At 43.6% G+C, this 133,185-nt stretch overlaps 1 protein-coding gene across 2 annotated transcripts; it reads left to right on the top strand.

The window, feature by feature from the left end:
* The first annotated feature begins 33,577 nt into the window (after positions 1 to 33,577).
* GPR45 (G protein-coupled receptor 45) lies at positions 33,578 to 122,558 on the top strand. Of its 2 annotated transcripts, none has more exons than XM_033124234.1 (2): positions 33,578 to 33,702; positions 118,998 to 122,558. In XM_033124234.1, exon 2 carries the CDS (start codon positions 119,247 to 119,249, stop codon positions 120,366 to 120,368), a length of 1,122 nt encoding a protein of 373 aa, XP_032980125.1. In that variant the 5' UTR covers positions 33,578 to 33,702; positions 118,998 to 119,246; the 3' UTR covers positions 120,369 to 122,558. The 2 variants fall into 2 exon arrangements, with proteins under 2 accessions (XP_032980125.1, XP_032980124.1); XM_033124233.1 differs by lacking the exon at positions 33,578 to 33,702 and adding an exon at positions 34,050 to 34,141.
* The last annotated feature ends 10,627 nt before the right edge of the window (positions 122,559 to 133,185 follow it).

Raw genomic sequence — 133,185 nt, 5'->3', positions numbered from 1 at the left:
ATCTAGATTCTTCTGTATCATATCTGAAGGAAACTTTTGGCTTTTTCTCTTTTTCCTGTGAAACTCAATCACACATCATTCTGTGCTTTTTCTTTCCTCCCTCTCTCCTTTTCTTCCTCCCTCTCTCCCTTCGTCTCTTCCTTCCTTCCTCCCTCTCTTCTTTCCTCCATGCCAGGCAGTGTTCTTGGTGCTGAGACTATGTCAATAAACCAGGCAAGGTCTCCCTCTCCCATGGAACTTATATTTTGGTAATAAAGATAAATAATTAACACTTACTAAAAGAGCTCATAAAGAAATATGGCAATTGCATATAATAATAAGTACTGTGATTAGTAGCTTTTCAGAAGATTTAGTGTATTCTGGAGTGTTGTCTAACACCATCAAGCAATTCTCCCGTTCTCAGTGGACAGAGTGGGTGTCCCACAAATTTCACTCAATTTGGACACTGTCTACTTGGAGATAGCATCAGATCCAGATCCAGAAGTAAAGGACTCAGTCCCACAGACTGCTCCACTCAGACACCAGTCACAATCCCAGGTTGTACTTCCAAATGACTGGTTAAAATAAAAGTTTCCACAAACCCTCTCCTCAGGTTTGATAATTTGCGAGGATGGCTCACAAAGGTTAGGAAAACATTTACTTACATTTACCAGTTTATCATAAGAGACTCCGATGAACAGCTAGATGAAGGGGTACCTAGGGTGAAGTCTGGAAGGGTACCGACCACAGGAGCTTCTGTCTCCATGCAGTTGGGGTGCAGCACCCTCCAGGCATGTGGACGCATTTACCAACCCAGAGGCTCACCAAATCTCACTATTCAAGAGTTTTTCATAAAGTTTAATCTGCAGCCTCTCCAACTCCTGCCCCTTCCCAGAGGTTGGACCGGGGGGCTGGAATTTCCAATCCTCAAATCACTCGGTCCTTCTGGTGACCAGCCCCAACTTAAGTCACCTCATTAGCATAACTCAGGTGTGCTCAAAAGGGGACTCTTTATGAATAACCAACGATACCTTGATGGCTCTCATCACTTAGAAAATCCCAAGGTTTGAGGACCTCTGTGACAGAAACAGGGACGAAAACCAAATGGCATAGACTAGAGTAGCAACCATGGAAAGAAGTGGATGGACTAGAGAGATGATTTAGAAGGTAGACTCCTCTGATGATGGCAATTTGATTGGACATTGGAGTGGGAGAGAGAGAGGAGAGGAGTCAAAGAGGAGCCAGTGTTTCTGTGGAGGCCACTCACTGAGCCATCCACATGAAGGTATCTCACAGGTAGAGAGGGGAAGGGTCTGGGGCTCAGGAGAAAAGTTAGAGCTGGATACATGGATTTGAAGGCATACAGGTGATATTTGAAGCCATGAGAGTGAATGATATCTAGTAGGAGAGGAGGGTATGTTGAGTGAAAAAATAAAGGTGTGGAACAGAACTGTAAGGTCCACTAACATTTGAAGGGCAAGAAGAGAGAGAGAGACAAGAGAGGAGAGAGAAAGAGAGAGAGAGAAGGATTGTCTTTATACAAGGATCCATATGTAGGAGGTAAACACATAAAGAAAAGCAACTGTGGGGGAAGAAGAAACTTTTCCTCTACCTTTTCAAAGTTTTGTCAGCTGGTCAAAGAATGAAATCTATATGAGAGATTAACAAGAGAAAATAACCCCATTTAATTACATACATATGTATGGGAACCTCACGTACAAGAGTAGTTCAGAAACAGAAAGGGAAAACGAGGTATATATGGCTTCCTGAGCTAAGGGGCATCAGAGGGGAGGAAGGTCACTACAGGAAGATAAGAAGAGCAGACTTTCAGTGTGGGGACAGAGCCGGGAGTGCAGCCGGGAGTGCTCTCAGCCTCACATGGAAAGGTGCTGGCTCGGGTAGTAAATGGCCATCAACTGTGATCGGATGGCCATCAGCTGTGGCTAGTTGGCTGTCAGCTGTAACCAGTGAGCCATTGGCCACTAATATAACTGCTGTGGCTACGCTAGCAGAAAATGGGAGCTAGCAAGAGATGGTGGCTGAGTCTGCAAGCGGCACAGTGAGGGTTGAGAATTGTGTTGCTCCTGGTTCCTGTGTCTCCAACCCAGCCGCCAGTGAGAATATAGTGGTGTGACTCCCCTACCTATAATATAGTGGTATGGCTCCGTGGGTGTTCCTTTTGGCCTCACCATGTCCTGCGTTTTTGTGTGGGGAGCGGGACCAGAGACCCTGCCTAACGCCCTGCATGACACTTGGCGTAGTCCGCAGGATCCCCCGCAGACCCCGCAGGCCTCCCTGCACGATACATGGAGCAGCGAGCAGGGTATGGCATCAGCCAAAGCTCTCCGAAGGGCGGTGGAGCAGTTTGTGCGTATGAACACTCAGTTGCAGGAAGACCAGGAGGAGCAGCTGCCTGAGAGCTGGACCCCGTGGAGGGGTGGGAAGATGTGGACGGTTCCCCAACCAGCAGAGGCCGGAGAAAACGAAGGTCCTTGCAGCACGGTGGGCTGGGAAGTGTTTGCTGAGGCAGCCCGGATGCGGGACTTATAGTCCCAGGAGGAATGGTTTGCTGAGTCCTCTGTGGGAGCTGAGGGTGAGGTCAAGGTCATCCCTCACCCTCAGGACAGCCCTGGCAAATGACTATGGACTATGGGGAATTGCCTTCCATCCCTAATTTAATGGACAGCTTGACTATTTGTTTGGGAACATACCACCATGTAGTGGAACTGGCAGATGTTTGCTATTGTGTCTTGACTGACCGCCATCGAGAATATGTAAGCACCTTGACTGTGAGCCGCTGTTGTTCCAGCACGGTACCCTGAGAGGCCCAGAGAGAGTGGCAGTGCCCTGAGAGCCCTGGCTAAGTCCAGGAAGTCTGGCTGAGCCCAGAGAGAGTGGCAGTGCCCTGAGAAGCCCTGGCTGAGTCCAGGAGGTCTGGCTGTGCCCAGAGAGAGTGGCAGTGCCCTGAGAAGCCCTGGCTGTGTCCAGGAAGTCTGGCTGTGTCCAGAGAGAGTGGCAGTGCCCTGAGAGGCTCTCGTGTGCCCGGGGAGACTAGTGGTACCCTAAGAAGTCCAGGAAGTCTGGCTGTGCCCAGAAGTACTGGTGGTGCCCTGAGAAACCCTGGCTGTGACCAGAGAGCTTGGCTGTGTCCAGAAAATAGCATTCACCTCCAGGCTCCTCGCACAGGGCCCCTCGCGGAAGACGCTTGTCGTGTAGATTGTGAGGCGAGACCCTGTAGGGGTGGAGTGTGGGGACAGAGCCCCAAAAAGCAGTTTCCAGGCTCTCAGCCTCACATAGAAAGGTGCTGGCTCAGGTAGTAAATGGCCATCAACTGTGATCAAATGGCCATCAGCTGTGGCTAGTTGGCCGTCAGCTGTAACCAGTGAGCCACTGGCCACTAATATAACTGCCGTGGCTAGGCTATCAGAAAATGGGGGCTAGCAAGAGGATGGTGGCTGAGCCTGCAAGCGGCACAGGGAGGGTTGAGAATTGTGTTGCTCCTGGTCCCTGTGTCTCCAACCCAGCCGCCAGCGAGACTAGTGATATGACTCCCCTATCTATGGCTCCGTGGATGTTCCTTTTTGGCCTCACCATGTCCTGTGTTTTTATGTGGGGAGCGGGACCGGAGACCCCTCATGAGTCCCTGCATGACATTCAGTAATTACACTGTTTGCCCTACCCTGTAGATAGGTCATAAAAAGCTATTTCTGGTGATAACTCATTGTGGACAAGGCCCCTCCTTTAAATTCTTTAAGGGAGAGGGAAGAGTTTCTCTTGAGTCTGTGGGTCTCAATTGCCTTCAGCTGAAAATAATCCACATGCAACAGTGGGACATGTGGAGAGGCCTGTTCTGAACCCCTGTACAAAGAAATGACTGTTGGTGAGGTCAGGTGTTATGGTGAGGGAACCAGCCCAGAGTGAGCTTTAGAGGGGCTGATAATATTCTGTTTCTTGATCCAGGCAGTGATTATATCTACTGTTCACTTTCAAATTATCTGTTAAACAGCACATGTCTGTTATATATTTCCCAATAAAAGGTATACTTCTGTGTTCAGAGAAGCAGCAAAAATCCAAGTAGCCTATTTAAAAATACTATTTCAGCCCATGAATTCCATTTCTCTAATTAAAGAATCTATTAAATTCGACAAGAAGAGACATATATGTAAATAAAAATAGAATTCTTACATAAATGTTATCCAGCAAACCATTTTTTCAAATACAGATAGGGTTTCTTAGATAATCCAGGATGAGAAATACCAAGTTGTCAGAAGAGAAATTGCTCTATAACAATTTCTCGCTCCTCATTTTACAAGGCATCACAGATTCTTCAAGCTATAAAATGTCTACCCTTTTCTGAAAACAGACAGAGGGAACGGAATGAAGAATCTCCTTCATTTGAATTAACATCCAGCTAACTTAGGGTCTTAAGTGGGCTGCTTTCCCAAGCTCTCTCTGAAAATATTAATCAAGTTATCAAAAGCAATTTGATTTTCATTTAATAAGGAATTTGATTAGGACCTTGAGGAGAACTGATTAGTGTCTAACGTGCTCCAAGGTTCATGCCGGGACCCCAGCAGTGCCTGGTTGCAGCTAAGTGATGACCGCCATTGTTCACTTTTGCTTTCTTTATTTTTTTCCCCTCTGTCATGTTCTATATTCCTCCATCATTACCTTGATAACAAAAGGCCGGATGATAAAAATTGAAAATAACAGGCAGATTTCATTTCTCCAGAACAGTCTTGGGTGAAAACCTTTTCATCTTCAGAGGATTTTTTTCCCCTTCATTTTAACACTTATTCCGCTTTGCCCAGAAAATTATTTTGGTTTCAGACAACTCTTATTTATTCTTTCTGGTGGATGAAAGCAGAGAAGCCTGGATAATGCAAAATGATACAAATCCAGAAACCTTTTAATTTGACTTTCAAATGTGGGCTTTTGGTTATACTTATGTTTAATAGTTTGGGGATTCAATTCAGACAAAACAAATGAATGCAGGGTAAGAATCTAACTGGAAAATGTGTGAGCTACTCCCGTGGGTCCGAGCCCCCTTCGTCAGCCAACATCTAGCCCCAGGGGACAGGTAGTATGACTCCTGACAGAAGACAGACAAAGACTCCCTCTAACCCACCAACTTCTCACCCTCTTCCCTAACTCAAGGGCCACCCATGCTCCTCGGGGCATCCTGGGTCCTCTGTACATCCCAAATACTGCTCATCGTCTTAGAGCAAGTATAATGTGTGCTGCTAATATCTGGGAAGGGAGCTTCACCACCGAGAAGATTGCTTTCACTCCAAAGAATTCATTGCTTTTGTTGTCTTTCCTTCCTGGCCAACCCTGAGTTTCAGTTGTTGGCACAGGTCCCACTCACACCGACGGGGAGCAGATGATACACCAAGAGGCCGGGATCACCGGGGAGCACCCTAGAGTCTGTCCACCACAATTATCTTATTTATAACCAATCTGTGCCCATAATGGGCAAATTGGGTAAAATAAACAGGAGGAAGCAGCCAAACTCTTTGAAGTAGTCTGTTCTGAGTCTGCATCTCTGGGTCTTTCTTCCTGGAGTCTAATCACGTTATGCCACTCGTCCTTTTTGGTCAACCAGTATCTCTGTGTGGTTGCCAGCTTCCTTCTCCCCTGCGTGCCTCCTGTTCTAGAAACTGCAAGGCCAGTACTCACTTTCCTGGATTTCTTTGTAGCAAAGATATGTGCTGGGAATTTATAGGAAAAGGACACGATAGACATATATCAGTGAGGGGTCAAATTTTACACACAGAAATTAGAGTTTGAGGGGGCAAAGGAAAGAAAGGAAGGAAAAGGAAGGAGGAGAGAGAGGAAGGGAGGGAGAGAGGGAGAAGGGACAGAGGAGGGAAGGCGGGAGGAGGGGCCTTTTCTGTAACTGACCTCTTATGGTCTTCTTACTTCCCACGTTTGGACTGACTGTGGGGCAGGGGAGGAGGTAGGAAACACTTGCCCATGTTGAAAGTACCCTTCCAGCAGCTTCTCTCCTCTTAGGGCATTTCCCTTACGCTTCTCCCCAAGATTTGGTCTGGGTGCAGGGAGAAGCTCAACTCCCCCACCCTCTTCACGTACTTCCCTCTGAGTCTTGCCAGTCTGTCACCCTCCTGGTCCTTGGGTGACTCACGCTGTTGGTCACTGAGACAGGCCTTTCAGGTCTACATTCTGGATATCAGGCTGGCAGCAGTCACCCAAGTTCACAGCCTGACTCAGCCTCGTCCGTGAGGTCCTCACATTTGAGACCTTCTCACCTTGACCCTGGGCTTTTCCTCGGTTCTCTCAGCCCTCTTCTTCCCCTCCCCTGCCATGAATGGGAACTTGGAGCCAGCCTTTTCCAGGAAGAGTTCTGCTGTTAAAACTGTCCAAAGGATGGAGAAGAAACCCTTCTCTCCTGTGGTTTTCCCCAAAAGCTGTCTAGATGTTTCCGTTGGGGGTGGGGATGGGTGGGACTAACTCCAGACTTAACTAGAATCTCCACATCTGAGCTCCTGCTCTGCGCTCTCTTCTGCAGTTCCCTCTCCCAACTCCACAAGGGCTCCCCTTGGTCCCCCAATCTGGAAATCTCCTATGTGAGCACCTGCATGGCTGCCGCTCTGTGTTCTCAGCAAACTGTGCTTAGGACTCTCAGTTTGGCTCTTGATGTGCAATGGAATAATTTTAAAACATAGACAGAAATAAAAAACAAATAATGCTTTTCTTTCGCACTCCAGTTGTGTTTATAAGAATACATTCACGCCATGGATTTACGTATCTCATTTATCATGCAGCCCTAAGTAGCTATTTTCTAGGTATTTTTTAGCCTCCCCCTCAAGCTCTGATTGCCACAGAGTCAGTGGAAGGAAAAACACATTTGTTTAATATCACATAAATATCCCTGCAGAGTTTTTCAGAAAGATCCCTCAGGCTGCAGTGTGCGAAATGAATTAAACACAGACAAGACAGGAGATAGTGAAGCCGTTTAGGATGCTGTTGCAAAATACCAGGTAAAAGATGATAGTGGATTTAACTAAGGCAGTGGTGGTGCAGAGGAAAAGAGATAAATTAAAGTATTAAGGTATTATCATTAAGATCGAGATAGTAAGGCTTCACCCATGGTTGTTTGCTCCAGGAGGAGGTAGCTTTTGCACTGAAAGAGTGAAGAGGCAGGGGCAGGAGCACGGCTGGATGCAGTAGGCTAACAGGAAAGAAATATAAGACTCCATCAGGCTAAGCCTATTAACATTTGGTATCAGGGCTTAATGTGTTGTCTCAATGTACCAGACTGGCTTTTCCAGAAGCAGATGGTGAGATAGAACTTGCAGTGCACGATGCTCATTAGACATTTTTATGGCCTAAATTGTGTCCACCCCCCACCCCCCACCCCAAATTCCTATGTTGAAGTCCTAATCCTTAGTACCTTGGAAGGTGACTGCATTTTGTAGATAAGGGCTTTAAAGAGGTGGTTACATTAAAATGAGGTCATTAGGGTGGGCCTGAATCCAATATGACTGGTGTCCTCATAAGAAAAGGAGATTAGGGCCAGCCTGGTGGCTCAGGCGGTTGGAGCTCCGCGCTCCTAACTCCGAAGGCTGCCGGTTCGATTCCCACATGGGCCAGTGGGCTCTCAACCAGAAGACTGCCTGTTCAACTCCTCAAGTCCTGCAAGGGATGGTGGGCAGCGCCCCCTGCAACCAAGATAGAACACGGCACCTGGAGCTGAGCTGCCTCCCAGATGGCTCAGTTGGTTGGAGCACAGGCTCTCAACCACAAGTCTGCTGGTTCAACTCCTCAACTCCCGCAAGGGATGGGGGGCTCTGCCCCCTGCAACTATGGTAACTGGACCTGGAGCTGAGCTGCGCCCGCCACAACTAAGACTGAAAGGACAACAACTTGAAGCTGAACGGCACCCTCCACAACTAAGATTGAAAGGACAACAACTTGACTTGGAAAAAAAAAAGTCCTGGAAGTACACACTGTTCCCCAATAAAGTCCTGTTCCCCTTCCCCAATAAAATCTTTAAAAAAAAAAAGAAAGAAAGAAAAGGAGATTAGGACACAGACACCCAGAGGGAAGACGATATGAAGGCACAGGAAGAAGATGGCCAGCTTTAAACCAAGAAGAGAGGCCTCAGAAAAAACTAACCCTGCCAACACCTTGATCTTGGATTTCCATCCTCTAAGAAGGTGAAGAATACATTTTGGTTGTTTAAGCTCCCCAGTGTGTGATATGTTGTTATGGCAGCCCAAGCTGACTAATACTGAGATTAACACCTATGAAGAAGAGGAGAAAGGATTGGGCAGAGAAAGAAGTTGAACTGCAATGTAAGCCCCACAAAGCCTTAGCTAACCTGGCTGGGAACTCTGGAGCAAGAACAATTCACTTCATACTCTACCTTACTCAGTCACCACATGAGGGCTGCCCTCGTTAAGGGTGTGTCCTCAGGCAGGGTGGCTCTCTGCAGCTGCGGTGGACCCTAAAGGAGTGCTGATTGGAGGTGGTTTGCTTGCCATGTTCCCCACCAGGGCACGGGTGCTGCCATGAAGCGAGTGGTACATCTCCACATCTATCAGGTGCATACTTTCCATGGATGTTGAGGGATCAGGAATTCCAAGATTCCAGTGGACCCCTGTCCCTAAGAGGAAGCTTAGAAGAGAGAAGTTAGTGAGAAAAACTACACTGCTGCATTTGGTCTCAGGGCCACAACTAATACTTGTCATCATCAACTCCCTTCTCCATTATTTACCTCAGTGTCCTGGTTAGCTCAGGCTGCTGTAACAAAAAATACCATAGACTGTGTGACTTGAACAACAATATTTATTTCTCATGGTTCTGAAGGCTAAGAAGTCCAAGATCAAGGCACTGGCAGATCTAGTGTGTGATGAGTGCCGACTTCCTGGTTTGTAGACAGCTGCCTTCTCCGTTTATTCTCACATGGCAGAGAGAGGAAGACAGGGACAGGGGCCTGAGAGAGAAAGCCAGCTCTCTCATGTCTGTTCACATCAGGGCACTAATCCCACGATGACGGCTTGACCCTCATGACCTAATCACCTCCCAAAGGGCCCACCTCCAAATACGATCAGAGGTGCGATTAGGGTTTCAACATACGAATTTGAAGGACACAAACATTCAGCACTTAGGTTTCTCTCACCCTCAGTTGCCACTTCTTCTGGCCTCAGTGGCCCCTGGCTGCCATGCTTTCCTCAGGCCAGGCTGGCTGTACTCTGGCAGGGAACTCTGGAGCAAGAACAATTCACTAGAATCACACAAAACAACAATAGTAACAACAACAACCTCCATTTGCAGTCACAGTTGGACAAAGGAGTACCAAGAGGAACACAGGTGATCCACCTGGATTCCTCGCACGTTCTTCCTTGTCTGCATTGTGTTAAGAGCCACTCTAGAGTCTCCTAATGATCAGGATTAATTGTTCTTGCCAAGATGGTAACTTTTCTTGTGGTCCCTAGAAACAAGAAACCCTTGGAATGTGACTGTAACTCAATGGGATCCTTGCTGTGCCCCCCTGAGTTCCCCACTTAGGGAGCAGGACCTGTAACCCCACTAAGCCCAGAGTTGTAAGGACAGGAAGCATAAAGTCCTTCAGTAAGTTATTGGAAGGATTGCCACTGGGACCACCTCTACTTCTCCCCCTTGGTCCTTCCTCTTGTGTTCTTCCCACTGAGACGCAGCACCGTATAAGATCTTCAGCGCATATACTGCCTGCTGGAGGATGGCACTTCACCCTCACAGGATATTGTCTTTGACCTGGTGCTTCGACTATTTCTTCACCAGGCTGGCAGCCTCTGGGTGGTGTGATTTGTGATGCAGCTGGCAGAGTTCATGGTCACGGACTCAGTCCACACCTCCTTTGCTGTAAAGTAGGTCCCCTGCTCATGTGGGATCTGGTTAAAACGTAGACCTTATTATTATACAGGTATGGTGAGACCAGTTCCCAAGAAGAGGGGGCACCACACCAGGTGGGGCCACATGCAGAGGCACCGGCGCTGGTCAGGAGGCAGAGGGGAAGGAAGGAGGCTTGAGGAGATGTGGGGAAGGGCCTCTAGTGTGGTTTCTGTGAAAAGCAATGGGTGAGGCAGGGTCAGCAGGCGCAAGGTTGGCTAATTTGAGTAATTTCAGAGGGTTCTGTGGTGTAAGACTTGTCCTGAGTTGTTCAGTACCTGTCCCTAGGGTGATTAGGGCAGGGGAATAGCAGCTTAGTGTTGGAGGAGGCTCTGGATTGGTTGGCTTACATATGAAAGGCACACTGACAGACAAGTCCTTTACTACCTCTAGGAATTAGCTAGCCCTGGGAGATGCAGTCTTCCCACAGTCAACAAGGCTGCAGATGTCAAAACATCAGAATACAAAACCACACTTAATACAGGATCACACACCAGTGAATCAAACACTGTGTAAGCCCCTGGGTGGCAGTGCTACGGCTGCATGAGCGGAAAAGGCAAACCCACATCCCGAATGTTTCTTGCCCGTGTAAATGAACTATTGGCCTTTCCAGAAAGAGGTCTAATGTGATCATCTTACCACCGGGAGAACAGCTGGGCTCTTTGCAGAATGGTGCCACATTGGAGGCTTAGCATTGGTTTCTGTTGCTGGTAGATCAGATATTTGGCAGGGACAGTAACGAGATCAACCTTGGCAAGTGGGAGTCCATGCTGTTGTGCTGTTGTGACCACGTGTAGCATCCATCTCTGCTATCATGGTGCTCCCTAGGCCAGCCTCTGCTGGTCGGTGATAGTGACTGATGACAAGGCTGGGAGATGTTGATGTCACCCGTTATAATGGCAGGAGCAGTATGGAATATGCTGTGAAATATGCTATCTCCAAAAACTGAAGCGGTCTGCTGTGCACTGTGCTTCCTTCTTCATTGTGCGAGGTGCAAGACGGTGTCAACGAAAAAACATGCAGCCTAAGAGAAAGCTTTTAAGAGTTTATTGGAGCCAAACTAACGACAATTGCCGACAAGCAAAATCTCAACGGATTGAGAAAATGCTCCGGAAAATGGCCGTTTTGCAACTTATTTTATACGTTAGAATCAAAGGAGGAGACTTAAGGAAGGTTACATGAAATCCATTGGTTGTAGGTTAAAAGGGTGGGAGAAAGCAAAGCGGGGAAATCTCTGGCATTGGATAAAGAGTAAAATGGAGAGACACAAATGTCTTTTACATTGGTGGGTACAGGATAGTTAATAGCATTTATAGCACCTAGAGATAATATTTGGGGAACAAGATAACAATGAGGATTTTGTAGTTTCCTGCTCTAGTGAGGTGGGTTGTGCCCCCTGGGCGCTCTGGAACAGGGATTACTCTGACATTCCAAGAAAATGTTATCTTAGATGCAAAAAGAAAACAGACAGGCTCACATGAGGTAAAGATTGACCTTTGTCAAGGAAGCTACTTCCCTTTGTCAAGGATGTGACTTCCCACTATGGCCCACCTTAATTAGGAATTTTTATGCTCACGCCATCCTATGTGGTTATTTTCAGTCTCCAGCGCTCGTCAGGTTTAACATGTGGCCCCTTTTCCATCCACAATGGAATAATTTGTCTTTCATTTTGAAAGTGATGTCCCACTATGACCCTCTTCACCGAACCCCTAAAAATGTTCCTGATGAGGCCAGCCCTTAGAACTTTGTAGGGCTTTTTTTCTCCCCGCTTCTGGAGCACATGTGGGGAGGCCTCCAGCGTGCTAGCCACACCTTGTTTATCTAGCCCAATCAGCAAAAGGTCATCTATGTAACAGATCGATTTGGAACGTATAGAGAGTCCATATAGCTTCAAATAATATTATGACAGAGGGTAAGTGAGTTACCATAATCCTTGGCAAAACCATATATGCATACTGTTATCCATTCCATGTGAAGAAAAAATATTTCTGATACCCTCTAATTATGATAGAAAAGAATGAGTTCATCAGATCAATGGTTGCCTCGCCCGGGCCTCAGGCGGTATGACTCCACATGAGCAGAGCCAACACATCTGACCTAGTAACTGCAACTATGGCAACTGCTTGATTGATCCTGTGTTAGTCTATAGTCTTCCTCCAGAATCTACCCAGTTTAACTGGTGGTTGAAAGCAGATATGATAAGAGATTACCATTTCTGTATCCTTCATGTGTCACGAATCTCAGCCACCCCAGGCAATATTATTTTTGATCGACTATTTTGACTGAGGGACGGGTGAGTAACTTCAGAGGTTTCCACTTGGCCATCCACACTATGGTATCTCCTGCAACACAGGCCAAGGACCCAATGTGAAGGTGGCATCAACTGCCAAATATGTAGATCCAATTACACATTTGGGGAATGTGGAGAGGACTGCTGGGTCTGTGGACCCAGTGGATCCACTGATAGATGAACATTGTCCAGGATTTTGTTTACATCTGGCCTCCAGATGACTCCATCCCAAAACGGGGCCATGATAATGCTTCAGGCTTCCAATTATCTGTATTAATTCAGAACCTGTTTCCAACAGTCCTCAAAATGTCTGAGTATTCCATTTTTCTAAGTGTACAGTTACCTGAGTAAATAATTGTAGGTCCCTTTGGAGAGGGACATTACTGTGTTGTTATAGCATTTCTATTAGGAACCTGGCTGTCTTTTCAGTCAGTGAGGTCTAGGTCTGAAAACTGGCTCAGCACAGACTGGGATAAAATGTTGGATAAAGGACTGTTATCCAAAATATACAAAGAACACTTAAAACTCAACAAGAAGAAAACAAACAACCTTAATTTAAAGTAGGTCAAAGACTTTAGCAGACAGACACCACACCAAAGCAAATACACAGATGAAAAGATGCTCCACATTATACGTCATCAGGGAAATGCAAATTAAAGCAACAATGGGATACTACTACACACCTATTAGGATGGCCAAAATCCAGAACGCGGACAACACCAAATCTGGAGAGCATCAGGAACTCTCATTCATTCCTGGTGGGAATAAAAATTGGTACAGCCACTTTGGAAGAGACATGAAAGGTTTCTTACAAAATTAAACATGCTCTTACCATACGATCCAGCAGATGCATTCCTTGGAATTTACCCAGAGGAGTTGAAAACTTTTGTCCACACAAAAACCTGCACATAGATGTTTATACCAGTTTCGTTCATAATTGCCCAAACTTGGAAGCAACCCAGATATCCTTCAATAGGTAAATGAATCAAGTGTGGTCCATCCAGACAATACAATAATATTCAGCACTAAAAAGAAATGAGCTATCAAGCCATGAAAAGACATGGAGGAATTTTAAATGCCATATTACTAGGTGAAAAAAAAACAACAATCTGAAAAGGCTACATCCTGCAGATTCCAATTATATGACATTTTGGAAAAGCAAAACTGTGGAGACACTAAGAGATCAGGGGCCACCATGGGTTGGGGCGGTGGAGTGGGCTGGGGTGGGGTGGGGGTTTGAATAGGCAGAGCACAGAGGATTTTTAAGGCAGTGAAACTACTCTGTATGAAACTATAATGATGGATACATGTCATCATACCTTTGTCCAAACCCATAGGATGTACCACACCAAGAGTGAACCTTAATGTAACCTATGTATTTTGGGTGATGATGTGTCAAAGTAGGTTCACCCATCGTAACAAATGTCTCCCCCTGGTGGAGATGTTGATAATGGGGGAGGTTGTGCATGTGTGGAAGCAGGAGATTTATGAGAAATCTCTGTACATCCTTCTTAATTTGGCTGCAAGCCAAAACTGTTCTAAAAAACAAAATCTTCAAATAAAAAGAAATTAAAAACTGGCTCAGGTCAAGAAACTAGGTAAGGCATGTGACATTTTATTGGGACTACTGCCCTCTACTTCCTTCTCATGCATCCTTGAGTTCTTCTGCTGATACCATCTGAATGTTTGTTGGTGATCCATCTATTTTGCTTTGAAGGACGCCAAATTCTGTTAATCATCTCTGTAATGCTGGGTGAGTCAGGCCCCCTTGGCTGCCATTTCAGCCTTGCCAATCATTTGATAATCAATACCCTGTGGCTTCTGGATGTGAAGCACCACCACCTGGCCTCTATTGTCTTGGGGTTATCAAGGAGCCAAGTGCTGTTGCAGCCTCTCCTACTATCAGCCCTCACCTACAGAGGAGAATCACTGCAGTGCAATTCTGACACTAACTACCCAGAGTTAGATGAAATTTCGTATGATAAAGGCACAGTCGCACACAAGATTGCCCTCACTTCAGACACCAGCTGCAAGTTCAGGGGTTCGTAGGCCACTTACACTTTTAAAAAACTGACTGCAAATTTGGGGTTCCCATAACCCCCTCATGCTCAATAATTTGCTGGAACAACTCAGAACTCAAGAAAGCGCTATACTTACAATTAAAGTTTTGTTGTAGCAAAAGGATACAAATCCAAACTAGAAAAAGGGAAACACAGAGGGTGAAATCTGGGAAGGTTCCAAACGTGAAGTTTCCATGTCCTTAGGACATATCACTGTTCCAGCATATTGATGTGTGATTACCAACCAGGAGGCTCACCTGTGCCTCAGTGTCCAGAGTTTTCATTACATAGGTATGACTGATTGAATCATCAGCCATGTGAAGGAACTCAGTCTTCAGCCCTTCCTTCCTTCTCAGAAGTTGGGCTGATATCACTTGGCACAAAGCCCCAACTCTCTAATCACGTGGTTAGTCCTTCTGGAATGACCATCCCCATCCTATCATCTCAGTAGCATAAACTCATGGTGGTCCAGTGGTCCCACCATGACAAACAAGGACACTTTTATCACTCAGTAAATTCTGAGTTTGGAGGTTGCCGCCTAAGAACCAGGGACAAAGACCAGACAAATTCTTTGTTATGCAACAGCCAGAAGTCAACTTTTTAGTGAGGCTGCTGTCCCTCAGACCAAGTATTCTTTATGGTCTTGGTCAGTGAGGTATTCTCCAGGATTTCCTGAGGAACACAATCATCTCCTGGGTCTTCTGGCCGTATAATAGCCACACAGTATGCCTATATCCTTCACATTTTAATTCCTTTCCCCACTATTTGACAGAGCAAAATTTTGCCATTTCGAGTTCACTCAGTGCGAGCCACTGATTTTTGCATACTTTTAAAAGCCATTCAAGTAGCGAGTTCACACTGTCTTTTGGGGTTCTTGCCAGGGCGTTAATATCCGTATTTTAGGAGAGCTTTTTCAAGTCAATTAACGCTTTCCCATCTAATTTTATTTTCTGGCCCTTGAATACTAAGAATACAGACTCCCATATTCTCTTCCAGTTCCTACCAGTATATGTTGGCCGGGTCTTGAAGCACCTTTGGAAATACATGTTACTGGTACCACCCTTCATCAGGCCTGGCACATTCTGGGCCGTTACTCTATGACAGTCCTAATTATAGTCATTGGGGCCAAGAGGAAATGGGGTGGGTTCTAAGGGACTCATATGTTATTTTGTTGGAGAAAGTCCTCTTCATTTCTTTCCATCTCATGGTTAGGAGAAAGTGCTAGTTCTTAAAATGGAGAATTTGGGCCATGTCTGCAGGCTCAGAAAATTCAAATGTGTCTTGTCAGTCATCTGTAAGCATCTATTTCAATGTCCCTATCCAATGTCTCAGGGCCCTAACTAGGGCTTTGACCTTGACGTAACAGATCTGCCTTGGTTGGACATTGAACTACATTTGAAGCTCATCCTGTCTGACTATTACATCCTGGTCTTTGTTCCTGAGCTTTCTTGGCCTTCCCTCTGCTACATATGACAGCTCCCTATGAAACAAAAGGAGGGAACAGGAGTTACATCAGCAAAATTGAAGAGTAAGCAGCTTCATGCTCTCATTCTTCCACTGAAGTTATTACAAAACAAGTAGAAATTGTCAGAACCAATGTTGTCAAAACTGTGGAAAATGGTTGAGGGTTTGCAGTATCCAAATGAATATTGAATCAAGACAGGTCAAATTTAAAGCAGTAGGAGAATTTTGTGGTATTTTTACTTGCTTTTGCCCTAGCCCTTCCCTGGTCAGGTGGCAGCCTTGAGGAGGAAAGACCATGTTGCCAGTATGGGATTCTGGACCCTGGTACCAGAGGGAGCAGACCAAACCTCAGCTGCAAGCTATTAAATATGTCTGTTCTAACCCATCTGGGGAATGCCTAAATGACTGATGCAGGGTGCTGGCCTCTGTTTCACCTTACTCAGACCTTGGACCAGAAAGTTGGCATTTTTCAGAGCACTGCAAGCCAAATAAATAATTTACAGAAGGCTGAGGCAAAGGATTATGGTCAAAACATACAATAGATGGTTTAAGGTCAGGAAGCAAAAGCTGGAAAGTTTCTCTGGGAAACTAGGGCATTTAAAAACATCATGTATGTGGAGGAATTTAGGAAGCCACACACACCCCCAGAGCAAGATCAATGCTCAGAAAAGACCTGAGAAGACCCTCAGCTTTTACCTTTGGCTGATCCCTAGTCTCGATGCAAATCTAGTTAAGGGAAGGTGTGCCTCAGCACACAACTAATCTACAAAGACTGGGAGAGGTGATGGGGTTTTGTTTTGGTTTCTTATTTCTGGCATTCAAACAAATTCCTGTCAAAATATGAGCTGAACATAAGCTAAGGTACAGACACTTCAGTGACCACATACAACAAGAAATAAATAACTCCTTTAAAAACTAGTTGAGGAAAGTCACAAAACAAATAGGCTACTACTCAATTAAAAACAAAACAAAACAAAACAAAAAACAAGAAAAAAAAACCTCTGAGGAATGGGAAGAATCTGGTTTGCAGAGTTACCACATTATAAAATTTAAATCTCTAATTTTCAAATGAAAATTCACAAGACATACAAGGAAACAGGAAAATATTGTCCACTCAGAGAAACAAGATAAATTGATTTTCTGGTTAAGATGTCAGAGTAGGTAAATGCTGTGCTTGCCTCCTCTCATGATCACATTAAAATGACAACTAAACTATAGAACAACCATCGCAAAAGTCTCCTGAAGTCTAACTAAACTAAAGTCCTCCAACTTAGGACAAACAGAAGAAGCCAACTTGAGACTGGTAGGAGTGCAGAGATGTGGAATAGGCTGGTCCCACACCCACAGATGACTGTTAAAAATCAGGAGGAATATCTCAGCTGCAGAGATCCCCCCTGGAGGAGTGGGGGGTCCAAGCCCCACAGCAGATTCCCCAGCCCAGGGTTCCAGTGCCAGGGAGAGAAATCCCCATAACATCTGCTGTAAAAAACAGTGGATATTGTGGCTGAGTGAGACACAGGCAGCTGGAATCCCAGGTGCTCCTCTTAAAGAGCATTCTCATGGACTTGCTTGCTGACTGACTCACTCACTCTGAGTTCCAGTGCTGAAGCAGCACCTTGAAAGGTGCAAGTGACATGAGAAGAGGAACTGAGTTATTTGACTTTGGGGAAGGGCTGGAGGGGCAGGTTTCTCCCAGACAGAAGTGCTGGCAGAATCCATTGTTTCTGTGTTGAGCGCTCCCTGCTACAGGTGTACAGACACAGGCAGGAACCACATCTGAGTCTCCATCAACCTGGCTAACACCATTCACCCTGCCCTGGAGATTCCTGAAACCATGCCCCACCCAACTTGAGGGCCCAATCAAGTCATTTCCAGTGGCTTTTCCATATAAACAGACTGTCTTGGTTCATGCTATGGACTTTCCTAAAGTCTCTCAAAGGTTCACAAAATCCAAATAAGCAGCTTCTAGCTTCTTATAGCATGTCCTGTACCTCTTGCTGAGCAGCCCCAAGCCTGGCACTATCGAGAGCTGGCCTCAGTTCGCGGCTTGGCCTCTCAAGGCACCTCCAAGCCCAGCACAGGTGGTGGCCATCTGTGGATGTTTTGTGGTTCATGCTAAGTGGACCCCATCAGGGCATAGGCTCCAGCTGAACTTGACCTGAAGTGGGGCCTCTCTCAAGATGTCCCAACCCAGAAAACCCTGTGGCCAGCTTCAGACTAAGCCAGAGCATCACTTGGGCACCTCCAAGGATGACACAGCTTAAGGGCCGACTGGGTAGACACCAGAGCCCCGCTAAAGTGAATCTTGCTCCGTAGGGTCAGCCCCTGCACAACAGTTCCTCCACTGTAGTCACAACCAATCCTCCTAACCAACCTGATGGGCAATCCCTCCTATTGATGTGTAAACAACAACTAGGGCTCAACTATAAACATGAGAGCACACACAACCCACACAAGGGACACACCTGCAGCACCAGGTTCAGGTGACTAGAGAGACTGTGCCACTGAGCACTACAGCACACCTATTACATAAGGCCATTCTACTAAGACCATGAGACATAGCAGCCCTACCTGATATATTGAAACAAATACATGGAGACAACCAAAAATTTGAGACAAAACATGTCCCAAATAAAAGAACAGAACAAAGCTCCAGAAAAAGAACTAAACAAAATGGAGACAAGCAATCTACCAGTCTCAGAGTTCAAAACATTGATTATAAGGATGCTCAGTGATCTCAGTGAAAACTTCAACAAAGAGACAGGAAACATAAAAATGGAGATAGAAAACATAAAAAGAACCAATCAGAAATAAAGAGTACTATAACTGAAATGAAGAATCCATTAGAGGGAATCAACAGTAGATTAGATAAAGCAGAGAATCAAATCAGTGATTTGGAAAATAAGGTAGCAGAAAACACCCAACCAGAACAGCAAAAACAAAAAGAATCCAGAAAAATGAGGATAGTTTAAGGGGTCATCGCATGTACCAATATTTGCAGCATAGGGGTATGTCGTGCGGGGCGGCCTGTGGGGTCTCTGGTCCCGCTCCCCACATAAGAACGCAGGACGTGGTGAGGCCAAAAAGGAACACCCACGGAGCCGTAGGTAGGGGAGTCACACCACTATACTCTTACTGGCAGCTGGGTTGGAGACACAGGAACTAGGAGCCACACTGTTCGTAACCCTCACTGCGCCGCTTGCAGACTCAGCCACCATCTTCTTGCTAGCCCCCATTTTCTGCTAGCCTAGCCACGGCAGTTATATTCGTGGCCAATGGCTCACTGGTTACAGCTGACGGCCAACTAGCCACAGCTGATGGCCATTTGATCACAGTCGATGGCCATTTACTACCTGAGCCAGCACCTTTCTATGTGAGGCCGAGAGCCTGGAAACTGCTTTTTGGGGCTCTGTCCCCACAGGGTATCTGAAGGAGAAGAGAGAGAGCAAGAAATTGAAAACCCACTTGAAGAAATAATAATGGAAAACTTCCCTAACCTGGTGAAGGAAATAGATATACAAGCCCAAGAAGTGCACAAAGTCCCAAACAAGATGAACCCAAAGAGGCCCACACCAAGACACAGCATATTTAAAATGCCAAAAGTTAAAGACAAAGAGAAAATCTTAAAAGCAGCAAGAGAAAAGCAATAATAAAGTGGCAATAACTACATATCTATCAACAATTACTTTATAGGTAAACAGATTAATTGCTCTAATCAAAAGACATAGGGTGGCTGAATTGATAAGAAAACAAGACCCTCACATATGTTGTCTACAAAAGACCCACTTCAGATCAAAAGATACACACAGACTAAAAGTAAAGGGATGGAAAAAGATATTTCATGAAATTGGTAGTTACAAAATAGTCATGGGGATGTGAAGTAAAGCATAGGGAATATAGTGAATAATATGGTAATAACTATGTATAGTGCCAGGTGGGTACTGGAGTAGTCAGGGGATCACTTCTTAAATTATACAAAGGTCTAACTGCTATGCTGTATATCAAAAATTAATAGGAAAGAAAAGAGAAAGTGAGTAGAAAGAATATTTGACGTAATCATGCCTGAAAACTTCCAAAATTTGATGAAACACATGAGTCTACAAATCCAAGAATCTTAACAAATTCCAAGTAAGAAAAATTTAAAAACACACACCAACACATATCAAACTGTCAAAAGCCACAGACAGAAACAGAATCTTTAAAACAGAAAGATAGATGCTAATCATCACACACAGATAAAACAATTTTAGCTAATTTATCACCAGAAGATTAATAGCTAATTTCTCATCAGAAACCAGGAAAGCCAGAAATTAGTGAATGACATAATTAAAATGCTAAAAGGAAAAAAAAAGAAACGGTTAACAGAAAGTTCTATGTCCATTAAAAACTGTCCTCCAAAAATGAGAGAAAAATTAAGATATTTTATGATAAACAAAAGCTGAGAGAGTTTGTTACCACTAGACGTGCCCTATAAGAAATGTTAAAGGAAGTCATTCAGATTGAGGTAAAAGGATAGTAGAGAGTATCTCAAAGTCATATGAAGAAATAGAAATCTCTAGTGAAGGTACACATGGGCAAATATAAAAGTTAGTGTTGTTGCATTTTTGTTATAACTCTATTTATTATTCCAATAGGATTTGAAAGACAAGTGAATAAAAATATTTATGTCTCCATTACTGGGCACACACTGTATAAAATGTAATGTGTGACAAAAATATAAAAGGGAGGAAAACAAAGCAATGTAGGAGCTGAGCTTTCTTATGCTATTGAAGTTAAATTGGAATTAAGTCAAACTTTATTATAAATTTAGGATTTTAAATGTAATCCTCATGGTAACCAGAAAGAAAATATCTTTAAAAATATACACGAAGGAAATGAGAAGGGAATAAAATTATTTACTACGAAAAAAAGTCAACTAAACATAAAAAGAAGACTGTAATAGAGGTGAAGTAGAAAAAGGAATATGACACACTGAAAACAAATAGTAAAGGGGCAGAAGAAAGTTCATTATCAATAATTACTTTAAATGTAAATGGATTAAATTCTACAATCAAAAGGCAGGGATTGGGAATGGATAGAAGCATAATCCAACTACATGGTATCTGTAAGAGACTCACTTTAGATTCAAAATCACAAATAGATTAAAAGTAAAAAAGAAAGGGAAAAGATAGTCCATGCAAATAGTAGCAAAAAGGGAACTGGACAGTCAAGTGTCTATACTAATGTCAGACAAAGTAGACTCTAAGTCAAAAACTTATAAGAGACAAAGAAGAATGTTATATATATTGATAAAAGTGTCAACATATCAAGAAGATATGAGTTATAAACATATATGCTCCAAAACAGAGCCCCACACTATATAAAGCAAACATTGATATAATTAAAGGGAAAAGTAGTTTTACAACAATAGGAGGAGACTTCAGTACCCCATTTTTAATAATAGGATAGAACAACCAGACAGAAGATCAATAAGAAAATAAAAGGTGTTGAAAACAATATAAATCAATTGTGTCTAACAGACGTGTACAGAACATTCCACCCAACAATAGCATAATGAACAATTGTCTCAAGTGCACAAGCAATGTTCTTCAGGGTAGACCATATATTAGGCCACAAGGTAAGTCAATAAGAAATTTTAACGTTTCAATCATACAAAGTATCTTTTCTGGTCATCACAATGGAATGAAACTAAGAATCAATAGCCAAAGGAAAACTGGAAAATTCACAAATATGTGGAAATTAAACAACACACATACTTTTTCCTCAGTTGGACCACCTGTGTATGTAATTGGTAATCCAATACAAAAAGGGCCATTTTTGTTTTAATTGTGCTGCAGTTCTCAACTGTTATAAAGATACACTTGCAATTTTGGAATATCCAGGCACTTGTGAAAACTGCATTTGCCTCACCAAAGACTACGGGAAATCACTGGAAGCTGTTGGCCCTCTCTCCCCTGGGACCTTCACCCTACACAGCTCAGCATGTAGCCATTCCCAGGGTCCAGGGCTCTCAGTTAGTCCACTACCCTATCTCAGGTTTCTCTCTTGTGGCCCGAGGACATACCTTACACCTGGCCCACTGGCTGGCTCTGAGGGATTTTCTTTTGAGCAAAGGGAAGGAATCCCATTCAAGCTCAGAGGATTTGGGTAGAAATGGCCCTCACTGGAAATGTGGAGTCAGCCACTTGTCTCTTTCTCACCAGTCTCCATGTGAGGAGGATAAAAAAAAAAATGGCAAGGAAACGTGAAAGGCATGGCCCCTGGTTTAGACTCCAGCCCTACAGGCTCTCCCAGATATACCTGATGTAGTCTCCAGGGCACAGTAACTAGCTCAGCAGGGAAATGTCAGGCACCACAAGGGTCACCAAAGGCTGAGCTTTACTCTGACACCTGTGGAATGGGGAGACAAGTGCAGTTTTAGAGACTCATAGTCTTAGAAAGTTTTTCCCCTTAAGTTGCTTCATGAGGAAGATCAGAATGTATAAATTGCCAAGATGACTTTGTTATATTGCATTATATCCTTTTATTAAGAAAAAGAAAGAAGGAAATGAAACAACACACTTTAAACAACCTATGAGTGAAAGAAGTAATCACAATGAAATTAGAAAATATCTTGATACAATATAGTGGGGAGCTCTGGAGCTCAGAACTCCCTATCAGAGTGGTGCCATGGCAGCCCAGGATGACAAGGCCTTTATATCATCATCTAGCTTAATCACAAGACGGGGGTTGCCTGGAATGCTTGTGGTCTAAAAGAGACAGCTCTTGACATCTGTAGGCTGTCTGCTGACTGCATTTCCCAGAGCTGGACGCAAGTTCTTCCCTGAAGCGGGAACTAGGAAACTCATTTTTGTATCTACCATACACTTAAACACCTATGAAGAATATATGCTAATAGTATGCTAGTTAGTTACTTGAGGTCTGGACTCAGCAATAACCAACAGTTAATGAGGTCGAAATCTCAGAATGCTCCAGGTATTCTATAGAGGAAAAAGTTCATAGACTTAAGAAAATGAGTGTTAGAATGGATTAATTACGTGCAACCTGCACATCCGCCTTTTCAGCACACCCCCTGGGAGGGTCTAAAGGACCTCACCAAGGCATTAAGAAATGGACATCAGCAACACCGAAGAACTCTGTGACGGTGCCCTCTGTAGGCTAAAGGTAAGTGTGGGAAATACTGCAAGAGAATCGGTTCCCTGATCTCGACTAGAATAACTGGGATCTGCTAGAAGTAGATGACACTGCAGTCATACTCAGGGGTAGTCCTGTAAGTCATTGGTGAAGGGCTTTCTTCTTAGTGGACAAAACTTCAGATGGTACCTCAGTTTGTCCACTTGTGTGGAAGAGGAGATCTGAGCCTACGCTGATTCATGAGCAGTTACTCACAGAATGAACTGCTGGTGAGGGATTTGAAAAGAGCAAAATTGGAGAACTGGTGGCAAAGAACTGTTAGGGAGAGGAATGTGGTTAACCTCTTGGAATGGTCACAGAATGTGAAGTAATTCATATTCCATGTAAATCCTCACAAGAGATATCCAACAAAAGCACGGATGCTCAATGATCAAGTGTACAAGATGACATGTCCCGTAGCTGTCAGCCAGCCCTTCCCCCACCACCCTATACAACTACCAAGTGGCCCTCATGGCAAGAATGGGAGTTATGCAGCAGAAATCTGTCTTCAAAATGATAAACTCATAAACTGGGTACTGGTTTGCCTTCCCTGTCCTCAGTGCTCTGCCAGACCCACAAACTGTGAGCTTAAAGAATTCCTTATTTGTTGCCATAATATCCCTTACAACATAGATTGCAAATAGAAGAAACATTGTATGATGATGGGAGTTCATCAAATGTGCTAGTTTACCTCATGTCCACCCCACCACCCAGAAGCAGCCTTAATGGGATGGTAGAATAGCCTGTTGAAGGCTCAGTTATGGTAGCAGATGGGAGGCAACACCCTGAAACTTGTTGTAAGCTGTCCTACAGGATTCAGCATATGCCTCCAACCAATTGTCAATATTTGGTGCCTTCTCCCAGTAGCCAGATCCGTGGGTCTAGAAATCAATGGGTAGAGGTGGCAGTGTCCCTGAGTCTACTACACCCAACAACCCATTGGAGGACGTTTTGCTTCTCATTCTGTGATCTTGGAATCAGTGAATTTGGAAGTCCTAGAGCCCAAGAGAGGATCATGTCACCAGGGAACATAGCCATAACACTGTTAAATTAGAAGCTGAGACTGGCCCCCAGCCCTTTGTGGCTCCTTGTGCTGCTGAACCAAAATGCCTAGAAAAGGTCACTGGGCTGAGCAGGGTGATTGATCTTAGTTACCAGGGGGAAACTGGACTATTGCTACATAGTGGGGATAAGAGAGGATTATGTGGGTCTCCCAAGGCATTCCTAGGGGCTATAGTCTCTTAGTACTTCCTTTCCAACAGTTCCTATCCATAGAAAACTGCAGTAAAGTCAAGGCCACCAAGGACTCCAGTTCTTTAGGAATGAAATTTGGGTCATTGCCATACAATAAAGTAATGGTCACTGCCATACAACTTCCTCATCCAGCTGACACACTGAAAGAGAGGAAAAGAGATGCAATATGGGAGGCGGGAGAGGTCAGCTTGATAATGCCAATTAGGCGTCATCACCAGCTACAGAGGACAGTGAGTAGCAGATATGTTTACGCAGATTGTTTTCTTTCCCCATCTTTCCCATAATTTCCCATCTTCCCCTACATTCCACTATATGAAGAGCACTTTTAGGGCTAAAATGTTAGGTTTCATGTGGGTATGTGCAGAGCTGACATCGCCTATGATGGTATCTGGCGAGATTTTGCATGTCCCCTTTGTGGAGACTATGAATTTTTTTGCCTGAATGAAAGAGAGAGGGGCTAGTCTTGTACAGACACTTTCATTTGGCTCTCCACACCCGCTCTCCAACCTTCCCTCCCCCACTCTATGGCTGAGACACACAAACCAGGTCCCTTGTGCTCTGGTTTCTGGATGAGATCAGCCAGCGAGTGGCACCAGCAGGACATTAGAGGTCAGGCTGTGTGTTCCCCTACCTCCCCTACTGCTGGTTCCTCCACTGGCAGCGCCTGTCTGGCAATGCTCTCCACAGATCTACTTCTCTGGGGTCTGGTGACCACTTTCTCCCTTTGCTTTTCTATCCCTGACCGTGGTAATACGTCCCTCTCCTGTTAGTCTCGGGCATTGTACCACCCTCTGTTTCTTTCTCTAGCCTTGTCCACACTTCTGTAAATATCTGTTCCTTTAAACTCTCTTCAATTACCCAGTTTGAGGGTCTCCTCGATTTCCTGTTATGTGCCAGATTTCTCCACATAAAATCATTGGATCTATTTTTTTAAATTGTGAAATATAACTTCCATGAAGAAAAGAGCACACAAGATGCATCTCACTTTGAACATGTAGTTGTGAATTGAACACCGTTATCACCATCCCCAAAACCAAGAGCCCGAGCACGACCAGCATTCCAGAAGCCCACCTGACCTTACCTATTTGCGTACTCATGACCGTCCCCTTCCTCCATTTAGCAGTTAGTTCTGTATTCCTCCTGTAACTAATTACCACAAACCTAGTGGATTGAAACAAGACAAATTTATTAGCGTACGGTTCTGGAGATTGAAAGTCTAAAAATGGGTTTCACAGGTTAAAGTCAAGGTGTTGTCAGGGCCACATTCCCTCTGGGGAAAATCACGTCCCTGCCTTTTCACCTTCTAGAGGCCGCCTGCATTCCTTGGTTCATGGCCCCACATCACTGCCACCTTTGTTTCTGCCCTCACATCCCCTTCTTTGATGCTGACCGTCTTTCCTCCCCCTGGTGATTACATGCGGCCTACCCGGCTACTCCAGTATGATCTTCCCATCTCAAGATTCTTATTTTAATTATAGCTGTAAAGCCCCTTTATTTAGCCAATGTAGCATAACGTATTCACAAACGCCAAGGATTAGGACATGGACATCTTTGGTTGCCATTATTCTGTCTGCCACACTCACTAGCTGGATGGACTTTTTTGGTGATTACTTTTTTGAATAGGCTATTTTAAAAAATTGTTTGATTGTGCCCATTCATCACTCTCTAATGGTTTTCCAGTTAAGCCATGGCACGATCACTGCCAGCCTGTAGTGAGTTGCTTTTGGCTTGGCCATCAGTTCTTGGCCTCTTCAAGAACAATTTGGGTCAGGAAGCCAGAATGTCATGGCACAAGATGTGCATCACTCACATGAGCAAGGACTGGCCTCTGACTTGCATGAACTTTTCTCTAGTACCATGACCTTGAGAGATATATTATTATCCCCATTTTACAGATGAAAGAATTGAGGCTCACAGAGCCAAAGCAACTGGCTTCTAGTTGCTCAGCTAATGAATGGCAGAGCTACGATTCAACACCTTAGTTTGTGTGACACCTTCCTACTCCATCATACAGCTCGTCCTGAAGAAAATGTAATTCTCTTGATCTGTAGATAAAATAAAATTAAGGTGGGACACTCCTGCGCAGATACAATTTCATGTTGCTGATAGAGCAGCTCAAGAGTGGACAAAAATATTTTGTACTATAAGCCAAATGTATATGGCCCTAAATTATCAGTAGCTCTAATTTACATTTCCCTGAAATTTCCATCCGCTCATCTATCATGTGGTAGGTTCTACAAAATAAAATTAAAAGAAATTTAAAAAGAGGGGAGAAAAAAACAGAAAAAAATAACTACTCACGGAGTCACCTTAGCAGATGCATGGCTTGTTTCATGTGAGTGGACAGTGTGTTAGGTAATGGCTTTAGTAACAAAATGCATGCTAAGCTCATTATTTATAACAGGTGGTGAAAAAAAAACAGTTGTGAAGCTGGCATGAAGCAACAGGCAGTGTAAAACTTTAGTTGTGAGGCACTTTCTGGAGTCTGATTTTAAATGTCCCATGTTTATGGTGAAAACAGCTTTCAAGAAAGATAGGCATTATGCCCGGGGTGAGGATGTGGAACTGTGTGCATGTTTCCTTAGGACACCCAAAAAAGGGATGCTAGCCAAATCTTCTCTCCCTGACACGAATATGGCATCATCGTGAATAACAACATCAAATTATAAATCATCTGAGAAATGACTAAGGGTTTATCACACCTAAAACATGAGCAGAAAAATAGAGTTAGTATCCTGTTCTCAGATCAGTTCAAAAATCTTTGTCTGACACCTGCTTTGTGCCGGCAGAGTGCTAGGAAGGTGGGGGCAGCAGGCCTGTGCTGAAAAAGCAGCCAGCAACACACACTGCATGAGGTCCAGCGTCATTGTGCCGGACAGACCTGAGGCTCCACCAGAACTCAGAATTGCCCATCAGGATGGGAGGCAGTAGACCAGGCCTCCGCGAAGGGTATGACTTCCAGAAAGTGGAGAGTGAGTTAGATGAACAAAGGAAAAAGCAGCAAAACGTTTAGGACAAGGAAACCATATGAAAACTATTAGTTAAGGCATTACTTTTCAAATTGTAGATTTGGACCCATCTAGCAGGGTATGAAATCAATTTAGTGGATTTTGTAAAACTAAATAGAACAGAATAGAAAATATCAGAGTGCATTGTGCGTAGTACGGGCAAATACTGTTTCATGAAATTTTTGATGTGGGTTTTGTAGAGGCAGATGCTGTGGTTTTGATAAGAGATAGCTGCTGTGTGGACTAGGCCACAAGAGGAAATATATTTCTTACTGTGGGTCACAGTCCAAAAAATATTGTAAAACTTGGACTGAAGGGAAGCTGCTGTGAACTCATTATAAAACCGTAGAGCTTATTAATCAGTTCCATTACATGCATCTCCTTTCCTTGACATACAGGTTCAGGAGCCCTTTGTCCTGTCTCTACATTTATTCACTCTTCACAGCCCCCTGGGAAGCAGACACTGCTATTATTCCTATTTTATAGATGAGGACACCGGGCACAGAGACGACGGCTCTCCCAGGGCCATGCAGCTAGGAAAGGCAGAGTACAGCCTGGAATTCAGCGTGCCCCAGCCTCCTTGTTCAGTGTACATCCCAAGGATCCCTGCAAACTATAAGCTTTTTGAAGGCAAGTTCTGTCTCATTGTATCTGGCCTATTTTTGTTTACTGTTTGATATTCCTGTTCTTGCTACACAACAATGACTCTCTTGCGACACAACAATGACTCAAACTTAGTGGCACTAAGCACCCATTTTATTTTGCTCAATGATATTGGGGGTCAGGAATTTGGACAGGGCACCAAGGGGATGACTGGAGTTTCTTCTCTACGAAATTTGACGTCTCAGCTGGAAAGACTCAAAGAGCGGGAGGTGACTCGAAGCCTGGATGCTGGAACCATCTGGAGGTCTTCATTCACACACTTGGGGCGTGGGCTGAGGAGCTTCAAAGGCTGCGACTGTTGACCTGTGCACATCTCCATGTGGCCTCTCCCTGCTGGATGCCTGGGTTCTCAGTGGGCGTATCCCACGAGGGCGCCCCCTGGAGGGCAAGCATTCCAAACAAGCCCGATGGGAGCTGCATACCTTTTATGATCTGCCCCAGAAGATCCCCTATGACCCTCCTGCCATTCTCTAGTGGCTGAAGCAGTCCCAAGACCATCTAGATTCAAGAGGAGGGATAATGACTTTAAAACATCAAGAGGACACCCATCTCTTGATGTTTTAAAGCTACCTTATATGATGTTGTCAATTTTCTTGGTTTCCAACTGGTGTGTGAAAGCTTCCTTGGTGGGACGACTGGATTTCCTGTGATGTGGACAAGTGGCCTGAGTTCTGTGTGATGCATAGGGTGCTTTGTGGTTAATGATCTTCTGTTCAGTATAATGATGTGTAGTCTCTATAATAGTCAGCGGGCTGGAACCACAGATACATTTACTGCCTTAATCTAGTTGCTAGCATTAGGCTTATCTTAAAGTATTTTCTCTCCATTTGGGCTGAATGTCTTTTTATCTCAGCTTATCTTCAAAGTCAATAAGTTTAGCATCCTTCAATAGCTGGAAGCCCAGATATCATACATTTCCCCTTCTATTAATCTTCTGTAAGTTGATCTTTATAGCCAGTTGAGTCCATTCGTCACCACAAGCCGTCCTTTCACATTTATATGGTCTTCCATTTAGCTAAAGTCTATTTCTTTATCATGACTAAAGTTCTTTGTCATGTTAATAGTTTATAGAGTTCTTTCTTAGAGTTGGCACAGAGTGTCAGATTGGCCACAAAGAACAAATGGATGCTAACAACGTTCTTTGTTTTGTTTTGTCTTAAACCTACGGCTCTTTGGTAAATTTATTCCCAAGAAGACCCATAAGGTCAGAGTATCCCTAGAATAGTCTATGTTCTGTAAGAAGACCTACAGTTTGGCACTTTTCCACATAGTAAAACTGGGCACTATATTTCATCCGTTCATCAAATTGTACAAAAGTTTCAGTCTTGATTTTATTTACCTACATCATCCCTAATTGATACAGGCAGAGTACATCATGTGGTTTTAAAAAAATCAATAAAATCCATATTGTGAGATAGGAAAGGAAAAGAGAGAGTTGTAAGTGAGGGAAGCGGGAGAGAGGTGGGAAAGGTTGGTTCTCTTCAGGAAAAAGTCACTGAAATCCAGAGCCAGACCAGAGGAACTATGCTTTCCCGTTTCAAGGATGAAAACATGGAGCAACCAGCTGGTGAAGATTCGGAATCAGAACATCATAAACAGTGTGACTGGGATGCCCCAGCCCAGGAGCATGTCCTTTCCTCCTCAGGTCCTGCCCTGCCCCAAGGAAGGACTGGCAGGTGTGCAGGTTTGAGTCACCTGTGCTACTTGCAGGGTTGGCTGCAAGACATGGAAATCCTGGCCTGGGCCGAACTCCCTTGGGAGGACGGTCTATGATCTGTGTGGAGATGATAGGAAGTACTCTTTGCACCAGTGCTGGCTCGGGCAATGCATAGGATGTTATGGGGATGTAGTGGGAATGCTGACATGCTGGTTAGGTGTGGGGAGCCATGATTTCTTGTTATTCTAAACAAGCCTTGCAGACTGGCTCAGTTTATGATTAACTTGTTTCGGCTTCTAAGGCATTATCTCTGCCTGCGCCTGGAGGGTGCTTGCGAGCGTGCTGTAAAGCTGGTCAGGGTGACCGGTTCTCGGACACTGAGGACTGAAGACTAGCAGGATAATTGGTGGGCTTTGTCATGAGATAATGACTTTGGGAAAGTTTCAAGGATTTTGTATCTTGTATGTAAAAGTTATGAATTTACTGTTAATGAGATAATAGCATTGAGGCTTGTTTAGTAGTTTCTGCTTTTCTGTGTTTTAGGTAAAAGATAACTTTCTGTGATGTAATGCATTCCTTTATCTGCTGACTGTTAAAACTGCACGTATTCTTAGGGTATATAAACGGTGGTAGAAAATAAAGCCAGTGCTTCAGCATCACTGGAGACCGAATTCGCATCATCGTCATTTGTGAGTGTCTTTGTTCATTCCCACTCCCCCTTTCAGGTTCCTCGTTGACTCGTGGCTGCTGGTCGGCCACAGTTAGGATCCCAGCTCTCAGTACGCTTACAGTCTAGCTGGACCGCTACAACATGCACAGCAACCCACAGCTCTAATCACCAATATAGGGCAGGGCCAAGAGCTCGGACTGTGTCTTTCCTCTGCCAGAAACCTTCAGGGGCGACTTCAAAGATGCTGGGAGGCTTGGCGAGGCAGGAGAGGGGCCATCATGTTCCGTTAATTCAGACCAGTCTGGCTGGGGTGAATGGACAGAGAATGAACACTTACCTTCGACATCTCAAAGGTCATTTCCCGGAGCCATGTTAGTAAGGAAACCCACGGGATTTGGGAACTTCACTGTGGCCTCCAGGAAGCACCTGCACCCCTGTCCCGGCCTTCTGTCAAGAAGAGAAGGGCCACTTTGTCGTGTGTACTTTCTGTTCCTACTGCACCAGAAAGCGGCCTGTGTCCTTTCTGTCTGCTTCAAGCAAGCTATGAATCCTCTGAAGCAGCGGTCCTTCTGGGTGTAAATCACTGTGCTCCTCCCACTTACAGAGTACAAGCAGCGTGACTGCTCTGAGGACCTTCCCAACCTTTCTGTGCCAGGCACTGGACGTGTAAAAATGCTTCCTGGCTGCCTGAGTAGACAGGTTTGAATGACAACCCCATTTTGGTCTCATTGAGGAAACAGGCACAGAGATGTCAAATTCACAAGGCTAACAAGAGGCGTAGCATTCAAGGCCAGGCAGTCTGAGTCCAGAGCTTGCATCGTGACTGCTCTGCGGTGCTACCTCCTAATGGTGCTCCCAAAGCCACATACCAATGGGCACATCTCAGCGCTGCCACTAGAGAGATTAGGTAAGCTGAGTGTCCAGATACCCTGGGCACAGTGGTTCATTCTGGAAATATGCTCTTCTAAGGTACAGCTGAAAGTCCATTGCCAGCCCATGCTTGCACGGGTCTTAAACACAGACCTTCTTCCCGGGAAAAGAAGGCCCACTGTCTACCTTGGCTCTCCTGCTACGCTCAGGTCCCAGAATGTCTGGCAAACCAGAGGTAAAGCCAGCTCACATGACGGGGGCTGTACCAGCAGAATCCTGAGGATCCCACCCAAGGGGCTACAAGGGACACCTCAGTCGAGCCCTGTAGTTCGTAACCTGCACTTGGGTTCAGACGACGGCTTGTCACGCAGGGTGGCGTGCGGGGTCTCTAGTCCCACTCCCCACATAAGAACGCAGGATATGGTGAGGCCGAAAAGGAACACCCATGGAAGCCATAGATAGGGGAGTCACACCACTATAGTCTCGCTGGCGGCTGGGTTGGAGACACAGGAAGCAGGAGCCACATGATCCGCAACCTGCCGTGCACTTGTCTCTGCCAACCAACCTCACTTGCTAGCTGCAATCCGCCCCTCTGCAATCCGTAATCCACACTCCACCATGCCACGCCACTACACCACCCTTTGCTATCTTAGCCACGGCAGTTAAATTAGTGGCCAATGGCTCACTGGTTACAGCTGACGGCCAACTAGCCACAGTTGATGGCCATTTACTACCTGAGCCAGCACCTTTCCACGTGAGGCCTAGAGCCTGGAAACTGCACTCCTGGCTCTGCCCCCACACGGCCTGTGAAAATTGGATTGAAACCCCTGGAATGTAAATCAAAATTATATGCAAGCATTTGTCTGGAAGGATAGGCTTCAGTCATATTCTTTAGGAGGTCTGGGACACAGTAAGGAGTGTCTGGCCCTTGGTGGCTCAGTGTAATCTAATGTTCCTCAGGTTCTAATGACCTCAGCTACTACAGGTCAGCAGTGATTTGTCACAACTCTTGTCTACCACTAGCTTTGGCAGAAGTAGGGCCCTCACCAAAGCTCAGCGACATAGGTAAAGCACTAAACATAGACCTGGCAAATTATAACTGCTCAAGGAATAACCGTCTGCTGTTCATAAATCATAGTCAGCTGACATTAAGGAATTGTCTTGATTTTGTAAGTTGGGGTAATGATATTGTGATCACGTTTTTTTAAAAGTCCTTAGTTAGCCTCTGTGATAGGGAGAAAGGGGAAGCAGAAGAATGGAGTGCAGCCACTATGGAAAATAGTACGGAGCTTCCTTTAAAAATCAAGAATATAACTAAGCTCTTCTGGGTATTTACCCAAAAAACATGAAAATACTTATTTGTAAAGATGTATGTATCCCTGTGCTCACTGTTAATATTATTTACAATAGCCAAGACATGAAAACAACCGAAGTGTCCATTGACAGATAAATGGATAAAGAAGATGTGATATATATATATATATATAAAAAACACAGCTATTAAAAAAAAAGATGAAATAGTGCCATTTGTAGCAACATGGATGGATCTTGAGGGTATTAGCCTAAGTAAAATAAGTCAGATGGAAACAGACAAAGAACATTATTTCACCCTGTGGGGACAGAGCCCCAGAGAGCAGTTTCCAGGCTCTCGGCCTCACATGGAAAGGTGCTGGCTCAGGTAGTAGATGGCTGTCAGCTGTGGCTAGTTGGCCATCAGCTGTGGCCCTTGAGCCATTGGCCACTAATATAACTGCCGCGGCTGCGTTGGGGAGTCGAGGAGAGAGTCGGTTGGTTGGCAGAAAAGCGGACAGCAGGTCGCACATCGTGTGAATCTAGCCAACAGCGAGAATATAGTGGTGTGACTCCCCTACCTATGGCTCCGTGGGTGTTCCTTTTTGGCCTCACCATGTCCTGCGTTCTTATGTGGGGAGCGGGACCAGAGGCCCCGCAGGCCACCCCGCACGACACACTCATATGGAGAATATAAAACAAAAATGTAATAAATGAACTAACAAAACAAACAAACAGAAACTCATAAACACAGACAACAGAATGTGGTTACCAGAGAGGAAGGGGGTGGGGAGAGGGCAAAGTGGATAAAGGGAGTGAGGTCAAATATGTGGTGATGGAAGGAAACTAGACTTTGCATGGTGAGCACGCAGTAGGATACACAGACATCAAATTATGATGTACCCCTGCAATTTATGTAATGTTTTTAACCAATATTATCTCAATACCTTTAATAAACAAATTAAGAAGTGATGACAACCTTTGAAGCTGGAGCTGAGCACTTGTGGGTTCATTATACCATTTATTCTCTCTACTTTTTAAAAAATTCCATAATAAAAAAGTTTTAAAAATAAAAATAAATCAAAGTGACTATAACAAGATGCAAAGGACTGAGACAAGCAGAAGTGTTACTTCCCTCACAAAGGAAAGCCTACCCGGACTCCCCGCGGGAAGTGGGGGGTGGCACAGGCTCGTCCCCACCCTCCAGCCAGGACCCATCCCGATAGGAAGGAAACAAGCAAGCTGTGGGCGTCCCTCTTCCAGGACTCCGGATCCCGGCATTCTCCTCCTCGCTTGCCTCGCACTAGCTCAGAGTCTGGTCACTTTACCTCCCCGGGGGCAGTTCTACTCTTCCTAAAACGGCTGCACGGCCAGGAGAGGTGTGAGAGCATGGAAAGGGGGAAGGTGGGCGTGCGTCCAGAGTTGTACAGGTGAGGCAGAGTCTGGCATTTTCCTAAGATTGCTCGAGGGACACGGGGGTGGATGAGCGGATCGTGATGAGGAGGAAGCAATGAACACACACGCGTCTCCCTTCCTCCTTCCCTTCCTCTTCCTCTCACCCCGCCCCCCTAGGGGCGGTACCCTGGTCCCTTGGGGAAGGTTTTCGGGCTGAGGACCCGGAGGACAGCGCCCTGCAGTGTGGCGGGCCGGGGGAGGTGGCTGGGGTCTGGGCCGCGGCAGCCGGGTGGCCTGCGCCGCGGCAGCCCTTCCCCCGCTCCCCTCCCCCTCCTCTCCCTCCTCCTCGTCTCCCCATCCCCGCCCCCCTCCCCCTCCCGGTCCCCGGCAGTCGCGGCTCAAGGAGCAGCCAGCGGCGCAGCGGCCGCGTAGCTTTTGTCTTCGGGCCGCGGGGCGGCGGGGCCCAGCACAGGCGTAAGTGACTGGCGGCCGGGCCGCGGGGGGCTCGGCGGGCAGCCGCCCGAAGATCGGGGCGCACCCTGCGGGGGATGCTGGGCTCCAAGTCGTCCCGTGGCGCACGGCCCAGGATGGGGATTCGGCGGGCGAGGAGGGGCAGGGCTGGGGGACGAGGCGGTGCAGGCTCGTGGGGCGCAGGGAGCGCGGAGGGGCCACCGCCGAGAGGGGCCACTGCCGAATGGGCGCAAGCGGCGGAGGGGCGCTGGGAGCGCGGAGCTGCGGGGCTCGGGCAGGGGTGCAGGCTCACCGGGCGCTGCAGCCTTGTGCCCGCGGACGTGCGGCTTGGGTGCAAATCCTGTCGGCTCTGTTTCTCCGGGCAGAGGCCACGCGGGGACGGAGGAGGCAGAGAGGACAGGCAGTGATGGAGAAACGGGAGAGGAGCTGGCCGGCGTCACCATCATCACCACCGTCACCACCATCACCATCACTGACCGTCGGCCATCCCGGCTTCCCTGACCTCCCCTCCTCTCTCATTTCCCAGTGCCACGCCAACTTTATCAGATTATTTCCTTTTCACTGGTTACACTTTGAAAAAGCGACAGTCCCTCACATTAAGAATAAGTATATCTGCTGTGGGACATTCTGTCATGTTTGGGTTGCCGGTTACCTCAGTTTTCACATCAGAAAAAGGGGCACAGTGATTCTTCATTACTCATAGGCAGACTGAGATGGCTGGGATGCTTTCAGTTTGGCTAATCCTGGTACTGAAAGGGTTTTATATATTTTTAAATTTACTTTCTCTCAGTTGGTGATGATGATGATGATGACGACGATGATGATACAGTAATGTCTTCATTAAGTTAGCTAATCAGGAGTTTTACAATTTTCTCTCCTTTGATTTTAGAGTGTCAAAATACTAGTAGCAAATAGACACATTAGGAACATGAAACTTTGACTAAAATACTGCTTTTCTTGAGAAATAAAAGCAGCAAAATATGTACTTTTGTAGAAAAATCACCTGAGGACTGGAAGTGATGACTGTCCTCTGAAATGTAGTAAGTGCCCTGTTAGTGGTTAGTGGCTCTAGAGGTCATTATTTTGGGTGCATATAGTGTCCCCAGGGTGTTTGTCACCTGACCTGAAGATTGGTTTAATTGCTGTGTTTCAAAAGTGGCATTTACCTTGTCCCAGGGACTAGTCAGAACATAGTTCAACAGAGCCGGACGGACTAATTGGAAGCCAAGCGTGAGAGAGAACAGGGACCTTCTCCTTATGAAAAGTTAACGTACAGAAAACAAGCTCCCAAACCCTCTGCCCCTGAGCCTACTGGTTAAAAAAGGAAACTTGAACTTCTGTGTTGCGTGTTTTAATCTAAGAAATACAACTAGACAATCCTACATTTCTTGACATGCTTGGAAAAATTTCTTCCTCCAAAAGGATTGCAGGACTCCTTTTTAATAGTGAAGGAGTCCCCCATATGGTATGGGTCATCCATTGTCCAATTCCTACAATTCAAGAAGGAGAAAAATAATTTTAACTGTAATGTGGACCTAGCTGTACAGCAGTTGTCATCAGTTTAAGATATCTCAAACATTGAAATATAACTATGCGTCATGAGCTCAAACCTCTCTATGTTGTGAAATGGGAGTTTTAAATACGCCTAGTACATGTATAGAGAATGACTTGGAAATAATTTATTTCCCTCAAGATATTTCAGGGCCTCAAATTTAACTAAAGCAGAGTCAATCTAAAACAGTCTCATTTTCAGAACAAAGACTTAAAGAATTATTCACCATGTTTGTAATTCTGGATCTTTGAGAAATATCTAGCATCTTAAAGAACTTTGACGCCTTTGGTTGTTATCGAATTCTATTGTTATATCCCCCATGAATTGTTTTAGCCCATATGAATATTTATATCCCCATACGAATTGTACTGTAATTTAAAAATAATGCATTTCTTTTTATTGAGGAATGATTACATACAAAAAATTCACAGCTCTTCAGTGTAGAGCTTGGTGAATTTGTACCTATGTATACCCCTACCTAACATCCTCTAATATTGTATAACATGACATACAATATTTCCATCGTCCCCGAGTGTCCCCTCAGGCCCCTTTCTCGACATAACCACCACTCTGAGTGCTGTCAACCAGAAAAATAATTTCTTCTAAAATATTGAAAACATAATTTCTTTTGGATTTCCCCCCCACTAAATGTGGTTGGCCTGTTTCTTTAGCACATAAAACTAAGTCCAGGCACTGGGCCCAGCACTGTGTAGCCATGAGCCTTCCCCTGGAGAGGCAAATTAGGCAGATAATTAAACAAAATGGGTAATACCATATGTGCAGATGCAGAGGGTTTGGGGAATTCAAGGCAGGCTCTATCCCAAATTTAGGGGGTGTTTTGTTTTTATTTGAGGGGATAAGAGAAGGCTTCTTGAAGGATGTGAATTTTTAAGTTGGGAACTAAAAAATGAGTAGAAGGTATTTAGCTAAAACATGTAGTGAGAAGAAGAAAAGTATTGCAGGTGGAAGCAGCATCGTGAGTCATGGCTCAGAAATTAGAGCATGACGGTTCGAGGAATAACTGGGTAATTGGAGTAGAGGGCTGTGGAGAAGAGTGAAATACAGCTGGAGAGATAGTAGGGACACAAACAGAAAGGCTAAGGCCCTGGGCTTTGCTCTAAGGTCAAGGAGAACCTGTGGACAGCCTTCCATGGTGGGTGTGGCAGGATGAGATCTGATTTCTCAGCTGACTACTGTGTGGTGGGGAGACTGGCTGGGAGGCTGCCCTGCATCCAGCTGAGAGACTGGGGTGGCAATGGGGGAAATGGATGGACTTGAGAAAGATTTAGAAGGTAAAATCAACACAACTTGGTGTTTGACAGGCGAGGATTCAGGATTCAGGGATGACTCTTAGGTTTCTTAGATTTTACAAAATGGGTGGATGACAGGTACCATTGGAAATATGGGGGAAGAATTTAGTTTATATAATATCCTTCTTTGATATATTCCTTTCCAAATACACTTAATTTCAGTGCCAGTTAGGCTGTAACATTTAGGTAGAAATATCTACTAGGAATTTGCAACAAATATTTATCGAGCACATTCTACCGTGTTTCCCCGAAAATAAGACCTAGCCGGACAATCAGCTTTCATGCGTCTTTTGGAGCAAAAATTAATATAAGACTCGATCTTATTTTACTATAAGACCAGGTTCTATGTAATATAACATAGTATAAGATTAGGTCTTCTATTAATTTTTGCTCCAAAAGATGCATGAGAGCTGATCGTCCGGCTAGGTCATATTTTCGGGGAAACACGGTATATGCCAGGAATGCTCTGACCCCTTGGGGTGCAACTGTGAACAAGACAATGAACAGTGCCCTTGTGAAGTTCACATTTTATCAGGCTGGCGCTGCTGCCTGGGAGCTACCAGGTAGAAGTGTTGACAAAAGGCTTCAGAGTGAATGAGGTTGCTCAGTAAGATATCAGGGAAAGAGCAGAAGACTAAGCTCAAACCCCGAGGAATATTAGGATATTAAAATGAAGAAAAGGAGAGATGGCTGGGGAAAGTAAGAGAAATGTGGTATTCAAAAGTCAAGGGAGTGGTTCCCAGTGTCACGTGCAGCTGAGAAGTTATGTAAGATGAGTACAAGAGATGGTCTATGATTGGTGCTTCTCACAGTGGGGTCCCCAGACCACCATCAGCAGCAGGATCCCCAGGAATTGAGAAATGCAAATTCTTGGGTTCCACCCCAGACCTACCGAATCTGCATCTGAAACAGTGGGACCAGCAGTCTTTTAAGCAGCCTTCCAGGTGATTCTGATGCAAACTAAAGTTGGAGAGGCCCTGCTGTATTGTATGAATTGATACGGAAGTCATTGGTGCCTGGAAAACTTGGTGAAAGTAATTTCACTGGGGTTACATCCTGTTTGGGCAAATTTTTAAAAATTTTAATAGGAAGTTACAGTTCAGTTTCATTTTTTATTTAGGAGTTTCAAATGTTTTATTTCTGCATGTTTGAGGTTTTTTTCTTTTATATACTGGTTGATGATTCGTATTTTGTTTCATATTGTTCTGTATGATTTTTGAAGTTTTGTTTTTCTCTACTTTGAAACACATTCCTTTTTGGGGTCTCAATATGTTAGGCCACCTGCATCATTGATAATTGGTTCATTGCCCTCAACCCTGAAATTGAGGAATTAAAATACCCAAACAGAGTGCAATCATGATGACAAGTGGATCTCAACTCTGAATGGCAGCCTTAGAAAACACCTAGATGCTTAAATTAGCTCTTCCAGAAAGTCCCAAGACACTATCAGGGATATAATTCTAACTATTTGAACTTATTACTCATGTGAAGTAATTGTAAGCGTACCCTTTTCATCTAAAGTAATCCAACAACATAACCATAATTATTGTACTTCTAATGTACTTGTGAAGCAGAGGACTCTTATTAACCAGGTCTTTTCCTGATGCTTTTGTTGTCAGGCTCCCAAGTATTTTATTTCATTTGACAGGAGGAATGAGAGCATATTACTATGTTTTACTATCATCCGGGAAAAGCTATGGTAGATTTTCAGATGAGAAGAAACTGATGCAGATATTACTCTTACTGCCATCTCTGTTAAAAATGAGTATTTTTCTTTTTATAAGAATAAAAATTGGTAGGTAGTTCCAGTGACAAGCACAAAGAAAGTTGTCAAATGTTGAGTGGATGGGTGGATGGATGGGTGGATGGATGGATGGATGGATAAATGAATGGGTAGGTAGAAGAGTGATAGATAAAAAGGTAGCCTGAGAGAGTTGTTCTACCTAAAAAGGCAAAAGCATTCATTTTAAAAATAGTGTTCCCCCTGAGGAGGTACAGTGAAGTGAGCTGGAGACTGAGAGGTTTTAGTGATGCTGCCCCTTATTTCTAATGTGACCATGTACAAATCCTCTAACATCTCTGAGCCCCTTGTGTGAAAGGATGGTATCAGTCACCTGCTGCCAGGTTTGTGGTCAGGACCAGAGAGTATAATGACCATGAATGTATTGTTAAAATTGTAAAGTGCTATAGGAATGTGAATAATTCCTACTATATGTGGTTAGACAATGGGTTGTAGTTTGATGTTGCTTTTAAATATGTTAAGACTGCACTTTTGTTCAGCAGCTTTCGTGACATCCAAGTCATTCCTTGTGCCAGCCCACACCCGTTTTGCCAGGCTCCTTTACTCCTATCTGAATAAGGTGATGCAGTGATCTTTGATTTAATACAATGTTTTCCCACATGTGGGATGCATCATAGAAGCACATGTTGCCAGCGTGTCAAACCTGTGATTTATCGATTAAAATAAGAAAAAAACGCACAGAAATAAAGTTAACTTAAATTTGATGTAAGGGGAAATATTGGATAAATTATGTCATTGAAAAAACATCCAGCCTAAAAGAAAGCCTATTAGAGTTTATGTGAGCCAAACTGATGACAGTTACTGGGACGCAAAATCTCAACGGATTGAGAAAAGGCTTCGCAAAATGGCAGTTTGCAGCATATTTTATACATAAAATCAAAGGAGGAGAGTTATATGAAATTCACTGGTGGTAGATTAAGGGGATGGGAGAGAGCAAAGCGGGAAAATCTCTGTGATTGGACAAAAGTAAATTGGAGAGACAGGTACTTCTTTTATATAGGTGGGTACAGGATAGTTAACACTTCACTTTTTACAGCACACAGAGATAGTAATCGGGGGACAATAATAATAGTGATGGATTCTGTGGTTTCCTTCTCTAGTCCAGAAACAGTGATTACTGGCATTCCACGGATGTCATTTTAGGTGCAAATAGACAAAAGACAGGCTCACTTAAGGTGAAGATTGACTCTATGAAGGAAGCTTTATGCTAAAGATGTGACTTCCTGCTATGGCTCACCTGAGTTATGAATTTTTTTTTTTATGTTCACGCCATCTTATGTGGTTATTTTCAGTTTCCTGAGTGTCAGGTTTAACCTGTGGCCCCTTTTCCATCCTCAGTTACAACACAGGTGATATTTAGCTGTCTATGGCAAAAATTGCGAAGGCAGCTGGCACACGAATGACTAACTTTAGGGCAACTCTAGCTTAATCTATGTGAGAGTGAGATGCATAAAGTAATCTGAAGTTCCTGACTACTGAGACTATGTCGTGAGCTATTCTTCTTTCCTAGCCAAGGCAATCCAGTGGCACACAGTGAACCATTTCTCCAGCCCCTCTGTTAGTGGTAACAAGCCTTTGAGATAGGCCAACTTTTCTCTGTTGTTTGCAAAGTGCTTTCACAAACATTCCTCTGCACAGGGATTCTGCTTGATAATAAGTGTTGCATTGCCGCTTTTGCAGATAAGGAAGGAGGAAAAGCGTTCCTCGCAGAGGCCAGGAATGCTCTGACAGATGGCCAATGCTCCGACTCAGGTGTTCTGAGGAGTCCATTTCTCTTTCCACCTGAGAATTTCTCAGTAATGGCGCTCCCAGCAAAGTGTGTGTCAGATCTCAGAGGTGTCAGCCTGTGAATCTTGTTTGCATGTTGATTCTTTTGAAGAATCATCAAGTGGAATCAGAACAGGGCCAGTATGGCACATCATGAGCACAACTCCCAAAAGAAAGGGTGCTCCCTGCCTGTGCTATGGATCCTGGCATAAGTGTGGGAGCCTTCTATTCAAGTTCAAGTTGAATACTTACAGACCTGGTGTGAGCTCTGGCTGTTCTAGCACACCCCATGAGTCTCTGGCCACATTTCTGGGCAGGGGCAGGCATCCAAAATGTAAAGACAGTGGGCTTTGTAGCAAAGCATTACTGGACACTTGCGATCTGTTGGGGATATAGTTTTTAGTCAGTCCTTGTAAAACTGGTTCTTTGAGCCAGTGCACAAGAAGAAAATTGATGCCTTTATTCATAATTAATTTATTCATATATTTTACAAACATTTATGGAATACCTACTACATGCAAGAAGGCATAGAAATAACGTGGTTTTTTTTTTCAATTATCTTTTTCTGTATCCACTTAACCTTTTACAAAAAAAGAACCAAGATGGAACTTGTCAACAGTCAGGATTTTTGAAATTGTAGTAATACCGATGAGAACATCCATTTGACTTTCATGTTAATTATTGGCCTCAGACGCTCCACTCGTCTCTGGGGACTCTGCTGAGAGCTTCATTCTTGATGTCATCAAAATCTTTGTGAAACATGGCATTTAGATGATGACAAATTTGTTGTGTATTTTCTGAGACAGACGGCTTTGTGTTTACTAGTCAAAGTAGGTCACGACACTTCTGTAGAAGACTCCAAATCAGGGTGAGTGGGTCCAGGGAAGTCGCAGAACTTAGAAACAGGCAACCTGAGTTTGGGAATAAAAATGTTCTTGAAGGAAAAGGGTACACGTTCTAGAGTAACTCAGGTCTGTGTCTGAGCCCTGACGAGGCCAGTGAGCATGCGGGTTGATTGAGTGTGTCATTTTCCTTTCTGTGCCTCAGTCTCCTTATTTGTAAGGTGGAAGTTATAATAGACCTCTGTAAGGATACTGTAGGGATCAGCTAACATTTAAACTAAAGACTTCCCGGCAACAGGCCCCATGCTAAATATTTCTCCTATGTTATTTCACTTAATCCTGGCACCATTTTATAGACAAGGAAACTAAGTAAGTAAGTTAGTCAAGTGTCAGGAACAGAGCAGGCCTGAAGTACGTGTAGCTCACGTTATTAGTCTAGTCTTCTCTGCTTTGCCAGCTTCGCTGGGCTTCAGTTTCGTCCAGAGTCAATGCACACAATGGTACCTGCCCCACCACTGAGCGGTCGACTTGTGGGGATGTTCAAATAAAACTTTGACTGAGAAAGCTCGTTGTGATGGGAAAGTGCTCTAGAGACGCATATAGCCATGGTGTGTCATGATGGGGCCACTGGTGGCGCCCACCTCCCTCACTGGGCTGCGTGCCAGTGAGCTGGTCCTTTGGTGCTCCTAACCAGAAGGCAGAGGTGGGTCTACCCATGTTTATGTCCCTGCCATCTCAACATCCTCCTAATTCCATCTTGAAATCTGACGTTGAGTGATTCTGTTAAGCAAGACATTTGAGACCCAGCTGCATTTAAAAGCTGAAGAGTTGGTATCAGAGCGAGAAAGAACATAAAAAACATTATCTTTGATGAGAAATTTGCTTCCTAGTGGTGTCTGTATCTCTCTGTGGATGTAATGGCATGGACCTTACTTCTTAGGGGATGTTTCCAATTGCATTGCTGCTTCCTGCCAAGTGACAACCTGTGACCACCAGTGACGGGCATTGCTCTTTCCAGAATGGTGCATGGTCCCATCATAGGCCCAGTAGGGTTGTCCACGTCCACCTCATTCAGGTTAGGCTTAGCAGCTAACAGTGGCAAGGGTGCAGGTTTCGTTGGGTGGTTGCTGGACACAATAGGAAGGAGAAAGACCCCGGGCCCCAGCCCCTAGGTGTGGCTTTTCTGGGAGTGAGGAGCAGATGACAGAGTCATTGTGGATTAGTGGAAGAGATGAGCCCGTCTTCTTGCCTCCAGTCGCATCTGGCCTCTCCCTTTTGTACAGGAAGGAGAACGTAGAGGGAGGGCATGTGAATGACTGGCTGTGATTGTGTTTATGTTCAACACATTGAGGGCGAGGGGAATGGTGCACATTTGTGTCAACCTGAATGTGGTTACATGTCTGCAGGCTGGAGTCTGTTTCCTGGTTGGAATAATAAGCTGGACTCAGCTTATTTCTTTTGGAGATCCCTGCGCCTTTATTACAAAAAGCATCGACTCTGCCTGAGTTTCTTACATGTAGTGCAGGACTAAGAAATATAAACATTCTTATGAGAATGTTCATTTGCCTGACGCTCTCAGTGTAACAACAGAAATAAAATCTAACTGAAAATAAACAATTAACCTTATCCATGGTAAGTGAAACAAAATCTTAATTTATGCACTTGCTAAATTTTCCTCTCTGTTACATCAAGGAACAAAATGGATGAAATAAAAAAAATATTTCAAATATTTATTGCTGATTGCCGTTGACATTCAATGGCCATGACTTTTGGAGTTCACAGGCAATGAAAGGACAGGTAATAGTATAATTCACAAACACATTGTTGTCTACCTCTGCAGGTTTTGTTAACAGAATCTACTTGCCATGTGGAAAGCTTTCTAGAATATTCTGTTTCCCAGAGACAACACGCGAGTAGTGAAGAGTATTAGGAGAAAAGAATTGTCGTGCAGGGCGGCCTGCGGGGTCTCTGGTCTCGCTCCCCACATAAGAACATAGGATGTGGTGAGGCCAAAAAGGAACACCCACGGAGCCATAGGTAGGGGAGTCATACCACTATGGTCTCACTGGAGGCTGGATTCACATGACGTGCGACCTGCTGTCCGCTTTTCTGCCAACCAACCGACAACTCTCCTCGACTCCCCTTGCTAGCTGCAATCCGCCGTGCTAACTGCAATCCGCTCTTGCTAGCTCAGCCACCATCTTCTTGCTAGCCCCCATTTTTCTGCTAGCATAGCCACAGCAGTTATATTAGTGGCCAGTGGCTCACTGGTTACAGCTGACGGCCAACTAGCCACAGCTGATGGCCATCCAATCACAGTTTATGGCCATTTACTACCTGAGCCAGCACCTTTCTATGTGAGGGCGAGAGCCTGGAAACTGCACTCCTGACTCTGTCCCCACAAGAACCTAGGTCTTAGTTCTGACTCCACCTTTGTTTAAGCATCTAACACTTGCTGGTCATTGAAGCCCTCTGAGTTTCAGTTTCCTCTTTTGTAGATGAGGGTGTAAGGGACACAATTGCCAGGATTCCTCCCAACTCTGCAGTTAAGATTCCATGGTTTGGGATTAAGAAGTGCCAATTGGCAGTTACAAAATAGTCACGAGGATGTAAAGTACAGAATAGGGAATATAGTCAATAAAATATTATAATAACCATGTATGATGCCCCGTGGGCACTAGACTTATGGAGGGGGCATGACTTTGTAAGTTATATAAATGTTTAACCATTGTGCTGTACACCTGAAAATAATATAAAATAATATTGAATATCAATTATAATTGAAAAACAATAGATTCTATGGTTCTATTCCTACATGTGCCTTTTCCCATCTCTTTCTCTTACATCCTGGACTCAGCATCCATTAACTATATGCTGTTACCATAATTACCCAGTCATTGAACACCATATGATGGAGGATAAAGTCACTACTATTTATGTTAAACTTTCATTATTTTAGAGGGAGGGCGGGAGAAACCTCTATGTAGAAAGCTCTAATTACAGTAATGTAGTACATTAGATTATAGCTCTCTTTTGCTCTATTTTATCAATGATCATAGCCCAGTAAATCCAAGCCAAGATTTTTATTTCCATGCTCATATTGCCCAAATCCCACACATCCAACTCTCCCGATTGAGAACTAGTGGCCGGGGTTGTGACTCTCAGCTTAGGGAGGGTTAGTGAGTGGGATGGTGGGGGCTGCCTCACGCCACCCAGCACTCATCAGTGAGAAACACTCTCTAGACCTCTGAGTCCTCAGCTCAGGGCCTGCTGACACTGCTCCTCAAACAGTAGGAGTGTTTCACCAGGAGGTGCCGCCCTGTGCCGAGGGTGCAACACGGAAGGGAGCACCTTTCTAGAGTACACATTTTGCTTAAATGTTTTTCAGAAGAAATATTAGCCAGATATGAAAACAAATTCAACTGTATCATGGAACAGAAGGCAAAACTTGCATAAATATTTGATATGAAATAGATCCGTAAAGGAAATTTCAAGCAAATAGAGGCTAATTGGGGGTATTTTCCACAGGCCTCACAAATGTTCTTTTACTATTCAGGGCACTTTGGTGGAAATCATTGAAAATTATAATTGTTAACATTCATTGAGTGCCATGAACTGTTCCAAGTATCTTTTAAAATACCACGTAACACCTAATTGTCACCAAATATTCTAGTTACTGCTCAAATGTCCCCAATTGCCTCATCAATATCTTTTTAATTTGATTTCTTTGAGTCAAGATACAAAGAAGACTCACACATTACATTTGTTTTTTTCATATATGTATATGTATATATGTGTGTGTATATAATGTATATAGAAGTTTAGTCATATAACCCAGCCTTGCCTTCTTTTATCACTTTTTAAATTTTTATTCCTATCACCTCATACCCCTCCCCTTTGGCAGCCATCATCTTCTCTATGTCTGTGGGTCTGTTTCTGTTTTTTTCTGTTTGTTTGTTTAATCATTTGTTTTGGCTTATTTTAGATTCCACGTATACATGAGATCATATTGTATTTATCTTTGTCTGTCTGACTTACTTCATTTAGCATAAGACCCCCTAGGTCCATCTGTGTTGTTGCCAATGGCAAGATTTCATTCTTTTTTTATTGCTGAATTTAATACACACACGCACACACATACATACTGGGGGTGCCAAAAAATGTATACGCATTTTAAGAGACGTTATCTATGCTTAAGCAACAGTTCCCCGTAATCAGAAGTGTCTGGACGCTGATGGTAACCACTCTGAGCACCTCTTGTAATTGCAGAAGTCAAAAGTGACTTGAATTCATCTTTTGTTACGGATATATATTGAGCATTACAATTAATAGTTTTTTCGTTTCTTAAAATGTGGATAGGTGTGTGTACATTTCTCTCTCTCTCTCTTAGATAGATATATGTATAGAGAGAGATATAGACATGACATCTTCTTTAGCCATTCATCTATTAAATTTTTTTTTTTTTATTGGGGAACAGTGTGTTTTTCTAGGGCCCATCAGCTCCAATTTGTTGTCCTTCAATCTAGTTGTAGACGGCATAGCTCAGCTCCAAGTCCAGTTGCCATTTTCAATCTTTAGTTGCAGGGGGCGCAGCCCATCATCCCATGCAGGAATTGAACTGGCAACCTTGTTGTTGAGAGCTCTCACTCTAACCAACTGAGCCATCCGGCTGCCCTGGCAGCTCAGCGGCAGCTCATTGTCTTTAATTTAGTTGTGGAGGGCGCAGCTCACTGGTCCAGGTGAGAATTGAACCGGTAACTCTGTTCTTAAGAGCTCGCACTCTAACCAACTGAGCCATCCAGCAACCCTAGCCATTCATTTATTGACGGACACCTAGGTTGCTTCCATATCGTGGCTATTGTAAATAATGCTTCAGTGAACATAAGGGTTCATATATCTTTTCAAATTAGCATTTTTATTTTCTTCACATAAATACCCAGAAGTAGAATTGCAAGATCTTATGGCCGCTCTATTTTTAATTTTTTGAGGAACCTCCATATTGTTTTCCATAGTGGCTGCACCAGTTTACAATCCCACCAACAGTGCATGAGGATTCTCTTTTCTTCACATCCCCTCCAGCACTTGCTATTTGATGATTTATTGAAGATAGCCATTCTGACTGGTGTGAGGTGACATCTCCAGGTGGTTTTAAAATGCCTTTCCCTCATGACTAGTGATGTTGAAGGTGATGTCCATTGGCCATCTGTGTGTCCTCTGTGGGAAAATGTCTATTCAGTTCCTCTGCCAATTTTTTAATTGGATTCTTTGTTTTTCTGGTGTTAAGTTGTATGAGTTCCTTATGTATTTTGGATATTAACCCCTTATCAGATTTATCATTTGCGAATACCTTCTCCCATTCAGTGGGTGGTCTTTTCATTTAGTTGATGATTTCTTTCACTGTGCAAAAAGTTTTAAATTGTGTTGTAGTCCCATTTGTTTATTTTTTCCTTTGTTTCCCTTCCCTGAGGAGACATCAAAAAAGGTACCGCTAAGAATGATGTCAAAGAGTTTACTGCCTATGTTTTCTTCTGAGTTTTATGATTTCAGATCTTACATTTAAGTCTTTAATCCATTGTGAGTTTATTGTTGTATATGGTGTAGGAAAGTGGTCCGATTTCATTTTTTTGCATGTCTACGTCCAGTTTTCCCAATACCACTTATTAAAGAGACTATCTTTAGCCCATTGTATATCCTTGCCTCCTTTTTCATAGATTAATTGACCATATAAGCGATGAATTATTTCTGGGCTCTCTATTCTATTCCATTTATTTATATTAGGTTGGTGCAAAATAAATTTTGGTTTAAAAGGTTAAAAATAATTGCAAAAACCGCAATTACTTTTGCACCAACCTAATATATCTGTTTCTAATCTATATATCTGTTTTTATGTCAGTATCATACTGTTTTGATTAATGTAGCTTTATAGTATAGTATAGTTTGGTATCAAGAAGTGTGATAGCTCCCACTATCTTCTTTCTCAAGTTTCTTTGGCTATTTGGGGTCTTTAGTGATTTCCTATAAATTTTAGGATTAGTTGCTATAATTATGAGAAGAATGCCATTGGTGTTTTGCTAGGGATTGCATTGAATCTGTAAATTGCTTTAGGTAATAAGGATATTTTAACAATATTAATCCTTCTAATGAATGGGCAAGGTATATCCTTACATTTATTTGAAGCTTCTTCAATTTCTTTCTTCAATGTCATTCATAGTTTCAGAGTACATGTCTTTAACCTTTTTGGTGAAAATTATTCCTAAGTATTTTATGCTTTTTGATGCAATTGTAAGTGGGATTGTTTTCTTAATATCTCCTTCTGATCATTTGTTATTGGTGTACAGAAATGCACATATTTCTTTATATTGATTCTGTTCCCTGAAGCTTTGCTGAATTCATTTATTAGCTCTAATGATTTTGTGTGTGTGTGTGTGTGTAATCTTTAGGATTTTCTATATAGTATCATGTCATCTGCAAATAATGAGAATTTTACTTTTTTCTTTCCAATTTGGATGTCTTTTATTTCTATTTCTTGTCTGATTGCTGTGGCTAAGACTTTCAATACTGTGTTGAATAGAAATAGTGATAGTGGGCATCCATGTGTGTTCCTAATCTTAGAGGAAAAGTTTTCAGCTTTTCATTAGTTAACTGTGTGTTTGTTACATATAGCCTTTATTCTGTTGAGATATGTTCCTTCTATACCCACTTAGTTGAGTGATTTTATTATAAAAGGATATTGAATTTTGTTAAATGCTTTTTCTTGATCTATTGAGATGATCATATGGTTTCTGTCTTTTATTTTGTTATGTGATGTTATGTTGATTGATTTATGAATGTTGAACCATCCTTGCATCCCGGGGTTAATCCTACTTGGTCATGGTGTATAATCCTTTTATTGTATTGTCGAATCCAGTTTGCTAATATTTTCTTAAGAATATTTGTATCTATGTCCATCAAGGATATTGGCATATATATGTGTATATATATATATATATGTATATATATATATATGAATGACATCAGACAATTAAGTTCGCAAACTCATCCTAGAAAAAGTGCTACATACCTCATTGCTGAATATCACTAGTGTCACCTTTGAATTACTCCCCTTGGGAAGCTATGTGCTGATGCCAGCACCTAGTCCACCCTTCAAAGCAATTGTGGAACTCTTTCTGGAATGGTCATCAGAGCTGTCGTCATATTACGCTTGATGTCCTGAATGTCATCAAAATGTCTTCCTTTCAATATTTTCTTTATCTTTGAGTAAAGAAAGAAGTCACTGGGGGACCAGATCAGGTGAGTAAGGAGGGTGGTTTTTTTTGCTGAAGAAAAGTTCAGGTCGTCTAACTTTTTCATGCAGCCTTTTCAGCACTTCCAAATAGTAAACTTGGTTAACTGTTTGTCTCGTTGGTACAAATTTATAATGAGTAATCCCTCTGACATCAAAAAATAGTTATCAACATTGTTGGAACACGTTTATGAACTTGTCAGACCTCGCGTGCCACCCGCGCGCATATATATATATATATATATATATTTTTTTTTTTTTGGTAAAGTTTTTGTCTGGTTTTGGTATCAGGGTAATGCTGGCTTTGTAGAATGAAACTGGAAGCATTCCTTCCTCTTCAATTTTTTGAAATAGTTTAAGAAGGATAAGTAGTAATTCTACTTTGAATGTTTAGTGGAATTCAGCTGTCAGGCCGTCTGGCCCTGGATTTTTATTTTGGGGGAGTTTTTTGATTACTGCCTCAAATTTCATTGCTAGCAATAGGTCAGTTTAAATTTTGTATTTCTACCTGGTTCAGTCTTGGAAGTTTCTATACTTCTAGAAATTTATCCATTTCTTCTAGGTTGTTTTGTTGGCATATAATTATTTGTAGTATCTTTTAATGTTTTTTTTGTGTGTTTCTGTGGTGTAGTTTATAACTTCTCTTTTATTTATGATTTTATTTTATTGGACTCTTTTATCTTGTTGAGTTTGACTAAACATTTGTTGATTTTGTTTATCTTTTCAAAGAACAGCTGTTAGTTTCATTGATCTTTTTTATTGTTTTTAAAATTTCTATTTTGTTTATTTCCACTCTGGTTTTAACTATTTCCTTCTTTATGGTTTGTTTGTTCTTCTTTTTCTAATTCCTCTAGTTGTAGAGCTAGATTGTTTATTTGGGAGTTTTCCTGTTTCTTAATGTAGGCCTGTATAGCTATGAATTTCCTTCTTAGAAGTGCTTTTGCTATATCCCATAAATTTTGAAAAGTTGTGTTTTCATTTTCATTTGTTTCAAGATAGTTTTAAAATTTTCTCTTTGATCCATTGGTTATTTAGCAGCATGCTGTTTAGTCTCCAAGTATTAGTGATTTTTTTCCAGCTTTATCCCTGTAGTTGATTTGTATCCATCGATGTGAGTGGAGATTAATATCCCCTACTATTTTTGTATTATTATGGATGTCTCACTTTTTGTCCATTAATAATTGCTTTATATATTTAGGTGCTCCTATGATCGGTGCATAGATATTTACAAATGTTATATCCTCTTCTTGAATTGACCCCTTTATAATTATGTAATATCCTTCTTTGTCTTTTTTTTTTTACATTTTTTAATTTTAAAGTCCATTTTGTCTGGTATGAGTATTTCTATCCCAGCTTTGTTTTCATTTCTGTTTACATGGAATATCTTTTTTCCATCCCTTAACTTTCAGTGTGTATGTGTCTTTCAAATTGAAGTGAGTCTCTTATAAGCAGCATATAAATGTATAATATTTACTAATCCATTCAGGTACCCTATGTTTTTATTGGAGCATTTAATCAGTTTACATTTAAAGTAATTACTGAAGTATGTACTCATTTCCATTTTGTTACTTTGTTTTCGGTTGTTTTTGTAGTCCTCTGTTCCTTTCTTCTTTCTCTTGATCTCTTGCCTTATGTTTTACTGGTTTTTATTAGTGTTTTACCTGAGTTCTTTTTTATTTATTCTTGGTATATATTTTGTAGGATATTGGTTTTTGGTTACCATGAAGTTTATGTATAGCATTCTATGTCTACTATAAACTGTTAGGCATTTATGTTTGAATATATTCTATAAAGACTACATTTTTACTCCTTTCTCCATTCTGTATGTTATTGATGTCATGGTTTAGATCTTTTTGTGTTGTATATCTACCACTTATTTTAGTTTGAATTGAGTTTAATAACATTTTCTTTTGACCTTTCTAATAGCTTGTTAAATGTCTGATTCACTGTACGTATTAAATATTTGGCTTTACCAGTGAGATTTTATCCTTTCTCATATTTTCTTATTTCTGGTTATGACCAAGCATTTTTATGTAATTCTCTGTAGAATCTATAATTATGCTCATTTTGCAGATGAAGAATCTGAGGTACAAAAAACTTAAATAATTTGTTCAGAGTTTACATAGCTAGTAAGCAACAAAGCTGAGACTTAGACCCAAGCAGCTTCTCTCTTCCCTCACTCCTCACACTGCCACCATCCCCCTTACAGAGAAAGCACCTGCAGCCCAAAGTTTGAACTGTCCATATTACAGACATGACAGGTAGATCTAACGAAGGGCAGGGGAGCTTTGCTCTGGAGGGTATCCAAAATTTATTTCAAGACAAGCATGGCAGATGTATCTGTAAAGTTTCCTTCTCTGGACTTTTAGGGAAGCACAAGACAGAACAGAATCTCCTGAAACTGTCATGTTTTCTAGAAGTAAGCGAATGCTTCACTGCCATACTTCCTGCTTACTGATGAAGCCAGCTGCAGTCTTCCCAGCCACTGATAGACCTACTCTTCTTCCTGGACCACTGAGCTAAGAAAGCTTGGTTTTGCACAAGAAGAGAGACCCTGCAAGGATTATATATTCTGTCTCATAACTATTAAATGGATTGAAAATAGGTTTAAAGAGAGATGTGAGCAAAAGGCTATGGTTGTCAGTAGGAAAAAGGCATCAATTTTGACTTGTGTTATCAAGGAGGGGTTCCTTGAGATAATGGTCCCTGACCAACGTGGGCAAGGAGGGATATTCCAAGCAGAGAAAAAGCATGAGTGAAGGTCTAGGATCAAACTTCACACTGTGAATCTGGGGTCCAGAAGTGGTGTGTTTTCACTGCAGCATCAGATTGTGTGTGAGAGAGGGGGGAAATAAGGCTGTCATTGGAAAGTTCAACCATTATATTAATGGCTTTGAACCCCAAGCTAAGGAGTTGGAGTTTGATTAAGTAGCCAGTGATCAGCTCTCAAAAGTTATAGACGAAGAGAAATGATAAGATTTATGCATGAGGAAATAAAACTGGCCACAATCTGTAGAATAGAAGAGACTGGAAGAAAAAGAGAGAATGTCACTTTAAAGACTAATTAGGAAACAATTTAAATATTTGAAGCAAGAAATAATGAGTTTTTCAATAGGGCAAAGGCATGGAACGTGGAAAGGAGCATACTTTTAATTCCACGAGTGTTAAGATGTGATATCTTCAAATGTTGTTGCAATATTGTCAATGGAGAGAAATGAAGGAGCCAGCTATGATTCCTATACAACGAGAAAAAATGTTTAATTAAAAGAAATATGGAGTTCTGCTGCCAGAAAAATGCAGTAAAACTAATTGTCCTTATCCTTTTTACTAAGTAGAGCTAAAAATCCCTGGACATTACATATAAAGAAAACATAAGAAGATTGAAAAGTAGAGTGAAAAAGACAGACTTATTAGGGACTTCAGGACTTGAAAAATGACATTGCAGTGAATTCCTGGGATTTTATTTTGCCACTTGTATTCCAAAATCTCATAACATAATACTCGAATGTATTTGTCTAGGCTTTGATTAAAAAAAAAAAAAATCACTCATCATGCAAAGAATCAGGAAAATCTCAACTTGAATGAAAAAAAATCAAGCAACAGATGCCAATACCAAGATGATACATATGTTAGAACTATAGGACAATGATTTTTAAAACAATCATTGTAAAAATGCTCCAAGAAATTATGAACACATATGAAACAAATAGGAAAAAAAACAGAAAATCTCAGTGAAGAAATAGAAAATGTAAAGAAGAATGAAATTGAAAATTTAAAGGAAAAACCACAATAAATGAAAGAAAAATCTCATTGGATGAGCTCAACAGTAGAATGGAGGAGAGAGAAGAAAAATCAGTGAACCTAAGATAGAGAAACAGATTCCCCCATATGAATAACAAAGAAAATTGACTGAAAGAAAGAAAAGAAGAATAGAGGCTTAGGGGCCTGTGGAACTATAAAAAACAAAAACAAACAAACAAAACCCCCAAACATTCATGTATTTGGATTCCTAGTAGTAGAGGAGAGAAAGCACAAGTCTAAAAAAGTTCTCAAAGAAATAATAGTTGAAAATTACCCACATTTGACAAAAGATATATACCTACATATTCAAGAAGTTGAGAAAATCTCAAATAAGATAAACCCAAAGAAATATATACCAAGACACATTATAGTTAAACTTCTGAAAACTAGATGCAAAGAAAAAAAACTTACAAGTAGACAAAAATGATGCCTTACCTATGGTAGAAACAATTTGAATGATAATAGATTTCCCTCAGAAAACATGGAACCAAAGACAATGACACAACATTGTTCTTTTAAACCATGAAAGAAAAGAACTATCAACCTAGAATTCTATATCTAGTGAAAATATCTCAGTAATAAAGGGAAAATCAAGATGTTCTCAAATGAAGGAAAACTCAGGAGATTTCTGAGAGTGCCTTTAAAAATATAACATAGAACCACCCTGCATAGAACCACCATTAGGCTAAAGGAAGTTCTCCAAACACAAAAGGAAGTGAAAAATAAGAAACCAGAGAACAACATGAAAGAAGAAAAAATAGTAAGCAAAAATATGACTAAATACAATAGGCTTACCCTTTTCTCCTGAATTTTCTAAACTGTTTGATGGTGAAAACATAAATTATAACGTGATCTAATATGGTTTTCAGAGTATGTAAAAGAAATACTTAAGACAATTATATTATAAATGGGGGAGGGTAAAAAGACGTAAAGGGTGGTAAGTTTCTACACTTCACTTAAACTATATAATATCAGTAGCAGTAGACTATCATAAGTTATTTATATATAATGTAATATCTACAGATATATATGATACATTGAAAACACTGAATAAATCAAAATGGAATCTAGAAATATTTGAGTAACCCACAGGAAGGAAAAATAAAACAGAAACAGAGAGACAAACAACGAGGGAGCAAACATAAAACAAAACTCAAATGACAGACTTAAGCTCTAACGTCTGAATAATAAATAATTGCTTAAATGTAAATGGTCTAAATATACCAAGGAAAAGACTGATTGACAGCGTGGATTAAAAAACATGATTCATTTTTTGCTTTGTACAAGAAGCTTACTTCAAATACAACAATATAGGTAGGTTGAAAGTAAAATGATGATAAAAGTTATACCATGCTAATATTAATTTTAAAAAGCAGAAGTCACTCTGTTAATTTCAGATAAAGTCGAATTTAGAGCAAAGAAACTTACCAGGGACAGAGAGGGACATTACATCAAAAAGGTCAATACAACAAGAAGATATAACAATCCTAAATGTGTATGCATCAAACAACAGGGTGTATAAATGTAAAGCAAATACTGATAGTACTGAACAAAACCTGATGGGAGGAGAAATAGACAAATCCACCATTATAATTGGAGGCTTCAATACCCTCTCTCAGCTACTGATAAAACAAACAGAAAGAAAATCAGTAAGAATACAGAAGAACCAATGACACCATCAACCAATAGGATCTAATGGACACTTTTAGAACACTGCATCCAACAACAGCAGAGAACGCATTCTTCTCAAGCATCTAGGGAACATGTAGCTAGATGGAACATATCCCAGGGCATAAAAGAACCCTCAACAAATTTAAAGGAATTGAAAGCATGTAGAGTGTGTTCTCTGACCACAATGGAATCAAGCTAGAAATCAATGACAGAAAGATAACAGGAAAATCTCCAAATACCTTGAAACTAAACAACACACTTGCAAGTAATTCATGAGTCAAAGAGTAAGTCCTAAGGGAAATTAAAGAAACACATTGAACTTAATCAAAGTGAAAATATGAATACAACATATCAAAATTTGCGGGACACAGTTAAATCAATGCTGGGAGGGAAATTTATAGCATTAAATACATTAGAAAAGAGAAGTCTCAAATCAGTAATCTAAGGCCCCCCACCCTGAAACATAAGAAAAAGAGCAAAGTAAATCGAAAGCATGCAAAAGGAAGAAAAATAATAAAGATATAATAAAAAATCTGTGGATTTGAAAACAAAAATAATAGAGAAAATCAATTAAACAAAAAGGTAGTTCTTCAAAAAATTTTTTTTAAAAAGAATATTCGCTAGCAGGACTGACAAAGAAAAAAAAAGAGAAGATGCAAATTCTAATACCAAGAATGGAATGGCATATCACTACACATTCTGCAGACACTAAAAGGATAATAACAATACTGTGAACAACTCTATACACATTAATCTAATAATGTAGATGAAATGGACCAATTTTTCAAAAGCACAAACTACCACACCTGACCTATATAAAATGATAGTTTGGATAGCCTTATAACTGTTAAGGAAATTGAATTCCTAATTTAATATCTCTCAACAAAGAAATCTCTAGGTTGTGATGATTTCACTGGAGAATTCTACTAAACATTTAAAGAAGAATCAATAACAGTTCCACCCAGTGTCTTCCAGAAAACAGAGAAGGGAACACTTTCCAGTTCTTTTTACGAAGCCATTATTACCCTGATATCAAACCAGAAAACAATGGTACGAAAAGGGAAAACTAAACACTATGAATATAGGTGTAAAATTATTTTATAAAGTATTAGCAAATAGAATTCAGCAATATAAGAAAAGAGTTATATACCATGACTAAATGTGTTTTATTCCAGTTAGGCAAGGCTGAATCAATATATGAAAACCAAGTAATGTAATTCACCATATTAACAGGCTAAAGAGGAAAAATCACAAAATCATATCAACTGATACAGAAAAAGTATGTGACAAAATCTAATACCCTTTCACAATGAAAACTCTCAGAAAACAAGGAATAGAGGGGAACTTCCTCAACTTAATAAAGACATCTACAAAAATCCTATGGCTAACCTCATGCTTAATGATGAAAGATTGAATGCTTTCTCCTAAAAGATTGGGAACAAGGACATCTGCGCTCAGCACTCGTACCCAACACAGTACTAAGAGCTCTAGGCAATGTAATAAGGCAAAAAAGAGAAATACAAGGCACATAGATTATAAAGGAATAAAAAAAAATTGTCCTGATTTACAATGACATCACTGTCTACACAGAAAATACCAAAGAATCTCCAAAAACTCTCATAGAACCAATAAGTGACACCACGGTATTCACAAACAAAAAATCGTTTGTATTTCTATACACTAGTAGTAATGAACACTTGGAAGCTAAAATTAAAAATACAATACCATTTACAATCACTCACAAAAAGAAATACTTAAATGTAAACCTTTAAAAACCGTGTATAAGACTTGTAAGAAAAAAAACAAAACTATAAGACACTGATGAAAGAAATCAAAGAAAACTAAATAAATGGAAAAGCATACTGTGTTCATGGTTTGGAATATTCAACTTAGTAAAGATGTTAACTTTTTCTAAAGTGATATGCATGTTGAATACAATTTCTATCAAAATCCCAGGAAGATTTTTTGCAGTTATAGGCAAGATTATTCTAAAATTTATAAGGAAAGGCAAAAGAACTAGAATAACTAAAATATTCTGGGGGAAAAAAAGAATAAAATGGGAGGAGTTAGTCTACCCAATTTCAAGATATCATAAAGCTGTAGTAACATCATATAGGTTAGGTGTGGTATTTGTGGAAGGATAGACACATAGATCAGTGGAACAGAAGGAGACCCGCACAAGGACAGCACTGATTTTTTTTTTAAAGATTCAAAAATAATTCAATGGAAAAATCACCTTATCAACAAAAGATGCTAGAACAATTGGATATCCGGAGACAAAAAGAAAAATTAAAAAGAATCTTGACTTAACCTTCATACCTTATGCAGAAATTAACTCAGTGTGGAGCACAGATTTCAAGGTAAAACATAGAACTTTTAGAAGAAAAGATAGGCAGGCTTGGTAGAGTTTTTAGACATGACACAAAAAGTACAATTCATAAAAGAAAAAACTTCAAAAAATTGGTCTTCATCAAAATTTAAACTGTTTGTTCTGCAAAAGACATTCTTAAAAAGATGAAAAGACAAGCTATATAGACTAGAAGAAGATATTTGCAACTTCATATCTGACAAAGTACTCTTATCTAGAATAAAAACTTTTCAAAAGCCAGCAGTATAAAAACAAATAATCTAATTAGAAATTAGACTAACTCCATGAGGAGACATTTCACTGAAGAAGATATATTTATTGCAGATGAGCATGTGAAAAAAAAATTCAGCATCACCAACCATCAGGGAAATGCCAGTTCAGACCCTGATGAGATATCGTCACACACCTGGCAAAATGATAAATAAAATATACTGACAATACCAAATAATGGTGAGAGGCAGAACAATTGTTCCCTCTTATGTGTTGCTGATGGGAACGTAAAATATTATGGCCCTTCTGAAAAGCAGTTTTGCAGTTTACAAAACTAAACATAAGCTAATAAGTGAGACAGAAAAAGACAAATACTGTATGATCTCACTTATATGTGGAAGCTAAAAAAAACACACCAAAAATCCTCATAGAAAAAGAGATCAGATTTGTGGTTAGCAGAAGTGGGGAAATTGGATGAAGATGGTCAAAAGGTACAAACTTCCAGTTATAAGATAAATAACTATAATGTTATTTATCTATATAAATGATGATGACTACCATCATAAATGATGAACACTGCTGTATGGTATATTTGAAAGTTGTTAAGAGAGTAAATCCTAAAAGTTCTCATCACAAGGGAAGAAAATTTACATTGGGGTTTTTGTTCTGTTTTTTGTTTTGTAGCGACATAGGGTGATGGATGTTAATTCAGCTTATTATGGTGATCATTTCCCAACATGTGTCATCATGCTGTATACATTAAACTTATACAGTGCTGTATATCAATTATATCACAATAAAACTGAGAGAAAAACAAAAAACTAAACATAAGCTTGCTATACAACCCAGCAACCACACTCCTGGGCATTTATCTCAGAGTGATGAAAACATGTCCACACAAATCCTATACACTGTTGTTCATAGCAGCCTTATTTGTAACAATCAAAAACTGGAATAAGTGAATGGTTAAATACGGTGGTCCATCCACACCACGAAATGCTACTCAGCAATAAAAAGAAATGAACTAACGATACAAGAAACAAGTTGGATAGTTCCCCAGGGTGTTGTTCTGAATGACTTGTATACTGAAAACATAAAAAGCCCATCTTAGAAGATCACATACTAGATGATTCCATTTGAATAATGTTCTCAATAAAATTACAGAAATGGAGAACAATTTAGTATCTGCCAGGGGTTAGAGATGTGGGCAGGAGGAAGGTGGGCGTGATTATAAAGCAGCAGCATGGGGGCAGATCTGTGTGTTGTTGGAATAGTTCTGGATCTTGATTGTGGTGGTGGTTACATGAATCCACACATGTGATGAAATGACAGAACTACGAGGTGTGATCAAAAAATATGGTGAATGCTGCTGCCGAGTGCCATCCAATGGAAAGGCGGGATCTTCAATATGGGAAGCGGCGCATCAAACCTTAGTAACAGTATGTGACAAGTTTCAACTTGTTCAGTGCAGTCAGTCGGGTGTGAGCTACAGTTGTGAGAAGGTGTTTTAAAGTGTGCCCCAAATCATCCTCCATCATGACAACACTCCGTGTCACACATTGCTTCTGGTATTGCAATTTCTGTCAAATAAAAACATTACATTGTGTCCTCATCCACCTTATTCACCAGATCTGACACCATGTGACTTCGGCTCTTCCCCAAAGTCAAAATGTTTCAGGACATCGAGGCAGCCACGACAGTGCAACCAAAGACACGAAAGAGGACTTCCAGAACGGCTTCAGAAACTGGCAAGAACAATGGGATAAGTGGTTCGAACAGAGGGAGTGTCTGAGGGGGATTAATGGCAATGTGTCCTTTACTGTAATAAATTTTTTAAATTTAAACATTCACCATATTTTTTGATCACACCTTGTATACTTCTGATAGTTATTTTTCCTTGTATTAGATCTTCTGAAGGTTATTGGTAGCACCATAGTGATTCAACTGTAAGAAAAAACAATAGGTGGTTTCTTTTTGATATTTTTTGGTATTTTTTTCTTGGTATTTTGGTATTTTTTGATCACATTTCATGTGCAATACACCGTACCAATGTCACTTTCCTGGTTTTAACATTGTACTACAGTGATGTAAGATATAACCACTGGGGTTATATCTGGGCAAAGGATACAAAGGACTTCTCTGTACTATCTGTTTGACTTCTTGTGAATCTATTATTATTTCAGAAATAAAAAGTGAAAAAAAATATTGTAAAGAAATACAAAAGCCTGGAGAAGAACTGCTTGGGGAAGAGGATAGAGTTTGATTGGGAACACGCTGAGTTGGCGGAGCTGGTGTGATAGCTGCATGGAGGTGTGGACAGACATCTTACAATACTGGCCTGAATTTTGAGAGCATGTGAACCTGAGATGTGGCTAAATTAAGCTGCAGATCCTAGAGTGGCGGCCAAGGGAGAGAATGGAGAAAATAAGGATGTTTGTGAGGAAGGAGGAAGAGGAAGAATTGTTGGCAGGAGGAATGTGGGTTCTGGCTTGACAGGGGGCAGAATCGCTATGAACATAGGGGAGGCTTCCCGGAATCCTTTGATTTCACCAGAGAAAGCAAGGGTTTTCAAAATAGTGGATTGTACTTCACAACAAATGGATTCTACAACTAGAGCGGCAATCAATTAGTGAGATGTGTTACCTTAGATAAGCCACTTAATTTCTGAGTCTCATTTTCTTAGCAGAACATTGTAAAGTCAATATTCTTAATCAGGTTGGTTTGAGCTTGGATCTGTCTCATGTTGTTCATTTGGGGGCCCAGGTTGAGAACCACAGCTAGCTAGGGCCATCTTCAAGGCAGACCTTCAGAGCATGTTTCAAGCCTTTGCTTGCTCATAGTCTGCTAACATTGCTTTGCCAAGAAAGTGACAAACAATATTTGGGGTGGAGAAGAGTGCCCCACCTAAGGTGAATGGGGATAGGAAATGAGTATCTGCTGAATAATCCAGTCTTGATGTGGTTTGGCTTTTGGGTTAGGCCAAACTTTGGTTCAGGATCCTTGGAACAATCTAACCCTACCTGCTGAGATTGATACAAAAATTGCCTTGGTCTCTTCACATCTCACCTGGGAATAGCTGAGCCTGATTCTCTGGGATGGCTTGAAGATAGGAATATTCCCAGATTCCTCTTGGACTGGCATTGTCTGCTTCCCAGAAGGCTGTCTGGCCTTGAGTCAGCTTCCCGGGAGCTGAGGCACAGGGTAGTCACCAAGCTAATGTTTTCTTTGTGGTGTGGAACATCGTTTTTCTGCCCCTCAAGGTACTCCCTTCCCATTTTCTACCCTGTTGGGTTGTTTGAACTTGGCAGCAAAGAGTCCAAACTAAAAAAAGTTAGTTCAACTAACCAGCAGGTTTTGGCAGTTTGCGCATGTGTGAAGAACCAGTCAAAACCAGTTGGGTCTCATCTCTTTTTATGAGGGTTTAAACATCTGAGATTTATTTCTACGGGATGAGCCTGGGCAGTTCCTGGGGAGGGAATGTAGGCCTGGGCAGTCCCCCTGCAGGTTCACTTTTATTAACCCTTTTCTGCCTTGTCATTAACTCCTCCTCCAGTGACCCTAACTTGAGTGTGCTATCTCTTTCCTGCTGGGACCCTCATTGATACGACCTTAGATTTCAGACAAGTCCACAGGAGTGCAAGGATTTCTGCCAGTTTTTGTTCACTGCTATAACCCCAGTTATAGCACCCGGCACATAAAAGGTGCTCAATAAATATTTAAAAGATTCTTCAATGGATGAAAAGACATGAACATTCTCCTCACACAGAATGTGTGCGCCTTTGTTTATTCGAAGGAGAAAACAATGCTGTGCTCTGTGGGAAAGGTTAAAATAACTAAGAGGGACACTATCTGACACTTTCTTTAAATCATTTTTTAAATTGTGGTAAAATATATAGGACATAAAATTTACCAGTGTAAGCATTTTTAAGTTTACAGTGCAGTGGCCTTAAGCACATTCACGTTACTGTGTACCGTCACCACCATCCAGCACCATAACGTTCTCATCTTCTCAGACTGAAACTCTGTCCCATTACACAATAGTCCCCATTCCCCAGCCTCTGGCAGCCACCATTCTACTTTCTGTCTCAATGAATTTGACTACACTAGGGATCTCAATGTCAGTGGAATCCTACAGTATTTGTCTTTTTGTGACTGGCTTATTTCACTTAGCTTAATGCCCTCAAGGTTCCTCCATGTTATAGCAGGTGTCAGAAGTTCCTTTTTAAGGCTGAATAATATTCCATTGTATGTATGTATCCCATGTTGTTTATCCACTCACCTGTTGATGGACACTTGGGTCGCTTCCACCTTTTCATTATTGTAAATTATGCTGCGGTAAACATGGGTGTATAAATATCTGTTTGAGTTTCTGCTTTCAGTTGTTATGGATATATGCCCACAAGTGGAATGGCTGGATTATATGGTAATCCTACTTTTAACTTTCTGAGGAACCACCATGCTGCTTTCCACAATAGCTCCACCATTCGACATCCCACCAGCAATGTTTGACATCCCACCAGCAATGCACTAGCATTCCAGTTTCTCCACATCCTTCCCCAAACATGCTATTTTCTGCTTTTTTATAACAGTAGTCATCCTAATGGGTACAACGTGGTTTTGATTTGCATTGTCTTACTAATTAGTGATGTTGAGCATTTTTCCATATGCTTACTGCATATCTTCTTTAGAGAAATGCCTATTCAAGCCCTTTGCTCATTTTTGAATCAGCTTATTTGTTGTTGTGTTGTAGGAGTTCGTCATATATTCTGGATGTTAATTCCTTGTTAGATACCTGCTTTGCAAATGTTTCCCATTGGTGGCCTTTTCACTCTGGCAATGGTGTCCTTTGATGCACAAACATCTTTAATTTTTTAAATTTTACTGGGGAATATTGGGGAACAGTGTGTTTCTCCAGGGCCCATCGGCTCAAGTAATTGTCCTTCAATCTCACTGAAGGATAGTGAGGGCGCAGCTCAGCTCCAAGTCCCGTTGCTGTTTTCAATCTTAGTTTCAGGGGACACAGCCCACCAACCCATGCGGGAATTGAACCGGCAACCTTGTTGTTAAAAGCCCTCACTCCAACCAACTGAGCCATCCGGCCACCCCTCTGGCAGCTCAGTGGCAGCTCATTGTCTTCAATCTAGTTGTGGAGGGCGCAGCTCACTAGCCCATGTGGTAATCGAACTAGCAACCCTGTTGTTCAGAGCTCTCGCTCTAACCAACTGAGCCATCTGGCCGCCCCCCCAAACATCTTTAATTTTGATGAAGCCCCATCTATTTTTCCTTTCATTGCTGTGTCAAATCTGGAGAGTCAATGGGTCATCATTGCAATGTAGAAATACAACCTTTTTCTCCATGAGACCCACACTCCTCTGCGCCCCCACTTACCCACTAATGGAGCCTGTGGTACCCCAGACTGAATTTCTGGATGGCAGGAAGTTTCTGTTCACCCTGGAGTCTTGCAAAGTACTTCACGGCATAGAATGGGGGCTGAAAAAAATATTGGGTAAGTAAATAAAGGGGTCACTGAGTACATGGCTCTAGGAAGGAAAAAAATGGCGCCTCAGCAGGGCTGCCTAGCCTCTGAACTGACTGCTCTCAAAAGCTCTTTCTTTCTTTCCCTACTGTCCTGGGAGGATGCTTCTCAGTGGGACCTGGCTTTCATAGAATTGTTTGCAGCATAACAATACGCTTCTATAGCTCTAAGGCAGTGGCCTAATTCCCCTCCTTCCTTAATGAAAGGGACGTGTCTTCTGTGGGATATCGGTGATTTACTGAGTGACCAAAGACTGTTCTGTTCCTAGTAGAAACCAGTATAGACAAGCGACTTGCTGAAGGTGAGGAGGGTACACGTGACCACCTACTTCTGAGTAGGACACTGGTTTCATTGCCCCTGGTGTGTCCTCGCTAATTGGGAGCTGAGTTTCTTCCTGACGTTCTCCCTGGATGGACAGCCCTCCTCAGGACACCCAGTCCAAATACCTTTTTAGTGATCTTTGTGCATGTAACTCTCCTGTGAGCCCCCAAGGCCTTTGGAACACAAATTCAATAGGAAATCAAAATTGGGAGCATTCATTTCATAATAAAAGAAGATCTACTGAATGAAGCATAAACAATTATCTTTTCCTAGTTTTCATTCCTTTTAGGACTGCTGATATCACTATCAAAAAAGGCACCAAAACTAAGGAAAAAGTGTTAGGAGAAAAATATGAAATTAAGAAAATTCTGTCAATTAACTTTTTGTGCAAATTGGGAAAAGGCTATCATTATTAATCATGATTTGATTTTGGCAGTGAAACTTCCCAGTAAAATTTATCTTTCTTGTCGGAGCAAGTTTGAAAAGTCACGACATTCTAGAAAGGGCAGGACCTGGATTTGAATCCTGCAGGCGCCTCACCGCTTCTCCCTGTATGATTTTGCACACTTTGTGTAACCAGTCATAACTTCCAATTACTCATTTGTAAAAGAGGGATATAATGGTAAAATGCCTCACAGAGCCGCTATAAGATTAAATGGAACAGCATTTGTGAAGCATGTGGGACATGCTCAATTGATAACCCGTCCCCTCCCCCTGCCACTATAGCTGGCATTGTTTGTGTGGATAAAGCTTTTTGTGGGTAGAGTTATCGTTAGGTGATTACTCACTTAAACAGCAGACCAGATCACCAAGGCCCTGTGGACAGAAAAATAATTTTTTTTTAGAAGACGTCATCTCTGTTACCCACTTATTCTTTCGTCAAATGTTTATATGTGCCTTGGGAAGGTTACTGCCGGCAGTGAAGGACCAACACCGTGGCCCTGGCAGCTTGGCCTGGGTTGTAGTTTGCTTTTTCTTTCATGACTTCCAAATTGTCTCCAAATATTTGAGTTGGTTTGGGGAACGGTCGTGACCACACTGATCAGTGTCTGAATTCCCCACGTTACTGTAAGCACCAAGGATGGGCTCCACGCCTCTCATTCATGGCTACGTCGCAGAGCTCAGCAGGCCACCAAGATATCCCTCCGCAGTCACAACTGACCACTCACCTGCATCCAGTAAATAACTTTTTTTTTTTTTTGCCTCGTCTAATTCAATATAATTTCCGCTTTCTCAAGACCCAAATCAGACAAGGACATGGAATGTTTGGTAGCTTGTTTTTCTTTCTTTCATTTTATTGAGGCTGGAAATGAATGGAACGCCTTCTACCCCCATGAAAGAGCAAAGGGAAATGGCAACATATCTGGGAAGAATTTGGCAGACTTAAAGGATTTATGAGAAACTAAACACACTGCACTGTGGAGCCCAAAGGCAACTGAGGATAATTGGAATCCTGTTCACTGAAGACATATGAGGCACTTCCTTATTTTTTATCACAAGTTTCTCCATTTATATTCCTTATGGAGAAGTCTTTCTCCACAGATATTTATAGTTCAGACTCCCAGAGGGTGAAAAGCTCCCATCCGTGCTGCTTGGAAGTTTTCTTCTACTGACGGAATGGAATAGAGGTGCTGACCTTACCCAGAGAGCTCATGTTAGACGTCAGACAGCCCCCCGACCTGTTACCCTGAAGCCCAGAGCTGCCTGGGGCTTCCAGGAGGAGGCGAAGTTTCTAGTCTTCACGTTGGAAAAACAAATTATTAGCAGAAACATTTTCATAGTCTGTGTTCTTTACTTTTAAAGATGTGTGGCAGCCACGATTAGTGTGTTAAAAAAAAAAAAAAAAGTCCCCAGTATTCAAAAACAAAATTCAACTAAATAAATTTTAAAGATCTTGGCTTTATTCAAGGATTCATGAATCAGGCAACATCCCATCTAGCAGATAGACAGGAGCTCTGAGGAGCTGTACAAAATGGAAGGCTTTTATAGGCAGATGGTAGCGGACTAAGCAAAAAGGGGGTTAGTTGTGGCAAGGCCACTTTCCTTTAGGGATGGGATAGGTCCATCAGGCAGAAGACCTCACTAGTGCAGGTCAGATGACTCTTGATTGACTGGTTTAAGATTCTGTTTCTGGGAGAAGCGAAAACTAATTAAATCTGGTTTGGTGACATGGGGCCTAGCGTAAGTGATCCCCTTTGGGGCCTGTTGTCTTATTTTCAGCACCAGTGTGGAAGCCCTCCCACCACTTTCTGATTCCCAAAGGTGATGTACTTACCACCAGGATCCCTCCTCCATCTGGTTGTCCTACGTTTCTTCAGAGTGAGTGATACTCCATGCATGCATCTTATCCATAGTATAAGTGACTGCGTACTCGGCTTAGCCTTTTTCTCCTGACCTCATTCTGTTCACGTATGAGCACTCATTGTGGACCAAGATAGTGCTAGCCCTCTGGGGACAACTTTCAGAGGTCATAATTGCCATCTCCAAGGAGCTCAGGCTCTAGAGAGGAAGACAGAGGAAGGCAAATGGACTCAGAATTGTTTGTAGGGACTTGTCCTTGAGATGTGTTGGGATGCTCTGACGGGAGGATAGAGTCCTAAACACATATGTGGGCAATGGGGTGGGGCTGGCTCATGAAAGTGCTAACCTGAAAATAAAGCTTTTCAAAGTGAGAGGCAACAAGCATTTATTGAAATCAATAAGAATAGCTATTTGGGAATCACTGATTCAGGCAGAAGCCCACATTGGGTTCTGATTAGGAGACAAAGGAAGAGGTATTTATTAGAAAGAGAAGGGAAACAATTACATCAGTAGAAGAAGGCATTTCTATTGGTGTAGATAAACTAGCATAATGATGTTAGTTCTAAACAATGTTTTTCATTGTCAGTCCAGCAGTCTTCAGTCCAATTAATAACTGCTTTCTTGTTGTCTTTGAAAGAGTTTTTTGAGACACAATGTTGTTTTAGGCCCAGTCCAAAGGTTATTTTGCCCTGTTTTAACATTCTGAGGTTTGAGGCATAAGACATGCAATGCAGTTCTTCTGGGATGGCTCCATTTGAAAGTGACTCCATTTATCCTATGGTTGTTTACAAAAGGCACACAGAGCGCAACAGAGTTACTGAGTAGGGGAGGGACAGCAGGCAGGTGTAGAATGTTTCAAGCAGGTATGAGTATGTTTGCAAGGCTCAGGGCAGTGACAGCACAGGGCCCGGGGGCAGCAATGACCTTGGCAGGGCTGGAGGCCCATAGGAGTGGGGGTGGGGTGTGACAGGAGTTCAGATGGATTTGGGTGTGGGGAGGGAAAGGGCAATGTATTATTAGGATACAGATGTGGTTATTTAAACAAAGGCCAAAACAAAATACACACAGGTACACAGTGGGGTTCAAGACACGCTACCCAAAATGTTGGAATATTTCAAGCGGAAAAAAAATTGAGAAATGGCATATACAAGAAGGACTTTCTGACCTTCCCCTGAAGCAGGTCCTAAAACCTTGCTGTGAGAGGTGCCCTCCCTACAGCTAGAGAAAGGAGCAACCTTATCTGAGAAGAGAAAAGGACGCAGAGGACTCTGAATGAACACGCCTTGCCAATCACCCCACCCCGTCAGTTTAGTATACTCAGCTCATACTCTTCTCCTATCATATCTTTCCACAACCTTCCTTTCTTGATCAAACTTACCGTAGCATTAAAACACCCAGATTGAACATTTGTTTGGGTCTTTATTTCCTTATGAAAGCTCGCATGTCATGTAAAACTTCGCGTAAGCAGTTTAAAACTAATATGGTAGCTCCATGGTGGGGCCACAGGCTCCTCCACCTTGTTCTGAGATCTCCACAGTCCAAGCTGGCTCACCACTAAATCCACCTGGCTCTGGTGCAGTGGAAAGAGAGCGTGCCTCTTCCCTTCAAGGTCACAACCCACAAGTTCCCAGCGTCCCTTTTGCTCACATCTCTTTGGCTAGATTTTAGTCGCCATAACTTGCTGCAGGGAAAATGGGAAATGTTGTCAAGTGCCTAGTTAACACTCTGGGGCTGTACTGCTAAACAAAGGAAGGGAGAATGGATAGGGTGAGGGGAATCTTTGTAACAGAAGGTGTGATTTGGTTTGAGGCATATTGAGTTTGGGGTGAATTCCAGGGGAGATGTTTGTAACCCAGAAGAGAGGTCTCAAGGGGATCATTGGCCATAGGGTTTTCATTAGGAAGCCATAAAGTATTTGACCAAAAGAGTAACCCAGCAGACTGGGGACTTAGGAGGGAGAATGTTGCACATCATTTGTGGGATCGATTGGAGAGAGGTGAAGCTGAAACTGGATTATTTCGGAGCTATTATAATGACCTAGAAGACTTTGCAGGGGAAATAGCCACAGAACTTAGCAACGGATTGGATCTGATGGAAGAGGCAGAGGGTGGAGTCAAAGGTGACTCAAGGTGACATGTCTTAAGTGCCTGAGAGAGTGAAGATGCCATTTAAAGAAAATACAGTCAGAAAGAAGGATCTCTGATAGGATGAGTGGATAAAGGGCTAAGTGGAGAGGAGGAAGACTTGGTTTTAGACATTTGAATGTAAGGTGCCAAGAGTCATCCAGGTGGCAATGGGATGGAGGGTAGTGAAAGGCACTCTGTGTCTTCCTCCAAATGATCCATCATTGTTAAGACAAATGCGGGAGCCCCAGTGTCAGGTGTAAGTCTTTAAGTCTATCATAGAACGAGAGTAGGAGGGGCCCTTAGAGACCACCCACTCCAACCTCATGACCTCATCTTAATGATGTGGAAACCAAGGCCTTGATACCAAGGCTTGGTATCAGAGCTCAGAGTTCAAATCCCGGTTCTGCCACTTCTAAATCTTCCGACCTTGATCAAGTATAAAATACCTCTGCACTTCAGTGTCCTCGAAAATAAAACAGGAATAATAAGAGGACTCGTAAGAGGAATTGCATAGAAACATGTAAAACATGTACATAGTAAGTGCTTGATATATGTTTGATTTTAGTATTGCAAGGGATAATAGTGAGTTGTGTAACTGGCAGTTGGAAATACAAGCGGGTAGCTCTGCTAAGGGGTTAGAGGTGAATATTTGCAAATCCTTGTGTCAAGGTGGGAGTGTGTAAGATCCCTAGAGAAGAAGGGGTTGTGCTTATACAACCTGAGTAGTATAAGCACACACCTGGGGAACATGCATGTGTGGAAAGGGAGGCCCCCCGACCCCACCATCCCCACGCAGTTGTGGTCTCCGCATTACGGATACTGTTTTCTCAGCTCTTAGCAGACTTCTCATTTTCTATTAGTCAGCTGATGGTTCCATTAAATGTCTGCTTCCCCTCCATCAGGGCAGACCCCAGGTTGATTCCCAACACCCACCTAACTCAGAGCCAAGCATAAAATAGTTTGAAGGAATGGGGTAGGGAATGAGAATTGGCTGCGAGGGGACCCTACAAATATTTTGCTGCCACGGAGAGCACTTGATGGAGAAGAAAATGCTATGAAGAGGTTGAAGGGAGAAGGGAGGGTCAACCTTGACCTGGCTTCCTACACAGCCACCCTCCACTCTCAGGCTTATTAAATGGCAAAACAGTTTTACTGAGAAGGAAGCCTTCAAATGCAGTCAGCCAAGCAGATCTAATCACATAAACAAGTGAAAAAAAGAACAGCCAGTGTCTGGAATGGCTAATCAGAAGCCGAGAGAGTAAACATTCGTGGCTTTCTTTGAGGTCTGGCAGTCACCTTCCGGGTGCACGGATCGGTGAGGCTTCATGGGGACATCCAACAACCTGAGCACTTACTTATTTGCAAGGGACTGCCAAGTGCTTTATGAACATAATAAATGATTCTCAGGTGGAGAAATAATCTTACCGGTCTTCCAAGAAGGAAGGAGGCACAGTTGGGCACTCTGTGTCTTCCTCCAAATGATCCATCATTGTTAAGACAGATGCGGGAGCCCCAGTGTCAGGTGTAAGTCTTTAAGTCTATCATAGAACGAGAGTAGGAGGGGCCCTTAGAGACCACCCACTCCAACCTCATGACCTCATCTTAATGATGTGGAAACCAAGGCCTTGAAGGGAGGCAGAGAATGAGATTTTACTGAGCACCTATGCTGTGCCTGGCACTGAGCTTGTGGCTGTTCCCCGGTACGCCCTTCATTTAAGCCTCATAAGTATTTTCTGTAGCTTGTTCGAAGCATTGATAGGTGTGTTTTACTCAGTGAGGGCAACTAACTTGCCTCGACCCCTGTTTGGTTGAGGTAGATTTGACCCAAACCCCAAGTCCTTGCCCACTTTATCTGTCAGGAGGGCGAGGTTATGCTGTAGTAACAACCCCATTGAGCAACAAAGGGTTACTACTGTTCCTGCTCCATGCTTGCCATGAATTGGCCAGGGCTCTTCTCTTTTTTATTTTTTTTAGGAAAAATGCTGGGACTATATTAAAGCGAAAGTACACCCTGGAGAAGGAAGTGCGAGCAAATTCAGAGATTATGGTTTTTATCTCTCTCAGGGGCAGGAATTTGGGGACGTCTCCCTGTCTCCTGCTCTTTAGGACTGGGATCTTCGTTTACTTCGTTTTGTAGATTGTCTCGGAGAGAGAGATTCCCGAGGACAAGGGCCAGACTCCAGGGGTGAATAGTAGACCAGTGGCAGCCAACGCAGAAGTGATATGTTACACGGCAGTAGGTAACCAGAACACTTATAACAAACCCCGTGTATCCATCATCCAGCTTCATCAATTATCAACTCATGGCCAATCTTGTTACATCTAAACCCCCACCCAATTGCAGCACTTCAAATTACTTTGAAGCAAGTCCCATATTGCCATAATATCATTTCATCTGTAAATATTCCAGCATTTTCTAAAACGATAGACTCTAAATAAACTGGGGGTGCCAAAAAATGTGTACAAGTGGACACTTTGGTCAGCGTTGCTCAAGCAGTAAGTAGTTCGCCGTAATCAGAAGTATCTGGACGCTGATAGTAACTACTTTGAGCACCTCTTGTAATTACAGAAGTCAAACGTGACTTGTATTCATCAGTATATATTGAGTATTAAAATTTTCATAGTTTATTCCTTTCTTAAAATGTGTATACATTTTTTGGCACCCTCAATACCATCTGCTATGGGTTGAATTGTGTCCTCCAGAAAGACGTATTTGGGTCCTAATCCCCATGCCTGTGAATGTTACCTTATTTAGAAATAAGATCTTTAAGAAATGTAATTAAATTATGATGAGGTCATACAGGATTAGGGAGGGTCTAATCCAATGACTGACGTCCTCATAAGAGGAGAGAAATTTGGACACAGAGACACATAGGCACAAAGGAAGAGCGGCATGCAATGGTGGGGTCAGAGATTGTACTGATACATGTATAAGCCTGTGAATGCCAAGGATTGCCAACAGGTTCCAGAGGCTGGGGCAGAAGCACAGAACAGGTTCTCCCTCAGGGTCTCTAGAAGGAACCAACCCGGCCGACACTGTGATTTCAGATGTCTAACCTTCAGAACTAACTGTGAGGGACTAAATTTCTGTTGTTTTAAGACACTCAATTTATGGAAAGTTGTTAGGGCAGCCCTAGGAAATGAACATACCATCCAAGAAGCATTCTATTTTAAGTTGAAAATTACGTATGAGATCTAACAATTAAGTTCGTGAACTTGTTGCAATGATGTTGCTAACCCTTTTTTGATATCAGAGGGATGATTCATGATGAATTTGTACTAACTGGACAGTTAACCACGTTTACTCTTTGGAAATGCTGAAAAGGCTGCGTGAAACAGTTAGACGACCTGAACTTTTTGCCAACAATTCATGGCTCTTGCATCACGACAGTGCACCAGCTCACACCAGTATGAGGTGGTCCTGTCTTCTCCAAGTCCGGGAAGAAAATGAACTAGTTCAAGAAGCTTCCGCTTGACAGGTGGAGAATATGCAGGGCCTGATGTGGTGTGGTTTTAGGGACATTAGGAAGGGATTCTAAACAAATGTCCTGAAATTCTGCTTCAGGAAAGATCCCTCTTATTCTGATCTTCTAAAATATAAGTGGTAACTCATTAAGTCCCCACCTCCCTAGAGAGAAATAATTTATCAGTGTGCTCGCCTGTCAGACTAAACGCACCAAGGGAGCAAGAAGGAGGTGTCATTTCTGACAGGCACGTCTCAAAGGCTTTCCTGTCTTGTGAGGTGTGCTGAGGGGTTGATTGAAGCTCCAAGCTAATGGAATGGCCTGCGAGAGTAGATTAGGGTCACCCCTGCCCTCCAAACATTCAAAGTGTAGTTCTTCCTTGTGGCACTTCTGCTAACCTGTCAGATGACCCGTGGTAGGCATTCCGCCTTCTGGACATCAAGTTCATCACATTGAATGAGTGTCAGGCTGGACTAATTGGAGACCCTTCGTGCTGTAATGTCCATGACCTCACGAACTAGAGCTCTGGCTTTGCTTTTACCCCTGGATGTTGGTCTATCCGTTACTGGTGTGCTTGGCTTCAAGGAAGTGAAACCTGAGCCTGAGGTGGCTTTAACAATAAAGACACTTGAATAACTCAGGGAACCAAAGGTGCACAATCCAGGGCTAGACTGGCAGCTTATTAATGGCGCCCAAGAATCACATCCCTCTGCTCCGCAGTGCTCATCTGGTTTTTTAGTCTTGTGTTACCTCAAGAGCACAAAATGGCTTCACTCCTCCTCTTCCTGCACTTGACATTGACACGAGAGCACATATCTTTCCCATAAGCACCCCAGCCAACTCCCCTTACATCGCATTGGCCAGGACTGGGTCATATGTTCCCCAAACCAGAGTCCTGCCCACTTGCCTGGATGTTCAGGTATATCTGGACCAAATTGAGTTCTATTAGCAGGAGAAGAGGAGAGACACCTGGTGGGGAGGCTCCAGATTATAGACCCAAGTTGTTCACATCCAGAGCTTCTCTGAGACAGCTGTTGGTCAGAATCGTGGTATTAATAACCACGTTATTCCTGTGGAAAATAAAAATAGTTTTAGGGTAACCTCTTTACAAAGCCACTTCTGGGAAATTCCATTGGTCAAATGTAGGGCTTGCCTCTGTTTTACTCCCTCCACAACCAAGGGAACCCATGACAGGGCCTGCTCTGCAGAGGCTGGGACTCCCTCAGGACAGCGGTCTTCATAATGACTTGAAGGGAGCACCTTGTGAGAGCTGGTGTCCTGAGATTCACGGCAGGTGAGTGACACAGAAAGCAACAGCAGTGTCTCCATAGAAACCCCGAGGGACTCGGTCTGCGGCATCCCCACGGAAAGCATCCTCCATGACCCCTCCAAGCAGGGCCTGGCTGCGGACAGAAAGCTACTTCCTGTTTCCACTGTGTTCTCTCAAAGACCCCAGCTGCTCTTCTTGATTTCCTAGTCAAAACAATTTTTCCATCACCAGCCCAGTGTTGACTCCAGAACCTAGGCAAATGAAATGAGAAGTAAAGGTGAGCAAGAGAAAGTAAAGGCCATATGTTTGATGACATTCTATTAAAGAGAAGAGCTGTGATGGATAACAGAAGTTGGAGTGGTTAAAATAATCTATGAAAAGGGAAATGTAGAGTTGGGGCGGAAGGAATCAGCACAAAGCAGCCCACTGTGTGCAACAAACAAGGGATGAGGGGACCAGTAACCCTGGATCTGACATTTGTTACTTGTGTGATTTGGGGCAAGTAGCATAATTTGTCTGAGTTTCAGTTTTCCCATCTATAAAATAGAGATAACAATACCTTCCACTTATTGTGAAGATTACAGGTCCTGTTAAAGCCTCAGGCATATGATATACTAAGAATGGAAACATTTTCTATCTTGAGAGTCAATATAACAAAGAGCACAGGCTTTAGGGAAAGAGAAACACCTAAGTTGTATCCTATTCTGCTTCTTCCCCTCTCTGTGACCCTTGGCAGGTCATGTCTCTGGGAATTTGTAGAATAGACGAATGTTATCCACCTTGGAAAGTGTTGTTAAAGTCTCCAGTGTGAACCTGACACAGAATAAGTTCTTGACAAGTGGCTCCTGTTGTTGCTATGCATATTATTGCCAAATTTTGCATTAAAATGTAGTCAATTCTTCAACCTGATCTTTGGTATCATTTTCACCACTGTGCAAACTGCCTGGTACATAACTGATGCTCCAAAAGTATTTGTAAATGAACAAATGGATGAATGAATGACCGAATGAACAGTTGTTGCATGCTCAACTTAACTCAATAGTATAAAATTCATCCTGCTAACATATAGGTCCTAGGAATTTCCAAGAGAAGGTTCTATTATTAACATTTGGCTATTCAACTATCCATTCATTTATTCAACAACTTATTTATTCAACAGATATTTATTAGACACCTATTATAAACCACGCTCTGTTGTAGGCCATGGAAATATAGCGTGAACCACTCAGACGATATCGTGTTTTTATGAGGCCTACATTTTAGTGGTGAAGAAGAATAATAGATAAATAAAATCTTAGTACTTTAAAAGGATTTTGAAGAGTGATAAATGTTGTAAGGAAAGCAGAGAGATGAGACGAGTGAACGGTGCAGGAGTCAGGGACATCCAAAAGGGATGAGGTTTCAACGAAGACCTAAATGATGGGCCACCATGGGAATTTGCAGAAGCAAGAGTATTACAGACAGAGGAGTTGCAAGTACAAAGGCCCCGAGGCAGAAGCCAGCTTGGCTGGTTGAGGAACCAGGAAAAAGGTGGGTGGGGGATGGGGAGGATGAAGTGACAGCTCAGGGTCTAGGTAGGAATGACAGGAGAGTGACAGTGAAGACGGAGAGAAGATGCTTCTGGGCGTGTTGCAGAGGCAGAGCTAATGACATCACGGCAAATCTAGGAAGGCCAGGGATTGACTTTGGTTTGCTCTTGGCCAGGGACCGGGTTGGCATCAAGACGCCAGCTTTGAACAAGTTTGCGATGTGTTTAGATACTCGAGTGGGGCTGTTGAGTAGGAAGTTGGGTGGAGGGTCCTGGAGCTTCAGAAAACGGTCTGGGTTAGAAGTAACATCCACACGAAGTAGTCGTTAGAGCCAAGGTCTGGGCATCTTCCCCAAGAAAGGATCTGGCGATGGCATGACATACCCTTTCAGCTCCCATCACTGCTTCGTGGTCTGCCTCGACGCCAAGATGGGAAAACTTGAATTCCGTCTCTGGAAGGTCTCTGAGCCTCCCCACACTGCACTGCCACTCCCACATCCCTCGATAGCGCCTCCCACGGGCGGGGTCAGGGAGAGCCCTGAATTGAAGGTGATACCAAAAAAACCTCAATAATCAACCCAAGTAATATTTTAATGCCATTAAAAAAATCAAAATTAATGCAAAAAAATCCATGATGAGCAAAATAGCAAAATGTTTAAATGAAGACAGGCTCATCACCTGAGGCACAAGGGAAACAAAACGGTAATCCGATTCTGTCTTTAGAGAGTGAGGTGCTTACTCCCCTTACCACAGTCCCGGCCTCCACTCCCTCCCACCTCTCCTGGGAGGCCAGTGGTTCTCCACCACCCTGCACATTGGAAGCAATTGTTGACCTTTAAAAAATGCAGATGTCTGGGCCCTGCCCCAGGCCAGTGCAAACAGATGTCAGGGGTTGGGGCCTGACATCTAAATTTTTTAAATTCCCAGCAGCTATATTTTTTAAATTCCCCAGGGGATTCTACTGTGCAGCCAGGGCGGGGAATCCATCACTGTGACTGCCAGCGCCTGGTGGGCTCCCTGGAAAGCCAGCCATTTCTCCTCCGAAGGTTCTCTTAGCAGAGAGAGCAAGAAGCAAGTGATTAGACTTGTATTTTTTATGTGCAGACCCTGGAGAAAAGCCAAAGTGCTAGGAATCTTTCTGCTAGTCTGAGATTTACTGGTTCCTGGAGAGTCTCCTTGCAGGAACAGGCTACCTGCTGGCTCTGCGTGGCTCACTGGGCTGCCAACCTGGACAGTCCTGCTTCTCAACGGCAGGTCATTAAGCATTGCTGGGCTTCAGTGTCTCCTTCTCTTCCTGAAACAGGTGTTTACGAGAAACAAATTCAACTCAAATGACGTTCATAGTGCTCGGAACATGCTAAGGCCTCCACCTACTGCAACAATTATCATCTAGCGCTAACTTTTATAACAGTGTTACGGAGGACGGATGTGTGCGTTCCTTTAGCCAAGTCACCAAATTCTGCAGATGCATTCATTAAATGTGTTTGGGGAAATTTACTGTGTTGTCTCCCGAGAAGCTATGTTCATTTACTCAGTCAATAAATATTTATCATGTACGTACTTTCAGCCAGGCACTGTTCTAGGCACTAGGGATGGGATGGTGGATAATAAAAGACCAAGCTGCGCCCCTCATAGTGTGTGTGGAGAGACAGACAATTAGTCAAGAAACAAATGTATAATATAATGTTAAGTAGAGGTGTGTTCTTTGAAGAAAAATAAAGCGGAGTAGAGAGAGCCTAGGAATGCTAGTTTAGTCAGGGGGTGAGAGAGGTGACACTTGAGCGGAGCTGTGAGGGAAGTTAAGGAGTGAACCGTGACATAATTCGGAGAAGAATATTCCAGTCAGGGAACCACCGTGCAAAGGCCCTGGGGTAGAAACAGTCTTGGCTGTTCCGAGAACCATACGGGAACCCATGGCTGCAGAGCAGTGAGCTGGGGTGACTATGGCAGGATGTACAGGGGTTGGGCTCTGGGTTTTTATTGTGAGTGCAGTGGGAAGCCTCGGAAGGTTCTGAAGGAGGTGAAGATAGCACACATTTTCCAGAGATAAAAAGACCCAATAAACCCTATGGAACCGTGTGTTTGCCGAGGGGTTGCTGCTGTAGAGTACCTGCTGAGGGGACACAGGGCTCTGCCCCACCCACAGAAAACTTCTACCCACCCTTTTTTCATCTTCTAGCCCCAGAAGGCAAATCACTTCCGAGAACAGTCACTTGAACCCAGTAGGAGGCAGGGCTCATCGTTGTTAGAAGAGGGTTCCAGAAGCAGCTCTCCTGCCCAAGGCTGGGCCATCTCAGGCCTTCCGTGAGGCTCTCAGGGCCTTACTGAAGCTGCTGCCAACACACTCCTTTCTCTCAGCAATCTTTTCACGGCAATCATATGAACCGCTGGGAAAGCTTAGCTTTTCCATTTTCTCTGTTAAAAGAAAGACAAGAAGACCAGAGGAGTTAGAAGTAGAATTTCTGAACCAGTCGATTATTAAAAGGACCCCGGTGTTTAAGGTCTTCGCTTCCTCAGGGTGCCCAAGCTTCAGGATAAGGGATGCCCTACAGAAACTGAAAACCCCACTGTGGCTGCGGGCTCCTGTTCTCTGTTGGTGCTGGGGATTTTTCCTGGCCTGAAATAGCTGCTCATTTTCCTGCTATTTGCCAGTCTGCATGCTCTGAAGCAGCACCTAAGATTAAACCAGCCCGAGGCCGGCTGCAGCGCCAGGTCTACAAGGCCTTCCCATGTGTGGATGCAGGAAGGGGGGATGTTTTGTGATGGACTGAATGTTTGTGCTCCCCGAAATTCATGTGGTGAAATCCTAACCCCCAATGTGATGGTATTAGGAGGTGGGGCCTTTGGGGGCGGTTAGGTCATGAAGGTGGGGCCCTTGTGAATGGGATTAGTGACCTTGTAACAGAGTCCCCAGAGTGATGACTCAGGAGAAGTCTGCAACCCAGAAGAGGTCTCTCACCGGGACCGAGCATGCCTGATCTCAGACTTCCAGCCTCCAGAGCGGAGAGAAATACATTTCTGTTATTTACAGGTGCTCCCCCAGTCTGCAGTACCTTGTTATAGCGACCCAGAGGGACTAACGCGCCTCGAGCTTCCACCATCCCAGGTGCAAGGGGTACACAGTGAACAAAACCGGCAGAGGGCCCTGCCTTTGGAGGGCTTCTAGGCCAGGGGGTCTGCTCCCCAAGCTGAGCTCCTGCCCCTTCCTTTCCAAGTAAAGATTCTGCTTTCTCAGCTGAGGGACGAGAGATGCTGTTGCAAACTTCCCCCACATCTTTGCAAAGCCAGTTCAAAAACATCATGATAACGATACGATCACACTTCAGCCCGCATCCCACAGATACGCATCGTGTGTCTACGTTGTGCTGGGCACTGCTCTGTGCAGAAAGGTTTTGGCCGTTCATTTGATTTTTAAAAATTTTATCATTTCCTCTTTACTGAATTTGTATTTTTGTTGGGTTTTCTGGCTGTGTAAGTGCCAAGGGATACGTGGTTCACACCAGTGTCATATTTGCACATATTTGAACAACATTATAATTAAAGTGACATAGGACAAGGGCAGTCTTCCTCAAGTGTGACACTGCCTGACTTTGAAGGAAAGGGTTAAGGAGAAACTGAAATGGGAGGCCGGGGCCGGGCTTCCCACTGGGAACACCTTTGATTGCCCTTTGATGAGACCTTGTGCTGAATTCCCATCTCAGCAATAGCGTAGACAACTCTACTCTTGTGTGACGCAAAGAGAACCTGGAGGCTTCTGTTCTAGTTTGAACTCGTCTTTCCCTGAGAAGCATCTTCCCCCAAGGGTCTTCAATGTAACCATGTCAGGACGAAGTCCCTTCCACCTTTGCCACATGCACTTCCCCAAGAGCGCCTAACCTTGGGCTTTGTGCATAGTTAACACTTAATGAATGCATGTAAACCGAATTGCACACATTTTTGTTTATTTGCTCTTACCAAACATAAGAGAACTCAGCCTTCGAAGCCAATTCTGGAAAAGCAACCATTGGCTCTTTGAAATGACATCATCTTCACTTTCCTGTATCAATAGTATATTTTCCCTTTCTTCCAGCCTTTTCTATTTGGTCCCAAATCTTCTTATTGGGGAATTAAGTTGGAGGTGGCTTTTTATAACCTGATTTCACATTCTGGTTGATTGAGCTGTTATTGGACCATTTTTATTTCTTCCTAAAGTATTCAGATTTAATTACATGTTTTCCTTCTGCCTTTGGTTCAAGTGTGCTAATTATGCGGTATTTAGTCTGTCTCAAGTTTATTATTAGACTTTTCATTGTCCCTGCATTTGCTAAATTGCAGAGAATTTGTATTTTTAGGGCTCTTTCCATTCATGGTGCTATTCCTTGAGGAAAATGTGTGTGTATATATGCTTAACTTATTCCTGAGGAAAGTACAAGTATGTCTATACATGTATATATGCATGCTTAGCTCAGTATTTCCAATTCCAGATACAGAGTTCCGCTTACTGAATTGAAGCTTGTTGATTCTCTTGTCAGCCCGCTCACAAGCATCACTTTAGTAAAGTCAGCTCAATGCTCGAGCTTTTTCTTACAACGAATGGCGTCAAAACCAGGGAAATTGAGATACTAAAATGTTTCATCCCTGATTTTTGGTCTCTTCAGTGTGGCTGCTGCTTTAGACACTTGCTTTGAAGATTAATATAAAGTTATTAGTGTGGATAAACGACGGCATTGAAACTGTGACTCCACTGTCCCACTGTGGGTTTCCAGCATGAAGAGTCAACTGACCAACACTTGTTGCCGTGGCCCTTCCCTTCAGCATCAAGGAAAGCCCATCGGCCTGCTCTCCCCTCTTTTTGACCATTTCACAGCTTATTACCGGCTGTACCATACAGCAGTTAGCAGAATGAATACTATCGCTATTATTCTTACTTGACTGAGGTGTTCAGTCATTTATACGTTCAGTCAACAGATGGATACCTGCTGAAAGGTGGCTGTTTTAGGTGCTAAGTATAGAACTGGGTACAAAACAAATGATGTCCCTGCTTGCATGAAATTTATATTACAGTGACAGGAAAAGCCCTCTAGACAAAAACCAAAGAAAATATGAAATCTCGAGTGGTGTGGGAGATTGGAGCAGGTATTAGAATTGTGCCTCACACTTGGCCATGTGACAGTGCTGTTCCTCTGACTAGAGGTAGAGCACATTTCCCTTGACCTTACGCTCGATCATGTGATTCGCTTTGGCCTAGAGGATATGTGCAAGCTGGCGGTAGGCAGAGGCCTAAAATACCCTTGGGGGTTTTGGCTTACTTCTACTTTTGCCATTGCCATGAAAACATGCCCTCAGGGGTTTCTGGTCCCAGAATAATGAGACACTTGTGGAGCTGACTTGAACAAAACCCACAGCCTGGAGATAAGGCCAATAGACCTAAAAACAGAAGCAGAGGCCCTCGCTGAGTCCAGCCTAGATCAGCCAATCCCGTAGGCCTGCAGATCTGTGAGCATGAGAATAAAGGCTTGCTACTGGAAGCGACAGAGATTGAGGGGTGATTTGTTACAAAGCATTATCACTGAAAGAGCTGACGTGTAGAAGTGATGGCAAGGGTAAACAGGAAAATAAGGCAGAGCAAGGACTGCAAGTACCCACTGCCAGAAGGAGGAGTAATATTTTCTTTAGGATAGCAGTGGAGGCTCTCTCAATAGAGTGACATATGAAGAGGAACTTGTAGCACTCATTTGTTGAATGGTTATTCTGTGCCAGACATCAAGTTGTCTCATTTATTATTCATACGTTTTATGTGGTAGGTACTGCTAATATCATCATTTTTAAACTAAGGAAACAGAAGCACAATGAGGTTGTGTGACGCCCAAATTTTCCCACTTAGTAAGTAGGAAGATTGATCTTCTATTCTGTTTCAACCCCAGCTAGATACACTGCAGTGCAGTTCTGGCCCGGACCCCCGGCGTTAGCACAGGCCCCACAAGTTAAAGGTCACGCTCCCCAGCAAGACTGCCCTTTTCTCAGATGTCAGCTGCACTTTGGGGATGCACAGGCTGCTGGCACTTTTGACTGATGGGCTATGCGTTCAGGGGTTTCCATGACCTCCTCAGGTTCAATTATTTGTTAGAATAATTCACAGAACTCAGGGAAGTGCTACAGAATTTAGGGAAGTTTATTATACAAGATAAAAGTGAGGAGAAGCAGCCAAATAAAAGGATGCATAGAAATGAGTTCTCTCCCCCTGGAGTCAGGATGCAGCTCCCTGCCACTATATCAATGTGCTCACCAACTAAGAAAACTCGGTGCTCATTTTTTGTCAGGGTTTTGTTAACCATGCATGACTGATTGAATCATTAACCATGTTATTGTACTCAATTTCCTCCCTGGACATCGGGTACCTGAAAGTCCCAACCCTCTGAGCACGTGGGTGGTCTTTCTGGTGCCTAACCCCCATCCTGATCCTCTCTAGAGGCATAAAATAAGTGGATTCATTAGCCTAACAAAGACACTCCTTTCTGAAATTTCAAAGGTTTTAGAGCTCTGTGTGAGGAACACGTGAATGGGGAAAAAGTGATAATTGAAACTACCTGGACCGATTAAATAGCAGAATAGACTCAGCGAAAGAAAGACTTTGTAAACTGAGAGAAAAACCCGAAGAAATTATCTACAATGCACAACTGAGAGATGATAACGTGGAAAATAAGAGAGATTAGGAGACCAGAGAATAAAGTGAGAACTCCTTTAAAGAAAGGAGAAAGAAGAAAAAAGACAAAGAATGAGAAAGAAGCAAAATGTGATAAGGTTGAGAATTTCTGGAAATGATTGGAAAACTATCTCAGCTTCAGAAAGCCTAACTAATGGCAAGTAAGAGATTTAAAAAGACATCTGCCTCTGAGCATAACAGAGAAATATCAAAGATAAAAGATCCTAAAATCATCGAGAGAGAGAGAGAGATTTAAAAAACATGCTAAAGCTATTGACTTAAAAAGAACTCGAAGGAGGAAGAGAATGGTGATTGAGGCTATTGAAATGAAGTGACAATAGGAATAAAAAATGGAACTTAGGAAAGTTGGAGGTGCCATCAATTGGACTCTTATGAAATCTGACAACTACATTTGCGAACTTGCCATGGTGCGCTTACATTGGCAGCCCTGTACAAACAGCTCCATAAGGTTTCATAACTTTGGTGTATCAGTGTCTCACAGCTGTGTTCGTGTTGACGTGTGGTGGTGTCTTGCTCGGCGGCGTTCATCATTGTTGCATGTTTTTGTGTGCTATCACAAGAATGTCTGATCTTGAATTAGAGCAATAAAAAAAACATTAATTTTCTTGTTAAACTTGGCAAGAGTAGAAGTGAAATCAGGGACGTGGGGTTAGTCCTAGTTTAAGGGGATAATGCCATGAAGAAAACAGCAGTGTACAAATGGATTAAACATTTTTCTGAGGGGAGAGAACCTGTCACTGATGAAGAGAGGTCAGGGTGGCCAGTAACAAGCAGAACTGATGAAAACATTGCAAAAATTCGTCGAATTGTGCATCAAAATCATCGGCTGATTGTGAGAAGCCGATGTAAACATTGATAGAGAAGCAGGAAAATCTTAACTGAAAATCTTGGCATGAGAAAGGTGTGTGCAAAAATGGTCCTGAAGGAGTTCTTGCATCACGATATATAATGCACCAGCTCACACGGCACTGTCTGTGAGGGAGTTTTTAGCCCGTAAACAAATAACTGTATTGGAACACCCTCCCTACTCACCTGATCTGGCCCCCAGTAACTTCTTTCTTTACCCGAAGATAAAGGAAATGTTGAAAGGAAGACATTTTGATGACATTCAGGACATCAAAGGTAATACGATGACAGCTCTGATGGCCATTCCAGAAAAAGAGTTCCAAAATTGCTTTGAAGGGTGGACTAGGTGCTGGCATCGGTGCATAGCTTCCCAAGGGGAGTACTTCGAAGGTGACCGTAGTGATATTCAGCAATGAGGTATGTAGCACTTTTTCTAGGTTGAGTTCTTGAACTTAATTGTCAGACCTCGTATGTTGAAGGAAAGGTTATTTTCACTCACAGTTCTAAGGTTTCCATGTTTCTCCTGAATTACAGGGTTGCCATTGTCAGAAACTGGAAGTCAGGAAGGATGGGTTGGAGAAAATGAGGATGAATTTAGAGATTTTCTTGTCATTATGCTTGTTTCTGATTATAAAAGTGAAACAGGATCTGGATAACGTACATGAGTGCACATTTTAATAATCTCTGTGATTTTCTGTAGGCTGAACTAGTTCATGCTGTTTAAAAATAAAGTGACACATGTCCAATGCAGAAAATTAAGAAATTACCAAAATAAATGGAAGAACATTTTAACCACTCATAATGAAAGGGTTAACTCCTGTTAACACTGTGGTTTGGGATTTTGAATGCCTCCGTGTTTTGATACCAGTAGAACACCCAGGCAGGCATTCTGAAATATGGGGCAAGTGTAGATGCTGATTAATTTTTGATGGTTGGCTGAGCATTTGTTTAATCTTTGGTTGAGATGTTTGCACTTGTAGCAGAAGGGGAAGAAAGCATGAAATGACATTCTCAGCACTTTCCCCATGCTATGTGCCGACTGCGGTGACTGGGATGCACAAGGCAAATGTTAGTTATGAATGTGTTCACCTCGTTTCCTTGGGAACCACGAAGTAGAGGGGAGAACGCCGGTCACATTGAGCAGCCTGCTCTGTGTAAGGCAATTAGTCCCAGGATTTGTCAGCTGACAGTTCTATTTTTGAGCACTTTCTTATCAATTAGGAGGAAAATATCTGACATGCAGAGATTTCTCAGCAGTTTGGGTTGCGAGTTAGTTTAAAAGCAACAGGAAAGCAAGTTCCAACTGCCTCGTATGAAGATCATTATAATTTGTTTCTCTCAGTGGAGGGTCTCGATGGATCGACTCAGGGTTAGGACACAAGCAGGGAGGGAAGAGGCGGACGTTCAGCCTGTGCTCTTCAGAATGAAAACAGATTATGGCAGACGCCTGCTCATTCTCAAAGGTAGCACACATTTCGTCAACATTTTGCTGTGGAAACTAACGAGGGGGTAGGTTAGGAAGTCGTTCTTTTGTGGTAATCATATGGGTTCTGGAAAGCATTGAGTAAGAATAATAAAAATACCCACAGCAATGGCAGCCACTTATGGAGTCACATGTGCCAGGCAGTGTGCTAAATATGCAGTCAGCCCAGGTGGAAGGTCAAATAAAGGCAGACTGACCTCTGGGATGAGCACCAGAAAAGGAAGCAGTGAGGAAACCGTCAACAAAATGAAAAGACAACCCACTGACTCAGAGAAGATATTCACCAATGATACATCCAATAAGGAGTTAATGTCCAAAATATAGAAGCAACTTAACACCAAAGATACAACTTAACACCAAAGAAACCCTCAAACAATCCAATTGAAAACTAGGCAGAGGGGGCCAGCCCAGTGGCTCAGGCGGTTAGAGCTCCATGCTCCTAACTCCGAAGGCTGCTGGTTCAATTCCCCCATGGGCCAGTGGGCTCTCAACCACAAGGTTGCCGGTTCAACTCCTCGAGTCCCGCAAGGGATGGTGGGCAGTGCCCCCTGCAACTAAGACTGAACACCTTGAGCTGAGCTGTGGCTGAGCTCCCAGATGGCTCAGTTTGTTGGAGCGTGTCCTCTCAACCACAAGGTTCCCGGTTCGACTCCCACAAGGGGCAACTGGACCTGGAGCTGAGCTGCGCCCTCCACAACTAAAATTGAAAGGACAACAACTTGACTTGGAAAAAAGGCCTGGAAGTACACACTGTTCCCCAGTAAAAGTCCTGTTCCCCTTCCCCATTAAAATCTTTTAAAAAAAAGAAAACAAAAAAAAACTAGGCAGAGGAACTAAACAGACATTTTTTCCAACGAGGACATAGGGATGGCCAGTAGACATGAAAATGCTCAATGTCCCTGATCATCAGAGAGATGCAAATTAAAATCACAATGAGATATCAGCTCACACCTACCAGAATGGCTATCATCAATAAATCAACAAACAACAAGTGTTGACGAGGATGTAGAGAAACGGGAACTCTTGTGCACTATTGGTGGGATTGCAAATTTGTGCAGCCACTATGGAAAACAGTTTGGAGGTTCCTCAAAAAATTAAGGATAAAACTACCATATGATCCAGCAATTCCATCTATGGGTCTTTATCCAAAGAAAGCAAAAATACTAATTCGAAAAGATATGCACCCCTATGTTCATTGCAGCATTATTTATAATAGTCAAGATATGGAAGCAACCTAAGTGTCCATCTACAGATGACTGGACAAAGAAAATGTGGTACATATGTACAATGGAATGTTACCTGGCCATAAAAAGGAATGAAATCTTGCCATTTGCAACAACATGGATGGACCTAGAGAACATTATGCTAAGTGAAATAAGTCAGACAGAGAAAGACAAATGCCATATGATTTCACTTATATGTGGAATTTAAAATACATAAGAAATGAACAAACAAAACAGAAACAAACTCATCGATACAGAGAAGAAACTGATGGTTGCCGGGTGGGAGGGGGTTGAGGGGCTGGGTGAAAAAAGTGAAGGGATTAAGAAGTACAAATTGGTAGTTACAAAATAGTCATGGGGATGTAAAATACAGTCAATAATATTGTAATAATTATGTATGGTGTCAGGGAGGCACTAGACTTACTTGAAATGATCACTTCATAAATTATATAAATGTCTAACCTCTATACTGTACATCTGAAATGAATATAATATTGAATGTCAACTGTAATTGAAAAGTTTATAAAAAGTTTTTTAAAAGAATGAAATCTTGCCATTTGTGACAAGATGGGTAGACCTAGAGGGTATTGTATTAAGTGAAATAAGTCAGACAAAGAGAGACAAATACCATGTGATTTATATGTGGAGTCTATAAAAACAAAAGAAATGAGTAAACAAAACAAAACAGGCACAGACCCATAGAATTTGAGAACAAGCTGATGGTTGCTAAAGGGGATGTAGTAGGGAAATGGAAAAATAATAGTAAAGAAAGAAAAGAAGAAAGGAAGCAATAAAAGCTGTGAAGAACTTATAAACTAGAAGTTCCACTTATGCATGTGTTATATATACTTTCTGTATATTATGCTGTTTTGACATATTAACAAACCTTTTGGCTGGGGAGAGACACCTTCTCTCGAGCTGGCCAATTCTCAGAGACAGCAAAGGGCCTGGCCAGATGCATGCCCTCAACACGCAGAGTGACCAATCCACAGGCAGACCTCCTCTGTCTGGCCCACAACCCCAGCAGGTAATATTCCTCTGCCTTAATGGTCCCAGGGCCAGGGCTAGGTGCCAGGCAGTTAGAGACCAGCCATCTACCAAGAGTCCGCTGACAGTATTCCAACTAGCCAGTTCTATGATGTTCACCCCGCCCTGCCTTGTCCTTCCTGGGAAACCCCAATAAAGGCCGTGGCCTAATCCTTCCCCTTGCTCCTGCCTCCTGATCTCCCTGGTGTCTCCTCCACATGGCCCTCTCTGGCATGCCCTGCCCTCGTCTCTAGGAGCTGTGAGTAAAATAAACTTTGTTTTCCTGAGCTTCTCCTGTGTCCTCTTGATGCCACACGTGACTGGCCATCCCATAACAGAACACAAAACCCTGTGGGGAATAGCCATTATCCACAAACTTACCATGTACTTATGCCCATTTTAAGTTACAATAACTGAGGCTTAAAGAGCTGCAGGCTGCACAGTTAGTTAAGGGCAAAACAGAATTTGAGCCTAGCTCTGTCTGTCTGCAAGCCACGCTCGATCCCCCTCCTCACTACTCAAAGCATGGGCTGCAACCAGCTGCAGGGCTGTCAGCTGAGAGCTTGGGAGCAGAGCAGAATTTCAGACCCCACCCCAGACCTAGTGAGTTAGATTCTGCACTATAACCAGATCCCAGGTGGTCCCAAGGGAAGCTGAGAGGCTCTGCTCTCCTCCCAGGCCACCAAGCACAATAGAGAGGGGAAATGTGTGCCACGGGGCATCACTGAGAGTGAAATAAATGAAGTGCCAAGTGAGTGACTAGACAGAGGGCCTGGGATTTTAGAGAAGGAAGCTGGTGTTGAGTCCTGGGATGGTCCGGCAAATCTACCCAAAGGTAAATGGAGAGAATACTTAAGATTCAAATCCATTACCACTTAAAAATGTTTACAAAACATTCTTCTTACCTGACAACCCCATATCTCCACACGTACAGGGGCCACTGAGGTCTCCAAATTGCCCCAGTACCATGTTTTCATGGAGTTCACCATTTTATCCATGATCTGGTGACTGCCTGGATTGCAAAGCAGTACCAGGTTGTGAGGACAGCTCAGGTGACATGAGAGAGACCGCCTCCCAGCCTTGGTACAGAAGGAGGTCTGCGCTGCAGCCTCAAATCCTCTTTGGAAGTGGGTTTGCTAAGGAGTGACACTCATGTATCCACTCCTGTGTTTATGAAAGCCATCTCGTAGCCAAAGTTAGAAGTCTGTCTCCAGAAAGCCCTTTCTGTATTTACATTCAAAGATGACATAAACATTTAAAGAAAACATACTCATGTGTAGGCACAGAGAACAATTTAAGTTTATTTGGTAAGATAAGGAACGTTTTTAAGCACATGATTCTTTCTCTGTATACACAGATGAGTCCTGACCTGCATTTGTTCATGTGCCTATTTGCAGAAGAGATATAAGACGCCACTATTAATGCCAACTAAACATGAGAAGGTCAAAGCTAAGACCTCAGCCCATTTCCACAGCACCTGCCATCCGTAGCCTATATGGGTCTCTGATCCCTCAGGAAGTCATAACCATGCCCAGCCCCAACCAATCAACCCACACAGCTTCTCCAGACAACCACCTGATCCAAAAGATCCAGGCCCTTTCATTAGCCTCCAGTGCCTATTTGATTTTTCTTCCTAGCACTTACCATCATCTGACGGTCATTTTCATATTTATTTGTTTCATTTATCTATCTACAGTCTACCTCCCCGTAATAGTTCTACAAGTACAGAGATTTTGATAGTTCTGTTCACTTCTGAATCCCCAGCATTGAAAATAGCGTCCAGTACAATAAGCACTGGTTGAATAAATACATGTCTGTAATTAAATAGAAACCTAAATGGACATACTGGTTAAAAATTGCTGAACGACTGAGTGTCATCTTGAGATCAGAACACCCAAGTCCGTGCAGCTTAGGGAACAGTGTGGTGATGACAAGAACACGTCCCTGGCCTGGGAAGTGGCATGATTAACTGTGCTTTATTAAATGTACTTCTACAAACAAACAAGCAAATAATAATTTTTTTAAAAAAACCCAGTGTAGGCAGCAAGGGAAAGAAAATATAAGCAGAAGCATCTAAGTAAACAGCCCCACAGGTGTGTTAGAAAGCCTGGAAGAGCACGCTGTCTCTTTTTGGCGGCTCATAGCTGCTCGTGCTGCCCCCAAAAGCACTCAGACCTGCCTGCCCTCTTTGAGCCCAAGGAAAACTTCCCACTGCCACTGCTGAAAAATTGCTGATTAAAAACAACAAAAAGCTCCTAAACACTTGACATTGCTCAAATTCGTTGTGGCAAGTGGTCCCAGAACATATCTTGTGTGATGGGTAGGATGAACTCAAATTTCTTCCATGAGGGAGGAGAAGAGAAAGGGGGTGACGACACAGCATTGGGACCAGCAGTGTGGTGACCTCGCTCCTGATCAGGACAGAGTGGAAATGCCACAGGCCTCCCCAGAGAGAAGTCAGGGGATTTCACCCAAAGAACATTCTGTGACCCACAGTCTTGGAGATGAGGTGCAGGGATCAAGTATTCCTGGATCGAACATGATTTGGAAAGCCAGGTTACAAGGGTTTCTCTTGTGCAAGATTTCTCAGTCTTTAGTATGCTAATTTAAATTGTAACTCACACTACCGTTGTAATCTAGAGAGAGAAAATGGACACGATGAGAGAATGAAAGAGTGATCAAGGGATAAAATCGACAGGAATTGGGGATGAATTAGAAGGGAGTATGATTTCCAGCCTGACTTCAAGGTTCTCTGACTTCTGCAGGGGATGGATGGTGGGGCCATTGGCCAAGGAGACTGGGAGAGAGCGGCCCTTGTTTGGAGGGAAAGAACACGAGTTTGGTTTGGGCATATTGAGTAAGGGAAAGCTTAAGAGATGATAATTAGAGCAGTGGCGATTTGAACTCAGAGGAGAGTTACTGTTCTGCAGAATTGGGGATGAACCAGGGGTCTCAAGCTGCCCTCAGGGCCTCTGGGGAGCCATGTCTGTAGGGGGCTCAGGCGCTGTCATCTCCCCTTACCTCAACCCGTCTCAAACTCTTGACCCTTCAGGTAAATTATAAACTAGAACTTCGGCATTCAGTATGGGATCAAAATGTATACATTGAACATATTAAAACTAGGGATGACAAATAAATGTCATTTCACATGCCAACTCTATTAATCAACAGTAGCTGCCTGGTGAACCATGGAAACTTCAGAGATCACACCTGGGGCCATGACTGAATCGTAATGTCTCCAGAGATCTCACAAGGGAACAGTAGAAAACATGCATGCCATAAATTTGCCAGTCAGAGGTCTTCAGCCAAGCAGTCAGACACATTCCAGCATCACTTTCCATGAGGAAGCAAGCAAAATCAAGATCCTGGGTTTGGGAGCTTTTAGTTGCTTTTAATGAGTGATTTTTTTGGCAGTAGCTCCAGGAAGTTGTCCGAGCTCAGAGAATGGCTGAGAGATTGTCAAACAAATCTGCATTGTCTTAGAAATATGTACTTTTTAAAACAGAACTTGAATTACTTCTGTCATTTTTGTGTGACCAACTGAAGTTTTTATTTGTGTTTAAAATTTAGAACAATACAATAGAGTGCAAACTTCAAGGTGTACACACACAGACACACATTCATAAGTGCAAATTTTAGTCATGAAATATACTGAATCTGAATAGCTTTGCAATGGAAATTTATTTTTCTAATTGTTAATTAGAAACTACAGAACGAATCAAAAAAAATTATTACTGAATATAATTGAGTTGTATAGAGAAGGGATTGTTGAAAACGATCTGCTTGGATGTGAAATATGCTTAGAAAACGCCTCTTGGTGGCGGTCACCGGGTGACCTCACAAAAGAAGCAGTTTTGCTGAAGTGGGAATGATCCAATAGTGAAGGAAAACGGACGATACAAGAGACAGAAAGGAGATTTGCTGGATTGTGTTCTATTGTAGGGAAGAGTTGGCTTCAGGACCAAGGACAGGCCAGCGATGGTCGGGGCTGGGGGAAGGCAGAGTCTGTGCAGTTAGCGCAGTGGGTTTCGGGGGCGCAGCCTGGGGAAGCTCTATTCTCATTGCTTCTGCCCATAAATGCTCATTGTTAGGTAGGAAGCAAGACTCCCAGCACAGGAATGGGGAGGAAGTGATGGGAATTTGAGAAGAGAGGAAAAGGATTCCGAGAGAGGGTGGCTGAGCGGACCAGGAACGTGTGGTCGTGCGCCCCCTGGAGGTTCAGTCATGTATTTACAGTGAGAGCCAGCAGCATTCCATTGCGTCCACTTGCCAGCCACCGGTACCTGAGGCAAGTTCCTGAACCTCTGTGGGCCTCAGTTTCTTCATCTGTAGGATAGTGATTAGAACCCTGATTTATAACGTTTTTCTGAGGATTAAATGAGACCGGTAAGTGTCCTAACACAGGATATATTACTTACCTCACCTGAGTGCTGCTTTCCTTTACTTCTTAGATGATCCAAATGTGGGCTGTTCAGATGATAGGATCATGGAAGCTAACCTTTGATTTGTTGCTTCTGGAAACTGAGCCCCTCAGTCCCCACCACCTTCCCCCAAACTCTCTGCATTGACTTAGAAATACATACTCCCCACGGTCCCAAGAACCGTCACTCATCCCTCATTCCAAAATAACAAGTCTTGTAGCCTGCTCCCATCCCCAGAACCCAGCTCACCTTTCAGCTGTGCCAGAGGTTGAGTCCCACATCTGGGCAGGAAAATGTCACTCCAGCCCAGCTTCGCCGAATGCCCTATCATAGGACGTGGTAGTTACAGGAATGGGCTTGGGGTGAGATCTCATCCCACCTCAGCCACTTATTAGCTGGATCTCTTAGGGCACGTTACTCAACATTTTCTAAGCGTGTGACCTTGGGCACTATACTCCCTCTCTCAGCTTTAATTACTTCCTCTGCAAAAACGGGTTAACTAGCAGTCCTTACCTCACCAGGATGCATTTCAGTGACTCTGAAATAATTGCATATATGTGAGGAGCGTAAGCTGGCATCTGGCACATAGTGATCAATAAATGGTAGTTTATTTTTATTTTTTTTTATTTTAAAGGTACTTTCACATTTAGTGCAGCAGATCTCCAGAACTCTTTTCATCTTACAAAATTAAAACTCTGTACACATTGAACAACATGTTCTCTCCCCAACCCCACCCGTCAGGCTCTGGCAACCACCATTCTTTCTCTTTCTTTGATTACTTTAGATACCTCATGTAAGTGGAATTATATAGTATTTGTCTTTTTGTGTCTGGCTTATTTTACTTAGCATAATGTCCTCAAGTTACATCCACGCTGTAGCATATAAAAAGATTTCCTTCTTTTTTAAGGCTAAATAATATCCCATTGTATGTATATACCACATTTTGTTTATACATTCATGTATCTATGGACATTTGGGTTGCTTCCATCTCTTGACTATTGTGAATAGTGCTCTGAGGCTCATGTGTGGGCAATATCTCTTTGAGATTGTGCTTTTAATTCTTGTGAGTATGTATCTAGATGTGGGATTGCTGAATCCTATGGTAATTCTATTTTTAATTTTTTGAGGAACCTTCATCCTGATTTCCATAATGACTACATTATTTTACATTCCCACCAATAGTGCACAAGCGTCCCAATTTCTTATATCCTCACCAACACTTGTTATTTTCTGTTTTGTTTTTGTAGCCATCCTAATGGGTGTGAAGTAGTATCTCATTATGGTTTTGATTTGCACTTTGCTGATGATTAGAGATGTTCAGCACGCTTTCCTATGTGTCGTGAGCGGGATGTGGCTGTCAAAGTGGCAGTCTCACACATGTTTGTGTCTTTCCACAATGTCAGACTTTATTAGAATAAAGCCAAGGATCTAGTCCTACTAACTCAGTTTCCCACGGTCATTAACCAAGGCTTCAGCCAGAGGATAGTCTCCCAAATTTGAGGCAGAGTGGTTTCACACAAGAGGATCGCACAGGTCTGCAAGCAATATCTGTTTAGGCAAGGTAAACAGAGTCTTACGAGAGAATGATCAGAGAGAGAGTCCGGTGTTCAGCGAGAGTCCCTTTGGTGCTGGGTGCGTATCGTTGGGTGGCAAGCCAGGCTGGTGAGCCAGTCAGGAGGTGAGGCTTCAAGTGCTCCGTGTGGGATGAGTGCAGGTGCGGCTGTCAGCTCATCAGTTGAGGCTTGAGCGATGAGCCATTAGAGAGCTTCTGATTTTATGCTCAAGGCTGGGTGCCGTGCCCCCATCTGCAGTCTGATGGAGCCGTCCAGATGGTCACACTCTACCCTGCATCTGGAGTTATCTGGTGAGGGCATTCACTGGGTACAGCTTTCATGTCATGACTGTCACTTTGTGACTGACATAACGATCGGAATTATTAGAGTCCATTTTGTGTTGATAATTAATGCTCTATAAATATGCTTGTTGGCCATTTATATATCTTCTTTGGAGAAATGTCTATGCAAGTCCTTTGCCCATTTTTCAATCTGGTTATTTTTGTTGTTGAGTTGTATATTCTGGATATGAAACTCTTAACAGGTATATGATTTGCAAATATTTGTTCCCATTTTGTACATTGCCTTTTCACTTTGTTGATTGTTTTCTGTGATGTACAGAAGTATTTAAGTTTGACATAGTCCTACTTGTCTATTTTTGATTTTGTTGCCTGTACTTACGGTGTTATATCCAAGGAGTCATTGCCCAATCCAGTGTCATGAACATTTCCCTGTTTTCTTTTAGGAGTTTTGTGGTTTCAGGTCTTATGTTTAGGTGTTCAGATTGTTATTATTATTATTGATTATTATTATTACTACTACTACCAGTTCTACCACCATGTTTCCCCGAAAATAAGACCGGGTCTTATATTAATTTTTGCTCCAAACACATTATGGTTTATGTTCGGGAGATGTCATCCTGAAAAATCATGCTAGGGCTTATTTTCCAATTAGGTCTTATTTTCGGGGAAACACGATAGTGCTATCCACAAAAGCTCCCCACATTGATGTAGAAAATTAAGAGCTCACTATCACACATTTTAAACAAATCAATACTGTGCTAACTCACATATAAATCTGTCTACTAACCTCAGTAGCAGGAATATAAAAAACATAGAACGATGTGATGGCTTCTCTCAAATAAGGTCTAGTCTACAAGATAAAATATTAGTCTTGTGTATTCACAATGCCACCTCTTTGCTCACGCACAAGCTCTGCTCGTGCTAGGGTGCAATCATTCATCTCATTTGCAGTTGTTACTAAGGCTCAGCTTGTTTCCAGCTGGGCTTCTCCCACAGTCTCTTTGTGTGAAACGCAGAGGTGCCTTATTACCACTGTAGCTCTAGCAATTAAGAGGATATTTCCATGAGGCACTTGAGCGAAATGAAAGGGCTCTGAAGAAGACACACCAATTACAAATGTTCCTGATGCCAGACCAAGCCTCGCCTTTCAGGAACAGTCAATAATGGCAGAGAAGGGCCATCGGTTTCCGTTCAGTGTGTGCAGGCTTTATTCCCATTAAGTCCTTGGCAACGGAAAACACTTTCTTTTCAGCTCAGAAGTCCCCCTGCTGCAAAGCCAGCCCCAGGCCCTTCTTTCTGGTGCTTTCTGGAGCCTGTGTAGACCAGAGAGACCACAGCAGTTTGACTACCTGGTTTCTGCAGGTGGAAATCCAGCCTGATTCGCTCCCAGTCAGAATCCCAGTTTTAGCTTCTCCCTTAATGGACCTGGGCTTTTCTATACAGGATGGAGATGTTCCTTACTTCTAGACTTGAATCCAAATCCAGGAAGGATGCAGTCTTCTGGTACGGATTAACTCAAATCCGGATTAAAGACTTCAGGAAGCAGCGCCCAGAGAGAGTGCCTGAGCCAAGACAGAGCCCCTGAGGGCCCACTTGGGAGGGCTGCTCAGGTGTCCAAGTCTTCCGTAAAGGGCGGCCCTGAGGAGGGCTCTAGCTGCTGGGAAGCTCAAAGGCCACTTCCTCCAGGAACACGCCTAAGTGCCCAAGGACTCTGGATGGCCTCACAGGATGCTGCACGGCCCCTGCACAGAGCTTGTGCTTTCACTGCGCATTAACTAGTTGGCCTCCTATAGGAAACTGTAAGCTCCTTGAAGGCAGGACTTGTACTTATCTCACTGTCTAGAAAAGAGTCTTCTATGTAGAAGACCCTCAAGACAAGCAGTCCATCTAATTCCATCCTTTTACTTTATTTCTCTTCGTATCCTTATTTATCTGTTTATTGTTTCTCCTCCCCTAGACTGTAAGCTCTAGGAAGGCAGGACCTGCTTTGCTCACTGCTGAGTCCCCAGTGTGTAGAGAGTGCCTTGTAGTCAGGATTTGTTATGTGAATGAATGGATGAATGTGTAGATGCGTGACCCCAAATCTTTCAGAACCAGCTTGCCGTCTACTAGCTTGGCAGCAGTGGTGGTGGTGATGGAGGGGCTTACAAAACTCATTTTTGACTCTCACTACTGAGATGTTAGCCTAACTGCCCCCACCTCCATCAAGAAGTACTCTGGGAGGTCTGTAATCACCAGGTCAGCCCCCTGCTTGGCCCCTTTCTCATCTCACTTTGACCACCTTCTTCATATCTGGGTTGAGGGAGCGTTCACCCCCTGTATTAACCAGCATTCTCCAGAGAAACAGAACCAACGGGATGTATATGGAGAGAGAGAGAGAAAGAGAGAGAGAGACAGAGACAGAGAGACAGAGAGAGAGAGAGATTGATTTTAAGAAATTGGCTCACAGAATTGGGGCTGGTAAGTCTGAATTCTGCAGGGCATGATGGCACGTTAGAGACCCACGGCAGAGCTGATTTTGCAGCTAAAGTCAGGAGGCAGTCTGGAGGAAGAATTATTTCTTGCTCAGGGAAGCCAGTCCTCTTTTCTCGAGGCCTTCACCTGATTGGACAAGGCCCACCCACTTACAGAGAATAATCTGCTTTACTCAGAGTCTGCTGATGTAAATGTTAATCTCATCAGAAAAACACCTTCACAGAGACATCTAGAATAATGTGCAATCAATATCTGGATAGTGTGGCCTAGTCAAGTTGACACATAAAATGTGCCATCATACCCACTTTTATGAACTGAAGGGAAGACCTACCCATTTATTTTACCCCTCCCAATACAATAGGCCCCACCTTTCACCAATTCTCACCCCAAAATGGGAAGGCCCAGCAAGCCCCTCATTTTCCTCCTTTACACAAATTTCTTATGGAAACTCCCTGAAAAATCTGACCTCCAAATTTTCTCTAAGGAAAATAAGCCACCTTTCTTTCAAAACCCCAATGACTGTTTTGTGCATGTTTTGTATTAAACATCTGGAAAGATGCAAAGGCTTTCTTGCATGGTTTATATTAACTTTCTCCAAGGTATCAGTTAAAATTATTTTGAACAAAGACGCTGGATATTGGGTTTCCCAGGGTCCAGCTGGCCTCTCCCTCTCCTCTCATTTCCTCCCCAGCTTCCAGCACATCAGGAAATAGAGAACAGTGTCCTGAGATGCTCCTGCGGCAATTTACATCAGATAAGCAGAATGACTGGGAGGCTGGCAGGGCTCCTTTAATTATTCCCTCAAAGACGTGGTCCTCGGAGGAAACCTTTTATTGCTGGGGGGTTGTTTGCAGGACACAGAAGCCCACAATATACACAAGGAAAAAAATAGAAACAAATGCATCATATGGCTTAATGGTTTTAAAAATCCTCTTTATTCCTATAATCCTGGGCAGTCTAACTTTTCATTGTTATGACTGACGGATGCTCCAACCCCCTTGTTCTCCCCAGGTGTGTGACAATTGCCTGATCCTGGTTCCCCACCCCCACCCAGGGCCCCTGCCTGGTGAAGCCTTCTGGGGAATTGGAGGACCCCCCTCCCCACTTCCCCGACCCCTTCACCATTAAGGTGTCTCCCCCCACTGCCCTCTGCTGTGGGCACCTGCATCCAGAACCTACACTGACAGCTTCAAAGCATTGTCTCCACCCTTCCCGCAAGATATTGCCCCTCATTATAGTTAAGAAAATGTGATTTGGGGACATTAAGTGCCTTGACCAGGGTGACCTAGGCAGGCAGGCAGGCAGGGCAGGGCAGGCTCCGGACTGGGGCTGGCTGACCCCACAACCCTCAGTCTCCACCCCACGGAGGCAGAAGTGGTAGAGTCCCTTTGGTGCCACAGCCTCTTTCTTCTCTCTCAAACTGCTGGTCTCAGGGGCTGGAATTCTCTAGTTCCTTCCCCTTCTGTCCATTTTATTTCAGAAAGGAATAAGGAATGAATGTGAATTCATGAATTACTAAGGAGTGAATAACTTACATTTATAATGTATTCTTTCTCCCCCTGGATAGGTGTGTTGGGAGCTTGCCTAGGGAAAGCCCCTGGGTCTGCTTAGGCCTAAGGAGTGACAGACACCTCATCATTGCCCAAAATTATTAGTTCTGCCCAAACCATCGGTTTCATGTCTATTTCACATGAAATTTTATGTGAAATATAAATATAATTTTCACATAAAAATTTCATGTCAAATGTAAGATTTCCAGGCTGGACATCACATGGCGAAAGCCAGCATGTGAGCTGGAGGAGGTTTAGTTTGATTTTTTTTTTTTTTTTGAGCACGAAATAGTCCTCCTTAGTCCTCCAGCATCACCCCATAGGATGCTTTGCTCATGCACTTGTTTGTGATCCATTTTGTGAGGGGAAGACGCAATCTTCCCCTGCAGAGATCCCTGCAGAGGCCAGGGATCTATTATCTCTGAATTCAAGGCAATAATGTTGCTGTTTGCTTCTGTATGTTCACGGGTTTTACGTGAGAGGGGCTCAAGCAGCCCTTGGTAAATAACCCTTAATTAATGAGTGGGCTCCTTTGTGTATTCATTCCACACGTGGTCACTGAGTGCCTATAATACGCTGGACCCTCTGCTCTGTGCTGGGGCTACAGAGCACAGATCGATATAATTCCTGCCCTAATGGAGCCAACAGCAGGAAAGCAGACACTGCACTACAGTGTGATGTGTGTTACAATGGGGAAGGACAGGATGTTGTGGGGACATGTGGCAGGTGACCTCTCCCTGCCTAGGGGTCAAGGAAGGCTTCAATGACAGAGGGACGTTTAAGCTGAGATCTGAAGAGTAAAAGCTAGCCATGCCAGGCCAGGGCAGGGCAGGGTTGTGTGGGTGCAGGGCAAGCAAAGAACTTCAGGGAAGGAGAACAGCATGTGCAAGGGCCAGGCAGTAGCACACAGCTGAGTGTTTGAGGTACTACGTGTGACTAGAAAATGTTGCAGAGGGAGATGGCAAAGGGGGGCCTGGAGAGTTGGTCTAGGGCCAGATCACGAAAGGTCTTTTCTCCTAGTGTTTTTCAAACTTGTCTTCACTACAACCAGCAGTAAGAACTACATCTTATGTCATAACTTAGGACATACACATTCATATGAAACAAAGGTCACAAACAACAGATATCCTTACCATACACAAAGTGCTCTATTTGTAGTGTATTCTTCTTTTTTTTTTTTTCCCCTCTGTTGCTTATGATCCAGAAAGTTGATTTCACAACCTTTTAATGCATCTCCACAAACGCTTGTAAGTTGTGGTATGGAGTTGGGACTTTATCCCAAGGTCAGTAGGAAACCATTGATGGGCTTTGAACCAAGGATGACCTGGTGTAGTTTTCTTCAAGGAATGATACCCAGGCTGCAGCAGAGGGTAGGCAGGCTATGGTGGGAGTGACCAGGGGCACCCTAGTGGGTTGCTGTGAACGGGGTGAGAGATAAGGGCACCCCAAATGCAACAGGGGCAGTACGGACAGACAGAGTGGATTGATTATGAGATTATTAAGACAGAGAATAAATGATTGTTTGGAGGCACGGCGTTATTGGGAAACAGAAGTCAAAGATGACTCCAGGATTCTGCTTTGGTGCCTGGAAGGACAGTGGTGCCTGGGTGTTGAGATACAGAGCAGTGTGGGAGGGCCCCATATTGGGGGAAAGTTCCGATTTGGGTCGGTTGGGTGTGAGATAACCGAGAGTTGATGTTCTGTGGACTTTGAAAGTCAAGAAAGGGAGCTGGGTTGGGTTTGTGGAATTGGGACTGAGCAGTATCTTGGGGGTGTTCGGAAGAGAAGAGATCTTTTAGGGAGGGTATGTGAGAAAAGCAAAGACAGACCCTGAGATATTCACAGTTTCTTCCCTTTGTCTCCAAGTAAGAATAAAGTCATCGTCTTCTATACACTCCAGACATTTGGATAATATTACTCAGAGGAGGTAACACAAAACAGGTTTGTGTGTTTGAGCTGACTGTTAAACATTATCTCAAGAAATCTGAACTAGCCTCCATTATAGCAAATGGACCTCCTCTCCTGGCTGAACATGGGGGAGCCCACATGGAAACTGCTAACCTGGGGGCTGGTTCACCCTTGTGGCTTGGCCCATGTACTTCAAATGTTTCCCATCTTGGCTGTTTTTGAACTAAATGTGTTCCTCATGCTGGTGAAGACATGTGCTTGATATTATTAGAAACCTGAACAATAAAAGTATGTTGGAAATTATTAGAAGTTGGAGCAGCTGGTATTGAAATATTTTGGCCCTAGGTTTAAATTAGTAAGTTGGCTTTCTTGATAAGGAGTAGTATTAAATTCCAGCCCCTTGATTTAGCAAAGGATTTGGCTGCTGTCTTGGAAATGGCCTGAAATAGCAGGTTCTGCTTGTCTCCCTCTTCCTCTACCCAGCTCATTGTCTCTTTTCCATTCCTGCCCATCCCATCTGTGTATCTTCAGTTCAAAACAGAAATGGTATAAAATTGAGACATATACATAAAATGTTTTCAATTGACCTTTTTTCTTATTAGAATAAAAAGGCCTGTTACCTGCAGGGAGCTTAGAACATATACATGAGCAATGGAAAAAAAATTAAATAATTCATCCATGTTTACTGAGCAGCTACTAAGTTCCAGAAACTATTATTGGTGCTGGGGATAAATAGTGAGCAAACCCGATGGCATCTGTGCTTTCTTGTATGTTAGTGATAAATGCAAAGAAAGGGGTGTGGGATAGGAACTATCATTATGATGGTTGTTAACGAGGTAGATATGATGGCCAGGGAAGGACCCACTGAGATGGTGACTTTTGAAGAAATGATTGCAGGAAGTAAGGGAAGGAGGCATGAGGATAGCTGGGGGAAGAATATTCTGGACAGGGGGGAAAGTGAATGCAAAGGCCCTGAGGCAGGAGCATGCCCCATTTGTTGGAGGCACAGCAAGAAAATCAGTGTAGGGAGCAGAGTGAGAGGGAGAAGAAAGCAGGGGTGATGGTAACTCAGAGGGACACTGGGGCTGGGGGGTGCAAACCATATTGGTCTTTCGAGATTAAGTAACAAGCTTGGCTTTCACTCTCATTTCTGAGTGCATCTGGAGGCAGCGGGGAAATGGAAGGACAGGAGTGACTAGATCTGACTTACAGACCTGGCTGCAGAAAGGGGAGGTTAGAGAGGCAGGGAGATGAGCAGAGAGATTGCCAAAGGAAACTGTTGCAAATGATCCTTTTGTTAATGCATACATTTATAAATGAAGGATCAAACTCTACAGACTGTTCTTTAACCTTCATTTTTCACTAACAGGATTCTTGCTGAAGGCAGCCAGGGTGATCAGACCTCACTTGGGGGGTTTGTGGAGGATGAGGCACTGGTCAGATATGGTGGGTGATCAGATATCAAGGGTGGAGGGTTCTGGTTAAACTAACTTAGTAGGGTTCTTGCTAAAACTGGGCTTTACAAGGAGGTGCACATATAGGCCCCGGACAAGTTTCAGGAGGCTGACTGCAGTTTGGTCAAGCAAAGCACATTTGCCAGTCCTAAGACATGGGTTTCACATTCTAACATCTCTGAAACCAGGATGTATCTTACAGCTGTGGCCGTTGGCTGTGTCATCTACATGCTGTTACCTGTGTGTGTGGGAGGGTGGGGGGGGAGGAATGGGGGGGAGGCGGTGGGAGGGTAGACAGACGGTGTGGGGGGTAGGCGGTGGGGGGTGGGCGGTGGGGGGGTAGGCGGCGGGGGGTAGGCGGTGGGGGTAGGCGGTCGGGGTAGGTGGCGAGGAGGGTAGGCGGTGGGGGTAGGCGGCAGGGGGGTAGGCGGGGGGGGTAACGTAGATCACAGTGGTTCAGGTTGTCATCACTGCGGTTTATAGTTAAGTATTCAGCATCGCTGGTACTGCCTTGTTTAAATTGTTTTAAAGAAAATGACACCCTAATTCTGTACAAATTAGAAAGTGACTGGTGTGCACACAAAGGCACAGACAAAAGCAGCACAGTGGGGTATACATTTCATATTGGAAAAGCAAAAATTTCTCATTCAAGGAATGACTTCCATTCCGCCTTTTCTTGCAACATGGAAACTAAATGCTTTATGGGAGCTAAGAAAGTAAGGAACCCACACACAGATTATTTTGTGTTCTGTTATGAGATGGTCAGTCAGGTGCGGCCTCAAGAGGAGAAAGGAGAAGCTCAAGAATACATAATTTATTTTACTCACAGCTCCTAGAGACAGGGGCAGGGCATGCCAGAGAGGGCCACATGGAGGAGACACCGGGGTGGTCAGGAGGCAGGAGCGAGGGGAAGGGTTAGGCCACGGCCTTTATTGGGGTTTCCCAGGAAGGACAAGGCAGGGCGGGGTGAACATCATAGGACTGGCTAGTTGGAATACTGTCAGTGGACTCTGGGTAGACGGCTGGTCTCTAATGGCCTAGAACCTGGCCCTGGGATGATTAAGGCAGATGAATATTGCCTGGTGGGGAGTGTGGGCCAGATTGGTCAGTCTGCGTGTCAAGGGCACGCTCCTGGCCAGGCCCTTTGCTGTCACTGAGAATTGGCCAGCTCGAGAGAGACAGTCTCTCCACAGCCAAAAAGTTTTGTTAATATGTCCAAACACCATAATTATACAGAAAATTTTAAATATTTATAATCATAGATGAAGCCCTGTTGTGTTTTCTTACCAAGATACATTAAAAAATGTATCCATCATGTACCAAAGTGATACAATTGCCAGTTACCTCAGAGTGGATGAAAGAAATCAGAAGGTGAGGCATGGATCTGGTGGCCTCGTGGCAGAGGACTGTTGTCAGGACACTGTGTCAGGGTTTACTTGGCAGCGTTTTCCTTGCTAGTGTGTAAAATAATGAAGCGTCTTGAAATCAATGGTCCTCAGAGTCAATGAGAGACAAAAAGGTGCACGTTTGACATACTTTTTTTCTGTTAGTCCTTAAGCCTGAAGAGATGGTATTATTACTATGTACCCATTTCAGAGGTAATGTCGCTGAGGCTCATAAAATATAAATACTCTGAGCACCTGACATATGGCTGAGCAGGAATCGCAAGTGCTGGGTCTGCCCGACTGTGAGGTCCCCACTCAGGTGCCCACCCCACCACCACGTCACTCCCCGACATCGCGGGCCTCGGAGGCTCTGCCTCACCAGAGACACTGCATTTCTATCCAACATGTCACTCCAGCAGGGACGCATTTGCTGTTATAAACATTCAATCTAGGAAGCAATGAAATGTCACCTTTATTCACTGTATTTATTTGTTTACTATGTGTGTGTAACAGCAGAAGAGAGAAGCCGTACGGAGTAGGCCAGCCCATGTGTAATTGGTCTGTGGGACATTTAGGTAGTGCTCGATTCAGATCTCACAGGTTGACATGTCACCATTTAAATGTTTTAATAGCTTTCTAAAAACCAAGAATTCACTGAGACCTTCTCTTCCCTAAAGATTTAAGATATTAATTTCATTCTGGTATACAAGTCAAAAAAGGTAGTTCAGGTGAACTTACTTCCCCCTTAGATTTGATGTTTTCCATTTTATGAACCAAATTAAACTCTTGTATGTTTGTTTTTCTTTTAGATAGACCCTCTTAACTCACTAATGGTGGGCGAGGTCATTGACAAATTGGCTTGTCTCACTGTTTGTGCCTTAAACACAAGAAAAAGGTTTAACGCTCCTTGAAATTCTGAAGCTGTGCTTTCTTCCAGCTGGAGTGCTCACACCCCTGAGAACAATCCCAAAAGTCCAACTTGAGGGAAATTGCAAAGGATGACCCTGGCACCAAGTTGTAGTTTACTGTACACATACTCTGAGTGACATCATGGGAGTTACAGGTAACAGGGTCATGAAATGTGTTGCAAGGCCTTAAACACCATGTGTTTGAAGTTGAGTTTGTTCAGAAGCAAAACCCTCAGGAAGACTTCAGGACGGCACCCTCAAGGAGACCCACCACCCACCGTTGGCTCAGACTACGCGTAAGAGCTAACATGCTGTGTTATCGGGACTCACCATCTGTCCTGACACCCTTGCCTGGTGCCTTGTGATTGGCAAGGTGCTTGTCAAAGTTTTGTACCCTGTGAGGTGGCTACAGAAGAAGAATCGGAGGCTAAAGAGTTAGAATTTCCCCTCAGGTTACAAAACTAAGAAGCAGATCCAGGACTATGGTTTAAATCTCCTGAGTCAGAGCCCTAGAGTTCCCCGTGTGGCCCATGTTCCCGTTGCCCCCTGTCCTTCACTGGTCCATCGTGACTGCGTGTTAGCTGGTTGGTATTTTGGTGGAGGCATGGGTAAATAAGTTAGGCTTGCCCTAGTCCCTGCCCTTCCAATGCTTCTTAATGCAGAGTCACTAATATCAACGTGGGCCGGCACCGAAGGACTGAAACGATTTTTCATCTTTATTAGGAAGGTAACCTCTTCGATACCACTTTCCTCCACACGTCCTGGGCCCAGGTAGGAGTGTAAGGGCAAGAGCTCCTAGAGTTACCAGGCCCTCTATTAGAATTGTCAAGTTCTTGGGTAGCAGTGAGAATTCTTTTTTTGGAAAATAAATTGAAACCACTATTAAAAATTCAATCAGTTGATTGTACACAGACATGAGGAGTCTTTTTTTAGGGTGATGGAAATGCTCTAAACATGAATTGTGGTGACAGTTGCACAACATTGCAAAATAACTAGAAATCATTGAATTGTAAACTTAAAATGGGCAGATATTACATGTCAATTATGTTTTCAATAAATCCATTATAAACATTAAAATACCATCAAAAATAATTTTAATCTAATACATAAGCTGTCTGTCTTCTTTATATTACAAACAAAAAAAGAATATTTTACCAGACAGGTGTTTTGTGTCATTTTCAGAATAGAGGCATAAAGTGTTAGAAAAATTACACAAGGTACAAAAAAAGGTTTAAAATTGATTTTTTAAGAAAACCAAGCAAATGGAGGGGAGGGCACCTGTAGATGTTTGGAGAAAAAGAAGTTTTTTGCAAAGCAATCCAGCTGCCACCCTGAGAAGTTTGAGGTGCCAACATCAGGTTTTTCTCTGATTTGAATAAGCCACCACTGTCCTGGGAGCCCCAGGCTACTTGGGACGTTACATGTTCTACCTGGAGAAACTCAACATTGGCAGGTCTCATTTTTTAGCATCTTGAAAAGGTGCTAAGTGCCTCAGATTTCATTAAAATATCAAACTATATCCATTTAAAACAGGCACCATATGCTTTGTGCCTGTAGCAAAATCTTCATACATGGTTTAGGGACTTTACAAACCCTACCTTAAATGCAATACCTTGAAACCAGTTCAGGAAGGGTGAGGGAAAAAAAAAAAGACTTTTAACAGTTAAAGACACACATAAAATTCTCAAGGATTTTCACTTGAGAACTAGCAAAGATACGTCAAAACATTTTGTGAAGGGTGGATAGGTTATTTTGGACTTTTCAGAAGTACTTAAAAATTCCAAATGTTTTTCTTGTAACTAGAGCAAGTGTAAGCAGTTAGTCAATCTGAATCATTTGGATCTGTGTAAAGGACTCTGTCCACACAGTGAAACCCACCTGTGTAGTGTGTGGAATGGCTGACCTGGAGCTTACCCAGGACAAAGGAAAGGAGAGAAGAGTCTAAGCAAAGAAGAGAAGACGTGACTGGATGGCCCCTTCTTCCACTACTGTAATATCACCTTACACAAATAATGTATTAAGTTTCCTCATCTGTAATTGGGAATAATAATATATCATCAGGAGAAAGAAATAAGAGCACAGTTTTGGAACATTTTGCTTTAAAGTCTTACCCAAATACTAGGTATTATTACTGTTTCTTTGGACAGAACAAAAATTCAGTCTGCAGAGACCTGCAATTTGGCAATTTAGATTTGAGGTTTGCCCCTGGGGTGCCTGGCCCTGGAACAGTGAAGGAGCTGGTGGCGTGTCCAAGGCCTTCACCCTCTTAGCCCTCTCAGCCCTGTCACCCTAGTATGCCATACAAATATTTCCTCTATGTGTCTTGGGGGAAGGAGCACCAAGGATTGAACCAGGACTGGATAGTGGCAGAATCGCCCTGCTACCCTGAGTTTCCCATAGAGCTAGCATTAAATCCTACATTCTCTACAGCCAGCAGATGTTAGATTTGAGGGGACAAATCTAACATCTTTTTGTAGGTCTCGTCCACATCTGCTCCGGAAGCATCTGTAAGAGCACCTCCATCTGGGGCATAGAGTGTAATACAGGCCCAAGGGCAGCCTGGTGCCTGGGGCCTGTCCATGACTCCATGACTGTCTGTGGTCCTGCTGTGCTCCAGCCGATCCTGTCCTGTAGAGAGTCCCTACGGACACTTCTCTTGCTGCTTCTCTGTTCCTGCTGACAGACGTCGCTGCTCTTGCTTTGAAATACTAACTCATTGCAAACAAAAGTCTGACGTGAATTCCCACTTCTATCATTCTGGAAGTGGCATAGCCCAGGGGTTAATCCAGCCCTCCTTGGTTCTCATGCAGGCTACTCTGCTACTTTCCAGGGGAAGAACTGCTCCTCAATTTCCGCATCTGTAAAACTGAGTCGCTGGGAGGGTTCAATGAGATCAGCCATGTGAGTAGTTCTCACCAGTGAGAACATCGAACCCCCTGGGCGGTTTGTTAACACACAGGTTCCAGGGCCCACCCCCACCCAGGATTCTGATTCAGTAGGTCAGGTGGCCCCAAGACTCTGCATTTTTCACAAGTTCCAACATCATTCTGCTGCAGATCCAGAGAATCTCTGATCTGTGTAAAGGGCTTAGCCTGGCATGTAATAAGCACACAGTAAATTTCAGGCATTACTAAGAATAGTCAATGAATATTTGCTTCCTTAAAAGGCTTCCCAATTCTGTTCTGTTTGAAAAATACCCCTCCCTCCCAACCCAAGAGTTGCCTGAGTTAAGAAATAAAAAAATCTGGTCTCTTTCAGCTCACTTTTCTTAGAAGTTGGGACATGTGGCATAACACCTGCTTCTAAACACAGCTACTTGATGTATAACTTTTGGCAGCTCTTTTATATTTTCTCATTGCCAATAAAGTTACTGAAATTGAAATATACCATCTGTTGGAGGGTTTGTATCAAAAAGACAGATGACACTGTTTCAGGTAATGACAGAGTCAACCTGTTTCCCCAGCAAACTTTCCCATCTGCCAAAACTGACTTCATTTCTTAGATTTGGCATTTGTGAACCACTATGTTCTTCTGGACTGGGATATAAAAATCCAGTGTCAAAAACACCAATTGGTTACCTGAAGCAATATTGACAACTACAGAGAAAGAGTCCACCAAATTTCCTGCCACTTAGCTGGAATAGAATGAGCAGAAACAGCAAATTCTATCAGGGATGTAGAGGTATCTGTTATACATTGGAATCCTCCACTTTTAAAAAGTTTGTTTTACGTCCCTTGGCTTTTACAAAAGGCCTACATTAGTACCTATACATAGAACATAGTGAAGATTAGTACCTTCACTAACCAAAAGAAATCCGAAAAGGACTTTTACTTTTGCGAAAAAAAATTGAAACTAGAGTTCAGCGTTTTGTTTTGCTCCAGCTGTTACAGAGGCAGCGCGAACCCCCGCCAAGCTCTTTCTGGGAACCACACTCAGCGGCTCAGCATCGTGCCCCAGAGCTGTGAGCTGTATCTGGGAGCATCCAGGCTTTATCTCCATATGCATCCGTTAGCAAGCTGTGTCCTAGGGGGCCAGAAAAGCCTAAGAAAGCTCATAGAGGGGTGCACGTAGCGTAAAATTGGACGGAATTAAGTGTATTTGGTATGAGTTGGTAGGTTGTTTTTGGGGCCTGGTAAGGCTCAAAACTCTTTCATTAATGGTAATTGCTTGTTCGCTTTATACCGTTTCAGCTTGCAAAAGGTTTCATAGAAACACTCTACTTTCAGGTAGTGGGGAAAACATATATATATATATATATATAAACACATACATATATATGTAAACATGTATGTGTTGTATTTCTAAATTTGTAAAATAAAATGTAGATGTACCTGTGTGTAATGAGTACCCAACTATTTTTTGTTTGTGTAAAATTGTCCCAAAAGAAGCACTTACTTCCTGGAGAGGCACATCGAGCACTTTGTTCTCCGTGGGGTTTGTTCCCACCCCGAGAACACACACTGGGCAGGGTCTGCACCAGAGCGGTCAAGGCTCGCGGAGCCCAGGTGCACAGGACACCCTGTGAAGCTCGTAGCCGCCGGATGTCCCCGCAGGCACAGGGAAGGACTAATGCTTGCTTTTGCTTGAAGGACACGGAAGGTGTGGCAGGGAGCTCCCATCTGGAGTTTGGAGCAGTGCTGATGGGAGTTGCACTGGAGGACAGCACGTGCCACCTAAAGATGGGTGAGCAGGTGCTGCTGCCGTGGTGTTGGAAGATTCGGTTATTGTCTGAACACCCCGACGCTGATGGCCTGGGCTTTCTTGACTGGACCGGACCTCAGACACTTCATAATGCGATGGGCCGCCTCCACACAGACGTGCCTTTTGGCCATTCTGTTTTAGAGTTATCGAAGAAAGAGATATTGAGCCCTCAGTTGAAAGCCGACACTGGTGCTTAACCACCCCAAGTGCCAGGAAGTCTTTCTTCTACGCACGGAAGTCACCCGCTGCTCTCCCAGCCTCCTCGCCCTGACTCAGACCTCCCTGGCTGACCCACCTGGGCTGGCCTCCGAGCCATTCCCTGCTCAGACTTTCTTCCTTCTGCCTACACACCACTCTCCCCTCTTCCCTCCAGGTTCTAGCACTCTGGGTTTCAAGTTTACAGCCTGATTGGTCTTGCCATGTCTGAGCTTGAGCATAAGAAAGGAAGAAAGTCGTTTCTTCTTCCCGTAAACTTAAAGTGAAATATTCCCAGCTGAAGATGAGATTTGCTACCTGAAGCTCTAAGTTGCAAAACAGATGGCAGCATCTTATCAGGGACTCATATCTGCCTTCAAGTCCATTACTGTTAGAATGGGTAAAGAAGGGACTCGGAGAGGCACCTTCAAGAACCCCTACTTCTCCGGTCCTCTAGGAAGCTCTCCTGGGTGGGGCATCCTCTCCCTGTCTATCAGGGCACACCTCTACCTCACAGCCTGGCCTCCTCGTTCCAAGAAAACTCAGCAGAATCTCCTCACAAAGCCTGAAGAGGAGGTGTTTGGGGACAAGGACATGCAGAGCTTACTTAAATGGAAGGAAATGGGTAAAACATACAGTTGGCCCTTTGTATCCGTGGGATCTGCATCTGTGGATTCAACTAACCTCAGATCGAGAATATTAGGAAAAAAATGTTACATTGTTGCTGACGTGTACTACATAGTTAGGCCTATGAGGTACGCGTACAGTCATTACTGAACATGTACAGACTTTTTTACTTGTCATTATTCCATAAACAGTACATAGCTTTTACATTGCATTAGGTATTATAATTAATCTAGAGATTATTTAAAGTATACAGGAGGATGTGTGCAGGTTACATGCAAATACTATGCATTTTATGTAAGAAACTTAAGCATCTGAGGATTTTGGTATCTTTGGCGTGGGGAGGTCCTGGAACCAATCCAGTGAGGATACTGAGGGATGGCTATATCTCAGAAATTTGGCTAAATGGGGCTCTGTTATACAGTAAATTCTCATGTAACGTCATCAGGTTCTGCGACTTTAAGTGAACTGACATAATGAAACAAATTTTACCAGACTGATTGATATAAACAAGAGTTAAGTTCCTAATGGCATCTCATCAATCTTATAATGAAACATTGAACAAAATTACGTGATTCAAGGACCTGATTTTCTGTTTTCTCTAGGTTTGAAATGTACCACAATAAAAAGTGTTTAAAAGATAGCGGAGAGAGAGAAACAGAGAAGGAGGGAGAGAGAGACAGAGAAAGGGAGTGAGGCAGGCAGGAAGGATAGCACTGTCAGGGCAAGTCACCCGTGCTTCCCTGCATTGTCTGGCTCCTCCTCGTCCAGTGTGACCCCCCAGGGTGCCACCTGGGGTCCCACATAAAGCTGTCATATTTACAGAGCAGACAAAAGATTCCTTCCCTCCTCCTCACAGACTATCAACCACCAAAGCTGTCTTTAAAGTCTATTCTTCACCTACTAGAAAAGAGAACAGATCTCATCTTGAGGTTTTCTGTGTCTCAGCTCAGGTGGTTTGGGAATGTTGGGACTTTTTCTTTCTCCATGCTTGTCCGTGTCATATACATGAAACCGCCTTCACTCTCACCATGACCCTTCAAAGACGAGTCCTTCTTTTGGAGTCTCAGTATCAGAAACCTGGTTTCCAGTCTCAGCTTCACTCTTTACTACTTTTATGCCCTTGAGCCGGTCATGACTGGATCTGAGCCGCCCTTTCATCCTGGCCCTACCTCCCACCCCTGGGAGTGAGGGTGACAGGAGGGGTGAACTTGGATGGTGAACTTGTGCAGAGGCAAGGAAGGCGTCAGGACAGTAGGGGGCTGTGGTAGTAGAAGGAGTTTTAGAAATCCTTGTGGTGAATTCAATGCGTGGATGGCTGCGTTTCCTCTTTGCTCACTGCCAAAAGCGCCTTCTATCCTTCGCGTGGACACGGTTTACTGGGAACATTGTCGAGGTGCTTCTACTCACGCTATAGCACACGGCCAGTGCACAGCCTGGTCGCCCTTTCCTCTGTTCGTTAACTATACTTCAATCTGAGATGCTTGTTTATCTTCTAGCACCTGCACGACCTTCCAGTTCCAGGGTGAGACCATTTGGATAGGAACTAAAATTAGTACCTAAAAAGAGTTCAGTTCCCACTTGCTTCCTTCTCAGGTTAGAATTCACATCATGGCTCCATCCCTCAAAGTGAAAACCACCAGAGAGCTAGTGAGTGCTGCTACAAACTAAAAGAACACAGAACATTTCTTGTTCACTTGTTACGTTTTACTTTGCTCCTTAATGTGCCAGGTAATTAAAGTACCATTGATATGGGTATTAACAACAGGACTGTGACCAAAATGCTAAATTAAAATGTTAAAATAAGACTAATTGTGGCCCAGAAGCCCAAACAATTTTAATCTGATTCAACCTCAAGACACACACATTAAAAAAAAAAAAAAATTTCTCACGCTATTCGTTCCTTTGGTTAAGCATGAAATCACTCTCTGTAATTATCACTGCAGGGAAAATCCAATCTTATGGCATAGACAAGGGTGCAGGTGAAGGATTCATTACCAGCTAAGACTGGTAGGCACACACACACACAAGGTTGTAGTTTTTACTCAGTGGCCCCTTATTCTCTGCTCCAAGAGGAGCTTAGTCCGTGAGGGCTTTATACGTGTCACAGTTCCTGTTCGGTAATCCAAGAGACAGAAATCCATGAACTTGAAACAATGAGGGATATGAGAGAATTTATTAATTATTTATGAATGCCCTTCTTTGTACCAGGCATTGCATATGTTATTGTACAACTCTGGGGGTAGGTATATAATTATCTCCATTTCACCGATCAGAAAGCTGAGGTACAGAAGTGTTGTGTCATGTGAATGCAAGCATCTCGAGTCAGCGTGAGAGATATTTCTCAATTATAAATTAATACACCACATTTCTGACTTGACAATTCAGCCTCTATGAGTTTGGATACCTGGACCCGCCACTGAGAGATGAACCCATTCTGGAAATACTTGGCAAAATCAGGTTCTGAACCGGGAATGCTGAAGGACTGGTTGGATCTAAACTGAGGTAACATCGCTGAGAGAGTGCCACCTGCAGAGCCTTTGGACTAACTGGTATGAGGCCTCCTGGGTTCCTACATCACCCACATCTGTTCAACTTGAGATACCTGTAATACTGACCATAAGAAAATGAGAAGCTTCTTGCAAGCACAGAGGAGGAAGTTGGAATTCATAAGTAGAAAGCAGGATGACGGCATCCAAAGAAGAAAAGCATGAGCTGAAAATCCTTGACGTATATCTGGTAGCTCTTTACAAGTCAAATTCTCATCTGGGTCACATATTTTGTTTCTGGTAGAAGGGAGGAGAATGAAAAATCAGTTTGAGTTTCCTTTTAATATTTTCATTGTGGACTCATTACCTATGACTGGAGTCCCCAGTTGTCCACCTGTGTTCTTTGGCTCATCTTGAGTCCTTAACTGCACCATCCCAGCTGATTACTGCCCACATGATCCCTGGGGGAGATTTTCCAGGTGACCTGGTGGGCTACAAGCTGCTGCTGCCCCTCCCTCTTGGTTCAATGGCCCACTCTATTCACCTTGCATTCTCAACTAACACATTCTTTAAAAATATATATATATATAGATAGATAGATAAATAGATAGATAGATGTATTATAAATATATATTTATTTATTTATTTACAATACATTTATTTCTCAGAGGGAAAAAAATGGGCCCATCAAAAGAAAATTTAGTCAAATTGTTGGCTTTTTAGATCCTTACATTTTTTAATTTTATTATACTTTTGTGTAATTTTTTAACAAAGTACGTAATGAATGATAGATTAACAGTTCAAAAAGTTCCTCCATCTTAAGGACTTGTTGCCAAGCTAAATGAATGCTCCATCCTTAAATTGAAAACGCATTTGTGGACATAAGCAAAATGGTGGTATAGGAATTTCTAGCTCCTGTTCGCTCCCAGAAATACCAATTTGAACAACTATCCACATACAAAAATGCATTCACAAGAGCTAAGGATTCTAAGAGTGGGATTACAGCACTGCACAAAGCACAGAAACAAGCAAAGACACATTGAGGAGGGAAGGAAAGACAGACGCACTTTACCCCCATCACTCCTTCCCCAAACCCAGTAGCCCACCTCGAGAGAAAATTTCCCCCCATGAGACAAGTGAGCACCTGACGTCACTGTGGACTTGAGAACTGGCCCACCCCAGCGTCAGGTTGACTCCCACAGCCCTAGGTAGCTCCTGTGGTACCAGGCTTCCACTGGGGCTCCCGAGAACCCAGGCTTTCAGCTCTGTCTAGTGCCAGTTTGCTCCTATAGACATGGTAGCTCCTATGGCCCCATGTTCTCAATTAGCCTCTGAGAATCCAGGCCCCAGGCTGGCACCCATGAACCCAGTTTCCTGGCCAGGACCAGACTACTGTGGACCTAGGACCCCGACCAACTCCAGTACCAAGATGGCTTCCACGGACCCAGACTCCAGACCAGCTTCCATGAATCCAGGCTCCTGGCCTGCCCTAGCCCCATACTGTCTCCCAAAGACCCAACCTTCAGGCAAGCTCCTGAGGCCCCAGGTCCCAGGCCACCCAATGCCCCAGCCTCCAGGCCATCTTCCAGGAAACCAGGCTCCCAGCCCATCCCAATGTTGAACCCGCCCCAAGGACTCAGACACAGAGCCCACCCCACTGGTTCCTGGTGCCTGGTTAGCCCCCATGGATCCAGGATCCGGCCCACCCTGCAGACACAAGTCTCAAGCCCATGACTGCAGACCCAAGCACCAGGCTCACTCAGACTCCAGTGTGGTCCCTAGTATACCCAAGCACCAGGCCTGCCCACCTACTGACCCAGGCACTAGACCTGCCCACCCAAGGACTCCAGCAGCAAGTCCACCCATGGACACCCCAGAGGACCCACCCAGAAGCTCTGGACGGGTGAACTGGTGAAGGGCTTTGCCTGCTGAAGCCAGTCTGTGAAGATTGAAGGAGGTGGCTAGTTCCTCAGGTGCACAGACACCAACACAAAGGCCACAAGGATGGTGACTAATCAAGGAAACATGACACCAGCAAAGGAAACGAATAAAGACTCTGAATAGCCAAAGCAACCCTGAGAAGAAAAAAGCTGGAGACATCACAATTCCTGATTTCAAACTTCATTACAAAGCAATAGTAATCAAAACAGCGTGGTACTGGCATAAAAACAGACACATAGACCAATGGAACAGAATTAAAAGTCCGGAAATAAACCCATGTATATAGACTTAACTAATATTTGACAAGAGAGCCAAGAGTACCCAATGGGGAAAGGATAGTTTCTTCAATAAATTGTGTTGGGAAAACTGGATATTCACACATAAAAGAATGTAATTGGACTCCTATCCTACATCATTCACAAAAATTAACTTGAAATAGACTAAAGACTTAAATGTAAGACCCCAAACTATGAAACCACTAAAAGAAAATATAGGGAAATAGTTTCTTGACACTGGTCTTGCAGCAATTTTTTGGATGTGACACCTAAAGCACAAGCAACAAAAGCAAAAATAAACAAATGGGACTACATCAAACTAAAAAGTGTCTGCAGAGCAAAAGAAATAATCAGCAAAATGAAAAGGCAACGTATGCAATGGAAGAAAATTTTTGCAAACCATTTATCTTATGATGGATTAATATCTAAACTATATAGAGAAGTCATACAGCTCAATAGCAAAAACACAAGTAATCCATTTAAAAGTGGACAGAAGATCTGAATTGACATTTTTCCAAAGAAGACATACCAATGGTCAACAGACACATGAAAAAATGCTCAACATCATTAATCATCAGGGAAATGCAAATTAAAACCACAATGAGATATCACCTCACCCCAGTTAGAATGGCTATCATCAGTAATACAAATAGTAACAAGTGTTGGAGAGGCTGTGGAGAAAAAGGAACACTCACACACTGTTGGTGGGAATGCAGATTGGTTCAGCCGCTATGGAAGGCAGTGTGGAGGTTCCTCAAAAAATTACGAATAGAATTACCACATGACCCAGCAATCCCACTTCTGAGTATCTATCTGAAGAAAATGAAAACACTAATTCAAATAGACATGTGTACCCCCATGTTTATTGCAACATTATTTACAACAGCCAAGATACGGAAACAACCTAAGTGTCCATCAATGGATGAATTGATAAAGAAATTGTGATATATATTGGAATATTATTCAGCCATAAAGTAGAATGAAATCTTGCCACTTGCTACAACACAAATGAATGGATCTCGAGGGCATTGTGCTAAGTGAAAAGTCAGAGGAAGACAAATATTATGTAATCTCACTTATATGTTGAATCTAAAAAAAGCCAAACTCATAGAAATAGAGAGTAGAATAGTGGTTACGGGGGGCTAGGATTGGGGTGCATGGTAAATGGAAAGGTGTTGGTCGAAGAGTACAAATTTTCAGCTATGAGGTAAAGAAGTTCTGGGTATCTAATGTACAGCTTGGTGACTATAGTTAACAATATTGTATTATATACTTGAAAGCTGTTAAGAGAGTAGATCTTAAAAGTTATCACGGCCAAAAAATAATAGTAATTATGTAAGGGGATGGAGGTGTTAACTAACCCTATTGTGTTAATCATTTTGCACAACTAGAGTGCTCTCCCTTGCACTCTCACTGAGGTCTGACAAGCTCGAGAACTCATCCTAGAAAAAGTGCTACACACCTCATTGCTGAATATCACCATGGTCACCTTCGAAGTACTCCCCTTGGGAAGCTATGCACTGACGCCAGTGCCTAGTCCACCCTTCAAAGCAATTTTGGAACTCTTTTTCTGGAATGGCCATCAGAACTGTCATTGTATTACCCTTGATGTCCTGAATGTCATCAAAATGTCTTCCTTTCAGTGCTTCCTTTATCTTCAGGTAAAGAAAAGTTATTTGGGGTCAGATCAGGTGAGTAGGGAGGGTGTTCCAATACAGTTATTTGTTTACTGGCTAAAAACTCTCTCACAGACAGTGCCGTGTGAGCTGGTACATTGTCCTGATGCAAAAGCCATGAATTGTTGGCGAAAAGTTCAGGTCATCTAACTTTTCAAAGCAGCCTTTTCAGCACTTCCAAATAGTAAACTTGGTTAACTGTTTGTCCAGTTGGTACAAATTCATAATGAATAATCCCTCTGATAGCATAGTTGCAACAAGTTCGCTAACTTGTCAGACGTATCAACTCATCATGTTTTTTTATACCTTAAATTTACATGTTATATGTCACTAATATCTCAATAAAACTGGGAGGAAAAAACCAGAAAACGAATTAGCAGCTAGCACATATGAGGTACTTACTGTGTGACCAGCACCTTGGGTCCATTCCCTCATGTAGTTTACAAAATATCCCTCTCTGGTAGGTATAACTGTCATCCCCATTTCTAAAGAAATGAAGACTTAGATAAGTAGCAAAATCACCAGTTAGTAGGATCTATCTGAATCCAGGGCTGGGTTCTTAGTCCCTATTATATACTTAGCACTTTTGAAAGATCAGTGATAAGTTCGGTATAATCCTTATGTATTATGTGAAATACTTATTTAACATCTGCACTGGAAAAATAGAGACCCACTCAAACCACATGTTTTTTAAAGGGAAAGTCACCCTATATGAAGTTCAGGCTATAGATATTTATCTCTCTTCCCCTAGAAGTAGGGGAGTCTTCAGTGAATGTATTGAAAATGTCAGTGGTGGTGGTGAAGGTTTATAACGCAGATGATGGGATCCCAGAGGGAAGCCCTGCTCTCCCTGGCACTCTCACTGAGTGGCGTTCCCCTGGGAAGCCCTCAGCTTGAGGGCTGGCGTCTCATCTATTCACTCCCATGCAAGGCCTACCCTACCCTGGGCTACCCATCAGCATGTCACTCAGTGAAAGAGCTTGTAGGGAAACCCACCCACATCAGCTACCCAGTGCTCAGAATCAGCACAATCAAGATTCCAGAATCATTAGCCATGAGGAGACCCGGCAGTCTCAAAGATGAAGACAAAGGTAAGCTGAGGCCCTGAGTCCAAAGGAACCAGATAAAATTTCGAAAAAAGAAGAGAACTTAAAATTACATTTCTGATCACCTCAGAGAGTCTTGAGAGTATAGTTCATCCATAAAGGAATGAAGTGCTATGCAAAAGACACAGAAAATAAGAATGCTCTCAGATTGAAAATACAGGGTTGTCAAAATTAGAAATTAGTAAGACCAAACATAAACTTAAAAATAATCCCCCAGAGCATAGCATAAAAAGGACCAAAAATAGAGACAAAAATAAAAATGTATAAGGGAAAAGAAAAATTCAGGCTCAATCAATGAGGTCCAGTATCCACCCAATAAGCACCTACCCAAAAAGATCAGAAGGGAGAAAACTATCAAAGATGAAAGAAGAGACATTCCCAGAGTTGAGATATACATGTCTCTGTATTTAAAAGACCCACTGAGAAAATACCCAAATTTAGATAGACCCTTGTAAAAACATTTTTAGAAAGAAAATATCAAACCTTCAAGAGACAAAATGTGGTCACATATGAAGGAGAAGAATCCAATCTATTTTCAACCTAATACCAGCACGCTGAATGCCAGAGGGCAATGCCTCCCAGTTTCTGAGGGAACATTATTTCAGCTTAGGTTTTCTAGCCTGCCAAGCCATCAATCAGTGGAAAGGCAGAAGAAAGATTTTTCATACATGCAAGGACTCAGAAAGCTTATCTTCCCTAAGGCCTTTCTTAGCAAGTAATTTACGGATATTGTCCAGCAAAATAACGGAAACCAAGAAAGAAGATAACAAAGAGTTAGAAACAAGTAGACCCAGGGCGGCACTGAGGGCCCTTCCCAAATGTCAGCTGTGCTGTCCACCCAGAGCGCAAGAGCCCAGACCAAGAGCAGAGGCAAAGTTTCCAGAAGGGAAATCCTAGGGAAGAAAGACCATCTTCAGAAACAAAGCACAATTGAAAAGCTAGATAAAGGTAAATTATGCTAGGAGAAAAAAAGAAAAGACAACAAGAAAGTTGAAGGAAAACACAAAAAATTGACAAGAAACTCATGGACCTCTGTGGGGACAGAACCTAAGAGCAGTTTCCAGGCTCTTGGCATCACGTGAAAAGGTGCTGGCTCAGGTAGTAAATGGCCATCAACTGTGATTGGATGGCCATCAGCTGTGGCTAGTTGGCTGTCAGCTGTAACCAGTGAGCCATTGGCCACTAATATAACTGCTATGGCTACTCTAGCAAGAGCGGATTGAAGTTAGCACAGCGGATTGCAGCTAGCAAGTGAGGTTGGTTGGCAGAGACAACTGGATGGCAGGTTACGGATTGTGTTGCTCCTGCTTCCTGTGTCTCCAACCCAGCTGCCAGCGAGACTATAGTAGTACGACTCCCCTATCTATGGCTCCGTGGGTGTTCCTTTTTGGCCGAGCCACATCCTGCGTTCTTATGTGGGGAGCGGGACCAGAGACCCCGCACGACAAATGGTGCAGCGAGCAGGGTACGGTGTTGGCTGAAACTCTCCGAAGGGCAGTGGAGCCGTTTGTGCGTATGAACACTCAGTCTCAGGAAGACCAGGAGGAGCAGCTGCTGGAGAGCTGGACTCCCGTGGAGGGGTGGGAAGATGTGGACGATTCACCAACCAGCATAGACTGGAGGAAGCGAAGGTCGTTGCGGCCCTGTGAGCTGGGAAGTGCTTGCTGAGGCAGCCCGGATGCAGGACTTGTAGTCCCAGGAGGAAATGTTTGCTGAGTCCTCCGTGGGAAATGAGGGTGAGGTCAAGGTCGTCCCTCACCCCCAGGACAGCCCTGGCGAATGACTATGGACTATGGGGAATTGCCTTCCATCCCTAATTTAATGGACTGCTTGACTGTTTGCTTGGGAACGTACCACTATGTAGTGGAACTGGCGGATGTTTGCTTTTGCATCTCAACCAGCTGCCGTGGAGAATATGTGAGAAAGACTGGTGGTACCCTGAGAGCCCCGGCAAGTCCAGGAAGTCTGGCTGAGCTCAGAGAAAATGGCAGTGCCCTGAGAGCTCTGGCTGAGTCCAGGAAGTCTGGCTGTGCCCAGAGAGAGTGGCAGTGCCCTGAGAGCCCTGGCTGTGTCCAGGAAGTCTGGCTGTGCCCAGAGAGAGTGGCAGTGCCCTGAGAGCCCTGGCAGTGTCCAGGAAGTCTGGCTGTGCCCAGAGAGAGTGGCAGTGCCCTGAGAGCCCTGGCTGTGTCCAGGAAGTCTGGCTGTGCCCAGAGAGAGTGGCAGTGCCCTGAGAGGCCCTGACTGTGTTCGGGGAGACTGGTGGCACCCTAAGAAACCCAGGAAGTCTGGCTGTGCCCAGAAGGACTGGTGGTGCCCTGAGAAACCCTGGCTGTGCCCAGAGAGCCTGGCTGTGTCCAGGATATTGCATTCACCTCCAGGCTCCTCGCACAGGGCCCCTCGCGGAAGATGCCTGTCGCGTAGATTGTGAGGCGAGACCCTGTAGGGGTGGAGTGTGGGGACAGAGCCCCAGAGAGCAGTTTCCAGGCTCTCAGTCTTAGGTGCTGGCTCAGGTAGTAAATGGCCATCAACTGTGATTGGATGGCCATCAGCTATGGCTAGTTGGCCATCAGCTGTAGCCAGTGAGCCATTGGCCACTAATATAACTGCTGTGGCTAGGCTAGCAGAAAATGGGGCCTAGCAAGAAGATGGTGGCTGAGCTTGCAAGCAGTGGAGTGTGCATTGCAGATTGCAGAGAGGCGAATTGCAGCTAGCAAATGGAGAGTCGGTCAGTTGGCAGAAAAGTGGACAGCAGGTAGCACGTCGTGTGAATCCAGCCTCCAGTAAGACTATAGTAGTATGACTCCCCTACCTATGGCTCCGTGGATGTTCCTTTTTGGCGTCACCATATCCTGTGTTCTTGTGTGGGGAGCAGGAGCTGAGACCCCGCCAGACGCCTTGCATGACAACCGCATATGAAACAAACTGTGATACGACATGTTTTTTTAGCATCGAAGCTTCAGTGAGTTGTAAGATAATAGACTCCATTTGACCTTGCTGCTAGGAGTGTGCTCCTTGCACATATGACCCCTGTAGGGTCTTGTTAAACCAGCTGGGAAGGTGTAATTCCAGCACAGATGATCTGACCCAACCCTGAACAATATCATGTAGACATAAAAATCTGAACACTTTTAATAGGAGTTAAATTCCTAAAGTCAACTGATAAAAAGGGCAAAGGAGACCTGGTTGTGAATTCAGGAAAGAATGCAAATCTTAATGACTTTAGGTAAAAGTAAAGGCATAGTTGATGACAGAATGGATGTGAAAGAGAGAGAGAGAAGGGATGGGGAAAAGGGAAGAGGTGCCGATTCCGTATCTTACAGAGTTGAGATGGAGAGATAACGTCCATACAGATATTTATGTCTGTTTTTTATAGTTACAATGATAACTCAATTGAATTATCATAAAAATAATGAATCACCAACTGTTAGGAAAAGAGGAGTGAGGTCGTGTAGAGTGAGCAAAACTCTCATCTTTCATGGGGGTAAATCAAGAAATTGGATATAAGCTAATCATCTAGAGTTATGGGGGTAACCATCAGCAAAACCCAAACTACAAAATGGTAAAAAGAGATTGTCTCTCAGAGGTGATGGCAAAGGTTGGTATAAAAGATTAGATAAAACAAAAAGCTACAAATTCAGTTAAAAACAAAGAAAGGAATAAATACTGTAATTATTCATGAAATGCAAACTTAATTGGAAACCTGTCAGGAATTGAAGTAGATTTCCTTGTGTTTCTGCCTCCATGAACAGACATGTACGTATATTAATTTTCTCTTCCTCCTAATATCTGCTTATGGTTAGTTTCTGCTTCCTCGTAGCTTCAGTTTACTAGGACCCCTTGTGTCAGTCAGTATGCAGATAGGAAAGAGATCAGACCTCATTAATGTAAGATTCTTGTCAAAGGCGAGGCCAGGTTCAGGGAACCCAGTGAAGGTTGGGGAAGCACCATAGGGCTAGCAGTGTAGGAATCTCCATCACTCCTAGGTCTACAGGTTGAGGCAATTAGGGAACTGGAGAGGTGGATGGGGAGAACTGCCCTGGAGGGGCTGAGACCTTTGGAGAGCAATGAACCTCTGCCAACCACAACCAGGGCAAAAAAGACTTCATGTCTCTCCCTAAGCAAGGGGCCCAGTTTCCCAGGCAGGGTCAAGGTGGAGAGAGTGGCCAGGAGATTTGGAGGGGCAAATGGAGAACATCCAGCACACCCTGTGGCTTTTTTTTTCTATAAGCCCCTTTATTGCATTCCTCACGGCAGTGACTTTAGTCGCTCAGTATTTCCTAGCTCCGATTTCTAGCTGAGTGAATGAGAGCGCTGCAGCTCTGCCGTCATTGGCCAGGCTGTGGATTAGCTGCCCTTGGGTCAGCTGCCTGGTGCAATCAGCTACATTGGGCTTGAGCGAGCAGTAAATGTACTACAACACATCCTCGCTCTGGGTGGAGCCATTTCACCTGTTGGCAGGTGTAAAACAGACGCAAATGTGGGCTCCTGTATCACATATAAATTAAGCAATAGTCATTGTAACGTTGTAATTGATTTGTCTCAGGGCTCAAACGATAATAGTTAAGGTTTATTGAGCACTATGATGCAGGCACTTAATGGGTGTTCTCTCATCTAATCTTTGCCACTATTCTGTAAGTCGGCTTGATCGTTGTTGTACGTTACACACAAAGAGGTCACACTGGCAGACGTTAAGCAGCCTGCCAGAGAATGCCCAGTGACAGGTAAGTGGTGGAGGCTGGATTTCACCCAATCTGACGCTGGACCCGAGCTCCTGAACACCATTCTTGTCACATCTATGGGAAACAAAATAAAAATTAACATCATCTTTTAAAAGAGGTATATTTGGGGAGAGTTTCTTCCTTTCCATCAGTGTTTCCAAAAGTAATACTATAGCAGTACTACAGCTATCCAAGATGTTGCCATTAGGGAAAACAGGATAACGGGCAGACAGGATGTAACTGGATTATGTCTTACAATTGTACGTGAATGTACCTTGATCTCAAAATAAAGCTAAACAAATATCACAGAAGCAGCACCAACTACCATGTAAGGTAACTTCAATGTGCCAGGCACTGTTCTAGGTGCTGGAAAGACAGCCGAGAGGGACACACGAAACTCCTTGACCTCATGGAATTGTCATTCTAAGGGAAATTGGCTTGTCCAAAGCTTCATTCAGTCCGGTTGCTTGTAATTCAAGTTATGAAATACATGCTTATTACCGTCAACGCTGATTATAAAGTATTCACTTTCTGGTCCCCGGAAAAGTGGGTCTGAGTAGGTTTCCCTGGGTTACTTGACAAGGCTCATAGTATTTGTGAATACCAAGCCTTGTCGCAAACGGTAAATAAACGAGTCATTCTTTCTCTGGACTCTCAAAATACCTGCCACATGTAAGCTAGGCTCTCGATTCCACACGTGCTTGGAAAGACTAACTACCTTCTCTTCCCGGCTCTTCTTTGCTCCAGGCTACAGAGAGCGCCCAAGTGCGAAGCCGTGGACACAGTCGGTTGTCTCCGAGAAGATGCGGACGTGACTGATGAATCGCAAATCCTGGCTGGTGCTCACAAAGACAGACGTTTCTCTCCACCATTCGGGGGCACGAGAGATCCGAGACATCCGGGAAGAAGATGCAGCCGGCCGACCGAAGACGGCAGCCCCCAAAGCGCTGAGGGGAGTCCCTCCAGGCGTTTCCGTGGCGGCTCCAAGTTTTCTCCATGATGTCCTGTAACAGCACGTCCATTGAGACTTTCGAATACGCGCTGCTGACCGGGAGCAACTCATCGGACACCTGGGCGACCACCCCGCCCGCGCCCCTCAGGGTGTGCTTGGCGGTGATCATGCTGCTGATGATGGTCGTCGGACTCCTTGGCAATGCTGTCGTCTGCGTCATCGTGTACCAGAGGCCGGCCATGCGCTCCGCCATCAACCTGTTGCTGGCCACGCTGGCCTTCTCCGACATCATGCTGTCCTTATGCTGCATGCCCTTCACCGCCGTCACGCTCATCACCGTCCACTGGCACTTCGGGGATTACTTTTGCCGGCTGTCGGCCACACTCTACTGGTTTTTTGTCCTGGAGGGCGTGGCCATCCTGCTCATCATCAGCGTGGACCGCTTTCTCATCATCGTCCAACGCCAGGACAAGCTGAACCCCCGGAGGGCCAAGGTGATCATCGCTGTGTCCTGGGCGCTGTCTTTCTGCGTGTCTGCTCCCTCGCTGGCTGGCTGGACCATCGTGGAGGTGCCGGCGCGGGCCCCCCAGTGCGTACTGGGCTACACAGAGTTCCCGGCCAGCCGCGCCTACGTGGTGACGCTGGTGGTGGCCGTGTTCTTCGTGCCCTTTGGCGTCATGCTGTGCTCTTACCTGTGCATCCTGCACACCTTCCGGAAGAACGCCACCCGCGTCCACAACCAGTCCGACAGCCTGGACCTCAGACAGCTCACCAGGGCCGGCTTGAGGCGGCTCCAGCGGCAGCAGCAGGTCAGCTTGGACTTGAGCTTCAAAACCAAGGCCTTCACCACCATCCTCATCCTCTTCGTGGGCTTTTCGCTGTGCTGGCTGCCGCACTCGGTCTATAGCCTCCTGTCCGTGTTTAGTCGCAGGTTCTACTGCAGCCCCTCCTTCTACACCACCAGCTCCTGCATCCTGTGGCTCAGCTACGTCAAGTCTGTCTTCAACCCCATCGTCTACTGCTGGAGGATCAAAAAATTCCGCGAGGCCTGCATAGAGTTGCTGCCCCAGACCTTTCAAATCCCCCCCAGAGTGCCTGAGCGGATCCGAAGGAGAATCCAGCCAAGCACGGTCTATGCCTGCAATGAAAATCAGTCCGCCGTCTAGAGAGAGGCAGGCAGAGGGGAGGAGGCGCGCAGGGCCTGGGGCTGGACCGAGCCCCGCTGTCGGTCTGCTCTGCTTCCTGGCACTTAAGTCGCACTTGGCGTTTTGTGGTGGTCATTTAAGCACAAAGGTACTCATTTGTTACCAGATGAGCTGCTACTCCCAAGTTTGCAAGATGAAGTATTTTTGTATCTTGCTGAAGGGTGTGGGTCTGATGGAACCTGGAAGGTAGTTAAGATGCTTGGAAACGGGTAAATAGGTGCAGAAGGTGGGCAGAAAGTTAGGGGAGAGGAGGGCAGCTGGGAGTGAGGTTGGCTGAGTGTGGAGCAGGAGGAAAGCTCTGTCTGAAGAGTTCCGTCTGCACCAGCTTAAGAGAAACCCCCATAGTGCCATATTGCGATGTGAGAAACCCAACTGGGTGTCCTTTATTTGACGCCAGCATTCCTCAGAGGCATTTACCTTTGTGATTCATGGGGAAAAGTGCAAGGTTCTTTACGTTGATCAGATGTGCATTTCTGACCAGGCCAAACCATTCTTTCTAGAAACCAAAATCACACTGGGAAGCAGAGTGAGCCCCTGTGCTTCTCTGTTCCCATTGTGACACGTTGGAGGCCTCAGTGGCTCAAAGCCCAGGGACAGTCCAGCGGCAGCTCAGCTGAGATGAGAAGCCCACCCGAGTGCTTGTGCATGTTCCACACCCCTCCTACCTGCATAACCCACCCTATCCCTGTGACCCGAAGCCCTTCATCCTCACTGTCTGCGGTGACGGTCCCTCTGCCCCTTCTTCTTTCCCTTCACAGTTTCCCATGCCTCCATCAATATCCAGTGCACAGAAAAAACACAGCCCTTCTCTTATACTTCATCTTTTCAGCAAGTGTTTGTAGCGACTTGCTTTCAGTCTCACAAGTGGTCAATGGGTTTTGTTTACACGTTTCCTCTCCACACCCTGAGGCTGCAGCTTCTGTGAGCTGCCACATCCACCTCAGCTGTGGAACTGCAAGCAGGGGGCGTACTAGACACCCAACCAGCTGGCAGTTCCTCATTGATCTCTGTGCTCCTCCTACCTCATTCAGATGCTGTCCTCTGGGCCACATATTCACAACCTTGGTCCTAGTGCCCAAGTAGGACTGGGATCCCAGGACTGAAACTGCCTAGAGGGGACCTTTCTGCTTGTGCTGCATCCTTGGCCACTGTACCCAAGGCCGCCCATTACCACAGGGAGCTTCTGACGTGGTATCAACTTTCCTCAGTTCAAGGCACACCACTGAGTCCATGAAGCTCTCTACAGTTTCAGATCTGAAGAGAGTGGGGCGTTTAAAGAGAAATTCAGAAAACCTGATTCCAAGTCTATCTAGCAAGAACTAGTCATGTGACCTTGTTCGTTGCATATCACTTCTCTGGGCCTCAGTTTCCCCATTTGCCAAGTGAGGAAGCAGGTCTAGATGATCTCCAATGTCTCTTTCATCTCTCAGACACTCTGATTCTAAAATGTATGTGCTGTCTGCTCGTGGTCAGCAGAACCCCTGCACTCGTTTATTTATCCATTCAATGAGCCTTTATCAAGTGCCTACTAGATGCAGGGCACTGCGGGGGAGAAAGTGATGGACACACGCAGGCTGTGCCCAAAAGCAGTCGTCCGATTTATCTCAAAGATAATAGTAACTCAAATTTGGCCCAAATACACAGATGTTCCCTTTTGTTTCTCTTCTTGTTTCCTTTCCAAGGTAGTATTAAGAGGCCAGCTCCTCGTTCTCACACTTGCTTCCTGTGGTACTGGTGACAGAGACAGGGAAAAAGGGAGTTGAGGAGAAGAATATACTTTAACTAAGCCCAGAGGAGGATTTGTCCAGAAAATAGCTGACATCTTTTCTCACTCACTGCATCCTCTTTTTATACCCAGGTGGACAAAGAAAGATGGCAGTTGGTATGTGGTTGAGGTGGGACCCACCAATTCTGTGTCCCGAGTGCCCCTAGCAAGGTCAGGGTTTGCCTTCAGCTCCTGTGAGGCAGACTTGCATAGCCTCAGTGGTGGCCAAGGGCACAGCCAGACCACTGAGGGGACCAGCCAGTGGGCACCTCCCCTCTGGTGGACATTTAAGAGATTGCTCCTCCAGCGCCTTGAGTGAAAGAGAAATCACAAAGCTGAATGAATGAAGGTACCAAAATTTATATCAATCAGTGTTATATGATGTATGTTGGACAGTAATATATGTTTCAAAGTAATACTTTTGTATATATTTTAAATAAAGTATTATTGCTCTTTCAGTGTATAAGACTATGTTCTTACCAAAATGGTACCAAGACCATGAAGAGTAGGCAAAAAATCAGGTGTCAATCTGGAACCTGTAAGTTAGTAACAGAACTGGAATGACTATAGAAGGACATTAATGATGACAACCGGGGAAGTGTTTGAGCAATAGGGTCACTACTGTGGGGGGGAGGGGACACATTTTTTAAAATCACAGCTCTGATAAGTAACTTCAGCCAGGGAGTCTTCACCTCTGACTCTCGGTGAGCCACCTTCGGAATTCTCTCTAACGAACTTCATCTTGCAAGGATACTATTGCATAAACACCGAGTTCTTGTCTCCTGTGAGGCTTGCAGCACTGCTTCTTTGTTTTGTGTTTTCATCTCCTCTTTAGCCTGGGGGCACCTGAATTGTTTTGTGGGGCCTTGGGCAGCGGCTAGTAACTGTCCTTGGGAGAGCCTCACCTCAGAAAACAAGACAAAGGAGTCTCAGAAGTGTCATCCTAATTCTGATTATCACTGAAAATCCTTTGCATCTTGAATCTTGGTCCCTGTTGTAGGGGTGAAATAAATAAAAGCAAAGGTTCTCTAGGATGTTCTAATAACCAAGATGAGTGACAAAGGCCTAGATCAATTCCTTCTTTCCTATTCTGAGCCCTGGTTGTGCTTTCCCCCAATGTGATTCATAACACATGCTTTTATTGGACAAAAAACCTGCTAGGTAAGATTTTTCAGTGCTCTGCCCCCCTTGCTCATGCACTTGGCAGCCCTGGCCTCCAGAGCCCCTAAAGTCTCGCAGTGCCCAGCGCCCAGGTTTTTGCTCTTATGGAAATGCCCCAGTGGAGGGTGAAGCAGAAAGGGTATGTGCTCCAGAACAGGACAGTGCAAACCCCAGTGCCACCTTGCTCTCTGTGTGGTTCCAGGCAACAGATTCTGGGTGATTTTGTGCCCCAACTTCCTCATCTCCTAAATAGCGAAATACTCCCAGCCAGAGGGCTCCACGAAGAACAAACGAAATGATGTATATTAAAGATCTTGTCTGATGTCTGGGCCATGGTAGGGGCTGACTATACAGTGACAGTGGCAATAATTATTACAGTTGTACTGTCAACTTTTTTATGGCCAAGATTTGTCCTTTTGGGGCAAGAGAGCAATTTGTTTCAGAAACTGGCTGGTCAGGGCCTTTCTTCATCTTCATGTGGTCCTAAGATTTCAGGGTTCAGTTCACGAGAACACAGCATATACTGAAACCAGGATTATGCATTTGACTTTAAAGAGCAAAATTCTCAATAGCCTGAATTGCACCACTTCATTCGGTTTGAAACTCTCCCTGGGCTGTACGTTGTCCTCACAGGGCTGCTAGGAGAATGGGGTGGATGGATGGGTGCAACTCCATTTCCACACCAGGAAAGGCAACCTAAGGTGCACATACCGCTGCCCTGAGGGCGGTTCTGAGGTCTGCAGAGAGCTGAATAGCATCACTGAGAATGTAGGGAGGCAGGAGGGAAGAAGGAGTGTGGCTTAGGGTAAAAAGGGTGAGGCCGATGTAACAGACACTCAACTCTAAAAGGCAGGTGGGCGGATTCTCTGCTCATTTGGTTTAGGACTCAAGTTCCTTCCATCTAGTTTCACTTTATCCCCTGAGGCATTGTCCTCATCTTTGTGGTGAATCTGGGCTGCAGCCAGGTCTGTGTTCTGGTTCCTGAGGAAAGAGTGTGGAGAAGGGGTAAGGCACAGTGCCCTGGGCTTCCCTGGTCCAGAGCCCAGTCACGTGACCACACAGTTGCAAAGAAGGGTGGGAGATGGAGTCCTTAGCTGGGCAGCCATGTGCCCAGCCACAGCTTTCTTAGCATAGAAGGAGAAGAAAAGGATTTCGTGGATTCCCAGTGGTCTCTGCCAAGGCACTGCACAATTTTGAGATCCTAGCATGCATACAAATTCTTAAGTCCTAAGTACAAATTTCATCAATGAGCCCTTTCTCATTATAAAATAAACACATCTCTGTCACATCAACCCAAGATAATTGCCTCTCTCTTTACCTCTAGCCTCCAACATATAGGGAACTGCATCCAGATACAGAAATTGCAAGAATTTACGCCTCTGCTAAGATGATAAGTCACCACATTTAATCTTTTAGACACAAAAGATATGAGACATGAACGCTAAACTGTTTGAAAATTTGCAGCCACAAAGGGATGAATTTTGCCAAGATAAAAAGAAAAAAAAATTATTTAATACAACAATCAACAGTGATTGAGAGGATCTTTACCTGAGAATTTGATTATGTTAAAGGAAAGAGTATAATTTCAAAGCTTCACCTATTGAAAGGCGGACACTGCTTGCCAGTGGCAAGGTAGGACACCCCCCACGCCCCGGAGTGTGGAAGGGGGGGCTCAGGCCGTCCATGGCAATTTAATTATTCAAGGAAAGGGAGGGCTTTGGATCCTAGCTACAAGGTTAACACCTGGATTCTATAAGAATAAAAGGGTGTTTGAATACAAAAGCACAGTGTGTGTGTGTGTGTGTGTGTGTGCGCGCGCGCGCGCGCGCGCATGCACGCGTGCAGGATTTGAGCAGGCATCCAAGGTTACTTTAGCAGCCAGTTCCAGTTTACATCCTGCTCTCTAGCCTTTCATCCTGGAAGAGCAGGGACACAGTGTTCTAGGAATAGGAGAGGTGCCAGAGATCGCCTGGCTCAGAGAGGGAAACAGGAGGGCCTGAGGCACAGACAGATTTTTCCTAATTAGTCAGATGGGAACACAGAGAACTCCGTGAGAAACACTCAGACAGGACCAGACTTTACTTTCTGCAGTCAGGACCCCTAAGGGCACTGATATGCAAGTTCAGCCTTCAGAGGTGTCCAGGGAAAAGCCTAAAGGGCCCCAAAGGCTGGGCGATAAGTGAATGCCTTGCACTGGACCTGCATAATCCATCTCTGTGTTCTCTCCTGCCACCTCTGGCACCTGCTGTCCCTTTGCCAACCCTAAGCAGTCCAGTCAAGAGGAAAAAAAATAGCCATGCTCATTTCCAGAAGCAGTTTTTTGAAAGACAGGCTTGCTGCTCCTTACTGACTGTCTTGTTGGGGACTATTATTTCTCATTTCCTCCCTCATTGAAATGCTGCTGCTATATTCCCTGGGTACAGTATTTTGTGGCATCGTGAAGACTTCGAATGTTTTATTAAGCCATAAAAACAGGGTCACTAACATCATCATAAAACACAAGACTGAATCATTTAAAAAATGCATACAGCAAAATGGAAAGCTTAACTTGCTTTCAAAGCGTGCCCAGAGATACGGAAGAAATTCTGTAGGAAAACAGGAGACTCTTTCTCCCCATTCTCTGGGATGTGTTGGGCCTCTCCGGAAGCAGTCAGCCCCAGCTGCTCAGAAAGCGTTGCCCCTTGCAGGGAGCCCTGTGGCTGCTGAAATGTATCCACTTAAGACTAGCACAGGTGGTTGGGGGAACATGTGGGGTTCTCTCAGCCAGGCCCAGAAAATATTCCTGGATGCTTCTTACACTCTCCACGGTAATGAAGCTCCACAGGTTTCCGTCTCGCAGAGTTTAATTCTCTGTTAAGCCTTCATGTGAACCTGCATGAAGAACCTCCCTCTTCTGCCAAGGGATCATTTTCATTCCTTGGTCCCCTTCTCCGTTTTCCTCAGCTCTTTCATTCTCAATGCAATAAGCAGGTACGGCAAAGTTCTTAACTTGACACGATGTGACACTACATCAAAGTCTAGGTTTAGGTTCTGTAAAAGAAGGGCATATTTTCCATCCTTAGGAATAAATATTCCCGAATTTTAAGAAAAGCTTTAAATATATACCTATTGATCTTTTTCAATTTTAGAGGTAATTTGCTCATTGTAGAAATGAAAACAACTCGTGTGTTTACTGGAGATGTTTTATTATTATTTTTTTACTCAAAAGCCTAAAGAAAATTAAAGATTTTCTAGTCTTTTTGTTACATACAAAAATGTATGTTTTTCTGGGCCGGCCTGGTGGCTCAGGTGGTTGGAGCTCCATGCTCCTAACTCCAAAGGCTGCCGGTTCAATTCCCACATGGGCCAGTGGGCGCTCAACCACAAGGTTGCCGATTTGATTCTTTGACTCCCACAAGGGATGGTGGGCTACCTGCAACTAACAAGGGCAACTGTACCTGAGCTGCGCCCTCCACAACTAAGATTGAAAGGACAACAACTTGAATTGGAAAAAGTCCTGGATGTACACACTGTTCCCCAATAAACTCCTATTCCACTTCCCCAATAAAATCTAAAAAAAAAAAAAGGATGTTTTCCTTTGCAACATTCAGATCACACTAAACCACAACTTTATAGCCTAGTTTTTTGGTGGGTTTCCCTTCCTTCCTTTTTTTCTTCTTTCCTCCCTTCCTCCTTTTTTTCCCTCCTTTCTTTCCCTTCCTTCCTTCCTTCTTTCCTTCCTTCCTTCCTTCCTTCCTTCCTTCCTTTCTTCTTTCCTCCCTTCCTCCTTTTTTCCCTCCTTTCTTTCCCTTCCTTCCTTCTTTCCTCCCTTCCTTCCTTCGTTTTTATGTTGTTTGGAAGTGATTTCTGATGGCTAGAAGTTCACCATTTTATAGAGTGCCACAAAGTAAGTTATTTAAGTACTCCCTGTTTTGTTTTTTCTATTTTCCACTATTTTTTAAAATACTATAAGCATCCTTCACATAAATCTTTCTCCCTAGTTGCTGATTGTTTTTTCTAAAATAAACTTCTAAAAGTGGAATCGGTAGCTTTTGATACCATAATAAAATTTTTTTTTCCAGAAATTTGGTGGCAGTTTATTCTCTAACCAGCTGTGTTCGAGAATTACTGAAAATTGGGGACTCTGAAGGTAGGTCATGAAGCATTTCCCATTAGCTATCAACGGGCCCTCCACCCAAAGTCTGGGCATAGATTCCTTTGGGCCACCATTAAATTATGAATGGGGCGTGACGGTACCAGGGAGAGTACACACACAGCCACGTGACTGAGGAGATATCATTCAAGAACTTTGCAGTTTTGCATAGGCTGAGAACACTATATTCACTAATTATATGTAGAAAAATGTAAGACAACTGTTAAAGGCATTTTACACCTCTCAAGAAACCAATTTGGGGTGAAAGGATTGATTACTCGTGGCAACTGTAGGCAGCCTTGAGTCACCCACATTCAAGAAACCCTTTGAACACAGTATAAGTCTGGCTGGCTGGCAGGCTGAGCCTACGAGGGGTATCCAGACCATCCTATTTCTGGTTTCTCACCCTATGCTACTCAGAGGCAACCTTTCCTATCTTGCTGTTTGAAGTTTATTAAATTTTATGTTCAATTCTCAGTCCTGGGAAGCTCAGTAAACTATAGTTGCAGCTGCCCCATGGCCTAATCAAAAGGATGTATTAACCATGTCTTCCATTTTCTGTATTTGATGCTTTGACATCTGGGACCTGGCTGACGCTGAAAGGACGGCCAACTAATTCCTAGAGACAGTAAACAACTTGCCAACCAGTGCACCTCTCAAATACAGATCAACCAATCCAGAGCCCACACACACCCCCCCTGCCACCTTCTGTATCTGCTCTCACACTCCAGGCCACCATCCCCCCGCCCTAATCACCCCAGGGCCTGGTGCTAAACTACCAGGGACAGCCCCTATGTCCCACAGCCCGCTGAAGTAAGTCATACCAGCCAGTCCTGAACCTACTTACCTGCCTCAGACCTTCTTTCCCTGGACACCAGAGTAAAGGCTCTTCCCCTCCAGTCCCCCTCCTCTGTCTGCCTCCTGATTGAACCGGGTACTTCCTCACGCAGCCCCCTGTGATATGGTGTGTTACCTCCTCTGTGAGGAGAATCTCTGGGATCTGTGAGTATAAAAGCTATCTTTTCAATGATCATAGTCTCTTGATCTGTTGGCCTTACTATATCTCAATTTTCTGTTAATACACTAAATTTAAAAACAAAGGATTATCCAAGTAAACTGGCCAAAACATTTTGTATTTTACCTTTTTGGTGGTTGTTGGGAGGTCCTTTCTGATGTCATTAAAAACTATGTAAAGACCAAAAAGAACGGGCAAAATACTAGGCACAAATGGTGGCAGCGGTTGCCCCAGGTTAGGGGACTGGTGGTCTTCCTACAGCACAAACACTTGTGTTTCTCTTCTGTTGAGAATCGGGGGGAAGCCTCCGCCTGCAGTCTCATCTGTCCCTGTCCCCTGCTTACTCTCTGGCCTGCAGTCAAGCTGAACCTCTTTTCTTCATTTTGAAGGGGTCCTAATCGCTCACCTGCGGGCTCGGCCCCGCCATTCCCTCTGCGTGGAGGACTTTCCTTCGACTACAGGCTTCTCATCTGTGCTTCTGGTCTACCCGCACTGCTCACTGTGTTGTAATTAACTCCACGGTGAGCTCCAGCAGCGCCACATGTGTCTTTTTCACCATTTTATGCGTAGATCTTAGCACAATTGTGGAATGAATGATTGAATGTATGAATAAATGAATGCATGAATTGAATGGAAAACTGCCACTGCCCCCTTAGCATTAAATACAGCTCTTGGTGAGTCTTTAGTCCCTCACCTGCCTTCCTCTGAGGCAATGTCAGTTCTATTTTTGTAGTTGCATGAACATGATGGCAAACTTGGAGTAAAAAGTGGCTGTGAACTACTAGGGGACATGGCCACTCCCCACTGACAGCCCCAGACGGTTCTCACATAGGGAGCTTCTGTTCTCCTAGCCCATTGGAGGAGCAGCTCATTTTCTAGTATTTGGATAAACACAAGATACTTGAAACAGACACCAAGAGACACCAACCGAGCTCAAATAGGAAGTTGGCACAGCCCTGCACCTTTCCAGTGTTCAGTTGTGTGAACTAGCTGCATTTTAGGGGAACCAGAAAGAACGATGCGGTACAGGATGCTCATGCATTCAATGTCTCACGACATGTAACCTTCCATCCGTCATTAGATAACCGCTGCTGTCACCCAGGACATAGGTGTGCAATGGAGACGCAGGAACATGTTAGAAATCCACAGTACCAAGGTATCCCACTGCAGTGGGAGAAGGAAACTGGCGAAGAAGGCAGGCTGGCTCTCATTGGCTGTAGCCCTGTTTCCCTAATTCACATATTCACACATTTGGAGGAAGTGGTGAACACCAGCCCTCCCCATCCCAGATACAGACACACACACATGCTGTCCACACTGCCTAAGTCACTTAAAGCAAGGAGAATGCCCCCTCCTTACCCTGCGTTCAGCCTCATCAGGCTGTCAGCACTCCCAGAATGTCATTCACTGACCTACTCAAAGGCAGGAACTGGAACCATACTACCTGGAGCCACCATCTGGGCAGTGACCTGACCAGGGGTCTGGAGCTGGGCATTGCTCCCTCTGTTCGGGAAAAGGGTTAGTTACAGGTCTGTGTAGAGCTTGGAAGAACAATAGAAAACATGCACACCTTTGTTAGGAGGCTTGCCGGGAAGCACACCCTGCCTACTGAGTCACATGCTCCGGCCACTTTGTCCTTAGAAGTGTCTGGCCCTTGTTTCTGAATCAGCTATTGGCACATTTTGGAGCTGCACAAGCGTCACATCACGATGGGGAATTCTTTGTGCCTTTCCTTGTTAACAAAGATCTTACGCTGATTTTGAACCTATATTCAAGGGCCTGCCTTAGGCCATATGTCAGCTTTGTTTGTTGGTCTGTTTAACCCAATGGAAGGGATTAGGACAATAAATGGATGCCTTCTGGATGGCTGATACAGGGTTACATTTTACACGTTGATAAGAACACATAAAACTGCAATGATAATTTTATATAAAATACATATAAGCAAATAGTCTATATGTACACACTGTGGGTAACTAACTGTACTATTTAAAAACCATGAAATGGAATATTATTCAGCCATAAAAAGGAAGGAAATCCTGACAACTGCAACAACAGGGCTGACTTTTGAGAACATTATGCTAAGTGAAATGAGCCAGTCACAAAAGAACAAATACTGTATGATTCCATTTATATGAGGTCCCTAGAATAGTCAATTTCATAGAGACAGGAGGTAGAGCGGTGGCTGCCAAGGGCTAGCGGAGCAGAGATGGGGATTTATGTGCAATGGGGACAGAGCTCCTGTTGGAGAAAAGGAGGAAGCTCTGGAGATGGATGGTGGTGACGGAAGCACACCCGTGTGAGTATTCTTACTGCCACTGAACTGTGCACTAAAAAATGGGATGGTATGTTTATTTATACTTTACCACAATTTAAAAAATCCATGAAAATGGCAATAAGTCTAACATACGTGGAAAATGTATTCAAATATAGCCATATTAGTAATACGGTAACCTTTCTTTTTTATTTTTGGATGGAAAGCTGAGTTTCTGACTATGTTTACTCACATAAACTGAATACATTCTTGTAAATTAACTGAAATCAAAGAAATCAAATGCCTTTAGCAGCGTAAACCACAAGTGGGGAAATGCTCTCTTGCACTCCAATTCTCAAGACAGCAAAAGTTGAGGCCTTTTGAGCCACTCTGTTGCTCACGGCCGCTCCTATCTCTTTGGAGTGTACTTTTGTTTCTAATCAACTGCTCTTTCACCACTGAAAAAAAAAAAAAAAAAAGGCAAAAGTTGAGCATTTCGGTTGTATTTATTTATGAGTTTAAGTCAACAGCTGTCTGCACATCAGTAATGTATTGAAAAGCCATTTATAAATGGGTTTGGGGGTTTTACTGTAACATGCTGTCTGTAGAGAGAGAGGGGTCTGCAGGCTGACCACCCAAGTTTTCCTGTGCACACCAGTTGCACTAGGTAAATCTCCAGTGTGTGGGTGACAAGAGGCTGGATGAATCAGATGGGTGGCGATGATGCATTGTGCCCTGGGAATAGCACACATTCCTACTGAGAGTAGGTTGGGAATCTGCCTCTCCAGCTTAATCAAATACGAATGGAATTTGAAAAAGAAAAACTGGTATTTCAAGTGAGACGAATGGAAAATGTTCTCTAGAGAAAGAGGACCATCATGGTAAAGGACTGTGGAAGCCAGAGCACATGAAAAAAGGCACAGGGATGCCGAGCTGAGAGTGGAAGGCGCTGGAGGAAACGGGCGGCTGAAAACCAGCTACTGAAAAGGGCTCATGTAGACCCACTCCTCTTACAGTTGCGGACGGTAGCTCGGGAACCAGTGGGTGTTGGCTACAGAGGGGCACTGTCCTAATAATTGAACGAACTCAGTGAGATTCTGGGAGTGCTCAGACACATCCATGGGGATACTGTAAAGAGTCCCTGTGCTGGGTGCCACCCTGAGAGACCCAAGATCCCATGAGGGCAGCACTTGGTGTCAAAGGCTGGCCTATCCCCAGTCCTTTGCCCCGATTTCCCTGGCTTGGGACAGAGGGTTAACACCTGAAGGGTCCTTGGATACCATGCCACTCCATCTCCAGGTTATGGGTGACACTGCCACATCCAGGGCATGCGACTTACCCAGGACCACAGTTGGGTGTGTCAGAGCCCAATGAGACCCAGGTTTCCCGAAATCTAATGATAACATTTTACTTCTCAAGTCACACTTGGCTTGTTGTGTGTGTTGCTTTCTAACGTCTTCTTGACACGCGCCTTGTTTAACTCATTTACGACTCTGGACTGCAGACTGAATTACAGCTATTTGTTTCCCTTCCCTAGCTGCAAGCTAAAGAAAAGCAGGCTTCATTAATTCCAGTGCTTATCTCCGAAGACCGTATTAACAAGCTTTTAGATGGTGCTCCAGCCATTTAGCTTTTTTGAGAAGGTGAAAGGGCCTCTCATCCATATGCTCTAGATTCTTGTACATTTTCATTTTAAACACTAAGGTTGACAGATCTGCTAAGAGCAAATGGGGTGTTAGTTAGCATCTAATTACAACTAACACAGTCACAGACCATTTAACCGAGTGAGGCACCAGTGTCTGCCTCCACCGACAGACACACTTAGGACATCATTTTACACTCTTTTTGTTTCAGCCACTTGGCCACACAGCATTTTCACAGGAAATAGGAGTCCACAGCCTCTTCCTTTCCAGTCAGATGTGTAAACCTCAGCCCTGCTCCTTTTTATCTCTAATATGCGAATGAACCATCCAAACACCAAGGATCCAGCAACGTGAAAAGGATAGTAAAGTTTCTGCTTCGTGGTTTTCTGTTTGAATATGAGGTCAGACAATTAAGTTTGTGAACTCATCTTAGAAAAAGTGCTACATACCTCACTGCTGAATATCACTATGGTCACCTTTGAAATACACCCCCTTGGGAAGCTATGCACTGAGGCCAGTGCCCAGCCCACCTTTCAAAGCAGCTTTAGAACTTTTTTCTGGAATGGTTATCAGAACTGTTGTCATATTATCCTTGATGTCCTGAATGTCATCAAAATGTCTTCCTTTCAATATTTCCTTTATCTTCGGGTAAAGAAAAAAGTCACTGGGGGCCAGATCAGGTGAGTAGGGAGGGTGTTCCAATACAGTTATTTGTTTATTGGCTAAAAACTCCCTTACAGACAGTGCCATGTGTGAGCTGGTCGTGATGCAAGAGCCATGAATTGTTGGCGAAAAGTTCAGGTCGTCT

This window comes from Rhinolophus ferrumequinum, chromosome 13, assembly GCF_004115265.2.
Source record: "Rhinolophus ferrumequinum isolate MPI-CBG mRhiFer1 chromosome 13, mRhiFer1_v1.p, whole genome shotgun sequence".
Lineage (NCBI taxonomy): Eukaryota > Metazoa > Chordata > Mammalia > Chiroptera > Rhinolophidae > Rhinolophus > Rhinolophus ferrumequinum.
This window is presented reverse-complemented; position numbering and strand designations above follow the sequence as displayed.

What these genes read in the sequence shown, in the direction of transcription:
- GPR45 (XM_033124234.1), top strand. Translation starts at nt 119,247, where the DNA reads ATGATGTCCTGTAACAGCACGTCCATTGAGACTTTCGAATACGCGCTG.